Genomic DNA, 144,179 nt, shown 5'->3' on the forward strand with positions numbered 1-144,179 from the left:
AAAAGACCCCATGCTTCAAAATCACACATGAGTTCTGACGCAAGAGGTGAGGAAAAAAGCGGAGGAAAATAAGTATGAAGGGGAAGACAGGTGGAAGAGGGTGGAGGGGAGGAAAAAGATGGAGAGAGGGATAGAAAAAAGGTTGATGAGGAGAAGAAGGAAGACGCAGCTAAAATATGAGGAGGAAAAGTTAACGAAGAGGATAAAAGAGCAGGGGGCAGACGGGTGAGGAAGGAAGGGAAGGAATAAAAGGAAGTCAGGTAAAAGAGGGACAAAGACTAGAAAGAAGGGAGAATCAAGAAGCTGGCATGGACAAAAAGAAAAGAAATACAGATGAAATGGGGGAATGAAGGAAGAAAGGAAAGGAGAAAAAGTGATAGAGGAGAAGGAAAAGCGGAAGGACTAAAGGAAAAAATTGGAAGTAAGTCAAGAGGACAGAAAAAGACAGATGAGAAAAATCAATAATGGAAGATAATGAAAAGTAGGAGGGAATAATAGAACGAGAGAAGTATGGAGTGAGATGAATAAAGTATAGGACAAGAAGACAGAAGAAACGGATAAAGTGAGAGGAAGAAAAGGGAAAGATGTGAGACCAGAAGTGAGGAGAAATAAACAAATGATAAAACAATAATGAAAAAAGGAAGAGTATTAAAGAAGAAGAGAGGCTGAAATTGGAAAAAAGAATGTGGAAGGAAGTAAGGAGTAGGGAATGAAGAAAGGAAAGAGGGACAAAAATATAAAAACAAAAGGAGGAAAAAAGGGGAGGAATATTCTGCCCTGTCCTCTTTCTGTCTGCTGTGAAGTAAATAAAAAGGGAGAAGACTGAAGACACAAAAATGAAAAGAAAAGCAAAGAGAAAAAGACAGAAATAGTGCAGTTTGGACCTGAAGAGAAAGAGAGACGGAGCATGGATTGGTGTTTGGTCGCTAGACCTCCAGAGACGCCAACCAAATAAACAACAAATCCTCAGGATGGAGGGATGCTGATGCGAGAGAGTGATGGAGAGATCAAAGGATGTTGGTTTGAGGGAGAGATTTTGTTGTCGCCTTGAGAGGAAAGACAGAGGAGAGCTGCGAGGAAACGAGAGAAACGGGGCTGGAAGAATCAGGGGAGAGGGTTGGTGGAGCTGCAGCTTCGGTTTCAGCTCCGCCTCGCTCCGGTTTCACACCTGGAAAATCCTCAATACAAACATACAGAGCAACCACAGATGGTAAGAAACAGCCAGTCAGAGGGCTTCAGATCCATTCCAGCGGAGCTAATGGCGGACTAAAGTTAGAGCTTAAGCTTTGTAGAACATTTTATGATAAATTCAGAATGTTTTGTATTGGATTTTGAATCAGTCTAAATTCAGCATTAGAGGTGCAGTGTTTTGTGTCTGTAACACAGAACTACTGAGGCTGAGGGGTAGTGTAATATTTTGAGCCATGCGACATAATAAACTGATGATAGAGCTTGAATTGCTAGAAAGGAAGGAAGGAGAAAAGTTTTTTTTAAATTGTTCCCTTAAACTAGCAATTTGTGCTCTCAACCCTTAAGGCTGAATGTGATTGTCCGAGACACCTGTCAATCAAACCAACATACTCTTAAATATATCACATTTTAAGACTGATAATCTCAAATAATTATTAATTATAGGTGCAAAACCTTTTCAGAAATAAAATACACTTAGAATACAAGTAAACTTGATTGATACTGTCTCTTCATTTAAATTATTAAAAGTTGAGAATCATCAGAATATTTTGGATGTTTACAAAAATAAAAAATCAATATCTTATTTCATGGTATGTTTAGGCACCTAACCCTAACCACTAGAACTTGATTAAGGTTAGGAAATATCACGATGTTGGTTAAATACTAAAAAAGTGAATTTGCCTTTGTTGCCTTAAAGGTCCAGTGTGTGTATGATTTTTTGGCATCTAGAGGTGTAGTTGCAGATTACAGCCCCCTCGCCTTACAGTCAAAGTCCAGCACTTTGTAAAACTGACCACCTCCTTCTAAACTCAGTGAGGCACAGAAAAGTAGAACTTCCCTGACTCGATTAAACACTGCCATGGAACATAATCCAAGCAGCAATTAGGCCACATTTTAGCACAACATTTATATGACACTACAAATCGGTAATATATGACTGGAATTTGTGGTAGAAAGGCTAAGACATTAAGTGGTTCAAGAATTATTCACTTGTTATGTAAGTAAAGGTTGCAGTACTCCATTGCAAGTTCAAATTTCACATCAGTATTATCAGGTCTTTAAGTATCAAAAGTAAAAGTACTCATTGTGAAGAATGGTCCCTTTTAGAGTGTTTTAGATAATTGATACTGTCGTATGCGGCAGACCTTGACAAATAACACGTTTAGGTGATTTCTTTCATTGAAAAGATGTAAACACAACCTCTTGAGGGTATGGAACATAAAACACAATATTTGCAGCAAACATTATTGCATTGTTTAGATTTATTTCATAAAGAGATGTTCTGTTGCATACTGATGTTGGATTTTATGATTGGGATACAAGTAAGGTTTTCTGCTACTGACTCTTCCATGAAGGTTTTTGTTGGCACAAGCAGCTCTGGACAGTGGAACTCCTGAGTCTGCTTAAAGTCCCTGCAGGTTTTTTGCGTGCCCATGGGGGTCTTGATCTGCCTTTCTGCCCAGCATATGAGCAGTTCTCATAAGAGTTTTCTTGGTCTTCCAGAGCTTCCATCCTGACCTCCAGCGTTCTCCTAAACTGCTGTCTTTTAATTACCTTTCACACTGTGGAAATCGCAAGCTGACCATGCTTGCTATCTTCTTGTAGTCTTCTCCTGCATTGTGGACATCAGTGGGCATCATTAACTTTCATTTTCAAGATTTGGCACCAGCTGACATTTCCTAATGACAATTGTTGACATGCCTCAGGGCTAAGGAGCTGATGAAGGTTTGATACCTTGTAAAAAGAATCTGAAGTTTGCATGATTTTAGGTTACCCAAAATTTTGTACATGCCAGTGTTTTTATTTTTTTAAGTTCTTGTTCAATTTATGTAATAAAACAAAACAATGCCTGGATATTCCAAATGATCAAGAGGCTGTGTTTACATATTTAGGACGATTTGGGACAAGGCTTGGAGTGCAAAGACTTTAGACTTACTTGTGACTTGCAAAACAATGACTTTGGCCGACCTCTGCTACTTTTGCGTAGTTTAATGTATGGAATTGCACCATATTATCTGATTTTACTGCGTGTTTAGTATGTAAAATGCATTGTTAACTGTCAAATACTGTACCTTAAGTACAATATTAGTATTAAGTAGTATCAAGTATTAATTTCAAGTTCCATAGAAATTGTACTTTAGTACAACATGCAAGTACTTTCCACCTCTAATGCTGTAAAAGAAAACAAAAGCACAGCAGTTTATTTTCGATGGCTGTTCAGCCATGTTTACTACAGTATTGTTCCCATCTACAGTTATCAGCACAGCTTGTTGAGTTCTTTTTTTAACAGCATCATAGATATTTTCACCACATTTTAATTTTTCTGCTCGTTCACTCAGAGGATGTTTAAGCAGCATTATCAAAAAAACTTAGAGCACATCCTTACATACATACTGTACATACAATACATACATACAAACCAAAGCACACATACTCATACATACACGTCCTAGTATAGCGCCACGCTGGTATATACAGATATATAGAATGAGTAAAAAAAAATCTATTTTCAGTTTTTACATCTTAATATAAGAGTCATACCAAAGACATGGCCACCGAGTGAGTAAACAATAGATAAATAGATATAAAACAAATACAAAAATAAATAAACATAAATACTTGCATCAATTAATAAAAGATGATATGAGTTTAAACTCACTGTTTACTTTTTAACATGATTTATTCAAGTCGATATATATATATATATATATATATATATATATATATATATATATACCACTTTTAACTGTTATTTTACCTCAACGACAAAGGACTGGTTCATTACCCAATCAGAGAAAGCGAAGCCTCGCCCTCGGCCCATGATTGGGTGGTTGATGCATTATCTGTACATTAGCCTATCATGTTCGACATGACATAATCATGTTGACGTTGAGTCATTTTCAGCACCATTAACATTGCAGTGACTGTCACCACTTTACCAACAACCACAGGTTCAGGTAGGACAAAAAACTGTCAGGATAATAAAATGCTTTTTACCAAGTTATTACCAATATTAATTTTTAAATTGCATTCCTGATTGTTGACCACCCACCCGAGTTAAAATGACACAATAGTTTCCCTGCAGAGGAGACACACACATCCAAAGTGAGCTTATATGGATATTTTTGCTCCTGGTGTCTTCACTGGGAATACAACCACAAACCTTGTGAGGATCAGAGTGCTTATATACTTGCTGTTAACAATGCATATGTGTGTGCATGATGGCCAACCTGTGTATGCAGTTATCTTTCAGAGTGTTATGTTTACACCATCAGAAAATAATGCAACCCACTGATTCAGCCCTGATCTGCCTGCCTAGATTTTAATCCTCCAGGTAGACACAAAGTACCTAGGTAAATATGAACAATAATGCTTGCATCACAGCTGCTTATTTACATGAACACATTGTTAAAAAGCAAGTATATAAACTGCTCTTAGTGACTTGCTTCACCCATCCAGGTTAGAAATACTTCTTCTGAAGTCCTTTCAACACCTTAGAATCTACACATGCATCATCAGCATAAAGATGATAATTAAAACTGCACTGGATACTGCAACAACAAATATGTTTTTGTTGGCCAGAGATGAAAGCAGGAGGGAACTGCATGATTTTTGAAGACTTCACTACCCAAAAAAGTAAACCATACCTTGCTCTAATCTCAGGGTGGAGATGGTGGACAGGTTCATGTTAAACAACTTTCTCTAGATGAAACACTCGTTAGATATTAGATATTCTCGGTTTTTACAATATAAACATTATGACGTTAAATTTTGATGTTGATACAACAGTCTGCATCAGCTTTTTGTAAAAACTATCATCTGAATATCTTTGACAGGAGTTTATATTATATGAGTTTTAACTGTGCCATAATATTTTATTTTTTGTGCTCGTGTCAGTCAACCATGAATCGGTGACCCCCTGAACATCGGCATCTTCTAAATGCTTGTTGGGTTATAATGTAAAAATCTTGGTTACATCTGCTACTAAGGTAAAAACAACGGAACAGTTTAACTATATCACAAACTGGGAGCCTTTATCACTGCACATTATCTCAAATGCATCTTCAAACGTGTTTTGATGAACATGCTTTTTGGGATGAATCAGGGTCACATAGGGAATGTAATGTCTTTTAGGGAAGTGCATTGCTAAAAATGCTAACACCTTCTGCTGCCTTTATCTAAAACAATCACAACACCGGTTTAAATGTTGATTGACTTAAAGAACTCCCACTTCATAACAAATCAGATCACCTTAAATGCACAGACTAACCCTACAGGCTTTTAAAGAAAAAAATGTCTTTGAAAACGACTTCAAAGAGAGACTGCTGAAGCGAAATCTGTTGTGTAATATGAGGGAGGACAGAAGTTAGCTTTGATGCTAGTGTTTTTTTTTTTTTTGCTGTTCTTCCTTCAGGTACTGTTGCCGACCATGCCTGACTTTCTAAGCATCCAGCTGCTTCTAATTGATAGTAACACACATTCACACCTGGGAGCAGCTGTGTTTAAACTTTGACCTCTGAAGCTGGTTTGTGATCACTTCAGCTGAATTTCTTGAGTTGAAGCTTTAGGGCATCACAACAGCAGTTTGAAAGAGCAAAGAGGAATTCTCATCAGTTGTTACAGTTTCAGTTTTTCCACTGATGATGCCAGTTATTAATCCAAACCTGAATCTGCAAATCCACTTTGAATCAAAGGCCTGTAGATGGTTTCATTTTGTAAACAACACTGCCTTTCACAAAGTCCACACCCTTGTCAACATCCTATTAGGTACTGTGAATATTTGAGCTCTTGTTATCAATTTGCTTTTGCTTTGCATTTATTGTAACATGTATTAACCACTTATTGGATGTGTTCATGTGTTGTCACATTCCAATAAGTCATTCTAGGATTCTTTAAGGTCTGTTGACATTGTTAAAAGACATTTCTCGTCAGATACTTGTCTCCCCAAACACTGAAAAATGTTTTCATAGCATAATGAGGTTACTCATGATACCCTTCATACCCCTACATCGTATGTATTCCAAGAAAAGTGGACAACATTTAGACTCTTTCGAGTACATGAAGCTTTTTCACCCAAAGGTCATTCATCACCAAACTACAGCTTATTATAATAGCTTATATCTGACATCTGTATTTATTCAACTGTACATCTTAGGCCTGTTTGTGGTGAGTTACAGCATGCCATATGGTGGTAGCCATTGCAGAAGTCATCCACTTTACATCCTTACATCTGGTCCTGATCGAGTTTCCAAACAAGTCCTTTCTCAGGTTAATGGTGACAGTACAGCTGGGATGTAAACAGTGGAACTTCTGCTATGGCTGCTTTTGTATCACATATGGATGGGTGACTGTTATCACTTCTCTCTCAGGCCTACATTTCATAAACCATCTTGACCTAAACTGTGAGACTTGTAAGTCTACATTTCATGGGTCCTTGTGTTCGCACGAGGCTGGAGCCTCAAAATGCTTAAAAGAAAGTTACCAAAGTTTGTGAGGGACATGCAACCTTTTGGAAGCATGAATGTATAAACAATGTAAAATATTCTCTGTCTCCCAGCTAAAACAAATAAATTCATATTTATTCATTTTTTATGAAACATTCTTAGTTAGTTAATGAACTGGTGATTTGGAGGCGAAAAGAAATCTACACATTTTGGTTTAAATTGGACTAAATGTGGTTGAAAAGTGATCTACATTATTTAATTCACATTTTTTAGTATATTTCATCTTGTAGCTATGTCCTGCTTCACTGAAATATATTATGACATATACTCTAAAAAAGCTGTTTAAACAACATATCTAACCTATTATATGTAACATAGATTTCTAAACAGAACTAGACATCACTTTTCAACCAAATTTAGCCCAGTTTTAACCTACACATCTCAGCATCTTTTTACCTGTAAATCACTAAAGCGATTTTTATTAGATGGTGAGTCTGAGTCTGAGTCCCTATTTAATGTCACTGTCTAATTTGCTACCAAACCAAAATGATTGCATGTCCTTTGTAAACTCTAGTAACCAGTCTCTAAAAGTTCCCTGGTGAGTCTCTGTTGAGTCTCCGGGGTCCGAGGCTCAAGTTCATGCAGCACTTTTTCTCAATTATCTCAAACTCCGCCACTTCATTGCTCTCAAAATCCTTTTACTTCTTGTTCTGACCGTGCAGGATGAAAATAAATCTAACACTCCTTGGTCCCAGGATGAGAGATTAAATTTCTCACCTCCAAGCTTTTAGAAAAGATGAAGATTATCCCAGTTCAGTGTTACTCCATTTACTTCCCACGGCTCATTAATGCTACTTACTCCTGGACTGCGCCCTAAGGGGAGAGCCTTGGTCCCAGATTGCGCTTTACATTTTACAATCAAGTTTTGACAACCTTTTTTCTTAAAGAGTTGCCTGACACTCTGTGTCTCCTTTCCATTCTTCTCCTGGTGTAGGTAGTCCTGGGATGAGAACTGATCTCAGGCTAAGCCTTTGCCCCAGACTGCACATTTAAGTTTAAGAGCCCCTGTTGGCTTAGACAGTTGTCTCATATTCTAATACCTCTTTGCTGCCCATCATGCTACTCCTGTACTGTATCCTGGGGCTGACGGCTGATGTGGTCTCCAGAAGCAGAATGGTCTTGCGGAGGCGCCGATCAATAAAGTGCGCATCCCAGGCCGGGTATCGCTTTCTTGGGAGGTCGATCCGTATCACAGGGCCCTCCTGTGCACGGGATGAAGAGGAGGTCCTGTGAAGGAGTGCAGGAGAGGAGGAAGGGGAGGGGCGTACTTGGAAGACAGGCAGGCAACTGTCCCTGTCTCTGTCCTTGTCTCGCTCCCCGGGAACTGGCTCTCCCGTGTCTTTAGTCCTGGGGAGTGTCCTCGGAGGGCTGGTAATGACCATGTCTGTTTGGGACCCTTGGGATGGGGTGAGACAAGCATCAATCACTCCTGCCACCCCTCCTGCACCCACCACGCCCTCATCCACACACCCACCCCACTGTGAGCCCAAAACAGGCCCGTCAGGGTGCAGCCAGCAGTAGTACACCAACATGAAGAAGGTTCCCAGGGCAAAGCTGCAGGCTACCAAGCACACCACCACCAGGGCATATGAGTCGGAGGTGTGCGGGCCACGGTAGGTGTACCAGGCGGCGGTCAGTGCCACATTCTCAGCCAGCGTCACAGAGTAGTAGACGGTCATACGGAAACGGCTCGGGCCCTCCTTGACATTGAACCAGCAGAAGATGTAGATGATGCCCACCACCATGTTGTAGATGATTTCCTCCCACTTGGACATGCAGAAGTCAGTCTCACCTTGGATGATCCAGAAGGTCATGACACACCTGAAAGACAGTAAACAATACTGTTGGTAACATTGCTTTGCCTCCGGTGAATTTTGTGATGACTAATAGTAATGTGGTAAATAAGATTGGAAACTTGACCTGACAATAAAAGTATAGTATACAGATAACAACATGAATTGGATTATTTCTACACTACACTTACTACTACTAAACAGCACAGGACTATGACACCACCCTATAGGGTGGTAAGAAGGTAAGGTAACAATCAGACAATTTTATCATTGCATATTTTATCGGAGCCAAATGGACTTCATGGGTAGCCGAGTCCTGATGATGCACTTTTATACAAACACTACAAAGTGTTCTGTTTGTTTTAACCTCACTGTTGTGATTTAATACGGTCTATGAGCGAGAACCAAGACAATAAAACACATCAAGGGGAGAGAAAAAAACAGTTGTGACATAATTCTAATGATAGCAGAAACTCCATTCTGCTGGTTGAGCATTGATTTATTTTTTTTTTTTTTAAGACAACTAAATATTTTATCTGATATATCTGTTGAGATATAAGATGATACAATATTTGTATAATGTCAGTGCAGTCAGTCAGTAGTTGAGTATAAATTGGTATTACACAGTCAAAGAAAACTTTTTTGTTCTGGATACTAGAACTGAGAAAAAGGACCTTGAGTTTCCTCCTTATAACTATTAAGAAACACATTACAATTCATAATTTTCTGAAATGTCAAATGCTAAAATTCTCATTGTGAACCCAGACTCAGGTCACATATGGCACACCAGTGGCTGACGATGAATATGCCGAAATAGAGCTGGAAGACGGAGGCGAAGAGGGCAAAAGCCACAGTCCTCGCCCCGATGGTGAAGAAGTGCCACAGCATCTGGGTGATCACAGCCTTGTAGGACATGGGCAGCTTGTCGTCGCGGGAGTCCCGCAGAACCTTCTGGTAGGAGGCAATCATCCAGGCCAGAGAAACCAGGGAGGCAGAGGCAGAGAGACCTGGAGAGACAGATGAAGAAAGAGACAGAGATAAAATAGGAAGGAGGAAAGGAAGATGGTAACTGGACTGCACCTAAATGGTGCCTATCTACTCTGCCGACCACTCAAAGCAGGAAAGGGAAGAAATTAACAAAAGGATAAAAAAGGGAGAAAACAGGAAGAAGAGCAGAAAATCAAAGCCTTCTGTATTTATAACAGACACACAGACACATGGACAATAAACATCAAAATTTCTCAGGTTAACTGCGATACAAACATTATGCACAAGTCATTTGATGGGCTCTCCACTCACGCCAGTGATACTGGAAGACAGGATTATAATATACCCTCCCAGTTTATTTCAGTACCGATGTACTGTATGTGTTGTCTGATAAATAACAAGAAATTGCAGTAGAGTAAATTCATTCTCAACCTTGGAAACACGTATGACAAAAAAATAAAGTCAAGGTCCACATAAGATCTTCCTGGAGCAACAACTGACCAAACTGTTGATCGAGACTGAGATGTGTTTGGAAACTTAGAGAAAAACTAGTAAGTTGACCTTGAGTTATGATATTTTTGTGTCAAATGTTTGATGTATGAATGTTTGATGTGTTTGATGATGTATTCACCATTTTAACCCTTACTGTATGTTGCACTGTATGTAATTAGGAAATTTCATAAAATTCATCATCTGTTTATCTTATCATGAATTATGTGCAAAGTTGCACAAAGTTAAGGTTGGGCGTTCACCAAAAACACAAGGAATCATTGTCTAGGCATCATCAGTATCAATATCAAATTGAGTATAAAATTTGGCCGGTATTTAAGATATGAACAACTGCTAGCAAACATCACACAATGGAAAAACAACTTCTGTTATCTTCCAGTGGAACCAATAGCGTAATTTCTCAAAATGAATGCGCAACTACGCAATTGATGCTAAAATGCTAATGTAGCACCTTCAAATGACATATCAGTGATACATGTTGAGTACTCCTACAAGTTATTACATTATTATTAAACACACGAAACAATGTAATATTTCCTCCTAGCTCATTCAAACAGACCTGAACCAGTTTCCACTGAAGTCAAATTATCATTAGCCCACACACGTAACTGTGAAGCCCGCCGCGAGCTGCCCAGAACGCAGTTTAACGCATTAAACATTCATGTGTGTTAATCATGCAGTCTTGTCTCAAATTAGCCATGAATCACACTGAGAAGGCATTAAAATTTGAGCAGAGAAAGAGCTGCACCGACTTTTTGAGAGCTTAACATGATTTACCATTATGAGACCTTATGAGAGATAAGAACTTTTACTTTTACTGTTGGTAGTTGCATCTAGTTTGTAATTGCCTTCACAAATGGAAACTGGCTCGAGATAGGACCTTTCGCACTTTTTGTGAGTTTCACGGCATATTCAGTTGATTGCAATCTGCAACTTCAGCGCTAGATGCCACTACATCCTACACACTGGTCTTTTTAATACCAAGAACATCATTTAGTTGATATATTTTTCCTCTCATTAACCCTACCTGAGTTTACAATTCAAAGCAATGACATGAGAAGATTCCAGGAATGCAGCGTAGGAAAATAAACCTAACCAAAGCAGCTATACAAGAAATGAACTCAAGACAAAAGGGATTATGGGTAGAAAGAGACAGATGCAGTTTGTTGTGCTTGGAAAGCCCAGCAAATCCAAGCATTTGGAGAAACTGGAACCAGCAAATGTTTGGGATTTGTACTTAGCAGATGACTTGAATAATTAATTGGCAGTGCTAATAGTTATTTAATTTGATCGATTGACTGATAGATTAATCAATACACTATGGTAATATAGGCTGTGTACATACATATATATATATATATATACTGTCAATGCCCCAAAACATGAATGTCTGTTAACAGATGATAGGTTGCCAAAATAGACTGAAATGTGTGTGTGTGTGCTCTGAGACTTGTATCTGTGTGAGGACTTTTTAGACCTTGAAAGACAGAGAGGACATTTTGCTAAGTAAGGACATTTTATCTGGTCCTTGGTTAATGTTAGAATTACTTTTAAAAGTCTAGCGTGTAACATTTAGGAGGCTCTGCTGGCAGAAATTGAATATAATATCCGTTGGTATGTTTTCAATTGTGTATAATCAACTGAATATAACATAGACTTTATTGAGCCCACACTGGGGAAATTTACTTGTTACAGCAGCTCCAGATATAACATAGCAGATAGAAAAAAATATATATACATTAAATAACAAAAGAAAAAAGAAAAAAGAAAAAAATTGAATTAGTGTTGTATGTACACTATATATACAGTGTTTTTATACAGATATAGGAATTGTGCTTTTGTTACCTGAGTTGTGATCTGCAACTACACCGCTAGATGCCACTAAATCCTTCACACTGGACCTTAAAGTTAAGGTTAAGGTTTCTTTGGTGGAACTTCCACCGCAGGGACCGGCTTAAGTTACCATACTGCAATCTATTGCCCATGTGCAACTGCTGCTACTATTTGTGTTATCTGTTGTTGTGGATTTTTACAGTTTTTTTCTCTTGTACATAGTGTTTTTATATATTTCCCTACTCTTACTGTTTTTTATACAGTTTTTTCTCTATCCACTTTGCTGCTGTAACCATTGTGGGACAAATAAAGGAATATCTATCTATCTATAGTTCTGGACACATTATTTAAGCATTTTATTTAAGCCACCGTTAAAAATCTGCACCCGCAAAACAGTTTGTTTTTTGTAAATTATGCTTTGACACATAAAGATGGAGTTACAGAAGAACGTATACGACAGACGGACCAACGACAAAGTTGTTGTATAGTCGTGTGCAAAAATGACATCCAAAAACAGACAACAACAGGCTGGAGGAACCTTTTAGGTCCTTGCAAAGTAGTTCCTGGGACTAAAAGTTCGGGGTACAGTTTTAATTACTGTAACAGCTGCTCTGGGCCATGGTTGGAGACTTCTAGTTTGGAGGCTAATTCAGCCTGGTTAGGTAACATAGCTTCATGGATGTCGCCAGATAGACCGTGTTAAACATAAACATGTCTTAATGAACATAAACTCTTCTGTGGCAGTAAACACAGCACAAGATAGACTTAATAAACAGTAATAGCAACTTTAGCACGATAAACCTAAGACTACGTAGCTACTGGCTCTACCCCCACACACACTTGGAGCCTAGCCTCTCACAGGAGGGCCGCTAACAAAGCTATAACGCAGGTATTCACACAGATGGTCTCTCTAAGGGCCATAAATGTGCTTCTAATGACTGTCAAAGCTTCACCAGAGGTCCAGTGGAGAAACAAAGAGCCCGACGGTAGCTCCTCATGCTGATTCGCTCTGAGGATCCGCACTGTGGCCATGCTACACTGAGCTGTTATAGTCCGTCACAGAGTCCCCTCATAGAATCTGAGGGTGAATGAACTCATTTGGGAATGCACATTAGTTCGTTCGTAAGCTTTTCTGTTGGTGTGTGGTTCTGTAGGTTTCCTGTGTGTCTTGTACAATTCAAATATGTGTCAGACACTTGACTTCTGTGCTGCCAGGTGTGTGTGAACGCTGAGACTGTACAGTGTGTGTTTGTGTGTGTGTGGTTATCTGAGTGTGAGAACGAGAGAGAGAGAGAGAGAGAGAGAGAGAGAGAGAGAGAGAGAGAGAGAGAAAGTGTATGTTTTGTTTTATTCATCAAAGACCAATCTGCTTCTTGTAAGAGGTACATGAATAAAGCATAGACTCTCCTACTGATATCTGCCCACAACACACACAGACACACAGACACACACACACTTCATTAAACCTTACTCTCTCTCTCTCTATCTCTACAGAAGCCTTCGTAGCAATCAGAGACTATGGCTGATAAAATCCAATAAAATAAAGTCAAATAAAGGCGATAACCATCAGTTTTCTTAAAGGATAGTTTGGTCATATTACAACTTGGGTCTTATTTTCATAGCTTTATATCTTATTTTCAGGCTTTTCATCAGTAATAACAACATTGTACTCAAGTTCTCTGCTTGGATTTAGAAACATGGTGACAATAAGTCGGACTGCTTCAGCTTTGACCTACTGTGCTTTGTTGTGTGTGCACTGTTTTCCTGTTCAATAAGGGATTATTACTGACATTTCAGGTGCACCCCATTTTCAGTTTGACCTCCAAATAAAGTGGTGCCAGACCTGATTTCCTTCATCCAAAATTTCAGCAGTTAAAACTTGGTGAGCAATCAAAGGCAGTCTGTCAGTCAAAGTGTGCAAACTGTACAGTGAAGCAGGAAGTGCATCTCGCTCACCCTGCAGAGGGAGGACGGTGTTTCCGTGGATCATGATGCTCAGCTGGAGGACGAGCTGCGGAGCTGACTTCAGGAAGGCTTCTAGGAGGCGGAGCATGGTGATGTCAGCACTCTCAAACATCAGCCGCCAGTGGAAGTGGCGACGGGGCCCGTTGCTGTGCCAACGGCTCTGGGCGCCCAGGTAGAGGGCGTGGATGTACCTGAGGGCAAGAGAAAGAGAGGTACATTTATAATAGTGATGCTTAATCATCCCTTTGTCATTCCTGAAACTCTGCTGCTTTCAGAAGATCTTTTTCCAGGATCATCAGATCTTCTTCGGGCACAAAAAACAAACATCACACTGTATAGACATATCTCAAATTGATCGGAAACCGGTAACCAACCTGAAAAGCCACTGGCAACCATGCATCTCAAAATAATCGCGATCATTGATTACTGATCACAACAACTGGACTGCAAGACACTATAACAAACAGTCAAACATAACCACTCAGTGGTTTTGCTGCCACCCAAATACAATGGAAGTGAATACAATTTTGTTTGTACTCTTCAAGTATTGTATGATGATGTCTTTCATGGTGTCTATATACCAACAATGCCCCGGTCACTGTGTATAATCCACAGCAGGAATCTCTGATAAGCCGATAAAACAAAACTAAAAACAGAACTGTCAATAAAAATACTATTTTCCAGCACAATAATATGATTTTGTAGGATGTTAAAGATTTAGTTCTTCTCATTTGGTAGATTTACATTTTTCTCTCATTTTACAGTAATACCATGTGTGTACACTTTTGCTTCCTTAAAAAAAAATGTTTCATTTGGAAATACCTGTTAAATTGATGTCCTTTCCTTCAACAATGATTATTTTTACGTAGATAAAAGACGACAACAAAAGGTATTACAGTGCTAACCCTAGACCAATCTTCTAATCTAATTTTGAAGTTTTAAGAATAGCTTTGTGAAAGCAAAACGCTTTTTCAGCTTGTTAGGTGTTACTGTGCACTTGACACTCAAACAGGAACTTATGTTCTTATTTAAATCTGCACTGATTTTGATGCTAAGCTTCCAGTTTCTTTTACGACTGATTGGTGATTTTTTATATTCTTGTTTAACTGTTGCTCAGAAGGGTCCTTGTCGCTTCTGCCCATCCCATTGTTAGTCTGGTTGAACAATACAGCCTTTTGTTTTCCATGTACAAAACATTACTTTTTAAGCAAATCATTCATATCAAATGAAATCTATTCGTAAAGAGGACTTTCTACAACCTAAAAGCATGAAAGACCATTCAAAAATATAGTCCTTTTAGTCACCTGGGCATACTGAATCAAGCTTTTATGGCAGGCAATTCCAAAACCTTTGAATGGCAGGGAGAAATCATTTATTCAAAAGTGAATATATCAGTATGGGTTTAGTTGGGTTTGATGAAAACAGTGTAGGTGTATCAATAATGCTAAAAACGCTCAGTTTTGCTTTTATTTCCAAGAGCAGAAATGTTCAGCTGAGGAACTTGACTGGTGTAAACACAAAGAGGTACAAGGGTATAAAAATCTAAAAATCTAAATGACATCTTCCAGGAGAAAATGTGAACCACGCTGTCCTCCTGGGAGGAAAAGACACCACAGAGTGTTTCTCCGGGGAAACATCTTTACCCTCACCTGTCACTGTTCAACTCTGATGTGCCTTTATTTTGTTGTTTTTGTGTGTGTCAGTGACGGCATTGGTCGCCAGGTTGCAGTGGGTCAACAGGTACACGCTGGAGAGCAGCCTTGTATTTTTTGACAGAAGTTGATGTGCGTGGAGGAGCATGCTGTGCTGGGGCAGCATGAGGTCTGCATTAAGGAGACACTGCTGTCAGTCAGGAACAGGAGTACAGTTCAAAAACCTTTTGGAAAACAGGTATACTGTATATTATGAATATGTATATCACAAAGACAGAACTTATTATATTTCCTTGAATTACAAAGGTTACAACTTGATTACAAAGGTCTGAAGCAAAATACAGCATTAAGAATGTGTTGGTCTACATGGAAGTATATCAATTTCCTTAGACTCGTGGTTTCACACCTTGGTGTTAGGACAGACTGAGAGGCCACTGCTTCAATCTGCTTAACTTTACCTTGTAACTCGATTCATTACAGGGATTCAAACAAGTAGAAAACAGCTTATAAGAGCATATAATATAATAAATTTGTGTTTCCCAACATTAATTAGCTCACATGACTGATCGTTTTTTTCTGCTCCGACAGTCTCCTCATTGCTCCTATGGCTCTATAAAAGCATCCATGATCTCTCCACACAGATCGGATGTAACCTTCTTGACATCATCAAATGTCATATTTCCATCCGGTTTTTCACCGATTGAGGTTCGACTGGCAATCTTTAAAAGCCATCATCGACCTGGTCTCACTCCCAAGTTGACAAAAACTACGCTGCTTGGTCAGAGCCACATTTCAAAATATGATCGTATATTTTGCCCAGGAAACCGCTGTTGGTGTTCTTTGTGAAACCAAACGAAAACATTTACTTTTAGGTAACGCAAGTTTACTTAGGTACTTCACATAACTCACAATCTTATCTTAAACCCAACCAAGTAGATTTTGTGGCTCAACCGTTGCAAACTGTTTCTCAACGTTAAACCACGCAAGCTTTACTTTGAAAGTCTGACGTCAGATGTTAATTTGACCACTGACCAGTGGCAGTATTTGAGTTCTGAGTGAGCATGTGTTGACATCATCTTGTTGCACCCTCTTCTGAACTGGCGCCACCTACTGCTTATCTCTATGAACCAACTCCAAATGATCACATGAGAGTAAAGTGGTTGGAATTCATTCAAATATATGGACATAAACAAACTTTAGCTTTCTTTCTTTTCTTTTTCACATTTTCATATTAAACAATCTAAAAGGGAAAACTGCTTATAACCACACTGAGGTAATGATCTTAACGAGCGGCCGCCATTGCTTCATTTAAAGCGGTCACTCTTAGCAGTGATGACTTAAAAAGGTGGCTGAAATTTGTCTGGTGTTCGTGTGGTGTGAATGGGAGGAAGGACTGATGCATCATGGGAGGGACGGATGGCAGACAGTAGTAGTCGTACAGCAGGACAGCCGGGTTGCGGAGGAGAAATGAAGCTCGCAAGAGGAAAAGTGAGACGACACTCACTTCCTGCGCTTCTGCATCCCCAAGCAGATTTTAAATAGAGGGGTAAAAATAACCCAGAACCAACACACCCACACACACCCGCACACACACACACACACGTCAGCATATATGACGACTTTCAAGCCTGCAAAATACAGACAAGCACGGTTACACACGTGTGTGTAGTTGACGCACACACCCAACAGACGTTCCTACTCACCTAAACACACAGACGAAATGTCTCACGTGTACATGCTTGCTCTCTTTCTCTCTCTTTCTCTCTCTCTGTCTCTCTCTATTGCTCTCTCACACACACACACACACACACACACACACACACACACAAAGTGACAGACAGACAGGAAGGCCAACGAGGCAGCCTGGAAATCTGTGCTCTGCAAATAATTTGCTGTCCAAGCACTGTCGGCACTCCTCCGTTCACTCCCTATGTCTCTCTGTCTCTCTCTCCATCTCCACCTCTGTAACTCTCTCTGTTAATGTCTTTCACTCTTACATCTCTTTTATATCTGATCTCTTTATTCATCTGCTGTTCTCTTTCGTTTTCCAGGTCAGTGGACCATTTGATGGATTGGCATTATGAACTATGATCTGCTTTTTAACTTGTCCTTTACTCCGGTTTATGACCAACTCCTTGCAGAACTACTAACATTCCCATCAGCCTCAGCTGTACTTTGTGTTTAATGCCAATTAGCAAATAATAGCATGCTAACATGCTAAGCTACAATGGTTAAAGTGGTTAACAATCATACCCGTGTTTTATTCCTTCAGCCTTCCTTCTGTATCTGTCTCTTTCTGTCCCCTCTGTTTTCTCTATCACTTTTCATCTGTCATACTCGTCCAGTATCTCTTTCATCCTCTACCTTTCTGTCAGTGTTTTTTTCTCTCTCCCAATTTACCTTCATCGTTCCCTTTTTTTGTCCCTTTCCATCTTTTTTTGCCTCCTTTGCTTCGCTTGTTATCTCTCATTTTGTTGCTCTCTCAATCCAATTTCATGCAGCTATTGTCTTTCTCTCTCTCTCTCTCTCTCTCCCTCACTCTGTCTCTCTCTCTCCATCCAATTTATTTTGTTCTTTCCTCAGGCGTTCTCTCCGCCTCAAGCTTCCAATCTATCAAATCTATATGAATCCTCTCCTCTTCCTCCTCCTCCTCTCCACTCCTACCTCCATCACTCTTCTTTTCTCCTCCCCTGTATTCTTTCTGCTCCTCTTTATCCTCCTCCCCCTCTCCTCCCACTGGTCCTCCTCTCCTTTGCTCTCCTCTCCGCCAAAAACTCTACTATCTACAAGGCCACAGTTGGACCGCAGAGACCCTGAGCATTTGTGAAAAGAGCTTGTGTGTGTGTGTGTATGTGTGTGTGTGTGTGTGTGTGTGTGTGTGTGTGTGTGTGTGTGTGTATGTGTGTGTATAAAGTCTTAGAGAATTGCTGCCAAGTGTGATGGTGAGCCAAGAATGAACCCAAGGAGTGAAACTCACACACAGAGAAATTAAACTGTTACACACACTTCATTTGAACCTCTTTTAAATGAATATTACAGGTCAGTGGATGAAACGCAGCGATCAGCAGCAAGAAGGAGTCGGAGGCAGAGGTCTGTAATTTTCACCTGAGGTAGCTGCAGCGATTTTAACATTTGTGCAGGTCAATCAGGAAACTGTTATGCGATCATGTCCCCAAAATGAAACAATTTGCAGGGTTATTTCAGAGAAGCCCCGGTGGAAGTCCTGTACTTCTAACATTTAGTAAACTGACTACTCTTTAAGTAGACTTACTCTTTAACTGGCATATATATTATGGATATTCCATTTTGTATTACAAACTGTACAGAACTTTTCATACAATTCTCTGTTTGTATTTTTTAAAATCATTTTTAACAACCATACAGACTTAATAGGCTTCTTTGTTATATTATACAGTTTACGTTTCATTTACATTTCTTTACAGAAGGGAACCAAAGGGTGAGATACAGGCCTACTGTGTATATTTTTTAAGTTTTCTAGCACGCCTTAAAATCAAGAAGGCCTCACAACCCTTGGTTAATTAACCAATGTCAGAAAAACAAAAAAGAATTAATCAGCTAGCTGTAAATACATCGAAAGTTATTCTGTTGTTGTTAACAGACTGCCTGAGACTTATAGATCTGAATAATGACTTGTGGGCATTTCTGTTTTTATACTTACGATCATTATTATAATAATTATTGTCACTGCAATGGCATCAATTCACAGGCCACAAATTTCACATCATTACGGCTCATTGAGTTGAAATTGATCAGCAGTTGCACATTCAGGACACACTGGGAGGCAATAAACAAAGGTCAGGAAACAGATATTAGAGTCAGTCGTAATTAATGATTTGTTTACCTGAAGGAACAAGTGAGACTAATAATAACTATGATAATAATAGAAGTGGATATTTGGCACAAGGAGGCTGTTATAATGTTTAATTACCCATTTCCTAATGATCCATTTTATATCTACAAGACTGATGACATCTCTGTATGCCTTAACTCTACATCTTACCCACAATGACATCACTGACGCGGTGTCAGGCCATTACTGTAAATCCTCCACGAGAGAAAAGAGAGCAGGGGGAGGAAACAGAGAGGGGAGAAAGAGGGAAAAAACGAGTGTTTATTAATAACTCCTCTCTGCAGTTGATCAAAGGCTCGACTGAGTTCTGACCCGCCCCCTCGTCCGTCTCCACGGCGATAAATTGGTACCAGCTCTGGGCTTTTAACGAGCCGCTGATCTATTAGCTTGACTCACACAGCAAATTTCTCTATATCCTGCAAATCTTTCAGCCGTTAACAACAGGGGGGAGAGAGAGGGAGAGAGCAAAACAGATGCAGAGAGAGAGAGAGAGAGAAAGAGAGAGAGGGAGAGAGAGCTCTTTAACCTTCATCACTTGTCTGAAGAGACTCTCAACCTGCCCATTATCACGCCAGCAATCAGTGGCATTTATTACCTCTCTATGTGTGTGTCTGTGTGCGTATGTGTGCATACATACACACACTCCATGATCAAATGTCCCTTATGAAACACACAGTGCTGGTTCTCACTTCTGATTGGCTCAGTCACATAGGAAGCTGTTGTGCAATAACTGAGAAATATATAAATAAATGCAGCGGTGCATTTGGCCATGTACCAGGCCGACTGGAGCTCGCTCTGGGTTAAAGGGTTCTACGTTGAAGAAGCGGCACCGGTGCTGCTGAGCTGAAGTTACAATAAAGTTTTTTAAAAATTAAATCAAATAATTTGGCTTACATCTTGTTTGAGCTATAGGTGAAATGTCCTCTGAGAAAAAAATATCAGAAAGCAGAAAGGAGAAGCATTTTATGAAATACTTTTAATACCGTTCTCTGTCTAAATAGATGGAGGCCAATCAAATCTTCAGCAACATCAGCGCCCAGCCTGCAGCCTGCTACACAACAGAAGAGCTGCAGACTTTGAACAACAACAACATTAGCTCTCATGCTAAAGTCTTCTAATCTAACTTACAAACATTGTCCTGCACCGTAGCTTGTTGAACAAGTGACCAAAAAAACATTCACTGGGGAAAAGTGCACTGCTAATGTCTGCAGGCTAAATAGCCTTTGTTATAATTTGCAATCCTGCATCACCCAAAATCAGGTCTAAAAAGTGAGCCTAAATTCCAGAGAAATTCCTGCCCTCATCGGGACACTCCTTTACTGAGTAGTTGTATGCAGATGCACAGATCACTGCAGCCAATAATCTGCAGGGACAGATGTTCTATCAACATTTCAAGTGTAAATTAAAAGCAAAGTTGAACAAGAAAAACAGGATATATTCATTTAAGTTTCACTCTGTGTCTCCTACGTGTCTCCTGTGCACATAAAGTGCTGTAAGCATAACAACAGCAGAATTTAATTCAGACAAATTAGGCAAACCTACAATGTCTTAATTAGTGGGACTGGGACTTGCTTGCAGCCTCACTTTGTGATTTATGTTTGTTTGCTTTTACCTATAAACTGTTGCACAAAGCAGTTTTTTAAATGGCTGAATATTTAAAAATGCAGTGGTGATATGGAGCCGCACAGGCATACGTTACTGTGTCAGCATCATGGCAGAGTACGAGCATTTCCCCCCCAGCAGAGATGAAAAGCCCCCTGCAGTGGGTGGATGGAGGTTAGAACAGTCAACCTCCTGCTAGTCTGTGAATAATGCAGCTGTCAAAAAGCTCAAAATTAAACACATCGAATCCACACAGGACAGCCCTGGGCTCTGCAGCGCGCACACACACAGACACACACACACAGAAATCTATGTACACTGCATACACACACACACACACACACACACACACACACACACAGAGAGCCAACTATAATCCCATACAGGCACATTTACACATGGAGGAAAACAAATACACTTGCACTCACAAGCACTCACACTTACAATACTATATGTGATTGGTTCCACCAGACTGCATTTAATTTAATTTAAATTAAATTAATTTAATTCAACTTAATTAGAATCAACAGATTTAATACCAACCACTGATTGATTCCTACTGTTACATCTTGGTTTCCCCACAAAATAAAGCTTGCGTAGCTACAGTGAAACGGTCACAGTCTGGTTAGCATTAAGCACAAAAACTACTTGGTTAGGTTTAGGAAAAGATCGTAAGTTATGTTACGTACCTGGCGTAACTTAAGTAGATTAATAAATCATAACTTATGGAACGTACTTGATGCAACTTACTAGGTTACACGGGGCATGAACAGCGGTCTCCTGTGTTTGTCTGAGCCATCCATACACCCCACCGCCTTCACATACGGACTTTCTCGCTCTTTATACTACGTCACCCGACTTTGACAGTTGGTGCGTCCCGTAATGACGGCAGAGAAATACCTACAGCGTGATATTTTGAAGCCGAGGGCCACTGACCAAGCGGCAGTATCTGACGACCTGAAAAACTCGGCCTTCTCCAGAGCCAGTGTTTGGTTTGTCTGTTCTGGGCTACTGTAGAAACAGGGCGGAAGAGGACCCACTTGTTTTTTATATTTTGGAAGCACCACTTCCATCGTCCACACAAATCCAAGCTTCCAAACTTCCTCAGACCACTTTTCTTACCGTTTTACAGATGCAACAGTAGCGACTGAGCAGGGCTACAGCGCATGTCGAAAGACAGCGGCGAACGCTTTCATGTGCACACCGAATGACATGCACACAATAGATAGATACTTTATTTATCCCGAGGGAAATTCCATGAGGACCGGCATAGAGACAGATTGGGCCGGACGTTGGGCAAGAACTTTTTAGTGGTCCGCTGGAACACAGCCCACCAGGACTTGTCCAGTACACCACTGGGTGGAGTACTCTTTTAAGAGATTCTTGGACATTAGAGGGAACTCAATGTGTGGCTATTCTGTAATTCTACTTGTGGCCACATATGTCACTGTTTAGCAACATATATGTTGGATACAGACGCATCGTAAGCTCAGACAGTGTCGCTGATGTGGACCTGTAGAGCCTAATATGTGACATTAAAATTCACAAATAAATCCAACTCCTCACAGGCCTCGACAGATTGGTGGGTGTCTCTTATATTTTGCATAGATTTTTTAAGACCTATAGAGATCAGACTTTGATGTGGAGCAAAGGAGGACAACAAAGCGTGCACCTGATATCCAGTTCAAAGGATCCTCTGGTTTTTTCGAGGATTTAGATCTGCCTTCAGATTTGTACACTGACTCTGTAGAGTGCAGTGAGGTTGAGCCACTAACAGTGAGTGAGTGTTTGTATGGAAGCCCACACAGAGCAGAAATAATGTCTCCTCTCTGTCTGTGTAGAGCTCAGCTGTCAACACCGACCTACTTAGACTGCCACACTGAGGAACCCAGCACAGAGAGAGGAGGATGCGAGATTATGAGAGAGTGTGAGGGGAGGAGAGAAAGAAAATGAGAGGAGAAAGCAGAGAAGGAGATGCGGACGGGAAGAAAGACACAGAGAGGAGAAAATGAAGAGGCGATGAGATAATGTGTGAGTGTGATGGGAGGAAAGGAAAAGAAAGGGAGAGGGCTGAAAGACGGAATAATTCAAAAGGAGACAGAGGAGATGAAAAAGAGTGAAAGTGACACAGAGACGGCAAGGAAGGACATGATGTTTGTGTGGATTTGAATGCGCGTGCATTTCGCATGCATGTGTCTATATGTGTGCTTGTGTGTGTGTGTGTGTGTGTATGTGTGTGTGTGTATAACGGAGGTGAATGACCATTGATCGCTGCTGCCAAAGCTGCCGAGCTGCTGATCAGATAAGATCACGTCGAGCGCTGGAGTGTTTAATTGGGAATTGTGTGTGTGTGTGTGTGTGAGGGTATGTGTGTGAGAGTGTGTGTGTGTGTGTGTGTGAAGCAGGTGATGTTATCACTTAACTCAAGGGCTTAAGTTTGATCTTTTATCTCTCTATCTCTCTCTCTTGCACACATCCGTCATTCAGGAGTTGCAGAATTCAGCCGTCGTTCTGCTGTGTAACGACTTCAAGGAGAAAACGAAGCGGAGGGGAGGAGAAGAGAGGAGAGGAGAGGGAGATATACAGGTTGTGGGGAAAAGGTAATCGCAAGAGGTTAATGAGGAGGAAAGGAACAAGAATGTGGAAAGGAGGAGAAGAAGGAAGTAAGGGAAGGGGATAGAAGAAGAGGAAAACAGACAAAGGAGTGGAAGGAAGGAGGGAGACAGGAAGGATGAGACAAATTAAAAATAAAGGACAGGAAAAAGAATACAAGTAGAGAAAAATACAGAAGAAAAAGAAAAGAAAAAAGCAAAGGAGAAAGGAAATGAAAGGAAGAACGTATGGGAATAAAATGGAGAAAGGTGAGGAAAAGAAAGGAAAGGAAGAAAGAAAAGGAGGAAGAAGGAAGGAATTAACAGAATACTGAATAAAATAAAATGAAAAGAGAGAAATTAAATTAATTATATAAAGTGAAATTAAGCCAAAAGAAAAAAAGAAATGAACCATGAAAAGAAAGGGAAAGTAGAAGGGGGAAGAAAAAAAGAGGCACAAGAGGAAAGCAAAGGAAAAGAAAATAAACAAGAAGGAAAGAAGCAACAAAGAAAGAATGGAAAAGAAAAGTAAGACAAAAGGAAAAGGGAAAACATTCAAACAACAACGTTTAAAGGAAAAAAGAAGAGAGGAGAAGAAACGATAGAGGAACTCAAAGGCAAAACTGAGGAGTCAAGGAAGGAGTGTCCAAAGAGGACAAGGGAGACCAAAAAAAGAAAAAAGATGAAGTCAGAGAAAAGGAGGGAGAGGAGAGAAGTGGAGAAGGGAAGAGGAAAGGATTGGAAAACATCCAGGTAAAGAAAGAGGTGATAAAGAGAGGTGCACTGAGCAGAAGGGAGAGAAGGAGAGGAAAGGAGGAGAGGAAAGGGGAGGAGATTTATGGCGTGAAGAAAAGGTAATGAAGGGAGAGAAGAAAAGGTAATGGAGGGAGAGAGAAAAGAGGAATGGAGGAGGAGATGATCGGTGAGCTGCTGCCTGTGCTGATCAATCACTGTTTATGGAACAATCAGAGAGAAAGAGAGAGAGGGAGGGTGGATGGATGAGAGGGAGAGATATTTATTACGGTGGGAGAAATAAACGATAATGGAGCAGCGAAAGAGAGATGGATGCTGAGAGTCAAATTTTCTTTTTGTCTTTTTCTTCTTTATGTTTTGCTTCTTTTTGTTAGTGTCTGCATATTTCATCCCCTTCTGTCTCCCTCTCCGCTCATTCACCGTCATATATTCCTCTCGCTCTCTCGTTTCTTTGGCTTTTCTGTCTTTCTTTTAGATCTCAGAACTCTGAGCACGATAGGTCTGCTGTTGAGCTCAATGACGTCTCTGAAGAAAAGACACAATTAAATAATGCAGTCGTTTTCTTGTTCCAGCGTCAAAACAAGCACACAACAGGTTGTTTGATCCAATTTACAGAGTTATAAACTCAATCCACATATCTCTGGACAAACTCTTTAGTTATTGTCCTCTTTGACACAATAAATCTAAGCCATGATATCCCTCACTACAGTTTACTAAATGGTCATTATTTAGTGATATTTCGGATCATTGTGACACTGATGGTACAACCATCAACGACCACATCACTATCAACCCGATTCCTGCGTACAGGCTCTGTAAACCTGTTGTGAACATCAAAACCGTGGAGCAGTGAAGCTTTGGAGGATCTTCAGGCGTGCTCGGACTGTTACTGACGAGGACGTCTGCTACGAACAGTCTGGATGAGTAAACAGAGACAGAGACATCAGCTTCCATTCTGTGAGGACTGTGGTGTACCAACACCAACAGGTGGGAGAGGTAGACACATTCTTTACTCTTGTCTAAGTACTGATTAAACTTCTTGGCTCAAGTAAAAGTGAAAAGGTTCAGGCTCTGAGGAAGAAATGTACTCTCTGTTTCTGTGCAAAGCTAACTGAAACTTTAAATACTGTCTGTTTCTTCTTCTTACGTGTTATGCGTGAAATATACCGGTCCTAAAAAAAGTGATCGGCTGCTATCTTCCCTTCCTCCAGGACCTGTACACCTCCTGGACCCTGAGGCCTGCAGGTAAGTTTGTGGTTGACCCCTACCACCACTGACACAAACTTTTTGAGAAACTCTCCTCTGGCAGGACGCTGCCAAAACCAAAACCCCATCGACAAGACTCCCCAGTGAGACAGACTCCTCCCCCCGAGACACACTATATTGTCTCAGTCTTTGGGTTGTTCTTTTTGCACACTGCACATATTTTCCATCTGCATATTGCAAGAAGACAACCACCCGGCTGAATCTCTGCTAAGGTGCTGGAAGCGTCAGTAAGTGAAAGTGAAGATATTTTTAGATATTTTTTTAATTTTTTATTTTGTATTCATGATTTTTGACTATTGCAGTACTCCTGCTAACATGAATTTGATGTGAGGCCGAATGAATGAAGCAAAAAGAAATGACGATTATCATTTTCCTTTTGTTTCTTTCCTCTCTGTCTCTCTTTTGTGTCTTTCAGAAATCTTTTGTTCTTTCTCTCTCTCTTTCTTAATTCTCCAATTTGCTTTCAGTTCAACAAGGTAATTCTGATGTAGTCTTAGTGGCTAGTAGCCTCTTCTTCCTCCTCTCCTTTTTCTCTCCTCATCCTGTCTCCTCTCCTCGCTGTTTCTCCACAGATTTTGAAGGTCATTACTTTCAGAACATTTAATCACAGTAGGAAGCTGAGTTTCTGCTCGGCCTCCTGTGGCTAAGGGTCAGCCCAAAAATTTCAACAGTCATTCCCAGTTTTCAACAGATGAAATAACCGCTGCTCCCGTTCCGCCCGTCCAGCCTTTGTCTGCAGCTCAGTGAGCAGAGCAAGGCATTAATGCAGCTCAAGCTGACGGTTCAATTCCCACTGCAAGCTCGATGAGGTTGATTGAAAATGTCCTTTTTAATCACATTTATCAAAATGCTGATCCTACAAACTGCCTCACATGAAACGAGCAGCAACGGAACAAAAGAAATTAAATTAATCTCACAAGGGCTCAAAAGAATTAAAAAGATAAAGCATTAAATTAAGAGGTAGGGGAATAAGAAAGCATGAAAGAGAAATTACTTCAAATAAAAATCCCGGTTCTTAAAGTAAGTCTTATGTAAAGATTTTAAACCATGACCATTTGGCTTTCACAACCAAAGCCTTAATGCTAAAATTGTTGTGTGTGATTATATAATCCTTATTTGCTCTAATCTTATTTATATTCTATTTTTCTTGGCTCCATCCCAATTTTTCTGTGGCCCAATTTCTCCAAAACAAAACAAACACTGATATTTCCTAAACTTCCATGGAGAAAGTTCACCTGCAAGCACCTAAACTCTGTATCAGAATCAGTTATTTGTGATGCGTCTTGCTTGTCAGTGTCTGTTTTGTTGAATGCTGGTGGTATCAAGCTGTTTCCAGCTGCTACGGTGGAGAGTTGTGATGGCAGAAAATGTTTCAGCGAACTAAAACAATCTTCAAATCAACAGTAAATGTTGGTATTGTCAGTCTCTCAGAGTAAAAGAGTGAAGGCTGCTTATTTTCCCAGAGGCAGAAGACTGAACATTTCAAGCATCTTGTCAAGACATTGTAGAAAGGCATTCTGAGAGATGAAATGATTAAAAAGCTTTTCAAGCTGTTGAGTCTAATTTTCTGTTTCTTCACGAGTGAAAAATTGGCTAATTTTACTGTCAGTCCTGCACTGACACACAGGCTACAGTACTTATGAGTGGAAAGAGCTATCAGACGAAGAGATCTCAGCGCCTACCAATTGTCTGGGTATTTCTAAATGCAAAGTAGTCGCTTGATTGGCAGCAAGAACAGAAGCTAACAAACGTTTGCCCATTACTTCAAGGACATACCTTACCTGAAACAATGCTCCCCTCATTCTCCTCCATAGAGACATTAACTGGAGATGTAGCAACTCACTTTATAAGACAGAGAGAGCTTTTTAAAACTTTGAAAGTGTAAGCTCTGAGCGACCTTATATGGAACAACAAGGTTTACAAGTACATGACGTCACCACCATGTGTGGCCCTAAAAGGAATGAGGAACTTGGTGAGGAACTTGGACAAAAGGAGCCAGCTGAGGTGGTTCAGGCATCTCTTGAGGATGCCTCCTGGGCGCCTTCCTTTGCAGGTTGTCCAGGGCTATCAAACTGCGAAGAAACCCTATAACCTGACAGGGCCAGATGGTTTGCCACACAGAGCCTTCAGGGAAGTCGTCGTTGGAAAGAAAGTGTGTCATGGGCAAACTTCAACCAATCAGATCCACCATATAACATATTCGAACTCAAAGTAAGTCGGGAGAAGAGCAAAAAACATCTCTTTCTTCGAGAAAAGCCTTCATTGTCGTTCTTTGCTCTTCTTTTAACTAAGAAATACTCTCCAGTTCTGATACATCTGACGCTAGCAGCTTCTACGCTAACCTCTGTAACAGCCGGCATCGTTGTTTTCAAGCACTCACTTCTCTCACACCTAGCGTTAAACCACGGCCCATAGCTCAGTCGGTAGCTGCCAGTAGTTCCTTATAGGACACTGATCGGTCCGATCGGCTTAGTTAGGACACAAGCACATAGCTTGAAGCATGACAAGATGGATTAGGAGACCTCAGGATAGACCTAGAACTTGAGTTTAAGGGATCTCATCTGGCCTGGGAATGCCTCCGGATCCTCCAGGAGGAGCTGGAAGGCACTGCAGGGAAAAGGGACATCTGGAGTGCCCTCTTCTGCTACTGCGACCTGAGCCAGGAAAAGCAAATGATGATGGGTGAAATGTACTGATTTTGTATTTTTTAGAATAATTTCTGAGATTTCTCATTCACTTCAGTCTACTTCACGCTTTTCTTCACAGTATCTAGTGGCGTCTTCATCCTGGTGGTTACTGCACATTGTGAACACACCCGGCATTTAAGTTTTACAGTTCATACACCGTTCAGTTTGTTGATATGATTAAAACAAAGCAGATGTGTTTGAAACAATACAGCTGCAGGTTGAAGCAGTCTGTCTGCTGAAGGTGACGCACAGAAGCGGTTCAGACAGAAGAAGAAATATAAATGGTGGGTTGTTTAATAAAAATCTGTCTTGTGTGTGTGTATATACGTGTGTGTTTGTGTGTGGTGTCTAAGACTTGCTGTCCAATATAGCTTTTCCCAACACACCGCTACCATGGTTACGCAGAGATATGAGGCGCTACGGAAACAAACAGAGACGTTTGTGCACGCTCACTGCTGATCACCTGGCTGGCGCTCTCGCTCATATACAGACACACACACACACACACACACACGCACACACATATACATACACACACACACACACACACACACACACACACACACACACACACACTCATGTAATGATGGATACACACACACATACAGTACACACAAAGTCTGCAGCTGCTATTAAGTCAGCACCCATCACCTGCTATCAGATACTTACACACACACACACACACACACACACACACACACACACACACACCAGCTATAAATATCCATGTGCCACTCAAAGTGAATCAGTTGTCTATCCCCAAGCTGCTGTCCCACATAGCCACTCAACTGAGCTGTGTGTGTCAGTTTGTGTGTGTGTTATGAGAGAGAGAGCAAGTGTGTGCGTCTGTTCGGAGAGAGAGTGTGTGTGTGTGTGTGTGTGAGAGAGAAGAAAAGTGTTATTTTTAAGTTGTGTGTTTGAACGACAGAGCGAGGGGTAGAAATCCAGGGAAAAGAAGAAAGAGAGAGTGTCTGTGTGCGTCAGAGAAAGTGTGTGTATGTTTTGGGGCTGCGATGTGTGTGCGTGTGTAAGAGTAAACATTTCATCCCCTGCAAGTGATGCAGGCACCCCTTCGGCCAATCAGTAATGAGTAAACAAACGCAGCGCCCCCCCCAGGCCAATCAGAGCAGCTTCAGGAAAGCCAGAAGGAAGTCGGAAGGAGGCAGAAGAGGGGCAGAAGGATCAGATAAACTGCTCGACATAAAGGCAATTAAACCCATGATTGTGGCGCCCCCTCAGGCAGTCACTGGAATATTTCAAAATGCTGGAAAGGGCAAAAATATCACATCATTTAAGTTGAAGTTATCCATAACTGAGGAAAAGTAAATACATCAAATAAAGTGGAAAAAAAGCAAATGTTTCTCTATCCAAAAACTTCTCTTTCATAAGAAATCTGATCCGTCCTATATCTGTCTAGCAGATGTGAAAGAATGGTTTCCATCAATTTAATTCAGATGCTTTTTTCCCCTTTGGTAGCATTTGCATTCCAGATTCAGCCTCCTCTCAGTCTTTTAGATTCTTTGAAAGGATAAGGCTTCCCTTATTCTACACTATATTTTGTCAACAAATCCCATCACTGAATACTGTCTGACTTCCCTACCCTGCTGTGGCTCTTAGCTCAAAGCACATTGGTTCCTACTGAGGACACACATCTTTAAATACAAGTTACAAATAAGTACAGCAGTTTTATTTTCAAAAAGGGCTCAGTACGGTGGTATTTAGCAAACGTTGGAGGAAATAGTGTATTTCTTGGGGACTATTTTTAGCGGTGGATTAATACAGATTTGGTGCTCTATTCGGTATTTACAGCAGCGGGATGGTGTGTGTGGGATTGAGTCAAAATGAACTACAATTTGTTTATTTCCATGAACACAAACACATTTAAACAGAAACATGATGGCATCTGAATCACATTTTTCAACACAATGCAAAATGTGACAGCGCTCTAAAGAATGAGAAAAACTAAAGAACATTATTACGGTTATGTTTAGGCACTCCAAACACCAAGGTTATGGAAAAAATGTCACCCTGGATAAACACTGAAAAGTACAAGATAGGCTGTGTTTACTTTAATAACATTTAATCGAAACCACAATCAGTGCAGCTGTGTGTGTGTGTGTGGTGGCCAAACACCATTAGTCACTGCAGTATACCTTCTCAGGAAATTCTGTATCCCCACAGCCTTCGAATGCACCGCAGCACAACAGGTGTCAGCTACAATTACACAACCAGCCGGAAGCTGACTTTTTAAATGATATGCAGTAAAAAAGAATTGGTATGAGTCTTGACTGAGGTAATAAAAGATATAAGAGTGAAGAAGAGGAAACAGTGAATTCATCGTTCTGAAGACGAGAGCTCAGCAGCACCAGAGGGAGGCAGTTGAAAGCAGATGTATGATGTGTTAAGTGTACATTTAGGAAGACTGTAGTATTCAAGCAGTAGTCATATTTCCTGCCTCAAAACACTCTTCTTGGCAAATTTTCATTGTGTTCACTGATATAAAAATAGAACTCCATCATCTCTTTAGTGGAGGTGAAGTCACTGGTGAAGATGCCCTGAACCACAGCAGTATATGTACAGTATACACCTACAGCATCCCGACATGATATTTAGAAGAGGCAGAGATGCTCATACACACAGGAAACCAAACTCACACCCACTGTTAAGCATATAATGCTTTAAGCATCATGAAATGTCATTTTTCCCCCCCTCAAACAGTCGCTATGGATACTGACCCACATTTCAGCCAACATGAAGATCTGCTCCTCATTTACATTCACCTCAAATAAATCGTAATCACCCAACCCGAACATGCAGCGTCTGGGTTTAGGAAGAAAAAACTGAGAAAGTAAGAAATGTCAGAAGAGTTTATAAAATGGCTTTTTTCTTTGATACAGTTGTTTAACATTGAAATGTTTTTTTTATATTTGGTTTCAGAATAGATCTGTTTCTGTTGTTTTGTGGCTTTTTTGTTGTTTTTTGCTGATAATAACAGTTTGTTCAGACGTGCTGTGCAAACGATTACCGTATCTGACTGTGTGACGTGACAAACTTGGCAATGATTTTGTAGTTAAAAAAGTGTGTGTGTGTGTGTGTGTGTATAGTGAATTGGCTCCAATGTAAAGCTTTTAAGTTTAAAGCTAAGAGTCAAATGTATAGAAAGTGCTCTGTGTTACCGGCTCAGCAGTGCTTTAAAGCTAAATACACTTTAAATCCCAACAACATATCTGAATAAAGATAGAGAGCTAACATAACTTAAGCCTCCAAAAGATCATTCACTCATTCCCATGAATTCAACCTAACTCAAAAATAAATTGATGAAGTAACTCAGTTGTTTTGAGTGTACTTCAATACTAAAAATGTTGCACAAATTTGTTATATAATTCTGTTTTGTTCCATTTTCTTTAAGCTGATATCATATAATCACAAAAATGTAAGCCCCAAAGCCCCAAAATTAATTGGCTACCATTTTGATGATTGGTGAATTGTAAATAGTGTTTTATCTTACGTAGGCTGTTAGACAGGTAGTGTAATAATTTGCTTTATTGGAAGAAATAAATTCAATTTAAGTAGTAACATTTGTTTAAAGAAGATGCATAAAAGGTCTGACTTTGTTCAGATAAATAACACATTTTAAATAAGTTTGGAGAAAGGCAGCATATGAGTGTAATATACATACTAGCTTTAAGTTCAATTAACTACATTTATTTGGAGGTAATAAACTTAAATGTTTTAAGACAATCGGTTTCCTCAAACAATTTGAGTTGAACTAACTTATCGGGCTTAGCAGGTATAATGTTTACCATCTTAGTTTAGCATATTAGCATGCATGTTAGTACAACTGAGGCAGATGGGAATGTCATTAGTTTTAGTGTCTAATCAAAAACCAAAGTATTGGGTACATTTTTGATCTGATGATGGCACTAGACACCATGAAGTTAAGGGACAAGCTAAGGGTTAAGTTTCATCTTATTTTCCCCATGAATGTCAAATTTTGAGATTCTGAGTGAAAAATGATGCACACTTACACTTTAGTCTACTTTAGATTTGTGGTTGTGGAAGTGATTGTTAATATTTTCTTCTTACTGTTACCTGTTTTGAGTCTTTTATTCATTTATGTACTATTTTTAAGTTGCCTTTAAGGCTTTTTGCCTTTATTGGATAGTACAACTGACGATAGACAGGAAAAGAGGAGAGAGAGGAACTTGCAGCAATTTGGGCAGCATGTCATGCAATGTGGGTCATGCAGAGATTCAAACCCATGGAAGGACTCAGCCTTGGTACGTGGGGCGCCAACTCTACCAGGTGAGCTATCAGGGCGCCCCATGTTATGAGTCTAGTAGTAGGTACGTGCTTATTTTAACATGTTATCAATTGGATTTGATGAGTTTTTGTGAATCCAAAAATAAAGAATTTCTGATTTGGGCCTGAAGTTTCACACTTTACACCTTTTCATGTGACCAAATGTGGTGTTACAATAAGCTGTTTTTGTAGTTTTTGTTTTTCAGCAGGTGTTGCTTCTTTCACACTGTGGCTATTTCATTTTGGAAACAAACTCGTGAAATGTTCAGCCAGGATTAGTGGAGGCGTTCTGGTGGCTTCACAGAGTGATTTTGGTTGTTAAGAAAAAGAAGCAGCAGATACACCGATGGACGAGAGCGAGAGATTAATTCTCAAATTTCAAACTGGAGATACACCGAGATGAGATATGAAACTGCATATTTGTGAAACATCTTTGGATCTAACACAGTTTTTATATCGTTATACACCCACTTCTTTACAAACACATCTAAAAAAACACTAAATCCTGCCCTCTCTGTCTCACACACACTACAATCAGCTCTCTCAGCTCCAGCACTAAACACAGTCCAGTGAAATAAGATGCCATTAAACCATTAACAGCCTGCTGATTATCTCTGCTCATCTCCTCTCTGTTGTTCCGCTTCAGTCTGAATGTTTGTTCATGTTTGTGTCGCTGTGTGAAAATGAGGCGTCAGCTGTGTGCTTTTCCTGTGAGCATGAATGTTCTGCATATTCAGCCTCACCAGCGATGGGTACAGTACCACGCACAGATCAACTCATCAGGTATGTGAAGCTCTTTCTGCTTCTGATCTGAACCCTGTCTCCTAGAATTTATTAGTCCAGGGTTTGTGTCCCGACGTCTGCAACAAAAGCACTTCAGTTAAAGTTGGTGATGGTAATTCTGGTTAAATGCTAATAAAAAAATCTTATGTCTCAAGTCACAGCTAACTTTTGAATAATGCTGTAGTAGATAGTATTGCAAGATTGGCTATAATATGTTCAATGTCAACATTTTTGCAACTTGCCAGATATGTTAATTAACATTTTCATACATTATTGCCTAAATTCCCTAATCGTTTTTGTTCTTGTGGTGAAAATGCTGTTCCAGATTTATACCTTGAGTTTGGTTGGGAAGACACATTAAGATTATTGACAAAGACTGGACAGCCCGTGCATTACGACTATTTTCCACCAACATACAGAGTTTTAGGCTTGGCAGACTGAAAAGGCAGATTATGATTAAAGTTGTGCTGCTAGGCAACCAAATAAAACCTGACAGAAAAATACTTTTATGGATGGGCCTGTACCAAAACAGAAACAGACATCAGTCAGTAGTTGTTATCTTGCTAATTGATGCTATAAACTGCATAGAAAACGCAAATAAAATGATGGAAAATGCTGAATCTGAATTCACTGGGTGAATGGAGAGATGAGAACAACAAGGACTCTATTGTGCAAAAAGAACTTAAAGGTCCAGTGTGTAACATTTAGGGGGATCTATTGGCTGAAATTGAATATAATATTCATAGGTATGTTTTCATTTGTATAATCACTTAATACGCTAATGCTGACAGCCTTTTTATCTACATACGCCGTGGGTCGCTGTCCATGGAGGCCGCCATATTGAAACGCCATGTTTCTACAGACACCTGTGTGTTCAGTTACTTGCAATCTAGGACTTTTACCGTCATTAAATCCTACACACTGGTCCTTTAAGAGTGAAGTACTGAAGTACAGTTTTGAGGTACTGCATACATATTTTGAGTCAGCCGTTATTTCTAGTCCATTACATTTGAGAGACAAATATCTTTTCACTGCACTACATTAATCTGACAGCTTCAGTTACTAGGTACTTTGCAGACTCATATTAAAGGACCAGTGTGTAGGGTTAAATGGCATCCAGTGGTGAAGTTGCAGATGTGCTTCAAGAGTGGAGGAGTAAAGGTGAAAGGTGACCTGCGGGGTCTGAACATAAACGGTTAGGTAAGGTAAAACACGACTATTCATATGATTATTAACTAATGAAAACATACCTAGGAATATTATATTCCATTTCTGCCAATAGACTCTCCTAAATTTTGGAAACTGGACCTTTCATACAGAATATAACAAATAAATGATGATTTCTTCTATAGATTATGTATACGATGTAGGCCCACCTTGCAGCTGCAATATTTAATTATAATAATATCTTACCAGTTAATGCATCAATCATTTAACTGGTAGGAAGACGAAAGAAGAACTCAGACAACCTCATGACATCAGCCTGAATGAACCATGAGCATGTTTCGCCTGTCTCCTTGTGTTCAGCCTTTCACTTTCTGATTAAAGTTTCCGCGCTGCAGCTCCTTCACAACCACAAGGCTGTCTGTGCCGCTGCTGAAATCTGGCCAGATCACAGCTGGAGGTAAACGCTCTCTCTCCGGAAAAAAAATACAGAATCAGACTTTTACCAGGAGAGATAAAAGGATGGATGGAGGCAGGACGGAAGGGAGGGAGGGAAGATGGGAAATGGGGCACGTGTCTGAGGCAAGGAGCGGAGCATTGAGAGAGGAGGAGGAGGTGGAGGAGGAGGTAGAGGAGGAGGAAGAGGAGGAGAGGGGGTTTCTAATTTGAGAGGCGAAATGAACGGGAAAGCATGGTGTGGAGAAGCAGGTGAAGAAAACGAAATGAGGAGACAACTCGGTGGGGAAAAAAAGACAGATGCGGAGGAATGTGAGAGAAGGAGTGATAACGAACCATATGCATGAACACTGTCTGCATTGTTCTCTCTCTCTCTTTACACACCCTGGATCTTCCTTTGCGTATTCACACACATTTTCCTCACCTTTTTTCGCTCTTCCTTTCGCTCTCCATCCACCCACTTGTGCACAAAAAATATCCCCAAACTCATCCGTCCTCCCTTGATCACACACATGCAGAAAAATGCACACACAGACACACATTCATGCACACAAATACACACTCATGCACACAAACACACACTCATGCACACAAACACACGCTCATGGGTGAGTGAATGAGCCGAAAAGAGTCCTTATCGCTGCAGCAGCTGCCAGTCCATTCATATCATTATAATAACTCTGAATGACGCTAATGAGGAATACACACCATGAATAGACCAGGATGAGACTCTCTCTCTCTCTCTCTCTCTCTTTCTCTCTGTATGTGTGTGTGCGTGTGTGTGTGTGTGTGTGTGTGAAAAGTAGTGAAGTAATAAATAGGCCAGGAGGGAGTGCTGTAAGTGCGTTTGTATGTGCGTGCAAGTGTGTCATGTGTGTGTTTTCCTGTATGAATAAACACAATAAGTAATCAGAGAAAGAGAGAGAGACTAAAAGTAAGGGAGAGCGGGAGTAAGAGATGCTGGAATTAACTTTACAAGAAACCCATTTTACATCCAAACAAAAAGCCAAAGTAGCACTTTTATTGATTCAAAAACTCAGAATAATTCATTGACCTGTTATGTAATAGACCAACTTAGAGCTCTGAATGCAAACACTAGAACAAGTAGGACAAAACAAGTGAGTATAATTTCATCAAAAACAAACTTTCTTTTGCTGAAGTTAGTGCCTTCAGCATATTCAGTGTCAATATTTTAAAGAATCATTATCGAGCAGTCAGAGCCATCCACCTCTGGTCTGACAGATTTCACTCCAGCTAAAGCTAAACTCGGGAAGTACAGCTCATTAACTCATTCACAGCAATCCATTAAAATAGTTTCTCTGTGTGGTAGGCTGCTTTCAGACTGACATTAGTACAGAGACAAGCAGCCTCATCGTTCATTTAAACAAGAGAGCTGAAGTCCTGATGTGAGCTGCTGTTCCACAAGCTTCTGTAGCTCAGTGCAACATTTCTCCATCATTTATCTTTCTGATGAAAGTAAAACATGTTCCTGGGAGTAACTATCCATGTTATTAGAATTAAATAATACATACATAATAGTTATGATGAATTTGTCTGAAACCCAAATAACCTAATTTATCCACCTGTTTGAATGGAAGACAGAGTTTACTCAGCAGTAATCATTTTTGCACCAGCTGTTTTTCGCGGTTGCTCTTTGCCAAGACGTTTTTGAAGTGGCCGTGGCGGTAGCAACCCGTCTCTGTGGAGTGGTTGATGCAGAGGGCTCCAGCAAAGTTGGACCTGGATCAGCATTATGCAGTCTAACATGAACATTCATGGCATCAGTCAATGAAAAGAACTGTTTACCTGTTTACCTTGCACTTACTGCAAAGTGGATCAAATGCTTTTTTCTTGGCCTGAACACACACATAGGTTTTTATAAAGAAGCTTTAATGCATATCAGTGTTGGTTTTGGCTTTCAGCTCCATCAGTCTAGAAGCCAATTTCAGTTTCCCATGATGGCCTTTTCATGCTGACAAGAAGAATGTCTAGGGGACAACACTGAATACTTGAATTTTTGTGTATAAATGGTCTGACGCACATACAATTGTAACCACCTGAAGCTGATCTGACTGCAGCTGCTCTCCAACTTGAGACTTAAAAGATGGCTCTGAGCTGGCTCGAGGCTGCTTACAGCTCAGCAGTTGTATTCAGCTTGGATTCACAGCAGATATAACAGATGAACTTCAGTTGCAACCCAGGGGTGGGAAAATAATGCATGAGAACGTCAATAGTAACTTCTTAAACCTCTCCTGCAACATAATCCAAACGTCCACTGTTGATCCGCTTTTGATCTATTATATAAGTGAGGATTGAGCACTTGGAAGTGTTTTTAGAGATTGGAGTTTACATAGGCCTACACACGGATCTCTGCTTGCAGGTTTTATTTTCTCTACACTACCTTCGCAAAGTAGTGGTACAAACATGAATTCCTAAATCCTATGACGTCTGGAGCTCTGAGCAAACATGGCTGAAGACTTGCAGGAATCTCAGATGTGCTTCTGACAGCTGATGACCGTGAAAAGTTCTGCTGTGAGTGACTTCTTGGAGCCTTCACCCGCACAACGGCAGAGTTCCCTCATCGACATTTTAGGAAATAAACAGCCGCGCGTTACCTCGGTTATCAGGTTGCTCTCAGTGTTAATGTGAGGTTTGACTTTTACCTGGCTGACAACATCCCGCAGAGCCCCAGGGAGAAAGACTGACACCTAAGACCTACAAACAGGATAATGATGATGAAATATAGAGAAAGAACACACACACACAAGCTGATAAAATAAGCCAGAAGTTTCACAGATGATAAACTGTTGGGAGATATTTAATAAGATGGATCAAGTGGTAAATAAATTAATGTTATCAGCTTAAATCAGAGGAAACCCACGGCCCCCCAACATCAAAGCATCGAACATATCGAGTGTGTGTGTGTGTGTGTGTGTGTGTGAGAAAGATTTTTCTGGCTGTGTTCCCGGGGAAACAAACTGTGGTCAAACGAAGGTAATTAAAAAGAAAAACTCGTTAAAAGCGAGACACGCCCTCTGCATCTCAGGCTCTCCCTCTCGCTCTCTCTCTCTCTCTCTCTCTCTCTCTCTCACACACACACACACACACACACACACACACACACACGCACGCACACACTCACTTCTGCCTCACTTTGCAATTCTTCATCCGTCATACACACTTGTATGGATGCAACATGTCTCTCTCTCAATACACACACACACACACACTTCATTGATTTTCATTGTTTCATCCATCCATCTTTCTGACAGTCACTCCTCCCCTCCTATGACTCAACTCCCCAATATGTGTGTGTGTGTGTGTGTGTGTGTGTACATTTGTATATCTGAGGCGTCCTGTTTGTTCAGAGTTCTCTGCAGACATTTCGAACAGTGCAGTGGGTTGAATGTCTTTGTGATGACTGACAGTTTGATGGGCAGGTTGGTGTGTGAGGAGCTGCGTCTCTTCACTAAAGCTACACTTGAATCTGAATAAATGTGTTTATAATGTGGTGACATGGAATAATGTTGATCTCGCAGAAAAGAATGTACTGCTAACAATCAATGCGACTTAAGCAATCAATCGATAATAACTAATTACAAGCTCTGTGTAGCTTTTTAGCCTCTTTTGGCTTGATACTTAAGAGCCAGAAAGTCTGCATATAAAGGTGGCGGATGGATGGCTCAAACTAACAGCCCTTTCAACCAGGAGACTTCTGTCTGTGTTCCAATTAAACCAAAACTTGACTTATATTTAACATAAGTTAAAGGACCAGTGTGTAGGATTTAGTGGCATCTAGTGGGAAAGTTTTAGATTGCAACTAAATGATCACTGCTAGCATCTGTATTTGCCGACGTGGGAGTGAAAATGGACTGAGAGGTGTGCAGGAGAAACCACGGTGGTCATGAAACACACGTAAAACACGAAAGCCCCTGTCTACATCCAGAGTTTGGTTTGTCCATTCTGCACTACCGTAGAAACATGGCGGTTCAACGCGGCGGCCTCCATGGAAGAGGACCCGCTCCTTCTGTAGATAAAAACGCCTCATTCTAAGGTAACAAAAACACAATTCCTATATTCAGGTTATTGTACACTAATGAAAACATACCTAGGGTGTGTGTGTGTGTGTGTGTGTGTGTGTGTGTGTGTGCATGTGTATGTCACAGGGTGTGATACTGCTGACAGTCGAGTATCTGTAGCCAGCAGTCACATCCTCACTGAAAATGTCACTGTTTGACCCGAGAACACACAGACAGCTCATACTATAATACATAGGCACATGCTCAGATACAGTATACAGACCCACACTCCCTCTATCACTCTACTATATCTTTTATTTACCTCTCTACCTTTTTATATTCTCTCTTTCAGTCTACTTTTTTCAGCTCTCTCTCTCTCACCCACTCACTCACTCACTCACTCACTCTGACTTCCCCACACTGTCGTCTTTTTTACAGTCCATCTTCCTGCTCTATTTCCTTTTCCCCCACTTCCCCTCTCCATCTTTCTTTCCAGTCATCTGTCTCTTCACTTTCTCTTTTTATGTCATTCAGTGAATCTCATGCACTCGTTTTCCTGCCTCGCTCCTCGCCGCCTTTTTATTCTTCCTGTTTAATCTCCTGCTTTATATTCTCGATGTATCTCTTTCTCAACCCCCCCATCTGTCTCTCATTTTTCTATACTCTCTCTTTCAGTCACTCTCTTTTCTCCGGCTCTCTCTCTTTTTTGCTGTTATTTTATTCTTCATCTTCATCATCTCGCCGTCTACCACCCTCTCTTCCTCTCATCAGCGAGCAGACGGCTGGGTTTGATGAGGGAGATGTAAATGTCAGGTCATGTTTCTGCAGGGGAAGATGGGCTTCAGAGCGAACATGACAATACTGGCTTTAATAAAGCCTCAGGTCAGAATCAAAGGGGTTTCCCTGGGCAGCTCTCAGGGCTTCCACCCAAAGAGAAAAGTGACTTTGCTCACATGACATCATCACATGAACCTTTTTGACCAATTAGTCACAGGAAATGAACCAAACCAGGTACTAAAAGTCTCTTGTTTTGGATTCCTGTGGGCCCAGTATCGCTTTAATGTTAACATTTAAATCAGGAAAAATAATGTTTAATTTTCATGGATAAAATGGTTCATGTCTGTTTGGTGTTGTTTTTGAGTCACTGTTGTTTCCCACAGAACTCTGAGTTTTATAAAGTCTGTGTTTTATTCTTACTGGTTTCTGTGCACAGTTTTAGTGACACATCGCCTCAGTGGTGATTTCTGATTTAATGTTATGAGTTTCATTGGAGCTTCATAAAAGAATAAAAGAAGAATTTCCATAAAAGCCAACTTATAAAAGTGATTTAAAACACTGATTCTCAGTGCTGCTACAGGACGGGCTGCACCAACAAGGAGTAATTGTAAACTTGGATTCATTCACTTATTTTACAATTGTAATGCACCATGCTTTAAACCCGTTCAAAGGTCCAGTGTGTAACATCTAAGAGGATCTACTGGCAGAAATGTAATATAATATTCATAGGTATGTTTTTTAATCAGTGTATTATCACCTGAAAATAAGAATCGCTGTGTTTTTTCCGTTACCTTTAAAGTCCATCATGTTGAACCACCATGTTTCTACAGTAGTTACCATACCGTAGTTTACTGTACTAACATGGCGACTCAACATGGTGGACCCACTCCCTCTGTAGATAAAAGCGGCTCATTCTAAGGTAACAAAAATATGATTCCTACAGGGGATTATACACTAATGAAAACATACCTATGAATATTATATTCAATTTCTGACAATAGATCCTACTGATTGTTACACACTGGACCTTTAAGGGAGGCTTGAGCATCTCCACTGAGCTTTGTAGCCAGTAAAGAGCAATATTTTTGTGTTATTGTTTCTCTTAAACTTGGTGCAAAATGTAATTCAAGCTTGGTTTTAGTATTTAATGTTAAAGGCAACAGGAAACACTTGCTTCTAATCCAGAAATTGAACCCACAACCTCCAGCAGTGCTGGTGCATTGATCTGTCCACTGATTGATACAGAACCAGTGGGTGAGCTCAGGAGGGTAGTAATTACAGAGGAGGGAGAGAGGATAAGAGAGACAAATGGACAGATAGAGACTCATAAAGACAAAAAATGGGAGAGAGAAAGGTGTTTTCATGCTGAGAGAGAGATAATGAAAAAGAAAGAGTGTGTGAGGGAAACTTTTGACATCTTATAACTGAATGATATAGATGCTTCAGGAGTGTGTGCTGTCAGGACTGAAGTACATGAGTGTAGTGCTGTATAAGAAAAGGAAAAGCAGTGAATATACTTGTGGCTGTGTGTGTGTGTGTGTGTGTTTAGGTGTGTGTGTTCGTGTGTGTGTGTGTGTGTGTAGATGTGTGTGTAGGTATGTGTATAGGTGTGTGTGTGTGTGTGTGAGTGTGTCAGAAAAGTGCTTAAACAGCAAACAGCCCACGGTGGAGAGAGCTCCAATGGGAATACTGTGATGTCGCTAACGGCAACCATCCGTCTGTGTGTTATGAATCAGGGCTAAAAGACTATATCCACAGTAGCGCCCCCATGAGGCTGTAATGTTAATAGCAGACAACATTATTGAGATGATGAAAACAAAGAGATGTCTGTTATTCTTAGAAGGAAGTAAAGTTTGTCCTGAAGGTGGTGCCAGAGGAAGTCGTTACCAAAGTCAATCATTAAATCAATTTGATCCTTTTCTCAGGCTCAGCTCTGCACGGTCAGACATTGTTCAGCATTCATTCGTCTACATTACACTCTGCTAACGTGGCATGTTAACTTGTGTGCAATAGCTTGAGCATCTTGACAGTTTTGTCAAAGTATCTCTTGTCAGGCCACTCAGCGACTCATCACAGATGTACCTTAGCGTCTATATGAGATGCCTTTTTAACACATGGTTAACGTTGAAGTCATAGTTTGGTTAGGTTCAGGCAACAAAAGTACTTGGTTAGGTTTAAAAAAGAAGAAGATGATTTGGGTTCAAATAAGTTCTTTCTGATGTGACCATTACTGGGGCAATGCATCATGTGATGCAAGTCATGTACGCAATGTTATGCAACCTAAAACCTTACATAAGTTCACGTTGAGGTTTAGTTTCACATGGGACACAAATCCCGGTCTGCTGGGTGGTTGTTCGATTCATTCATCCACCCCAACCTCCCCTGTGCACAGACTTTGTTGCTCTTTATACTACGTCACCTGATGCTGATGGGTTATAATGCAGATAGAAGCCGGTGGTGTGTGTATGAGACGCAGCGGTGAGAGACAAAACGTTGGTATTTGACGCCCTGGGAATGATAACGGGCTGAAATGTACTTTTCCCTGACAAAAAAATGATGTATATCTGGCACATGTGAAATATATTTCACAAATTTAGGCCATCACAGGTAAGTACATACAACTGTTGATATAGGAACTGTGTGTCATGTGTCCTGCTCTTTCTGCTCATTTTCTTCTGCATCTATAAGGAGTCATTTCCACTGACTTCACTTTTAGTAAAAAATAATTAAAGGACTATTTTAATGTTGGAAGGAGTCAGTTATAATAGGCCTATAAGAGCTGTTTCCCTGCACAGGAGCGACTGATAAAGACAACTGACAACATTGGGACTGATCTCACGTCCAAGAAGTTGTACAACCCAAAGTTCAACATAACTTTAATTGTCTTTCTCCGGGGCAGCAACCCAGCGTTACTCATTGTTCTTCCCAGCACTGCTCTGAGGATTTGAACCTGTGACCTTGACCTTTGGGCTGCTGTCGCCCTGAGTTCCAGGCTGCAGGCTCATGGCTGCCTGCTGCTCTGTTATCTCTGCTCTGAGTGAACACAGGAAAAATAAAAAATGGGAACATCGTGACCCGCAGCGCAGAGACCAAAGTCTTACTGGCTCGTATCATTCTGTGGGCACTTACTCACAACTGCAAGGGATTATGGGAAATTGGGACATTTTATTGTTTCTGCTCCAATCATCTCTTTATCTGTCTGCCTTTCTCACCCTCCTGTCCTTACTCGTATTTCCTCTTTGTCTCTCATCCCTCTCATCTCCCATCTTTTCACTTTCTCCTTTTTCTTCCCGTTGTCCCATCCATCCTTCACTCCCTATCTTAATTATTTCCCGTTTCCCCTTTTCTCTGCCTCCCTCTCTTCCCTTCATCTGTCTCTCCCACCTCCTCATCCTCACCGTCATCCCTCGCTTCCTATCTTAATTGCTCTGCCCACAGGAGGACACAGTCAGGCCGGGCTCCCTGCCGGCCGTATTGTCAGCACCAGTTTTATTGTAAGGAGTGTATATAAGAAGAGAACAGAGCAATAGGCAAAAAGAGAGAAAATTGTAAAGACCTTTGTTTCCCTTTCTGTGTTTCCTCCCAGCGGGGTTCAGTTATACCAACAGCTACTGCGGCGAGGAAATAAAAGAAACTTTGCTTAATGTGTCCCATTTTGGATGCTCTCGTTTAACGGATCTGACACATTCAACTCATGAAAGCAGCAGGTGTTACGTGGTCGGGGACATTTAGTGACACTCTGATTATGAGGCAGACAGTCTAATGTAGTTATATGACAAAGGACGTCAGAAAATGCTAATGTGCATGTTTTTAAAATTCTTTTCTTATTCCTTCAGTCTTGCAGGAGAATGCAAATCTGCTCATTCTCTGAAAAGTTTTGATGCAGCCAAATTAAGATAAATGTGTTTCCAAAGTGGGGGATTGATCAGTACACACTTTTTGTCCATTTCAGCAGAATATGCAATACAAGTACCAACAGATCCAAAAGAGGAAGACTTTGTTGGTGTACGTTGTGCATCACAACACCCACCCCGAGCCTAAGTAGTGTTAAGACGCATGTCATCACATATTGACCCATGTTACTGGCTCAAGACGTGCCTTCTGTCATTGGACAATGTGTGCAATGACCAGATGATGATGAGGATTATGTGTGCAGTGTTAAATCATTTGTGTAGCTGGTTTGTGTTGAGATAGATTTCTAATAGTGCATGAAGGGGTTAAACCGTAGTTAGTGAGTCTACCCAAGTAGGTGAGCTGAGATCCACTCAAGTGTAACTACCAAGTGTGAACCTATCGTGACGTCATCCATTGGTTTGTGGAGTACCATTTTTTTTTACCATAGACTTGTCTGTAGCAGGAAACAATGGCAGCTCGTCTGGTCACACACAATCTCGTATTCCAGGTAAACAGTTCACTAAAATATATTTCTGAAACGATTTTAGGTTAGAAATAGGCAACGTAGTAACAGAATCCTACTTTCTATCTGATCAGCACTGCCTAGTTTGACAGTTTGATCTGAGTTTGGTGCGTTGAGCTGGACGAACTCACTGAGAATGAGCTGTCAATCACAAGGTAGCCCCGCCCTAAAGCATACCCTGCTTTATGGTCTGTTTTACTATAAGTGGGATCATCATTTACTAAATGAACATCATCATGTATTGAGGAAGACATGAAACTAGAGACTGAGACCATAAACTCACTAGGAATCTGTTAACTGAGCTCATAAATCAACTGAGAATCCGGTCACTTCACTTTTCAGACCTGGAAGCTCTGTACATTAAATATACTGTCAATGGTAACTACCTGCGGGGGCTACGGCCGCTTCAGAGATACTACGAGGAGACCACACAAACTGGGATTAGTCAGCTTGGGCTGCTTCAGCTCAGGGTAGCTAAAGTAATTTATGCTATAATATTCAAACTCAAAAAGTGAATTGAAAGAAGATTAATTGAAACCTATCGTCAGATTGTTTATCAAGCTACTTGTGTGGCCCAGCTTCTCAGATGGAAGATTATGTTGTTTTTTCTCTGTTTTATATAGTTATGTAAATTTAACATTTTGGACTTTTTGTCAGAAGAAACAAACATTTTCAAGATCTGACACCCTGTAATGGGTAAATTGATTAATCTTGGACAGATAAAACTGTTTAAAATGACCTACAGCTTAATCGGTGATGGAAGCAATCATTGGTTGCAGTGTAAGTGACACACGTGTTCACACTGTACATCATTAAGAGACGGCGGATTATCTGCACATCTGATTTTCATTCCAAACTCAGAAAGGAGACTTTCAGCTCTGCTGTTAATTAACTTGGTGCTTCACATTTTATTGATTATACTCTGCTTGTGTTTTTAGCTTTTCTTTCCAGACAAAATGTGTTGCTGATACAAAATTCTGTTCTCTGTCTTCTTTAATCTGCTTTCTCGTTCATTCTTTGTTTTTTTCTCCCTTGTGGATTATATTCATTTTATTCATTTATTTCATTGTTCTTCTGTATTTTCACTGTATTTAGTCTCATTTCTTGCTAAGGCACGCTGAGATGTTTGTAGGACACACACTGTCTTGTTTGTTTGTTTGTTTGTTTGTTTGTAGTTTGAATGAAGAAGTGAGCCTTTAATTCATTAAGCACCTGTCTCTGTTTGTGTTATAATTGGATTTGGGGGATTACTGGATTGTGTGTTTGTGGTCTGTATTTATGAGACTGACTGTTACAGGTCAGCAGGTTTACATTAACTGGAGTGTGTGTGTGTGTGTGTGTGTGTGTGTGTGTGTGTCAGTCTGAATTCCCTATTACTGCATGGATCAGTGGGCATATATGCATTCAGGTGTACTTTAATGTAATTGGCTTTTTTTGTGTGTAAATAACGGACTGACCACTGCATGTAACGTCCGACACACACACACACACACACACACACTATCAAGCCAAGCCCCCCCCCCCCACACCCACACCCAAACATGTTTCCTTGTTTCTGTGTGAACGTCCCCGCAGACAGGAGTTAAAACAACAAGAGGAGACACGACAACAAGTCCAAAATAAATCAAGCAAAAAAAAAGGAGCAGATATGAAATATTGATGCAACAGGAGGGAGGAGGAGAGGTGAGAAGAGCAAGCTCAAACCTATTTCTCATTGTTTTTTGTCCCTGAAGAGAGAGAAGGGAAGGAGAAAAATGGCAAAAAGAAAAGAGAAATGAAGGGAAAAGGGTAAGAAACTGTCTGAGCAGAAGGATACCAGTGGAGAGGACACAGGAGCGACAGTAAAATATATTCTTCACATCACACGTTGATCTTGCTTTTTCAGTTTAGAGTGTGACCATCATTGCATTATTAATTGTCTTTAATTTATAAATAATGCATTTACAGCAATATTTACAGCAACAAGATGGTTGTCACAAGCTGTATGCTGTCATGCCATGCACACAAATATTTAATTGAAGTTCAAAAGTAAGCATATTCCGTGGTCAGATGTCACAGAATATCCTTGTATACAGAGAAACTTTTTTTATTTTTTAAATCATTTTTATTTTAAGCCTGATGAGGAACGAGAGAGATGGGAATGACACGCAACAACAACAACAACCCTGTCTGCTAAAAGTGATGTTTATACTAATTTGCAACAGCAAATATGTTTTGTTTCTGATTATGTTTTCTATTAACATAATGAGGAAATGTTGTTAATTAACATATCTGGCAAATAAGTAAATGGTGATACTGAAGTGAAATGTTCACTGGCAACTCATTTTCCTCAATATCCTCTCTTAATATAATATCCAATTGCAGCAAGCAATGCATGACTCAGCGTTTTTTACGGTTATGTTTGGACTGTTGTCCAAGTTTAATACAGAGTAAGTCAACAGTGACTTTAAGCATGAGACACAGCATGTTTATTGACAATTAACCAAAATCTTTTCTCACCTTGATCAACTTAGGTCTCCAGTCAAATGCGGGGGCGCTGAGGTTGACCATGGTGCCCCCCAGCTCCTGAGACTTTAATTACCGAGAAGCAGTGCAAAGAGTAATCGAGTCTGAATGGGCCCATAATCTTGTTTCTCAAAACCAAGGTAAGAGCTTATCCAGGTTTATGAAACCAGGAAAGCGACTTTGGAATATAAAGATGAAAGTTTAAAGCTGTTGTACTGAAAGCTGGAGATTTGAGACTCGACATAATGAACTCTCAGTGAAGTGACTTCACTTCAGCGCTATTAACCCACTCGTCTGTGTGTTCATCTGTTCCTTTCATTCCCCGCTCTCCTATTTAATGTCTCCTCTTTTCAACCTCATATCCATCCTCCCTTAAATCCCCACAGAGCGAAAGGGACAGAGATGAATATGCATTGGGACGAGTCAAAAAGAGGTTAAGCTCTCACTTAAGGGAAATTCTCCTCTTTTTTGCAGTCTCATTACTGCCTTTGCCTTTTATTTTTCTTTCTTTACCTCCTCTTTACCTCCACCGCCTCTCTCTCTGCACTAGTAATGAAACATTGTTTTTGTGGGAACATCAAACGTCCAAGTCTCTGCTCTCTCTTCTCTCTGCCTTTTATTTCTTTTTTCACGTTTTATTGTATTCTTTTCATTCTTCCACAGTCATTTCCACTGATGATTATGGGCATTTTTCTTTTTATTCCCTCATCTACAAAGTGTTAACACAAGGCTTCATTAGTGACACATTCACACACTCCCTCCTTTACTTCTCTCTCTCTCTCTGTCTTATACATGGAGGGATGTCTGAAATCACACACTCTCATATGGACGGTCTCTCAAGAGGACATCTCAACAGAAGTATTTTGTCTGTCAGTTGCAGATGTCTCCTGTCTCGTTTTTTACCCGGCAAAGTACAAAACATGAGGGAACAAAGAAAGAAAAGTTGAGAGGGAGGACAGAGGGAGGAAGGGGTGAAAGAGAGAGAGACAGATGGACATGTAGAGGGAGAGAGAAAACAAGAGAGTAGCAAAATGTCAGATTTGATGTTATTGTCTGCATGTCAGGATTTCCAATCTAGAGCCGGTTTGATTGACAGGAGGGGAGGGTGGAACTTGTTGTTTGTGAGGCAAAACAATAGAAACTAGAAAGCAGAGAGCTCAATCTCCACTGAGGCTGCACAATCCTCTAAACTCGTCATTATAATGATAGAAATGGTGTTAACCTGCAACGCTTAAATGCCATCTTGGAATATGTGTAGAATATAGGAAGCCAAACCATCAGCATCAATCTGCTGCTGTGAGCTACACTGTTTGGTTTCAGGCCTTCTACCTGATTTGTTCTCATTCAGACACAAAATCATTAGTGAGGTGATAAGGTCTGGCTCACAGTATGTGGTCCAAAGGCCTCTCTGGGGCGGGAAAAAATTTTCTTAAAAAAAAAAAAAAACATTTATGGTCCTTGTTTTGTGTGCGGTGGCATTGTCATGATGAAACAGGAAATGGCCTTCCCCAAACTGCTGCCACACTGTTGATCACTGTCTGTTGCATTAGGATTTCTCTTCACCAGGGCCTTGCTCAAACCATTAAAAACAGCCCCACACAAAAAGTAGAAAAAATATATATGTCCACATACTTTTGTTCATATTGAGCATAATTTTCCAGTAGCATGACAAAAAATAAAATTCAGTGTATGGTCTCAATACTTTGTGAAAATGCAAGAATGCGTTGAAATGTAGAGGCATTTATGTCAATTACACATCAGCTGCGATAACCTGGTGAGTTGTTATAACAATATTCAAACCAAAAAGTTTTTTTAAATTGTGTCATTTAAATACTTTGTCTACCAATATTCGGTGACCATTGGGCAATATTTTGTAAAACTGAAAATAGCAAATCACCCTCACCTTTACTGCGCAATTAATGGAAATATTATTGAAATTGCAATATGGATGAGTATATGCAAATTTCAAAAGCTGCATTTTTCTAATAAAAAGGTAAAACGTGTGACAAAACAGCGTTATAATGAAGTCCTGTATTGCTGAAGAGATGGTCTGGCCTACAAATATTATTCTCCGGATGTAAGAATACCTGTTTGTTTGGTACAGAACCCCAACAATTTCACATCTTAATGATTTTAATTAAGTAATTAATTAAGTTTTTTTTCAGTGAAGAACTGGGAACAAGATTGGGTTGTGCAAAGAGGCTTGCTTCCACCCAGAACCACCCAGAGGTTCGTCACAACACTTCACAGTTGATGACTAACAGAGAAGAAAATACGAAAAATTTTACATTTAACCACAAAATGATCATTGGTGTAATGGCAATATTTTAGACAAATACTGGCTCTGCTTTGTTTATAGGAAGCGCACCATCTGGACAACCAAATGTGTTTATGTGTGTGCATACATATGACAATCATGCATGAGCACTGATATAGTAGTAATGCATTTAAGCAGTATTTCTAGTAAACCTTTTGTGGTTGAAAATTTCCTGGTTGAAAATAAAGGAGGTCTGCCTTTTCGACCCTAGTGCCTAAACTGAAGTTAAACTTCTTTATGCTATTATTCATAAGATACCAATCGACTGAGCTGGAAACTTAATAAATAATTTCTAATCCATAACACCATAAAGTCTTTAAAAGTTCATGGTAAATATCCCAAAAACTTCTAACAGCTCAGAAGTCAAACCTGAGGCTAGAATTTCCTCTGAAGAGAGTTTCAGAAAATTTGATTCCCAAATGAAAGCTCCAAGAAAATCTTTCTGAAAGTCAACTAAAGGGTACTTTTAAAATTAAGAAAATGTTTGTGTTGTTTAACTGTGAGCTTACAGACTTTACACACTGGATCAAAATTACTTTAGAGACTGTGGATGAATGTTTTCCTCCAAATTGGAAAAAAATGCCAAGAATTAAACTTTATTTGATTAGACTTTTAAGCCCTTTCATTACTTTTGTATATGACTGGATAGGAAATGCAAGAAGAGACCAGCTTCAATCCAATGCAAATACTGAGTTCTCAAGACAAATTCAAACACAATGAAGGTGTAATGAATAAAATGTGGCATATTCTACTATAAACTTTTTTCATTATTCCACCTTCTGAAGAAAAAACTATGTATATTTTTCTTTATAGTTGTACTGGAGGAGAAGAGAGAGCAGGACGAGGCCCGGCGAGTGGAGTCCAGAGAGAGGGGAAACAACAGCAGAACAGAGCCGAGGCTTTGAAGTGTGGGTATGGTTGGTGATTGATTTATCAGGCCTGTATTTCAGAGCCTCATCTCTCACTACAAACAGTAGAAGGCTGATCAGACATAAGTCACCGTAAATCACCAACACAAAGATGATGACATACACTTCACATGACTGCAGGTTCATGACTGGCTGTACTTACGAAAGTCTGTTTACCTGCAGTAAGCTTCCTCTAGCACCTTATCCAATTATTGATAGAATATGTTATATATTTTATGATTCTGAGTCGCTGCCAGCATTTCTGATTTGCTCATTGATTAAAAAAGGTCTGATAAAGAGAAAAAAGCTTTGTGAACCGCGTGTACTTCAGGGTTAGCAAGATAAACACATAATCAAATAAAACTAACCACAAGTATCTGATTCAGAATCTTGCCAGTCGGATTGGATTCGGCTGTTCAATAGATGTTCAGCGTCACACTAAACTCCTGTGAGTCTCATGTTTTAGCCTACCTCACATTTCAATAACTTTGCTAGTCATCTGTGATGTGAAAACATCAGATTTACACACAGCGCACAGTATGCATGTATGTATGTATGCATGACTCATTCACACTGTTCGGCGTCATGCTGCCCTCCGTTTCTATCAACCTTCTCTGCTTCCATAACAGTTAGTTTTGTGGTTTTTGGTCATTTTGAGACGCGGTTTGCAGAGTTTACGGCCTGCCAGGCTGTCGCTCCTGCTTTATACATGCAGCTAAAAATCAAAAGTGCAGAGATTTGACTTACAAACACTTACACAATGCACTTGGGATCTTCTCAACTGATGACACAAATCATTGATTGACATTGAGATCAGGGTTGTTATCAAGTGTTTTTTGGTATAAAGATTGCACATTCAACCCACAATGACGCTGATGAAAAGTGATCAGTTATTTCAGTTTAGTCTTAACAGTGGCACAGATGTCTATGATATTTCACTATGATCCTTTCAGTAGTTGTCAATATTCCAAAATTTCCAACCTCATGGGTAAAAAGGATCACCAAAATCACGAGGGTTTTTTCATTTTATGTCAATCGATCCAGCAGATGTTAAGATTTTCACTGTAAAACTTTGGCCTGTGGTGGCCTTAGATAAAAAGTTAGGGGATCACCAAAGTCAGAATAATTCACCCTCTGAGGAATTTGAATGTCTGCTAAATTCCATGGCAATCCATCTAAAAGATGTCGAAATATTTACGCAGAAACTAAAATGTCAACCCACATCGCTGCCAACGGTGGTGCTTTATTAAAAATCTGAGGATCACCAAGTTCAGTAAAATTCATCCTCTGTACTAAATGTCATATCAGTGCATCCAGTAGATATTTCACTCTGCACAAAATAGGTGGCCAACTTACTGACCAACAATATATATGGTCATATACAGACTATCTTTTGCAAAAGGTAAGATTTTACCCCTACTTTGCACTTGAAGTGGTGATTCTTGAAGTATTTTTTCACGCATCAGTCACAAACTATAACACTCAGTTTCAAACACATTACCTTCAATAAAAACTTCTGAGTCTGAGACACGCCATCTGTAGTGAGATACAACAAAAGATTCATATCCTCAGGATTCATTTTGAGTAGATATATTCTGTTCTCCTTTCCTAAACTCTTACACAGTCGTTATGTAAAATTAGATCACCATTTTATACTCGTCTGAGATAGGCTGTTAAGAATATGCTCAAAGACTCGGGGGCCAAACACTTCAGTCAGAATTTCATGCTAAATGTACCAAAACCCTGTTGAATCTCGCTGGTAGTGTTACATCAGATCCCGCTCATGTTTTATTTGAGCAATGTGAGCTTGTGTGGTCTAATAAATGACTCAGGCTTCCACAGATTAGGCTTAACAGGCAGCAGAACTCGCACTCTACTACACCTTTAAACATAAAGACGGACGCAGCGGGCCAAGAGCGATATGCAATTAGCCAGAAAATGTAACAGAATGGTTCAAACTGTGATTCAGAGCTACTGCTGTGAGGCTCATTGTGATGTTGAGATGGTACCTGTCTGTCAGACAGTGAGTTAGCAGCAACAAAATGAACCTCAGCTGTTGGTGTTGTATCTGAATCTATATATGATGTAAATTCAGCCTCTATGTTAAAACTACAGCGATATTTTCCTCACCTATCAATCAAACAGTGTGGGCGGGACAGCGATGTCCTTTCGATGTTTCTGTTGATATATAATTGTTCTACTAGTGTCAAATCAGCTAGCTCTCAATTTCACTTTTTCTTCTCCGTGTCTGGTGTCAAAAATATGAAATTAACACTAATAAATACTTACAAATATTTAATCTATTATGAAATGACTGATGACTGATGACTGATGATATGGTGCTTGTATTGACAAATTCACATATGATTATGATAAACTTTTAAGTTTTTTTTTTTTGCCTTTTATTGGCTTTATTATATAGTGACAGCTGTAGATTGACAGGAAAGGTGGGTAGAGAGAGAGGAGATGACACGCAGCAAAGGGCTGCAGGTCGGATTCGAACCCGGGCCGCTGAGTCTCAGGCCCTAAAATTGTCCCTGTGTCTTAGTCTGGAAAGACAAAAGGTCCTCAAATTTGGTTGAGGATTTTCCTTTCAAACGCACACATACACACACAGCCATACAAAGGAAAATCCAGAGAGACAGATCAGAGAGTGTGTGAGTTCAGAGAGCTCAGAGAGAGAAAACTAGAATCCACAGCGATACAACCGTTCCTCTGGGCTTGGAACATAAAGTTCACACACTCGAGGAGAACGTGTCTGAATGTGTTTGTATGAACGAAAAGACTAAAAGAGAAAGAAAAAATCTGTGTGTCTGTGAGTGTGTGTGTACACCTGCAGGGTACACGCTAATAACATGCATCACTGGAGCGCACACAGAGATAAACTAACAAACCCTGCGCAGGCCCGAGTCCATGTACTGTCCCAGATTACACAATCTATATCTATCTGATGTATCTATATCTATCCATCTATGTACAGCCATCCCTCCATCAGCTCCATCATCAGTTCTCTGCTCTATCATAAGTTCTCTGCTCACTGAAACTATGAGGAGAATATGGAGGTTCAACATAAAACTGGTAAACCCCAAAACCAAAAAGAAGGAAGGAAAATGTTCTGGGGCCATGACTGAACTTAATGCATCAGTAAGTCACTGATGAGATGTATTTCGCTGCCATTTAGCCGATACTAGTTACTAGCAGATACTAGTCGAGTTTGGATTGACCAGTAAGACTAATGAGATATTACTGATCGACTGGCTTTATTGGTTTATTTATTGCACAGGATGGTTATCATATGCTACAAACAGATGCACTCTCATCATTTCTAGAGAACCACGCAGAGGGTCAACTCAAAAACATACAGTCCTTGTTCCAGTAAAAGCCAACAGTCAACGAAACACTTTGCTTATTTGAATCACTTCGTTCAGTTCAGTTCAATGAGCCGTTGTCACTGGTAATGTACTTCAGTATGTGCACAAGTAAATGAATGCATCATCGTTCAAATGTAACCTTGCGAGGCAGCTGGCAGCAAGATCACAAACTCATCAGATCATGTGAGAATCCATCTTGCCAGGCTTCAATCTGTGAATTTGTGACAACCACAGTGGTTCTGGAACAATCCACATCCATTGAGGAAGAACTAGCTGGGGGTGACACAGTGAGAAGACCCTGTTTGTTAAACAACAATGGCAGCTGCGAAAGAGGTTAGCATTGACGCTGCGAGCAAAGAACAGCACTGATACCTTTTCGTGATGGAAAAGATAATTTCACTGTTCTCTCATCTGGCTTCAGTCGGATGACTGAGTTATATGGTTCATTGATCAGTGATTGGTTGAAGATCGTGACAGATGGTTCATTCAATCACCTCCCGAGTATTTTTTTAAAGTTGAATAGTTTCCCAGATGGTTCTATGTAATAAACGATCTACCGCAGTATGGTTAGACTGTTGCTAGTCCAAGCTAGCTAATTCCATTCAGCATTAACCTAGCCTTTAAGCACTGCCTCGGCTCAACGTTCCCTAACCTTGAACATGTGGTTATTATAACCAAGCAGTTATTCTAACCCAATACACAATAAGCCTGTGCCTAAACAAAATCTTAGTGTTCTCATTTCTGAAGATGGATTTTGTAATGGATTCAGGAGGCACTGACAAATGATGTTGTCCTGCCAATAGGGACGTCAGATGATAAAATTCTTTTTCAGCATGTGTCACTGTAAAGGGCAAGTCAAAATTATCTATTTTTCTGTTTAATTAGGAGGACTTGTTGATTAAAAACTGAGCAAACCTGCAGATTCTTGCTGCTGCCTGTCTGTAACTCCTGGAGGAGGAATCCCTAATCCTCTGCTGCTCGTTCTGAGGTTTATTGCATACTTTTTTTTTTAGGCAGCTTTTTCTTATTGGAATTGAGGATTTAATGATACAGGGTGTTGTGTGCTGTACAGATTGTAAATCCCCTTGAGGCAAAATTGTGATATTGGACTTTATAAATGAAACTGACTTGACATATGTCCTAAAATGGAAGCTCAAATTATAACCCACTGAGAAGGAGATAAAGCGACATTAAGATATCTGACCACACCAACTGATCAGAACATTGGTGAGGATTCACGCGACAGTTATCAGTAATTGCTAAGGTTTACAGCTGCACAGGGAAGAGCAAATAGAGTGGAGGGGGAAAAAAGCACGTAGGAACCCTCAGGAGGGAAGCGGCTACTTTCAGTCCGTCTGGCTGGTACTGACTCAAAACATAAAACCCTCCATTCACCAGCAGAAATGTTAAAATACAGTCTGCCTGTCCCAATCCATCAGTTGATAATGATCTTATTCAGATGGCAGAGTGGAGATAGTCTGACTGAGCAGTTAATTTGGAGCAAAGGGCTGTAGAAACAAGATGAACTTTCTTGATCCCTGAGGAGAAACTGGGTCATTACTGCAGCTCTGAGGCTGGGAGCGAGCCGCGAGGTGGTTCACTGTTCAGGAGGATGAAAACTCTGCTGACGATGTTTATACAACGAACTCTGTGTCCAACCAGTTATTAGGAGTTAGGACTGTGTGGATTAGATTAGTGTTGTACCTGTGTACCATTGCTTTATTTCTGTCAGGAAGATGTCTAAAATATGACAGTACAGCGTTTTGATTCATCATGTTTGATTGCATAAAGTTGGAGAAAGTTGTCAACATCTGTATATTCTGATATAAAATATCAAATTTCCCCACCAGACAAATTGAATACTTTTCTCAAGGATGATTTAAATGTACAACAGAGAAGCGAACAGCTATCCGTCTCACTTTTCATTTAGCTTTGCACACAATTCTGCTTTTGATTGCTTTACAGACTTGAAGGTGCAGTCAGCGATTCTAATCCCACACACTTTCTTGTGAAATTCAGCGAATATCTCCTCATGGTCCACTGGCTGTCTGTATTCGTCCACAGTCCTGGCTCTGTATATGGGAAACAAGCATCATTCCAGCCAATCAGCAACAGGGTGGTGTTATTGCACAGGATAGGGGGGAAGGGGAAGGAGGCTCCACCTTTAACCGGTAAAAGCCGCAAAAGAATCACTAGAACATGTTCAGCAACAGATTGCCCCCACCCCCCAATTAGTTTTCTGTCAACTTTAGATTTAAAAACCTCTGCCTCCACTCAGTCTTGTGTTACAAGGTAACATGTTTAGTTTGATAAATCAACCACAAAAATAGGCTGTATATAACTGCTATATTATAAAACAGATATATTATAAAATGAGAAGTCAAAATGGCCATTTATTTCACAATGAATGAATTAGTGTGTAGGCTGCTGTTTGGAATTGAATCTATATGTAATTCAATGCAGGGGCATCAGAATCTGACAGTTTAATCAGGTTTATTCACAGATAGGATGTTAGGTGGGGGCACAACCAACATTATACATAGCTCTGGTACACAATAGTGTGTGCTGGCATGTGTGCATGCTTTCATTTCGTATCTACCTGCAGGGCACATGCTAATAGCATGCTTCACTGCAGCACACACAGCAACTGAGCATTTGCAAACCACGTGTGCTGCCCTACATACAGAACACAAATGCACACAAACACGTTGAGACGGTGTTGAAGAAGGGGGGGGGATGAGAGGCACGTGTCAGACTTTTCAAACTTAAATGCAACAAAACCTCCACCTGCACCCCACCACCCCCCACGCCCCCCGCCCAACCTCTGTGTTGATTTTAGGTTAACAACTAAACGCAAAAGCAGAGCGACATAGAGGGAGAGAGAGAGAGAAAACAAGTGACAAAGACAGATCAGATGACAGGGGCAGCTATAGCAGGAAATGCTACATGCCTTCACACATACACACACACACACACACACACACACACACACAGGAAATTTGATTGACAGCTCCCTCAAGGGCTATAGTGAATTATTCAGCACAGTCTGACGGACCGACAGACAGGAGAGCATACAGAGAGACAGAACATCAGTCAGAGACACAGGCTGAGGGGAAGACAGACAGATATTAAGACAGGAAGACAGACAGAGAGACATACAGACAGACAGACAGACAGGCAGGCAGAAGGCTGTGGATCATCAAAACTTCCCCTCCAGGCATATTTTTATTCATAATCAATAACTCTATTGAATTTTACATAAACCTATGTGCATTCAGTCCCCACATTTTAAATTCTTAAAGAGACACGTTTTGAAATTCAGTGTGTTGCTCCACCTGCTGCTGGCCACCACCAGGGAGAAAAGTTACAACTCAAACATGCAAACATCAACAGAAAAGCAGCTTGTAGTTTAACGCATCAGAGCCAATTACACAGACTGGCCAATGAACTCGCAGCTAGTTAACCTCAGACAGATACGCTCCGTGACAGGCTGAATTCTGTCACGCTGTCCCCACAACCAGACCACCGGTTATTACAGAAAGAGCTCATAGTTACCTTCCAAAACAGTAAGCATAGCTCACCGTTCAGTGAAGGTTGGTTTATCTGCATGTCTGAAACTCTGATTTACTTTAAGTGCTAAAAAAGAAAAGAAAAGAAAAGAATAACAATTTTTTTTCCTTTTTTCCCCATTTTATTCATTTTTAAACATGCAGCAAGTTATCACAAAACAACAGGAAGATGGACAGTAGGTTGCAATTTTTCAGATGAGGCCTAATTAGTGCTGAAGTAGTGAAGTATAGAAACCGTTCTACAGTTCACCTGAGTAGTTTATTTTCCAAATGTAAAATGTGCTGTTGAGTGCATTTATTAAAATATAAATATATATAATTTTAAACCTTATCAAAAATGTTTGTTTGTGTACTGACCTAAGGATTAGAGATGTGAACTTGTGAATGGAAGGCTGTTGGTTCAATCCCCCAAACCGGCAGGATAAATCTGGGTAGGGCTCCTCCCTCATTATCGCCACAGAGGAGGCCTCGAGCAACACCGTTAACCCTGACCGCTCCAGTGAAGCTGCTCCGTGGCAGCAGAGGAGACTGTGGTCATACTGGACGGTGTGAATGTGATCATGGCGTTTTTGAAAAAGAGCATTTTGATAAATAAAAGGTGAAAAAACTCATAATGTTTTTATTAGAGACGAGCTGATGTATTTGAATGGCTTGTTCTGTGTGAAACAACAGTTTAAAGCTTATTCAGTTTACAATTTTACATCTTTCCTTTAACCTTTAGCCAACTTTCAAAATAGTTGTGTATTATTTTCTGTTGGACTAATCGATAAATTTATTGTTTTAGCTAAAAAAAAACTACTTTATTCTGATCCTCTTTTCCTTTACGCCAACTATAAAGGGTATGTTTTACAGATATATTGGTACAAATGTTGTTTCATTTTGGTTTGCTGCAGCCTCTAAGTGTCTAAATTGGAGTTTCCACTTTAACAAATGCAGAAATTCAACCATACAAAGCAAAAATACTCACTGGTTAGTTGGCTTGAGGCTACTATTTCAATTTTACTTTAAAGACTGAATCCAGAGTCATTTGGGTTAAACATTATGTCAATTTTGAAAATGTCTCTATTGTACCTGCAAAATATCGACTGCAGAGACAAAAAAAAAGGTGCTTTGAAAGGGACATTTTGTTCCTATGTCTGTCTTTATGAGTCTATCACACTGTCCATCTGTCTGTCTGAGTCTGTGTTTCTGACTGACTTTCAAGAATCCCTCATTTATTTCCCTGCAGGCTGTTGGATGCGGCAGGATCATACCTTGAGGGCAAAAGAAAATGAGAGAAACCTCTCCAGCCCTGCCAGAGCACATAACTTTACCAAGAAAATCATAGTAATGAAACTACATTCCTCAAGAATTAAAAAAAAGTAATATTGGAAGGACCAGCCACTATTTACTGTTTATCACGTAATCGTTGAATGTTGTAATCTTCCAGTTCTCGTGAAGACAAAGAAGTAGCGATCATTTCCAGCTGCCATCTTAGTTTTGGTCAAGGAATGGAGAAGTACCACAGAAATTACTAACAAACGCTCATTCACTTCCACATTCGGTAAAAGGATGGAACAAAAAGTCTGGACATGTCCTCAGAAACATGTTTTTTCTTCATGATTCTACTAATTATTTTAAATTTTATTTTAGTTTGACAATGCACAGTCGTGAGAAAAGAAACTGCAAAAACAGGGCATGGAAAAGTGCAGCAAACTTAGCTGCTCAGATTTTAGCCTCAGAATTTTGCGATATTCAAAACAGTTTATTTAATAACCCGACGACTTTGTCAAGGCTTTACTTCAATTATTTTATTTGGAAAAAACATCAGCGTACTTTTGTGACTTGAATATATTGATATTACAGGACAGCATTCAAAGATTGAAACTGAAACATAACCAACCTTCCACCTAATGTTCCCAAAGAGTGTTCCTGTGTGCTGCAGCTGTTCAGAGCTCCTGAATCTGGACCGACTGCTCCATACTTTATTGCAGGCAGGTCATGTTTCGTTTTGTAGTACAGGATAAAGAGTTCCAAATTGTCCAAAACAAACACCAATAAAGAAACTCAAAACCCAGCTGAGATTATAGTTTCTGCGTCGCACCAACTCCACTCACAGTCTCTCCTGCTCTCTCCAGGTGTGTCGCATCTGCAGCTAATTAGCAGCCTTAATAACTTAGACTGTGTTCTATTCTCACACCAAATCATTACAGTATATATGCAATATAAACCTACTGCATAGTCAGGCTTAGGGAGTACCGGATTACATGTAACTAAGGATACAAATAAGATAAATAATCTATTACAGTTACAGAAAAATTATTTTGTAGGATGACAGTTTAAAAAAAAACATCAGCTTTTCTTTAAAACTGTTCGTGAGCGTTTTAGAAGCGGAGCGTCTTCAGAGCGTGTTGCCTGCCATACGTTGTTTATTTGTGTGTTTTGGATTAGGTTACTGACTACATTCTTTAACAAGTAATTAGTAATTGTATCGAATTATATTTGAATTTTTTCCTATTTTTACCTTTTTACTATTTCCTTTGAGGGACCATGGTATCCATCAACAGCGAAAAATAAAATCAAACAGATTTTGTATACACACAGACTCTTATGAGTTTATTTTCTTAAGTAACTTTGAACAACCGCCAAACACAAAACCTGCTCAGAATTAGTATGAATGGAATTGGGACAGTGCAAGAATGATCGTAATTACAAATGTCTGCAAAAGATTCAAAGATTTCATCTGTAGAGACAAATAGATGAGAACTCACACAAACTGCAGCATCAATAGAACATTTTTAAACTCTTTTCATTTTATCATAGAGGCCTTTGCAGTAGATCATCGATTGAGCAGTGCAGGGCTCAGTGAAAGGGGCTGCTGTAAAGACAAACAGGGATAGATAAGAACAAGAATAGACGATAAGGAGGACCCTATATGTGTTCGGCCTGGGCCTCCAAAATACTTCATCTACTCTCATCTATTTAATAGAAAGGCTGGAAAAGACGCGTTCCAGGTATGAAAAAAGGCTGAAGTTAAGTTTTACACTTCCATGGACGACAATATATTGTAAGGTAAAAGATCTGACAGGAGGACCTGCTGACCTTTTATTGTTATTCTTCCAACATGGCTGCCAATTGCTCGTTACCCCGGGGAGCCACCATCTAAAGAGACACTGAGTGACAGCCCCCAAAATTAAAATGAAAAGTAAGAGCAATAATCACTGACAGTCACTTCATTCATGAATGAACAGTGAGCAACACACACACACACACGGACACACACACACGGACACACAAAGATTTGAATGATTCAGCATATTGAGCTACACTGAGGCTGCCAGTTATACACTCGGGCTGATTATTAGCTGCACCCGGAAAGACACGGCTAACAGTCAGACCACCTGAGCTGAGTGACCATTTGGAACCAATTCAATTACTTCTCTCTGGGACTGATTGATCTGGTCTGGCACAGACAGGAACCAATTGGATTGTCCTAAAAACTGCAACGCTGGCCGACCATTGAAGTCCAGGCATAACTGAAGCTGATGCTTTATTCTGTCCACCTGTCTGTCCATCTGTCCATGCTCTGTCTCCCTACCAGGATTTCTGTGTGTCTGCCTGACTGTCAGAATCTTAAAAAAAAGAGGAATGTCTAAAATCTTATGAAACCTGATGACAAATAAAACAAAAATGCAGCCGTCTTAGTTTGTAGTTAGCATGGTAACATTTGCCGATTAGCATTAAACGAAAAAAAAAAAAAAAAACAACCGGTAAGAATGATCGTAACTGGTCATAAACACTGGGCGAGATGGATGAAGAGTTAACAGATCACCAATGTGAACGCTTTATCCTGAGGGGGGCATGAACCTGAATCTGATGGTGATACATCAACAACTGTTGTTCAGATGTCATTCACAGCCAAAAACACAACAACCTGCTGGTGGCACTAATTCAAAGTAAGGCGATCACCAAAGTCAGTGGGATTCATCCTCTGCTGAACATGAATATCTGCACCATATTTCATCACAATCCATACTGAGAGATTTTCTCTGGGCCAAAGTGGTGGACTGACCAACAGAATCAATGCAAAGCAATGCCACTGCCATGGCCAAATTTTTTTTAAAAGTTCCTGAAATAGGCTTTATGAAGAATATGAAGTCTCCAAATGGCCTCAATGGGCCCACAGTGTTTACACTTCTTTGCTCTCAGCTCGCTTTGGTGAACAAAACTAAATTGTTACTTTTTAAAGATTATTATTTAAGATCTAAACCTTGAAGACCTGAACACAAACTCTATTCATAGAGCCTCTGCTATCTGATAAACCTGGCCTCGTCCTGCATTAGAAAAGTTCAAACAACCAAAGAGCTAATAGAACAATGAGAAAAAACACTCAGTTTGTCAAAAAAGAAGCCTATTAAGTCTGTATGATTGTTAATAAATGATTTAAAAAAAATACAGACAGAGAATTGTATAAAAAGTTTCCTAAACAGGAAATAATCAACTGAAAATTCATCCAAATCACTAATTTTACACAAACTTCCTGCTGTTACTGAGTTCACTGTTTGGGTTCATTGTACAGTTTTGAATGTAATATTAAATATCAGTAAAATATTGAGTTTACTCAATGATAGAAAAGGGGGTCCCTTAAGGAAAAAGGTTGGGAACCACTGGTCTAATGGATCAAATTCTGATAACACAAAAACATTTCTGTGATGGTTACACAAATGTAATCAGACCCCCTGGCCTGTGAGACTAAAGTCGCTTCACAGCCCAGGGGGCTTGGGTTCAACTGATTGAAGACAATTGCATTATTTATGAGGAAAAGCAGATTAAATGCTGTTTATGTTTAACATTTTAGTGGCGATGCTAATGAGTTATAAACATCTTTGTTTACATCAGCAATTAAAAGCTACAATAGCTACGCAGTACATTTAGTCAACTCATTTGCATTGATCAACAATAAAGGTTAATAAAGGTCACTTTAAATCTACACTCAGTTTCCAGTTTATTAGGTGTTGATTCAACTGTATTTGTACTGGTTATTGTGGGGGATGAACTGTGCTGTGTTATACTGACAGGAGTTTCTAATATTTTGTCCATCCCATGTATATCAATGAGGATAACTACAAGAGCTATTTGTATAAAGCAATAGCACCCAAAACGGCATCCTCCAAGATGTTAATAAAGTTGAATCAACACCTCTCTGAACAACATTCAAACCTCCATGAAGGGGAGATTTATTGAAGGCTGTTGTATTATGATACTGCATTAGTTTTAGCTCCTGTAGGTGTGTGTAATCTTTAAAATAAAACATCAATTAATCCTCTTATGGTTTATAACGCTCAACAAAATCAAGGTTACAGTGTGATAATGAGCTAAAATCACTTCTGGAGTGAACCCACCATCTCTCGCAGTGCTTCATCTGCTTCAGCTTCAGAGATTTCCTACAATTCCCAGAATGCCTTTCAACAAACCCCAGATAAAGAGATGCGACCTTGCTGCTTTTCAGCTGCGGATTTTAAATGTAGATGGAGAAAGCGATATCAACAGCTCGGCGAGAGTCTCCAGTCGAGAAAAGGTCAGTCGAACTTGATTCAAAACTCAACCTGTCTTCATACTGCAATGCATCATGGGTTTTCTCCTGCTCCTGTGGCTTTGAATACTGGTCTGTGTATCTCTTTTGAGATGTATTTTTCCACACAATTGTTTAACGCCATGGGAAAAGAAGAGATTGACACCTGAACTTGATCTTTTACATGACTGTAAAACCCACTGCTCTCACACTGCTGCTGGAAATATCTGGACAATTATCAGTAATCTTCAGAGAGAAACCTGTAAGACAGACTGTAATCACCAGTAGCTGTTCTGTTTGTCCATCAGTATTTACATGGATTATCCTTTGATGACTGACAGGGAAATGCAGAATAAAGAAGGAAGATGATAAAAGTCAGCAAAAACAGGGATTTTTCCTTAATCCAGTGATTTGAATTCTAAAAAAAAACAAAAGCTCAGTGGATGTTTGCTGAAGCCGTCACATAGAAACTAATTTCATCTCAGTGTAGGTTTAATTTTTCTATCTGATTCTAAATCAGAAAATGTTCCAAAACCGTAGAAGACTTTTGCAAAGAATTTGAAGTCAATGAGGTGTTCGCTATAAACAGGCTGAATATTAAAACATGTTTAGCCAGCAGGAAATGCAGCAGACAGACAGAAACACAGAAACACAATCTTCTCTGAATGAATAAAGGTTAAAGAGAGATTAAATATGCATCTGGTACCTCTAACTGTTTATCAGCTTTACCAAATCTAATTTACACTGCAGAGACTCAGGGAAAAAACGTTGGCACCAAAACAATGACTAACTTTTGTAAGGTCCATTATAAGTCCATAAAGAAATATTGTTTGGGTGTCCATATACTTTTGACAAAATAGAACACATGGCATTTCCTTACAAAGACCCTTATAACTGCTGGGAGGTTGTAGCTCATGGGTGGAGCCGGTCGCCCACTGGTCCTTGGACAGCACACTGAACACCAAATTGCTCCTGATGGTCAGTGTGTTTGAGTGGCAAAAACCTTGTAAAGCACTCTTTATAAAAGCACCATATAAACGTAGCCATTCACCTTTTATAACATAGCTTCTCACATGTGTTAGGTTTAGACCAGTGGCTCCCAACCTTTTTCCTTAAGGGACCCCTTTTCTATAATTTTGTAAACTGACGACCCCTGACTTAGTGACATATTTTATAGATTTAGATATAGATACTGTATCTAGATATAGATTTGATATATTTCATATTATATTCAAAACTAGGGAAAGATAGCAGTCATGGTTAAAAGAAGGTTGGTAGAAGACAGGATGGTCTCACATGTCCAAGTCAGACACATCCAACCATCCATCTCAGGATCCTCCATAAGACTTTCTGTGGAATTATAACAAACTTTGCCACCATCTGAACCAACGACTAATGCTGTTGTTTTTGAGGTGAGGTCTCCCGATTGTGGGTAGCCAGGGTCCATCTGGCAGTGCACAGGGAAAAACTGTAAATTTGGGAGGGGCAGACAAACACAACAAGGTATCCAAAATACCTCTTGTCTATTTTTTGTAAATAAAAGTAAGTTACAGCCTATTTTCTACTGCCAAAAACAAGCTCCGATCCAATGCACTTACTCTGCAGTGTAATTTCATTGATTTTAGGCCTGTACCCAAATGCCAGTCAAGTAACTTTCTGTTTCTTTTGGCTTTTCTTCTTTCTCTCCATCATTGTGTATTAGCATCTTCTCCTCACGCTGGCTCTGCCGAGTTGCTTTGACGCAAAATCATGTCAGTTCCTCGGGTGATTGACGTGAGCTAACACATTCCAGCTTTGAGAATCAAAATGCATACCACATGCAGGTTTCATACTGCAGGATTTGATTTAGTAGAATAAACCACATGAGAAAAGAAGAAGATCAAACCTGAATCACATTGGAAGGGGGGAATCTGAAATGGGATTATTCAGCTGCAGGTGCACCTCCTGAGCCATTTCCACATGCTGAATGAATCTCAGCTCATCAAATTTAAAACTGAAGTCTGATTCAAATCGGAGACACACTGAGCAGTGTCCAACTCTCCCGGCAACTATCACATTAAAACAAACTCATTCTCATTCTCCAGCTCTCAGCATCTTATTGTTGTTCATTAACGCAGTTCATTACAGAGTCTGCATGTAATTATACTTGTGCGAATTCCCACATGCTCTATTTCCGAATTACTGGATGCAACATCAGTTTAAATATTGTTTTTTTCTGTCTTCTTCTACATTCACAGAGGGGTCAGAGGTCAGCCCTGCAGCAGGTAGTTAAGGGACTCCAAAACACTTCCGCAGGGTGGTCAACCCATTTACTCACATGGCTCTGTTAGAAGTGATTTAATTCCTCTCTGAGAGGTAGAATTCATTGCAATCTTAACCAGTGTTTTATCCTATTTGTCATGCCATTGTTGTTCAAGGGTCTTTGAGCAAGGCACATCTTGCTTCAGTGACCCTTAACCTCCCTGTTAAAAGAGGCTGAAAAAGTCAATTCAAAGGTGTCGACAGCTCGTCGTGGAAATGTCAGACGATAAAAATTGTGTTTTTCCTAAATGTTGAGATAACTTAAACAAAGAAACACACTTCCTGCAACAACATTAACAGAACAGGCAGATGAAAAAAAAAAAAGCTTCCTGCTGAGCCGGCAGCCTGACCGGCTCTGGAAAATATCATATTTAATAAAAAAAGTTTTTTCATTACAGCACAACTTTTCTGTCAGGTTCTGCGGGGTACAACTTAAACTATTTTCTGTCTCCACTGTAACATTGTTGTTTGTAACACTTGTATATTAGTACTGCATTACTCAAGTCTGGTCCGGGTCCAGGGTCTAGCCTCAGGGCTTTTTTCTATTATCTCAGACTCGTCTCAGTTTTGTGGGTGTTTTGACTCTGATTTGTTTCAGTCTCATCTATTACAGTCTTTGTTCTTTTGGTCAAGTCTAGTTGGCTTCTTTCTTTTCTTTCTATGTTTTTGTTTCAGCTTTCCTGCCTAGCATCAGTGGCTGCTCTCGTAGCAGGACAAACATGAGGCTCTGTGCAGGTGGTGCTTATATTCTACGGTGCATCTTTGCCATTTAAACATCCTCAATTTAGATGTGTTATATGCACAAATCAACCTTACTTTCATAGGTAGATTGCAATGGTGGAGCAAACACTCAGAACCTTTACTCAAGGATAGGTACCAGTACTAAGATGTAAGAATAAATGCTCCATTGCAAGTAAAATATCTGCAATTAAAATCCTACTTAAGTAAAATTATTTAATATATTAATATCATCAGTCAAATGTATCCTGGTAAAGTACTAAAAAACAGAAACGTAACCCCTGTGACTATAGATTATATTATATTTTACATTATGAGACAGCTAATGTTGCATCAACTTGTAAGTGCCATTTTAGCTGCTCGAGGTGGAGTTTAGCCCAGTGGTTCCCAATCTAGAAGCAGTGTTGCAAGACACAGAAAGTCGAAGAGGTTGTGAGATGGTAAATGGGATATGAAAGAAGAAAAAACTAATTCCTGCAACACAATTTTATATTCATTTCTTGACTTTTCTGTTATTATAGTGTCTCTTGTTGTGAGCGTTTTGCCTCTTTAGGCCTTGAACGGTTGTTTAAATAAAAGCTGAGAAGTTCAGAGGGCAAATGTCTCTTCAGACACCAAAAACCTTGGGAACCTCTGGTTTTAATTTGAACAAGGCATTATATTTGCTAAGCTTATCATACAGTTGTTGTAATGTTGTAAAGTTGAACTATTAAGTAACAAAAGTGGAAACAGTGCAAGTGTATTTTATTTCCAATATAATCATGTATTATATGTACTTGTATATGTAACTGTATATATACATTTTTCAGAGGTGTTATGAAGAAAATAATGCAACATTTAGGCAAATGTATTACATGCCTCAGTTTCTGATCACTGTACCTGCTTCTGAATTTGCCTCTCTGTTGAGGAAGTTCTCTGTTGTGTGTATACTGTATATACTGTGCTTTTTTAACTACTGTTGTAATATTGTTGCACTAGCTGTATCTATGTTTTAATTATTGTATCGACATGCCTCCTGTCGCTGCCTCTTGGCCAGGTCATCATTGTAATTGGGAATTGGTTATCAACTGACTAAAGGTAAAGTAAAACAAGAAATTCCAAAGGACTGAACTTTTACCGTTGACTGTCACACATTCTGTCTCTGTCTTGACTGAAAACTGCTCAGACTGGACTAAAGTGGACTGGATTACAGCCCAGGTGCTGCATATAAATTGTAATTCTTATTTCTGCCAGTTGGTTGCTTATAAGAGACGTTTTCTTGTGGTTTTGATTGACTTAACATAGACTGTGGTTTCATATCACATCTGTGATGAACTGACAGCTGATGGTGTGTTAACCTGAAGTACACAAGATGTTAATTGTTCATTTCAAATGTTTAAAAAAATATAAAATTTCTAGAGACATGGAACATTGTGAATCTTTCATATTCAATCACACATTGGAGGAATAAAAAAAACACACACACACACACACACCTCTTACAGGAACAAACACATTTTAAAGCACAGGAGAGGACTTTAGTTTGGAGGTGTTGTGGGTGGAATGCTCCTTTAAAGATTTTGCCCATGCATCCTCTCATTTTACATTTTATCGGGCTCACTGATGCTCTCATCCAAAACTACAGTCCCCCCCCAGTGTGGAGGAAGAAATGGTTCAGTTTCAAGATTCACTAACATGACAAGCAGCCAGAGGAGAAGTGCAGCGAGGTCTGAACCACAGAGCTTTGATTATATTCCTGTCAACATGTCAGGACCGCGACAGGCAGAGGAACCAGGGACAGAAACTGTATGTTAGAGCTCAGGCGACCATATGAAACCATCCAGATTCTGTCACAATCAGGACAAGAAGGGCAGCTGGACAAAAAGGCTCATGGGAGAGTTATTCATACTGTCACTATTACTGTTGTAAGTGCTGAAAGTAAAAGCTGCAGATTCAGCTCTGAGGCAAAAGAATTTTACTCTCCCCTGCTCGATTTTCTGCACGTTTCGGTCACCAGTGGATGAAAAGAAAAAGGTAATATTTCAGCGCACACACATGCAAATCAACGGGCATGGACGCACGCACACGCAGATACGCGTGGCGAGCACGTACACACACGCACACACATCTCCAAAGCAGGATAGTGTTGGGAATGCAATGCTCACATGTGCACCGTGCACATATTAAACACACAGCAGCAGCACGTACGCACACACGCACTCACACCCCTCTTGTTCCCCACAGAACCCCAGTGGTCCTACCTCCAGACTTGCCCCAGCTGCAGGACGTGAAGCACGGTTTGAAAGACCCACATGCAGACGGTGCAGCACCTCCGGGGGGCCCCGACTCTCCCTGCCGTCGCAGGCGGGCCAGAGGACGAGTAAACCGGGGTAGCATTCGCGGCGTTCCCCACCGCCGCGCTCCCACCGCGCTGGTCGCTGTCCTTGGTGCTTAAACTGTTGTCGCCCGCCGTGGCTGCCGCGCCTGCCGCCGCCGCGCCGGTCCCGCTGCCGCTCGCTGCTCCATCCCCGCCGCTCAGATCCGAGTAGTCATACACGAACCACCTGAAACTCAATACCTGGACGACAGCGGAGGGCACCACGACGAAGACGAGCGTCAAGCCGAACCACCAGTAGTCACCTCTCAGGTAGTAGTCGGCGGCCAGCCACAGGTCGGTCGCGCCGTCGGAGAAAAAGACGAGCAGGGCGCAGAGCACCCAGCAGCAGTCCAGCAGGGTGTAGGGTTTCCCGCCCGCGGCGCTGCAGCGGGGCCGGGCGGCGGGGTTCCCCGGCTCCGAGAGGCTCCTGGGCGTGTTGTCATCTTCCACAGACACCGCTGCTCCATCCGACTTAGCGGCCATGTTGGTTAGGATAGGAGAGAAAGACAGAGAAAGAGGTGGGGATACGGGAGAGAGAGAGAGCGAGGGAGAGAGAGAGAGAGAGAGAGAGAGAGAGAGAGAGGGGAGGGGGCTGGCTGTGTGCAGGAGAGAGAGAGTGAGAGAGATTACATCATAACTAGCCTCATCATCAGCCAATTAATTGTGAGGCATCATTACTAACAGCGCTTTTAACACCATGACACCAGCGCGATGTTTTCAGGACATTCAGCGTGCAGAGACACAATTCTGCGAGCAATTATGACCTGCAGGGTTTTTAGTTTTTATTCCCATCATTAAATCCATCCCAGTCACATTACACTGTCTCTGCATCAGCAACGGCTCTCTGCTACACATTACAAGACTGTTGTTAAACTCATATTAAGGTGCTTTTATACGCTGCTCGTGCTGAGTATCAGTTTCTGACTTGGCACTGTCACTGAGGGGGGACTCATCATTTTTACTATAAACCGGTGAATGTTTTGCATCCCGTGCTCTGTTTTCTGTGCTGCTCCTGCACAATGAATCTGCCTCCAGACAATAAATGTTAAAATGTGCTGTGCATTGACTCAAAATCACGACCCTCCTTTAATCTATGGCAGATTGTGAGACAATGCACTCAGCAGTCTTTATAAAAGTAGCTCACGGTGACATTTTTTGGTGTTATTTATGAAGAGAAAAGGGTTTGCTGAGGCTGACAGATGTATAAATTCGTGTAAGCTCTTCAGTAGAACCACTTCTGCTGTCTCACTGGAACAGAAAGGTTAAAGGGTAATACCACTGTTTTCCTTCTCCTCTGGGTTCTTCTCTCCGCATACACTCAGCATACTTGTAGAAATCAAAGGCTCATTTTCTTCCTCCAGAGAAGAAGCTGTTGTCTGCGTGATGCTTGTTCAGTTTGAAGAACAGAGAGCGAGAGAGATCAAATATTACAGTACAAAATAAGAAACGCTCATTAATGCTGCATTAGCAAAGCATTTTGCTTTTGTGCTTGCATTTATGTTCGTGAAAGTTTTTACTAACTTTAAATGCCAAAGGATAACCAGGACTATTTCAAAATGAAGACATATTTCCATGAATTATCAAGATTTGTGATGGATTATATAGATGTTGCTTAGAAAAACACAGTTACAAAATGCATTTATATGAATTCTGAAGGTGTCAAATATGATAGCTCATTATGAGAAGACCACAACATTTAGTATCTGCTGAAGAAAGAGTATTTATGTGTCTTTGTTATGGACAGCGGAGAGGTGAAAGAAAGAGAGGTACACCAAAGCTCCCCAGCTCGATTCAAACTGGGGACATTGTGGCATCTCAACCCCTGAGCCTCAACCTACAATTCATTAAAAGTAGGTTGTAAATATATAGTTTAATGTATTTAAATAAGGCTTAGTAATCTGCTAAAACAGCTGGTACTGTAGTTTTCAGCAAATGCACAAATAGTACATTTGCTGGGAACTATTTTCCCTGATGGATTAATCCACATTTGGTGCTCTAGTGAGTATTTGGGGCAGCAGGATAGTGTATGTGGGACTGAGTCAAAATAATGTTTGTGTTCATGTTAATGGAGGAACATGGCACACAGCAATGTCGCTCTATCTCTACACATTTTAACCATTTTACTTGTTATTTAAGGCTGCTAGAGATGGTGCAGGTGTTGAGCTTCAGACAACAGGAAAGGGACCTTTGTAAGTTGACCTTCGTCATCTTGGTAAGAATAGGCAGGTGAACGTTTGTCACCGTAGTGTAAGAAATGACGGGCTGCTGAATGCTGTCAAATTGAACACATTTATGTTGATTAATTTTGAAAATAACTTTTTAAAAAACGGAAATTCATTTAATCATCTTCGATGGGCACATTTAAGTGGAAGGCTGAGGTTGAATGAAATATTTGAAACAATGTTGGAAGATTTAGAAATATAACACATTTATTCATTTCTGATGCCACATTTAGATACTTTTGATCAATGCTTAAATAATGTGCTACAATAACGCAATGTTTTTGAGTTCAGAGATCTTCATTTGGGGGCCTTTACAAGCAAATATCCTTATATATGATTGTTTGCCAATAAATCAGCATATGATTCTGCCACCTCCTAAAGTCTCCATGCCACCCTCTTGCATTTCTCCAGATCTAGATTCCCTGATCATGGTAACAATAAGAAACATTTGGTTAACATTGTGAAATTGTCACAGTTTGGTTACGTTTATGCAAAACGACTTGGCTTAGGAAAACATCAGGGTTTGGGTTAAAGCACACACATAAGTTAAAATGAGTCAATAAGTCAATGACCTTTGGTTTCACACAGAACACAAGAAGGCTACTGGGTGAAAGTTCTGTGTTTGTTTCACCCATCCATCCACCCCACCCTAAACTTCTTACACAACCTACCACCGCAGACATTATCAGGCTCTCTAAGGATCACCATCATGTCGACATTAAATACAGTAGCGTAGGCTGACCCTACAGCTACGGACAGTTCACACAGGAGGCAGGTTTATTTCTTTTAGATATTTATTTGGGAGGCTTTTTTTCCTTTATTTGCCAGGGCAGCTTGAGAGATGGACAGGAAAGGGGGCGAGAGAGAAGGGGGATGACAGGCAGCAAGGAATTTTGCGTGTTATTTAGACTTGTTTGGTTATACCAGGCCGCTATGGCACAGAGGAATACGATATATCAGTCTCTGGGTCAGAATATCACCACACTCACCCTTTAAGAGTTCATCAGCATCAGTTGTTAAAGGAGAGAATTTTATTTCTCAATATTTCCTCCTCTTCCTCAGCTGGTCCGGGGCCAGCAGCTCCCTAACCTCACAGGCTGCCTCTGTTTAAGTATCAGGGTCTTTAAAGTGTATTTGTCTGATTGTAACAAGGCAGTGGTGCATAAAGCTGACAAGACACAGAGCAACTGGTCTGTTTACAGCAGCGACCGTACTAATTGAAAAGATCCCATAAACTCTGAGCAGAATAGGCAATAAAACTCTTTGGTGAATTACGGCTCTGCGCTTCGCTGCCCTCAATAAACTAATCAGCCACCGTGTTTCCACATCGGGGCCGAGCGGGGCTTATCTGAGCAGGGGTCAATCCAAAATGTCTGTGGAACAAGATATAAAGCCCAGTTTGTTAATCTGAAGCTATCGCTGCTCTCACAAACCACCTCTGCAGTATATTCACATCTGCAGTGGCTTTTGGGTCCAGGCCATGTTTGGCCCAAATGTGGAGTGGGTGAAACTGCATGAAGAGTCATGATAGGCCCTGAATTGAAGTCAAGAGGCTGTATTATAGTGATGGACTGAATTTGAAAGAAAAAATCTTGATGTTGATGTTCAGGAATCAGGACTTAACCCCAACTAACCTGATATTTTAAAACCAGCTTAGTGAGTAGCCTCAGTTTCTTTCCAATTTCATACCATTGGACAGCAGCTACTGATAAAATCCATACACCTACATATTTCAATGATTTAAATGGTCTACGACTAAAATTATTCTCCCAAATAGGTTTTTAACAGCTCAGTGCTGTATAATTTAAAGCCAAGTGTTTTGGTTTTCACAGCATATATTAAAAATACACGGATTTGTCTGAATATTTTTTTTTTTTTGATAAATGATGCCCATTATGAGTTTGAGACTAAGGGGAGCTAATTAGAGATCCCAGATCATCACGGCTCCGACTCTGACACACTTTAGAAAAACAGAGCCAAGTTTCTGCTCTGAAGAAAAAGCTCTGTCACATTCTCACCACAATTATGAAATTATAAGTTTCATACAAAAGTTTTCCACAAAGCTCAAACAACCCTGAAAAAAGTTTGTGTTAATTTAGAAAGTTCTTAATCACTCACTGGTTGAGCAAAGACTGACGGGCAGGGTTGACGCAGACATTCTGAGGGGCTGCAGACCCTGTTGCTATGTTAGCCAGCCAGCTAGCTAAAAATGGTTCCTATGATAGCATTATATAAGGCAACATTGTGCGGCGTGATGCAAAAGTAACAAGAGGCACATTATAATTATAGACATACTGTAATTCTGGCCTACAAATCTTGAAAACACGTTTTTTGGTACAGAGCGCCAGAAATGTCACAACAGATCTTTAATTAAATCTGTGGTGCACAAACAATCATTTCAATATCAGTTAGTTATATCGCAATCCCAATAACTCTCAAGATAATCAGAAAATGATGTTTTTACCGTAACGTGCAGCCCAAGGACAAAAGCCATCGCTTTACGGCTCTTGGATGATTTGGTCTAACTTTATCAATTATGAGCTACATGCGTTTATGCAGCCAGAAAACATTTTTTTTCTTTCCTTTTTTCCTCCAGAGGGGCAGCTCAGCTTCAGCCCTGACTTGTGCAAGTCCTTGCTGACAGAGTTGGAGCCAAGCTTAACATGTACATACATCTCTGGACTGTAAGAGTAAAATTATCAATACAGTTTGCCTTTGTGGTGTGAAAACAATAAATGCTTCTACAACCCAAAGGAATGTCCTATCATTATGCACTATACAATACACACTGCTACAAGACTCTACTAGTTACCAGGGAAACACTTCCAACAGCTCCTGCAGGAAAAACCTCCAGCAGGCCCTGAGGTCCACCCCATGTCACGGACAGATTAGTCCGTCCTAACAGGCTGTTATAATGATGATGTAATGATCATTTTATTTAGGAATAACCCCTCTAATGGACAGGGCCAAAAGACCAGCTAATACTGGCCGTCCTTGGTTGATGCAATGTTTAAATTCCCACAATGAATCTGAGGCTTCTGGGGCCCCTGGGCTGTTTTCCACCATGACTAAAGTACAACATTTTATTTATTAATAAATAAATGATCTGAGTACCAACATTAACAAGACGGTTACAATAGAAATCCACTTTGGGAAAATCACTGAAAACAAATGCTTGAATTGGTGATGGGACTCCAAAGTAGCTGCCATAGATACAGATGCAGCACAAATACATGCATTTTTAAATTATTAATTTAAGCATATCTGTCTCGTAATAATAAAAGCTAACACTCAGAGGAATACATTTGCACAAATGATCAAAAGCAATTACCATCATTACCTGCAGGCTTATGGACAGAGGAGGTATGATCTCACCTCTAACCAGCAGCTTTCTGACTGAACTCCACAAGAGATTTTACTTCACACGGCAGCTGCACATTTCCACTCCTTTATTCGTGTAGGAAACTGGTTTGTTTTGCCCAAAACTTCCAATAACTACACCTAAACAATGAGTGCAGTCATTAGAAAAGTAGACATACTCAGTTGACATTAATCTAATGTGCTGAGTGCTGGTCCAATTCAGGCCCTGCTGAAAACATTATTATGTCTGACAATACAATTTGCAGCTTTTTCTGAAAAGCTGAAATGTGTTTCTGGGGTTTTCTGTCCATTTTCCACGATTAATGAGCATCTGCATCTGTACTGAACAGAAACATTTCAGCATGTAGCCATTTAAACAATTATTATTTTGTTATTATTCAACAACCACATTTGAGGCAAAGCTACAACACTGCCGAAGTCTCGAAGGAGCTGTAACTGCTGAATGGTAACAATGATGCATTATTTCCATTAAGTCCAGTGTGTAACATTTAGGAGGAAATGAAATATATATAATATTCATTGGTATGTTTTCATTAGTGTATAATCACTTGAAAATACGAATCGCTGTGTTTCACTACCTTAGAATGAGCCATTTTTGTCTGCAGATGCCGCGGGTCGCCTTCCATGGAGCCCGCCATGTTGAACCGCCGTGTTTCTACAGTAGCCTGGCGGTTTCTCCTACACTTCACAGCCTGTTCTCATTCTCAGGTCGTCAAACACAGATGCGAGCGTTGTTCAGTTTGTTGCAATCTGCCACTTCACAGATAGATGCCACTAAATCCTCCACACCGGACCTTTTAATCTTTGAAACATGTTATCTCATCACATACTATAAATCTGTTTAAGAATTTTGCAGTAGTGTCTGAGAAATCCATTTGAATTTAATCACTAATCACTATTGGTGTAATGTTTTTAGACCTCAAAACTCTGGTTAAACACTTTGCACTCCCAACACATTCTCTCCTGAAATACTGCTGCTTAGTCAGTGGCCCTCTGCTTTAAAATATGGCGCTGTAGCTAGTGCTGTAAGTAAGTAACATTAGGTACCAGATATAACTTGAGTACATGAATAAAATGTAACTTACATAACATACTTGATGTATTTTAACCAATTTGCGTATGTTACTTAAAATATTACTTACTTACTTACTTTTGGCTTCACATGGGACCCCAACAGCAGTCTCCTGGGTTACAGTCCAGGCCAATCTGTTTGAGCCATCCATCAACCTCACCACTTCCATTTACGAATTTTCTCGCTCTTTATACTACGTCACCTGACTTTGACGGTGGCCGTGTCCAGAAATGGCGCTAAAGGGTTACATTGTTATATTTTGAAGTGGAGGGTCACTGACCAAGCTGCAGTATTTGACCTGGGAGTGAGACCAGGTTGTCACTCTCCAATCAGTCCTGCTGTGTTTAAGAAAACAAATTGTGCCATTTAATTATAGCGCCCCCCTCAGGCCAGAGAGTTTAAATTCACTGTGTTGAAAACAAAATGTCCTCCTGGGAGTCGCAGTTCTCTTCCTTCTGCTTCACCTGAACTCACATTCTGTCGCTGTATCGCTCACAGGCTGCACATTCCCTGACAAATGAGGGTCATTACGAGTTTCAGAGCGCAGGGAGCTAATTAGAGGTCTCAGATCAGTGCTGCCGCTGCTGTGATACACTTTGGTGAATATGCACAGACTCCCAGCTTCAGAGGGACTTTTTCAAACATCTGCACCAGTCCACCACCATTTTTAAAATAACTACTTTTATGTCTTGAATTGCTTGGTATCTTTCGCATAATGAAAGCGTTGGATTCAAACCAGCGACTTTGTGCATCCATGATACGGTCAATAAAAGTCTGTTGGGTCCCAGGATGCCGCAGAATGTCCCTCACATGGAGCAGTAAAATTCTTGAATGTTAAGTTCCAAATAAATATATTTGATGCTAAATTACATTCATGTGGCAGACTCTTTTGTCCAAAGCAGTTACAGTACAGTGCATTTAACCTCCACAGGAATGAGAGCTAAATATCATCATCTCTCTCAAACAAACAACATGTTTAGAGCCACATTAAACTGTTTCTTACAACACAGATACTTTATGTTCACTAAATAAAAATGTGAAAGATACATGAGACAGTTGGAACACATATACAGCTGGAAAGTTTAAAATAATGATCAAAATAAGCTTTAAACAAGACTAACATCGTCAGGCTAACATGCTAATAATGCTAACATGCTGATGTGAATATCAACCATGTCCCATTCTAGTTTAGCTTTTTTATTGGACAAATTAAATTGATGATGGTCTAAGATGAAAAGTTAAGGGACCACAAACATTATTAAAGTAATCTTGAGAGGAACACGAATGCCTGAACCACATTTCATTGCAATACATCCAATATTTGTTGCTCTTGAAATATTTTACAAAAATACCCAAACTTCAAGCCAGTCAGGGGATCACCCCCCCCATCTGTACATAAATGTATTACATAATATATCTTATTTAATTATTTAGTTGTCTTGTGCCTTTATATAGATATATATAAACTTGTTTGTGTTTTACAGTTAGAGTTTAACAAACTTCTATTTTTTTAAATAAGAATCTTTGCTTCGCCATCTCTGTTTTTGTCCTTAAAAAAACCTGAAGGTTACCATTTACGTATGTGGCAGACTCTTTGTGTGAAGCAGCTTACAATAATCATTCCAGCTCTGCAGGAACAAGACAACTGAGAGCATGTTAACTACTATAGTAGAAGTGATTTTTTACAATACAGATACCGGCCTTTATGTTAAAGGCACAACAAACTAAATACACATGACACCTACAAGAAAGAGAATGCTCTAAAGTTGAGAAGAAAGAAAACAAAAACAAAAAAAACACCAGAGAAATCTTGAAAGACATTTTGATGGAACAGAAAGGACAAAAGAACGTTTGAGGAATAGAAAGCTTGCAAGAAACACATCTCAACAAAAAGTTTAAAAGAAATTGGAAAAACGCAAAGGGTCCTAGCAGCAGCGGCTCGGGTTTGATTCCAGCTTGCGGCCCTTTGCTGCATGTCATCCCTTCTCTGTCTCCCTCTCTCACTCTCTCTCTCTCTTTCTCTCTCTCTCTCGCCCATTCTGTCAATAACTGGCTGTCACTATATAAATAGAAGCCTTAAAAAGCTTAAACAAAATAGAGTTTAAAACAAAAAGCTAAGACAGAAACAAGACACAAAATAACTTGACTTTGTACGTATTAATTTAGAACACATGCTGATTTGCCAACAGTGGAAGTTTCTGTGGTCAGATAAGCAGAATGAAGAGCCTGAAGCTTTCACTTTCAACATCAATCAGAGGATTAGGAGGAAACAGAAACTCCCTCAGAGTCATTAAAGGAAAGCAAGTCCATAAAACTCACTTCTTTAAAGTGATTTATTACATGGAGAATTACATGGGGCCTGCTGAGTATTCACTGATCTGAGAGACCCTTCAGTATCCCAAAATGTATTTCTCACAAAATCGCTTCATTTCGTATTTCCAACCATGGATGCTTGAAATCCCACCATCAGTTTGGTGTGTTGAAATGCCTGTAGGGTCTGTGAGAACCATTTCAAACTGATCAAATCAGATCAAATCACGTCTCAGCTGAGAGAAACAAACTTTTACTGGAGGCATACGCAGCTTTCCTGAGATTTTCCCGATTAACATACACACTAAAGTCTGTTTTGGCTCCATACTAAATAAAACATGGCAAATGATGATAGGAGATGAATCATAAACTGCTTTTTTTTAAGTATTGAAGGTGGTTTGTTATTTTTTACCATGTGGCATATGGATCCAAACTCTTGAACTAAAAAAATAATACCAAATGCTGCTAAAGCCAGGGTTATTGCGTGTAAAGAACCACATTTTAATCGAATGAGAATCAGCCTTGAATTCATGTAAACATTCTCTTATTGTCAGTCAACTTCAGCTAAACAAGAAAAAAGTAATTTCTAAAAAACCAAACCAAACAGGATACAAAGCCTGACATCAGTTGATAAAATCCATTGCTTCATACTCTCCATCATCAATCCCGACCACTTAGCTACGACATCTGTTCCGTACAAACACTTAAAGGTTCTGTATACAACAATCACTGCCACTAGGTGTCGCACTAGAGCACCAGCATCTCAGACCAAGCAGATGGCTGCTATAGCCCACCAGACTCCATTGACAAAAACAGCCATTTTACCTTGCAGATCCTGGTAAAACTCACTTCATTCAAACTGGACAGAAACAAAATAAAACTCACCAAAACTATTGAGATTTAGAGCACAGAAAAACATATTTTGGAAGCACATAAATTATGTTACAGGGCCGGACTGGCAACCAAAACAAAGAACAGAGAAGCTCAGCTTACAACATACACAGGAGGGAGTGTGAATTCATTCTCATTCTCAACATAACCCAGGCAGAAGTTTTCCTTCTCAAAAGCTATTTGGTAAAACACTTTTTTACCAAGAGCTCAGATAGACTCTAGCCCTCCAATGATGAGCTGATGTAGATAATGGATGGATGGATCCAGTGGTTCAGTTTCTTAATCTTGAAACAAAAGCTTTACCTCAGCTGATAAAGCATTATACAAGTCTTCGATTTCTGCAGAATTATCAAATTGTCTAAGAACTAGTAATGACACAGTCTTTGTTTTCGCATGCACAACCACCAGCAGCCACCAGTTCTTCCAGCTGACAGCTGTATATGAATGGAGTATAAACTGCTGAGTGGATAGCTGTCCATTAGCTCGGCCACATCAGCTAGCTTAGCTCTTTACTGCCCCTTCACCCTCATAAATCCACCCAGCAGACTTTTCTGCCTCCTCATCAGAGAACATCCAGCCTGAGCTTCTGGCCTCATCCTTATCTTACTCTTCTTATAGCTTTTATATTATTAGCTCGGCTCTAATAAACACAAGTGACATGCTTTTTCAGTTTTTTCCATCTGTCCTTTCTGCAAAACCAAAAAAAATCTGGATTGTTTTGCTCCATTGAATAAAGTCAAACTCAGTTACCTATTTGCTGAAGGTCAATTCTTTCTGAACTATAGTTAATTAGAAAAGGGCTTTTAAGATTTCTTACTGAATCCAACACAGTGGTGGTGGATCAAACTGAGAATCTTTTTAGCATTTATCTCTGAGGCTTTCATTTCCAGAGTATTGACTGCAGGGTAGTTAACTCCTCAATGACTGCAGACACTGGCCACAACCCTTCACTGATCCAATCACAGGCTACGTAGATTTGTGCCTGCCTTATCTCCTCTGCCAATGTGTAAATCTAGAGACATTAGGGTTGCCATTTGACACCCATAGCAACATATATGATGAAATTCATGTTGAATACAGTTTATTTTTCATTTAAAGTAATTTTCAGATTTCAATTTTACATAATACAACTACATGATCAGTTTATAAAATATGATGAATTTTTATGGATTAAGCATTTAAAATGAGCTCCACATTGACCACCTAAACTAAAACATTAAAGTTCTACTTAATATAATGGCAGACTGTAGATAAAGATTCTAGGGTAACAAAAACATAACGATTCCTATATTCAAGAGATACCCATGAAAACATACCTGAATATTATAGTCTGTTTCTGCCCATAGATCCTCCTAAATGTTACACACTGCACCTTTAAGTGAGCGATTTCAGTACTTCTTCCACCACAGACAGAAGCAGTCACGCTCGTGTTGCTGATCTGGGGAGTGAATGTGATAAAAACTGCTGCTTTTCTGAGGATTTGTCACGCATTGATGTTGGGAAATAGGATAACGGTGCATCATGATGAGTTGTCACACGCTGCCACGTCTCTCTATTATTTACCATTTAGCTTTTCCTATTTGAATGTTAACTTTTCCAATATTGACAGATACAATATTGACTAACCTTAGATAACAGCCAGGGATATGTGTAAATACAATATATATATATACATGCACGTTCTTTTACTGCATTGTAAGAGTCATGAGATTCAGGGCTGACGTGGATGTATTTCGATTTGTCGACAAATCTTTTGACGCAGTTTAAATAAGAAAAATGGCAGTACTTGACTTCACTGTCATGGAGGCAATAATGTTTAATATTTAACACAGTTATAAATATGATTTCTCACAGCAGAGGGCCGTAGGTGGATAAAACAACACAGGAAGAGACAGCAAACAGCAGAGTGTGAAGGCTGTCTGCGAGACTGAGGACAACAGCACTGACGATAGATAGATAGATAGATAGATAGATAGATAGATAGATAGATAGATAGATAGATAGATAGATAGATAGATAGATAGATAGATAGATAGATAGAAAAAGAGGTCTGAATCTCGAGTGATTCCAGCTCATGACATCGTAATAAACTGAAGGTTTGATTTGAATAATTGCTTGCCTGTTGTCTCTGTGTAAATCTGTGATTGTTTTCTTTGAAACAGTCCTGGGAACACAGATGGGTTTCAGGAATCTGTTCACTCTACAGGAATTGATGTTATCCTCCTGCTGTCACTGTTAAGCAAACAAACAATTCTAACAGTAAATAATCCATTTAGCAAAATAAAAACTGAAGGTAATGGTTCAGCATTCAATAAGCCTTTTGTTTAAGACCTGCATCATTATAATGTTAAAGTAGCTTTTAAGGATTAGTTCCCTTGTGTGCTGGCTAAGTTGCTGATGTAAAATGGATTGTAAAATATATTCTGTTTAATAATGATGAGTTCTTATTTGTTGTTCTTCATATCAACAAGAATACAAGGCTTCTTTTATGTGAGAACTTAACAAGACCAAAAGTCTGCAGCCTCTCTGAAGGCTGCTATGGTGATTGCACACCGCAATATGAAAGTGTTGAACAGAATAAACAATATTCTGATAATTGAACTATTTTCAGAACATATAGTGGAGCTAAAAATGTAAAGTGTTCATCCTGTAGGGAGCATGAACATCTAAGACAACTAAGCTAGAAGCTGCTGGGCTTTTTAACTATTGAATCCGACCGCTGCAGGGGATTCAGAGGAATATGGAAGATGTTAGTGATGTGGGGTGTAACACTAGCATTAACTAAAGTTAGCTATATAATTCTAACAGATAACGTTTGATCATTAGCTAGCTAATGAGTTGTTAACGTGTTAAATTAGGAAGCATTCATGACGCAAACATACAACAAATCATGCACGACAAGAGACCGATCACCTACCCGTGGAGAGCAGCTACCATATCTCTGTAATGATGTAACGCTGTGTGATCCCATGTGATCTGTTGAAATGGATCCTGACTAGAATTTTAAATAAAGTTCTGTGGGTTTGAGCAGACCATGACTACATGATACCGGAGAGTTCAGGTTTCACCACCACAGTAACTGTATTTCTTTGTCTGTTGCATCCACAAGTGGCAAAAAATCTTATTTTCCAGCAACAATGCACACATCAGATTGAATAAAAGATAGCAGGAGTTTATGTCGCTGCTGTTTCCCTAGTAAGTTATTTTTCATTAAAGTGACGGCTGTAAACGAGATTCGCCACCATTACAGGGAAGATGTCTGCAGCGGGGACGGCTGTCTCCAGTTTGGGTCTTAGTTTATATTTATTTTGTTTCTGGTGAAGTGACAACTGCAGTCTTTCACTGCTAATTATGCTCGACAGGGAATTAGAGGAGGACAGAAAGCCCAGCAACATAGTGTTAATGTTAATGTTTGAGTTATGGCAAGCGGATTGTACAGCACAGCAGTGTCCTCTGAATCCCTGTGTGTGTGTGTCTTTGTGTTTTATGTCCTTCTATCTTTGTGAGGACAGGATTTTAGAGTTTTAGAGTGTTTCAGAGTACACCTTTTCAGATGGGGGTGTGTTTTGTCCAGTTCTCCTTCCTCAGGGTTACGGTTAGAATTCAGACTACAACTAATAAGGGTTTTCATTATTGATTAACATTTGGTCTATAGGGTTAGTGTTTATGTCGACGATGCTTGGTGCTCAAACACAGTCAAAGTGCATGGACACGGAACACATGGAACCATATTATCATCCCTCACTTACTGCTGCTGTTTACATTCAAATACATGCATGTACTGCAGAATAATTTCCTGGATGTAGGCCTATTAGTGACTGTGTATACAGTATGTATTATTATATATTACATATTTCAGTATGAAGGAACTGCAAACTATCATTTTGTTGTAAAAGCTTGTGTTGTATAATAATAAATAAATTTCCTTGTTCCTTGATAAGTTGAAAATGGTCAAAAATATAATAATAATTTCATGATTTTGTAAAGTCCAAGGTGGCGTCCTTGGATTGCTCATATTGTCAGACAAGCTGTCCAAAAACCCCCAAATTTTCTATTGTCAACAAATCGTTTCATCTCTATATTTTCATAATTGATTAATCTGGTTTATTTATTTATGTTTGATGAATTTAATAATTGTTTAGTCAATAAAATGTCATACATTGTGAAAAATATGAAAAAATGGGAGCAAAGGAGAACACCAGGTGCCGTAGCATAAAGAGTGACAAAGTCCACGTAGGGGAGTGTCATAACTTAGGAAACAAGGTTGGACTTGGGTTATTATTGTTACCATGACGACGACACCTGTCGCTGTCACTCTTCCATGGTCATATATGTCGTTTTGGGAGTCAACTGGCAAACAACCTATTCTATGATTTATGTATAAGGACTTGCTATATTCCAATTGCTTGCCTCTTTCTCTGTAAAACAGGGAATACCAGCAAATATTTTACATGGAAAATGTCTTAAAAGAGTAATCAAATATAGCACTAGTCAGACTCAGGTTTAGGTTAATGCTAAGGGTAAGATGGGTATGGCTGTGTTAAGTAAGTCCTCTCAAGTATAGCGATCCAAGTGTGTGTGAAAGTGAGTCTGTGTGTATTGTGTGTGTGTGTGTGTGGTTCGTCTAAGGAGTGGGAGTTTGTGCAGCATGGCAGCTGCCATGTTCACTTTCTGTTGTTTGGTTACATGCTGTTCCGAGTGCACACACACACACACACACACACACACACACACACACACACACACACACACACAAAATCTCCGCACACACAATCAAAGCGAACACAGAGAGAAAAAGAGAAAGAGAGAAACATTCAAATACAATCACCTACTGTACAAACTATACACATACTGTCTGGTACAAGCACACACACACACACACACACACACACACACACATATATTGTCCAGCTGACTGGCCCTCGAGAGCTCACTGCCTAAACAACTGATTCACAAAGACAGCCTGAAATAAACAATGAACACGAGGACGAGGACGAGAGAGAGAGAGAGAGAGAGAGAGAGAGAGAGAGAGAGAGAGAAAGAGAGAGAGAGAGAGAGAAAGAGAGAAGCGTACGACTGGGAGTCCAGAGGGGAAGGATGGGGGGGTATGATGTGGGATCATTTTAATCCCATTATAACATTTATATTAAGAGGAATAATTACTCAACCCTTCATTAGGATTTCGCTCTTCCTCAGACTTGCTGGAGGGCTGAGAGGACTAAAGAGCAGAGCCACAGAGACGCTGTCGCCGTCCACACAGACAAAACAATGGCTGTGTTTACACACTCTGGGAATTATGGACAGGTCTGAGTCTGGGATCTTTACACTTTGTAGCATGTGGGCTATTGACAGTATTTAATTAGTGGTCTGATTCCGGGTCTGTGAAGTGAGGTCAACGTGGAAGTGTCTTAAACCTGCATTCTTTCTTATGGCCAGCAGGCGGCAGCTCCATGGGCTGCACAAAAGAAGTCTGATAGTATGGATTCTTATGGAGAAATTACCGTCATTCTCACTTGATTTATGAGCTCGGTAAACAGTTTCCTAATGTGTTTATGGTCTCAATCTCTAGTTTCAAGTCTTCTTCCATACAGAATGATGTTAATTTGTAAATTATGGTCCCATTTTGAGTAAAATAGACAGTAAAGAAGGCTATGCTAGAGGACTGAACTATTGGCCTTGAAGAAGGTCTGCACACTCAGCCTGTGCCCTTCTAGTTTAAAAAGAAAATATGGCCAGAGGTGTGTATACATTGTATGCCTGCATATTGTATATGTACCACTGCGCCTTTAGTGTTTGGTCTTTAAGATTTTAATAATTTTATAGTAGCAGCTCTCTGATCAGCATTAGGCCAATCTCAAGACTGTAGATTCAACAGCAGCTTCGTTTTGACAAGCCAACATGTTTCTGTTCCTGCTGTTGGGCCATGACATTTCTGGGGCTCTGTTGTCCACTGGGAACACATCATTTGAAAATCTAATGAGCCTGAAGGACACATGTTGGACCAATCAGAGAGCTATTAGAAATGTTAGGATGATAATGTGACTTCATGTCTTTTAAAAGCCCAAACCTTGTGAACAAGACAATCTACAAATCAAACCAAGCAGTTATAAATTACAAAAGTTTAGGATATATTTAATGTTTCTAGAACAAACTTCATGTTTTCTAATTTGGAAATTAGATACTTTACCAATAACAGCTGATTTGTCAGGTCTGGCTAAAGGAAAACTTTATATATATATATATATATATATATATATATATATATATAAAAGCACTGTACTGATTTACTGATCTACTGATGAAATATGTAAAATAATGTCTGACCTGATCAGTATATGCAATCACATTGCAATTTGGCTGAATCTTAATGGTAGAATACAGAGGTAGGAGAGGTAAGAAGCTTAGGAAAGTAGAATTTCTTCTTGGGATGGGAGGAAATTAGAGTGGGTAGAGTCAGGGGAGATGTAGAGATGTAGAAGATAATTCACCAGGGAGAAGGTAACATGAGTTAAAGACAAGAGCGACTTCTCACGTTAATGTTTTAATCTCAAAGAACAGCTGATCGAGCATAGGGAGTCTTTTTTTCCCCAAGAAACATCTTGCTTTACATTCCTACACTAACACATTCATACCTGGAAGCCTCCCAGAACAGCACTGAATGACTGTTTGATATCGTGCCTTTCTTGACAAAAATATCCGTGGGTACCTTTATGTGCGTAGGCGTAGATATAGAACAATATTAGATACAAGAGGAAGGAACGCATTGATTTTTGAGTTCATAAAAAGCCTTTAAAAGATCTGCAGATATAGCAAAAATATTATTTATGCCAGTGATTTTAAGCAATATTTGAAAAAAATGTTGGCAGTTCTGCCAAATCACCAGATCAATCTTAAAGCTGAAAACTCACTGGGAGTGACAAACCCACAAAGAATTACAACCCAAATCGGCAGTATCCCTCTCTATAGAGCCTTTTAATGTCTTTCAGCTCTTAGTTTTGGTTTTACTGCTCATTTACTGGCTCAGTGTCAGTGTCTCAACCTTGTTTCCAACAGCAGGAGGAAGCCCATTTTTAGCAAAAAAGATCTGACAAACCCGCTGATAACAATCAAGCACCAACCAAATAGGACGATAAAGTGGTTCTTTGTTAGCTGGATGTAAGCATGTTTACTATCAAACTTTATAAGATTAATATGTTACATGTTGTGTTTACAGTTAGTTCTGCTGCCTTAAAATGACAAAAACAATCTATGCAAATCATATTAGTCAAAGGTCCACATCAAATAAAAGTGGCAATATCTGTGATTTCTATTTAAATAAATGTCTATCTATCTCCACATGGGGTGACAGAATGGTGATTGATCTTATGGCCCACTGATGAGAGTGCTGAAATATTTATATGCTTGCAGTGTCTGTAGCGACAGCCCCCTGAAAAATCCTGCATTAAGTTACTGCGAATGCAAACTGAACATTTGAGTTGACTTTTATTCTGGAACAGTCACAGGAAATGTGTTTGAACTTGACACTGACTGCTTTTCTTCATAAAAAATGCCTCTACAAAACAAGACAATCAGACAGTCATTTTCAGCATTTTTCTGTTTGAAATATTGCAGGGAGTAACAGAACAAGGAGGAGCAGCCCCATTGAGCTGTTGGCTGAAGAGCTGCAGACGACAGGCTGCACACCTCCAACTTCTCAGAGAGGTAACTGACTTTTTTCACTTTCACTTTTTTCGCAGACTCACACAGCATAAAATCAGGTTGCTCACAGAATGATTGAAAAGCCCAATTATTGCCCAACTTATTTATCAAAAAGACAATAATTAATTTGCTGCCCCCAGAATTCTGTGATCTGTATTAAACCGCATTTGCTGTAACCACCAAATCAACCAGGACAGCAACCTTAAGGACTGTAGCATACCATTTACAAAGCTTCCCCAAGTGGCAAAGAACAACTGCTTAAAGCCTTTCGAACTTGGCTGAGGCAGGACCACTCTGGGTTGTACAACTTTATCACGTAAAACAAGTAGGTGACAGTAAGTTAACTGTGCCATTAAACATCATCAGTATAAATAACTGACTGAACTCTGTAACCTCAACAAATTATCCAAATCACAACCATAATAGATCTTCAACCCAATACAACCCCCCCTCACACACTTGCTCTATCCCATGATGTCAGGGGTGACGTCAAGGGCATAAAAACAGGAATTCTTTGGTTCTTGCCCCTTTTGCTTTCTGGATATACAAGTACAGATATGTTAGAACAAGCAAAACTTAACTACACTGATATTGAACAGTACTTGTTTTTCTATGGAGTAAATTCGGTCCAAAAAAACCCAGACACAGCACAGTTATTTATGAGATTTCTAAGAGATGGAAATGGGGACAAATGGTGTGCTGTCACCCATTTTGCTACAAATCTCACTTAGCCGTCCACTCACACCAGTCTTCTGCTGCTGATGTCTCGCAAATTCTACTGAGGTGAATTAGGGGAAGATTCTAGTATATTCCTTCTCTCAAACTTTTGTCATAGCGCTCAATAAATCTGGGCCTGGCTTGTCTGTCGAAACAGTCGAAACTCTGAGTAAATCCATCACTCACTGTCTGAGGACTGATTGATGTTCCCACCGGGTACTCTGTGATGGAGAGCCACTGCTGCCTCACAGCACTGATCCCATATTAAACTCTGCAGACTTGTTGTACTGCACAATAAATAATTCAAGTCCTGCTCCTTTATCAACAACACTTCATGTACTCCTTAAAATGAAACGAGATGTAAGAAAAGATAAGAAAGGATGAGACAAGCCAGAATGCAACAAACTAGAGGCTTCAAACTTGCGTCAAATCAATCAGGCAGGGTTGAGGCCAGCAAAGAGGTCATTTGTAGAACTGCTGAACATAAAATTATTGTATTGTATCAAAACTGGCAAATCATGGAGCCACAGACTAAAAATACAGAGCTAGGAATGAGCATGATAGGTCCCCTTTAAAATAATCCCATCCAAAGTCTGGCTAAAATTGAAACTAACACAAAGTGGCTGCCAGAAGTCTAAATAAGTCATTTTTCACTGCTGAACATTCGACTCTTTGTTAAATTCACACACTTTTGCAATGTGAGGATGAGTCCGCCTGCCTCTCCTCTCTCCTCTCTGCTCTGTCAGTCAGTCTTCTGTCGAAACAGTTGCATAAGCAAACCATGCTCTCGAAATGAGGTCTTGAGTGGGAGAAATCTGATTAATGACCTGATGCATGCATCAAATTACCCATGCACCTGGTTCCTCTGGTTACGTAAGTGCATGTAAACTCACTGAGTGTGCTTCTCCAAAGATAACATATCTTGAAAGATGAACCTCAGGTGGGAATTACAGTATGATTTAATTTCGGTTTTCCCTTCACATGTTACAGGTTGTGTCTCAGGAAATAGTCATGGAACGAGTTGCTCATGATGTAAAACAAGACACCCTATTAAAATCTTCCTTCCTGTTTAGTTTCAATAAGACAGACCCAGGGGAGACTGAGAGCCTGAGAGCCTCCAGTTTATCCCGATTTAAACTGAAGCTCTGATTTGCCCTGATTAATGCCTGAATACTCAGACAGGATGATGAACACCGTCCCTGTTCAGGAGCTACTTTATTTCAGAGTGATCTAACTAATCTATAAAACTTTTTTATTATTTTGTTTCACCGACTGATTGAGGCGTTGTTTAGGTAGCATGATGCTAAAGTTAAAAAGCAATGATGTTTCAAATAATTATTCAGTGTCAGTCTGTCTGTGGTAATTCCAGCTCTGGTGAATCTTTTTTGTGGATTCAAGCAACTCCTGTCCAGAAAATTAACTTCACACCTGACGTGTTCTAGGCAGACAAGCTAGGGCAACCCCCTTTTGAATTAGCATCTGCATTTTTGATTGTATTTAAGCCTAGGTTTTTTTTTTTTTCCGTTCCGTCCCTGGGGTTTTCTGTCCATATTTTAAGCTTAATTGGTCTAAACTAGTGTATTGTATAGTAACATTTGAACACCTTACTTTTTAAACCAAGATGTCTGTTTTCTGTTAATGTTTGTAGTTTGAGCAGTTTAGAGACGTTTGAGACAATGTTGGCATACATATGAAGAACTTGAGCTAATAACAGATTGCAATTGAGACATAAGTGTCAGTTTTGAATGACATTAACTGTCCTCACTAAACCTGAGCAACTGTACGTACCATCTGAAGCCCCAATATCCAACTTGGGGTCACCTATGTTCCCACATTTATATGGCACATAATGGGAACATAGGGTCCAATGGGTCCTGTGTTCCCCAGTTCTATGGTTTGGGGTTCAGGGAACTTAGGACCCTGGGAACATATGCTCCCTATAAACCCCAGCCTCTTTCCCAAAACTCCCTCATCCTTTCAATTATTTAGCTTCAGCAATGAGGATGAATTACCTCCAATCTCAGCCTCCAAAAACGGCAACAGTCTCATTATGATTTTAATGGTCCCGCTACAAGAAGGATGAGAGAGAAGAGGAAGATGATGGAGAACTGGATGGGTGGAAGGCTATTTTTACTGTCGCATATGCTTTGCTATTTTTGGTGATGGATGTTTTTACTTCTTTGGAGAATTTCTCATCAGCAGTTTGGTTTCGGATCCACAATTTAAATGTATTACATTAGGTTTCAAACATTTAAAGGACCAGTGTGTAACATTAGGACGATCTATTGGAATATAATAGGTATGTTCTATTAGTGTATAATCACCTTAATATAGTAATTGTTGTCTTTTTGTCACCTTAGAATGAGACGTTTTTATCTACAGACACCACCGGTCGCCATCCATAGAGGGTGCCATGTTGAACCGCCATGTTTCTACAGTAGCCCAGATGGGACAAACTAAACACTGGCTCTGGATAGGGGCCGTTTGTGACCACCGTAATATGTCCTTTTGCATTCGGAAGGGGCGGATGAAGTGAGTGAGCTGCAATCTGTGACTACACCGCTAGATATCACTAAATCCTCCACCTTTTAACCAAAGTAAAGTACCCCCATTTTAGGATAAAGGCACATGCATATTAGCCTTTTGCATTAAACCTGACATATTTGACACAGTCAAATCAAAATGTTGTTTTTTAAAATACACTGTTACTAAACTGAGGATGCAATCTTAAAGGGTTAAAATGAAATTGTTTTAATTTCACTTGAACCTTAAATGATCATGATGCCACAAAAAAATAAATATGAGAGTATGCATTTAAATTCTGTCAGATTTTTTACTTCTAATCAAAAACTACAATAATACAGTCATCTTCATGCAAATAAGTCTTTTCATGGCTTTCAGGTTGTCTTTAAATGTGCAACCTGTAGCATGCAGCAGCAGTGGATAGCTTTATCACCACTAGCTTAGCTGCTGCTGCTAATAAAACAGTCTTAACCTTGAAGTAGTAGAAATGGTATTTCAGTGGTCCGTTCATTTTCTAACACACATCAATAAATAGCTGCATCGCTGTACACAACATTGCTGTTTCTGACAGTCCTGGTAGTTCGTAGTGAGTTAAGCCTTTTGTTTTTTTTTATCTTTTGTTCGCCCATTTGATACTACAAGGCTACAGGCTACAAAGTTTCTATTTCTGCTACAATATATTCCAGAGGGAAATGTTGTCCTTTTCAGCCCGCTACATTTATTATAATGGTACTTTGCATATGAAGATTTAATGAGTACATCTATACAAAATACAATGCATTGCTATACAGAAAATGAAACCACCCAGGAGTATTAAAAAATGAATACAATTTGCTCTACTGCAGCCAGCTACAATGTAAAATGCATTTTACATGTTACTACATCAATAATACACCCTAACCTGATAATGTTACAACCACAGAGCCCACTTTGGCTGCATTTGAGTAGGCTACTTTATCATTTGCTTGATGATACATACTTCTACTTTCCATTTAGAACGCAGGAGTGTTTTTACAGCTACTATTACTTAAGTAAAAGATGTTGCTATCTCTCACCCCTGATAATTGATCAGCAACAAGCTGTCTGCCACATGGTTATCACAAAATAATAGTTTTTTGTGGCATTTGCAGTATGAGGCTTTCAATGTCAAGTGTGTAACATTAAGGAGGATTGGTAGAAATGAAATGTAATCTATATATATTACATATAGGCTATTCATATGTTTTCATCTGTGTATAATCACCTGAATATAGAAATTGTTGTGTTTGTTACCTTAGAATGAGCCGTTTTTATCCACATGTGCTCTGGGTCACCTTCCATGGAGTCTACCATGTTGAACCGCATGTTTCTGGTATAGTAGCCCACAAGGGACAAACTAAACACTGGCTGTAGACAGGGCCTTTAGTGTTTTTCACCATAGATTCTCACGTCACAGCCTGTTCCTATTCCCAGCAGTGTTCAGTTAGTTACAATGTGAAACTCCGCCTCTAGATGCCACTAAATCATACACACTGGTCCTTTAACAGTGGTGCTTTCATCAGTGAAGTGAGTTTGAAAGTTACTGATTCTGTTAGTGACATTGCTGATTTAGTCCACTGAGTTCAGCTTGGGAATTTGATATAAATCAGTTTTTACATATATAAAACACCTCTTTGGCACATGCTTTGTAAATCCAACCACATTGCTTGTCAGGAGGGATAAGAAGGTTGTTTTGAGTGTCCAAATAAATGACAATGCTCAAGATAAGCCCATTTTAAAACTCTTTATTTTCTCTCTTTGAAGTTGGCATATCTAAGTCATGCATGTGTTTTTATTTTTATTTTATTCATTTATTTTCTCCATCAAGGTATTAAGCATAAAACCAGTAAGGATATTCTGATGCAAATGAAAAGGCTTTGAATCATCTACAAGGCTTGATAATCCTCAACAAAATCAGAAAAGGGCTCTTTAACTCTGTCATGTGCCTCAGAGACAATTTGTGGGAAGTCAGAAGTGCTGCTCAGCCAGTGTTCATTTAAAAACTCCTGACGATGTGTTTCCCCCTGCCAACGCTCTCCCCGATAGTTTAATATCACTTACAGTTGTTTATTTATGACCCGCATCCCCGTCTGTGTTCTTAGCTTAATTACTTCAGGGTTATGTGTAATCACTGATGGAGGGGCTGGAGACAGAGGAGAGAGATGAAGTGAGAGAAAATGAAGGTGAGAAAAATATTGTGAGGGAGAAGGAAACGGTGGGGAGAGACACAAAAAGGGGCATGGGGTTGAAAAGACAATTAGATTTTCACTACAAGAAGAAAAAGAAGACAGAATGGGAGAGGAAAATGAAAAGATATTACAGGGCTCTTTAAGTGTAGTATAATCACATGGTGAGTGGATGATGATCAGTATAATCACAGAATCACAATCAACTTAAAAATACTGCTGGGGTTGAGGCTCTACAGCTGCTGGAATAACATGACACTAAATTAAATGTAATTTTCTCATGTTTGATTGTATTTTTTTTCCTGATGATTATATTGTGCAAAATGTTTATCTCCTTCAGACAGCCCTGTTATTTGCTGGTAATAATTAATCATAATAAACTTCAAATGTCTCCCATTTGAAATGTCTACAGCATGTGTCATCCAAAGAGAAACTTAAAGTAACATGGCTTGTTTTATTTATTTTTTCTTATCCTGAGAATAATATCTGCTTCACTTTCTTCACAAGCTATTCACTAACTTTGTCTTCACTGGGGTTTTTGCTGAAAACAGCTGCCTGCTGCTGCTGGAAATGAGGTTAATGAGAGCGCTGAGAGTGAACCTTACAGGAAATGTGCCGTACAATAAAAAAGAAAATGCTGAAATGCTTTGTAGAGCTGAGGGAACTGCAGAGTTGGGTTTCAATTCTTTGTAGGTTTATACAGACAGAACCCCTCTGACACCACATAGTCATTCAAATCATTAATATAAAAATAGTGGTCGTCATGCATGACGACCTATGATTCTCATATTCAAGTAATTACACACTAATGAAAACATAGCTATGAATATTATATTCCATTTTGCCAATGGAGCCTCCTAAATGTTACACAGTGGACCTTTAAAGGACCAGTGTTTAGGATTTTGTGGCATCTAGAGGGAAGTTGCAGATTGCCATCAACTGAATACCGCTCACCTTCCAAGGGTGTAGAGAAACTACAGTGGTCACAAAAACCACGAAAGGCCATTTTGCAGAGCCAGTTTTTGATTTGTCCGTTCTGGGCTGTTGTAAAAACATGGTGGTTCAACATGGTGGACTCCATAGAAGAGGACCCACTCCCTCTGTAGATAAAAACAGCTCATTCTAAGGTAACAAGAACATAAAGATTATTATTTTCAGGTGATTATACACTAATGAATAATATATTCCATTTCTGCCAACAGTTCCTCCAAAACTGTTGGATCTTTGAAAGAGCAATCTCTTTAAAGATCCAGGCCGGTCACTTCAGAGTCAAATACATGATCAACTTGAAAATATGGAAGACTTCCTGGAATCTTTCAAAACCTTATTCTTTTGCAATTATGCCTTCAGTATGGTGGTCATATGACCAAGAAGAAGTGGACAAAGTATGATTTTATGATTTGGTTTTATGTTACTAAACTTTACTGTACTTTGTAGCAGAGCACAAGTAGTAGAGATTTTGGACATACTGCTTAAGGAAGTATGTTGTTGTTGTTCATTTTTTATCACTTTTGATAAATTATTATCAAGCAAAAATGCCATAGGTCTGGTTCCGTCTTTTCAAAATGTGAGGATTTGCCGCTTTTTATTGTTGGAAATTGAATATATATGGCGTTTGCAACGAAACAAGCATTTGAGCTTCAGCTTTCGGAAAGAGTGACTGGCGGTTTGCTCGCATTCAGTGGATGTAGCCCTTTTTCATTTTCACCGCTGATCCTGAAAGAGTCTGTGCGTACTGACAGCCGCCTTACAGAGAAAGACAGACAATATTTTGAGTTTCCCATGCGGCCAGTGATACCTGCTGTAATTTATACTGGTTTCACTGGTGTCTACAACAGTACAGATGTCTGTGTACCTCTGCTGCTGAAACAGCTCGGACTTCCAGTCTCCAGCAATAAGCCAGCGCTGCTTCATCCCGCCAAAGCAATAAGCTAAACACGTCTCCCCTCGGAGCCTCATGCCTTAAAACCAATAAACCGAGAGCAAAGCATAATGAAATGGGCGATTCAGGGAGAGCATAAGCCCGAGTCCACAATCAATAAAGAGGAGAGGCGCTTTTTTTCCTGACTTAAGTATTTACAGTTGGGAACTCTAAACTTTGGAAGGGTCTGCCTGGGGAAAAAACGATTGGCAAGAAGTGCCCCTTCTTTTATTTGCATTTAAAGTGGTAATATCAGTTCCGTGTGTTATTTTTTATTTTGTCTCCATCTTTGCTGCGATGGGTCATTGCTGTATCTGCACCGAGATCCCCAGGGATCATTTGTCAGTCAAACACTTTGGCTACTCCTCATGTCTATTTTCTTTTGGATTTCATGCTGATGCAGTTTCTGGTTGAGTCATTTCAGGTTTATTTTCACAGCACTCTGCTAGAGCGTCTCAAAGGATATAGGCCTAGAAGTCATACCTTCATAGGATCTAGAGCAAAAAGATACAGTGTAATCACACAAGAGAAAGAGTGGAAAGTAAACTGTACTGTAAGGTTAAAATTAAGAAATGTGATAAATACATGTGAGTTGCGGAAGATGATGTTATTCTATATTGTCTATTTTCAAATTTTAATTTTTTTTAAAAAGGCTTCCCAAAACAGCTGGCCATTGTAGTTTTTAGTAACCATTATTCCAACAGTGGGAGAAGCATGGGGACTATTTTCAGTGGCGGATTGATCCACATTTGGTAATCTAGTATTTGGGGCAGCAGGATGGTACTGCTATACTGGTTAGTAGGAAACGTTCATTGATATCAGGAAAGAAAAATATGAAATATCATCAGAAAAATACATCTAATTGTTGCACATTTATTCAATAACAGTTTTAGAGGTTTGTAGTTAATTTATCTACATATCGTGCTGCTTGCATGACAACTACTTTACTTCTTTTAAGACAGAGGTATTGTACTTTTTACTTCACTAGATTTATCTGACAGCTAGAGTAAGCATATTCTGCACACAAAACGTAGGATCAACTAAATTGTTATAGAGCTCAAGAATTTTGAACTTTGAATGCTTGTTGTATTTGTACATTGTGGTATTGCTACTTTTACCAAAGTAAAGGATATGCATTCTTCTTCCATAGTGATCTCACAAATGAGATGAACAAAACATCTTGGCAGGTTATGTTTTCAGCTCAATATTTCTTTATTACCCACACAAATGTTCAGTGAATCATAGCGCAGAAATATAAGCTAAAACACACAATGTTACACCCAAATAAAAAATAATGAGGCAGAGAGATAAAGCTTCTAGGTGGGGTGACATTTGAATCCACCGCTATGTAAAATCATTGTATCCAGTTGTCTTTAAGAGAGCAAACACACACAGACGCACAGCTGAACTGAGCACCTCAGACAGACATTCAAGACAAGACATTCAGCCACACAAATACCCATACAGACAGCAAACAGTGAGAGTGTAATGATGCTGAAAGATCAAGAGGCATATGTAGTCGCAACAGCAGACTTCAGACTAAAGTAAAAGAAAAAACAATTTAAAAACAAGCTGATAGTGCTGATGCAAACCTTCTAATGGTCACTAGATACTGGCTTTGGTTTTTGTGTCCCTGTTCTAGCCTCAGTGTCTACAAGACTAGGCTGTGTCATGTTCAGGTGCAGCTGCTGAGGAACATCTGCTGACATCGCCCTTCTACTCAGTGTGCCAATTACCAATGGATGCATGAATGGAGCGCCCCTTCTCTCTGCTTTATGAGCTGGGTCTATTTTAGCTTGCCAACCTCTCAACTGTGAAACTTTGATTCAGATGGGAATGTATATAAATGTCTGTATTTATTAACAATTAACATGAAAGTTGTATTTAACAATGTATTTGTTATTGATGTTTTTCTTGTTTAAATGCTACAGCTGTAAAGATAGACCATGCAATGCTATGTACAGCAACTAAATTAACTGCAAATGTATTCTTTAGGCTCATGAAACATACACAATAAATGCCACAGAGCTTTACCGGAAATCTGCCAGCTGGAAAACAGACTCTTCCACATCTGGACATTGGTACGGCCACAGTGGTGTGACGAAGCAAAGGTGCAACTGCAACCGGACATATTATCTTCTACTGTGGAGAGTCAAATATTTGAAGAATTTCTGAATAAAGTCCAAATGACAGCGTGCAGACTAAAGTAATGCATTTGTAATGTAGAGTCATTTTTAACATCATGACTCTGGTAAACATGACGGACTGATTCTGATCCAGTTGATGTTTTTATCTGAATTCATCTCTAATTTATTCTTCGGGATGAGAGCTGATGTAGCTCGTAAAGTAACAAAGAGGCTGTGAATCTGTATCTTTGCATTTTTCTTGTACAACAAATATATTAGACTGCATTACATTACATTACAGTACAACTCATACAAACAAGAAACCTTCATTCTTAAAGTACGCTAACACAAATGTAGATTTTATTTTTTATTAACTGTATGTCAATCAGAATCATAGCTACTGTATCTTGTGTTTCTCAACATACTGTTCACCTCAGCATGTCACGTTAAGTGACACTATTCAGTGTATTTCACACTGTAATCGTATCCCATTAGGACACTTCACACTCATTGGCAAAGACTGTTAGATGTCTCCCCAAATTGAAATGAAAATGATGCCCTTGCTGACTTTCTACACCTTCACGCTGCCTCATCCATCACATTTATTCTGAATGAACAGTTAAGGTAGCTGCTCTGTAGAATAGATGACTTTAAGTAACAATGTGTGAGTCCGTGTGCATATTTTTGCATGTGCACTTGTGTCTTTGTGCATGTAAATTTCAGTATGTGTTTCCATATGCACGCATACTGCATTTGTATGAATATGCTGTATACAGACTTGCAGGCACGTATCTTAAAATGTGTGTGCTCTGTTTCTGCTGCTGCACTGTAACCACTGGGGGAGGGAGACAGACAGAAAGACGATGGAGAGAGAGAGACGGAGGAGGAAGGAGAAGCAGAGGTGCGATGAGAGACAGAGCCAAATAGAGAAGGAAAAAGACGACGAGAGTCAGATCGAGCGAGAGGGAGAAAAGACCTCAGGGAGGGAGAGGGATGGGATGACATCACAGCCGATCGGTGAGGTAATGTCTGTGACACAGAAATTGAACAGATAGAAGAGATTTCAGATCGATTAGAGCTTCTGATACCGCAGCTCATAACTGCTCAAAGGAGATCTGAAAACGAGAAAATACTTGTACAAACACCCACTGCTGCTCACTATAGTAATGAGCCAGCCAGCAGTTCGGTGTAGTAAGCCTACTGTACTTTTCATTATTAACCCTCATGGGTAAAGGACCAGAATCAATGAATCGATGCTGATTCAACATCCTGGCTAGGCTTTGTTTTGTAATCTCTGAGTGCTTCATATTCATCTTATTAATGCCGACCTGGATTACGATGATGCTAAAGTTGGTGGTGGCATGTGCCTGGGTTCCCTGATTCTCCCCCTGTCAACACCGTCAGATTAGCCTCAATGTTGGAAACTCTGCAGTAAACAGTGGCTGGTGATGCTGATCAAATGTAGCTGATAATTGAGTCTCCATGACTAACGCTGTGCATTGTTAAACCCTGTTGGCGAATGTGGAAGAAGCGCGCAGGCCAACAGAACTACCAACAGGGCTGAGCAGAAGGGGGGACTGAAGACCAGGCTCTGGGCCAACAAGGCTATGCTAGTGTTATCACTAACAGGCTCGCTGTCAAGCTGACCGGTTCCAACTCCAAGAGACACCCTATCTTTAAAAGTTACAGTTAGAACAAACTATCGTAGCACACTTACAGCAGCAACACAAGCTACTGACTGCTACTACTAACCCTTACGCTCAATTTGAAAATAAAAAAGTTAGCAGTCCAATATAATATGGACAGAGAGAGAAACGGAGTAGAAGTAGAAGAGTGAAGATTAAGGAGAATGAAGAGATCAAAACAGAAAACCAAAGAGGGAGAAATCACACAGAAATCATGATTCGCATCACAGGAATCGTGGGTGACGTGGTTTCTGAGGTCTCCGACACTTCAGCTGCTGATCACTGAAGTCCTCTGTTGCTGTTCAGTTCATCATTTCCATCCCGAAAACAGAAAAGCTTCTAAGGGGTAGTTTTATGAGGGAGGGTAAGAAAGACAACATTATTATTGTCTAAATTAATTCAATACAGTTTTATTTATTTATTTCTCTAACCTAACCTAAATACACCGGTTAGGATGAACAGTTGGGCTTGTGCTGTGAGATAGCACCGGTGCTCCTGTGCTTTAAAATCAGGATGAGTGGAGGAATGCCTAATTTGAATTATCAAAGGCAGAAAATGATACCAAAGAGAACACTGTATATCAAAAAGATGCATAACCAGCATGTATTAACCAAAGAGAATGTAACACCCTAGCATACTAAGTTACAATGGCATAAATTACAGAAACACATTTGGCATTACAATTTTCATCAGCTGAAAGGATTTTCTTACTTTTTCTTTTTATAAAAGTGAATACATCTGGCTGGCAGCAGAGGTAACCACACTTCAAGTGGCAGCCATCCAGATTTGTTTCATGAAAAGGAAATTAGCATCACTTTCCAAATCAAATGACTATTGTATGTTTTAATAGTGCCTGTGATTGATTTGTGAATTACCTCTCCGCTGTCTTCTTGATCTGCTGAAGTAGCACCATGTAAACACAACCCTGAGTTCAACATCAGTCCAACCAGTCCTCCTCTGCTATCCACATTTGCAAACCCCTTTTTGTCTGTCCAGAAATAAACTATGTGATTTACCACAGATCTTTACACCCTGAAAAGTCTCGTTAGCAGCACTCACAGTGTTACAGAGGCTGTGTTCACACCTAGCACTCGTCTAAAGGGACAATGATGTCATTTGAACTCAGGTGATACCAACACAACTAAAAGTGTGTCTCAGTCCTTTTATAGGACAACTGTGGTGTCCCTTGTTACAAGTGAATGTAGACAAAACAACTCCAAAACAGAGGGGGTTATGGTTTTTTTATATGATTTGGACATGGTATTATACCACTCCTCCCCAGCAGGAACTGTCTTGTCTATTCTTTTTACTTCTGTGTTCAGACTTACAGTGTTGGCTGGATGAGACAGATGCTCTGCTGCTGTCATCTGCTGGTCATAGCTTGTAATTACACCACAAAGAACTATTAGCAGAGGGGGTGGCATTGATAAAAATGCATCAATTTGGTTTTAAATACATTCACTTTTGCCATGAGATTTTTTTAATGTACTCAGAGGCGTGGATACACTAAATGTATGTGTGACCCGCTTCAGCTGTGCTCACAGTCGCTGGTTAACATGGACGCTGAGCTGCTCCGCAAGGCTAAACATAATTTAGGGGCCATAAGGAGGTCCAAGCTTGTTGTCACAAGCACCACTGTGAATTATTACATAAATATGCAGTCAGTATTCATTGCAGTGTTTGCCTGTGTTTTAGTTTGTTTGTTTAGAGACTCCAGCTGCATTTGATTTATGAGTAACTGAGTCCCAAAGCTTTATAAAGAGTATGTTTTATATTATGATTAATATAAAAGGAAGGGTGTTTTTGTTTATTGTTTGTTGTATGATTAATGGAAATCAAGGGATTTTTTTTCCGCTGACAGGGAGAGCCTCTTTTTCTTTTAAAGTTTTATTTCATTTTATTTCATTCATTTTGTGGAAGGCAACACCTCATACCTAATATCTGCCCATTTGGGCGTAAAACGTAGCCTATAGGTTTTAACCCTATTTGCAAAGACTTTGTAAACATGACATAAATCAAGGTTGATTTAAGTAAAGCTTGTTTTAAACCACTGGATTAAAAGATCTCTCTCTCTCTCTCTCTCTCTCTCTCTCTCTCTCTCTCTCTCTCTCCTCAAGGTCAAGCTGGAGGTTAGCCCGAAAACACACACACACACACATACACACACATACAGTACCAATGCTTTCCACTCACTGCAGCATTCAGTCACTCTACCAAAGGGCAGTGCTGTTGTAGGTGAGGTGGGTTTTTTTTAAAGCATGTTTTTATGCTACAGTATACAAATGTTGTCAGTAAATCACACAGCCTGCTTATATAAAATTATATATAAAATGTATATGTCACATGACCATCTGTGCATATAAATGGCTCTCTGTCTACTTGGACAGACAAAGTATGTCTTTGCAGTCACACAATAATCTAATAAACAGTCTGTGACACAACACAAAAAACAGCTTCACACTTTGCAAACATGAAGACATGAAGTCTTATCATGCTCCTGAGCTTTCACCAAACAAAAATGAACTAGGAAAGAGGCTAATGAGCTACACAGAACAGGATGCTAAGAGGTGCAGTGCTAATTCTTCAATACCACTATTAACAAAACAACACCTGTCCTTGTCTTGTAACAGACAGACAGTCTCAAGTGCAACACACACCAGCTACATTGCAGTGCATTGCGTCATTTAGCATGCATTAATTGACGCTGTTGCACGCACACACACACACACACACACACACACACACACACACACACACACACACACACACACACACACACATAGGATGCAAAATAGGCAGAAAAATAGTAATAAAAATATTCAGAAGAAGTCAGAATGCACCAATCCGAGGAGTGCTTGTGTTCATTTTACCGCTTTGGTGGAGCACTGATGCACATCGGCCTCGGGAACTAGGACAGTGCTGTATCATGATGTGTTGTAGCACATTCAGGCTGCTGGTGTGTTGAGGTGCGTCATTCGCTGCCAGTGTTTGTTGCCCTGAAGCATTTGTCCCTTGACCTTTCACTTTGTTTCACACTCTGCTAAAGGAAGAAATGTGATGCAGCAAAAGAGGGAAATGTGTGAGATTAACATGTGTTCACATCGTTTTTCTTTGTGTGTGGAGGAAAGTAAAGCACCTGTTCTACAGCGCCAGGGGCTTTCCCTCTAACAGGATGTTTGGAGCTGAGAACAGGAGGTCTGAAATCTCTCTCTACATCTTTCCTCTCACCACCATTTTCTCCATTTCCTTCTCCTCTCTCTTTATTGTGCTCACCCTCTTACTCCCCCGTCACAGCTACCATGTCAACAATATCTGACCTCTAACACTTTGACAGAACAATCCCAGCATTGTTTTCACATTTCAGCTTAGACAAGCAGGGCCCCAGTGTGTGTCTTTACCTGAACCTCTGTTCAGTTTCTCTCTTGATGGGATTTGTTGTTGTTGTTTTTTTTCTTTATTTAGCTGTTTTGAAGCCTTCTGAGATTGTAGCCGTCACTAAAGGTTTGATATATAAATAAACTTCAGCCTCGGTGTTGTCAGAGTTCATTCTGTCCATCCAGCTGCAGATGACTCAAACACAGTCATCACGCTCTGTTTGGTTTGGATGAAAACTAAAGAACTGCTCACTGTCATTATTGGGTTGTCACACTGGAAGCTGCTGCGTGTGTGTGTGTGTGTGTGTGTGTGTGTGTCTGTTTGTGAGAAAGAGAGAGAGTTTGCACAATTCTTTATCAAGAAATCATATGAACAATTTGTCATGTTCAGGGACTATTTCAGAGAAGTCATTTTTACTATGATTAAGAAGCAGTGATGTTGAAACATTGATCTGTTTGCTCTAAACGCTGCAAATCAAACAGTGTGCTCAAGTTCTTGTTCTGAGAAGCACCTGATTTAGCTGCATATTGCTAGAAGATGCACAGAGAATCTCCTTTCACATAAAGCCACTGGAAATAAGGAGATCAATTCTGAACTTCTTGATCAGTGGTACTGTTTTTTTGTATTCTTAGCAGTGTTGTTCTAGAGATGGCAGTGTGGTTTGTTGATCCGCCACAGCCTGAAATATCTCAACAACAATTTGGAGAACATTAGTGTCTCTACAAAATGTCATGGCAATCGAACAGAGGATGAAGAGGACGGTTACCTAATTTTTCCTCATCACTGGTCTGCATTCATGGCCGTCTTGGGGTGGATTGTAACAATACGGATGATCCATTCCAGCCATCATCAGGACAAACTTTTGATTTCTGTAAGAGTTTGTTTTGTGATCAAATATCTGCAAAACTAATGACATTCCCATCAGCCTCAGCTCACTTTACCCATAAACCCTTCTGTTTTAGGGCCTTTTCCTTCTAAAAAGATACACATGGTAGGCATTATACATGCTTAACAACAGCATGTTAGCATTGCCACTGTGGGGAAGTTAGCATTATACACCTCACAATACCTAGCTTGGATGTAGACTCTTAGTCTTCAGGACACCTGCAGAACTCAGCAATATCTGTCTACCATCTTAGCAGAGGTCGTTGGATTGTGAAAACAGCAGGGGCAAAGTCCAGGGCTTTATTGTTCTGTTTGTGCCAATTCTGATTATCTGTATTGTATTTTAGAACTGTATAGCTGTACAGTGATGAGTCCAGCTACAGTCTCACATAATGTACAGTTTTTACATAAGCTGCTGCCAAGTCTCCAGGTCACACTCTGTGGTCTGGTGGATCTCTTGGCTTTTGCAAAGTAGCAATAAAAACCTGGATCTTTCTAGAAGCTCTTATGGCTTCTAACCCAGGACTTCAGATGGGACCAAACCTGAGCAAAATACTAGTTGAAATAACTTTAAATACGTAGACTTAATTTCTCACTGCCTGCTGTCCAAACCAAACAGTCAAGCTGGACAGGAGGAGTGAAATGTGCCGAAGTCGGGACTGAAAACCTCTGACCCGGTGGAGATGATCTCCAAACTGAAGAAAGACTGTAGCTTCTTCACATTGCCATGCTGTCCTTTCTTTTTTTTATGTTGTTTCTTCGCTCTTTGATTCAAACATAAAGGTCAATTGCTTTATTTACTTTTACTTTGTGTAACTATCCAGACATTATGACATTTTCCTGTTTTATTTTTTCTTCATGGAAGAAGCAGCTGCTTGGACTTGAGTCACACATAATGACTTGTTAAGCACTCAAAACCATAGTTTATAATTTAGACCTTGACTTATGGGTCTAAAGAATTGAGAATAACTATAATGACTTATGTGAATCTGATGAGAATCAAATAAGACCTGTAGCTCAACTTTGACTTATATAAAAGTAACTTTGACTACACTTAGCCTCTTGACTTGGATAACTATACTCCTAAAACCCAAAGATTCAAAAAGTCTTTGTTTTCCTGATTGCTGTGATCAGTCCAACAGCAGCCAGTCCACAGGCCAGCAGACAGACAACAGATGACACCAAGGCACACCTTATGATTTTGCTTTTAAATTATATTAAATTTATTTGAAAGTAATAAACATACATTGACGCAAAGGAATATTTCTCTAAATGTGATATACTGTTAAACTTTAATTTAAGACTTGGATTTGACTTGGGACTTGACTCATAACTTCATAGACAAGACTCGGACATATTACGCAAACATTTCCAACAAATATCTGTTGGAAAATAAATCCATTTTATGGTTGACAATGCTTTGGTTAGGTTTAGACACAAAAAAGACTTTTGTAAATATTGTGGTTTGCTTTAAAATGACTACTTTTAGCGGATAATAGCTCCATGGTTATGGTCACAGTTTGAAGAAACCAACTTTGACTGTTGGTAGGTCTGTGTGGCAAAGTCTCATGTTTAGTTTGATGCAACTTTCCTGTAGATGTAGACTTTGTTACGTCGCCTGACATCGTCTTTTGCTCTCAATATCATTACAACCAATAGAGGGCTTTGTTACTTCAATGTTCACATATGAAGTTTTTTCAGTTATTTGCTGAAATGACAGAAGCTGACGTTTTTTCTTGCAAAATTTCAGGCCCATACAGTACTTAACAACATTATAATAAAAAGAAAAAACATTTTATCACTATCATTTTCTAAGAGTTCTATTCACACGGACGTTTAATTAGTAGAATTCTTTTAGTGGAGGCAGCTGCTCAGCTTTTATCATCACTGACAATCAATGAGTAATTGATAACAGGTGTGTCCCGGTGGCTCAGTGGGCTAAAAGGTTGTCTGGCTTGTATTTCCCATCTTATTTATTATTAGAAAATGACAAAGATCTTTTCTCATGATCTCTTCACATCTCCTGCACCGAAAAATTTCTTGAATCCAACTAAAAATAAGATGATAACTTGTTTTGGTCCAGTGTGACTTTGGCTCGACTCAGGTCTGTATCTGTCTGACGTGTAACAGCTGTATGTCTGTCCCTTTTCCTCTTCTGCTCCCTCTAGCTCTGCCTAGGTGTGCTGATCACTAAATGAGGGCGAATGAGGTGTTACTGCCTCTCAGTCTGGGATTTTATGTTACTTTGTGTCTTTTCTAGTCTTGATTTAGTCTTGATTTAATGTAAATTTTGTTAACGGTGTAGGTTTTATGTTAATAAATCCCATGGCTTTGGTTGTTTTAAAAGTGTCTTTCTGCAGTCGTTTTGGGTCAGCGGGGGAGTGTTGTTTCCCCCGTAGGGCCACCTAAGGCTGGGTGCGTAGCAATGTATCAGTTGTAATTTTGGCTACCACTAATTTTAACCTGACATGGCTCCAGTGACGAGTAGTTTTCCAAGCCACACAAGTGAGATTCAGCAGAGCGTAATTAACCACTGACCATTCATTGGAAGGTCACAAAATCACTTCTCCGAATAAATGTCATATTCATCAACAGTGTTTGTGTCCTGTCTCCCTGCTGCAGTAAACACAGTTCAATAAAACTAATAAGAAGTTTTCTGCAGACATAATAACGTCAGATGTGTGTTTGTAATGAGTAAAAAGTATCATGACATTCATGGTTGCAGACACCCGCAGCAGAGCATCCTACAGTATAAAACACCTGATGGATATTTGTATGCAGCTGCTGTTTGCTTCTGGTTTACTGGTGGTTCTCCGCTGAATCACTGTCAGCCATAACAGCTTCTTGAAAGATCCAAGTTTTTATTGCAGCTCGTCTGAAGCCAAAAGAAGCAGCAGACCACACATTCAGAACCACGGCTGGTCCCAGTAAACACAACATCAGAACAGCTCCAAGAAGCTCTCAGAGGCTTCCAGGTTTCTGGGTTTCAGGTTTGCTGAACCAAGAACCAAAACTAACTGTATGCACACAGTTTCCAATACATACAAAAGCAAAACATACATGATAAAACAAAGAAACATCCAACCAGACACCAAGATAATGTTGCAAACAAACATCTGTTCCTGTCAGTTCATATTTTTCCTCTCTCTGTTTCCGGTTATGTAATGTATTTTTAATTTTTTTTTGTTTAGCCAATACAACAACGTAAAAGCAGATAAGTAAAACAGATGTAACAGGAGAAGTCAAGGAGCCATTGGCTGATACAGTGGACCTCCCCGCAACTTACAGGGAGAAAAAAAAAAAACATATAGAAAACATGATTCAGCAAAATGCTCAAAGACACAAAAATTGGAAAGAGCATTACTCACCAATCAACTGACAATCATTTACAGTAAAACCCTAGACCTGCTCTATTTAAAAAGTGTCCAGGGATAACTTTTGTTATGAATTGGCTCTATACAAATAAAACTGAATTGAATTAAAAACTCAACCTGCCTATAAATGGAACAGGCTTCTATATGGGACAGGCCTTCCTTACACAAAACTCTTGCTCATCGAAGATGGGAACTATTTTGGGCGTAAACTGTGCCAGGACGGTCTGGAAACAGATCTCAAAGAGACTACAAACACAAGGTAAAAATAAATGAATGAATATTTTTGCCCTTTCTTCCATCCCTCTTCCTTCCTCTTCCCTGTCTTTCTTGTGGAGGGAAAGCAGCAGCAAGGCTGAATCTGCTGCACCGCGTTCAGCTCTGTTAATGCATCTGTGGTGTGTGTGTGTGTGCGTGCGTGTGTGTGTGAGTGTGAGTGTGAGAGAGAGAGAGAGAGAGAGAGAGAGAGAGAGAGAGAGAGAGAGAGAGAGAGAGAGAGAGAGGACACCTTGACCTTATCCATGACTCGTCCTCTCTTCCGGCTGTTGATCAACCTGATGTCACTGCTGCTTACTACTGCTTCCTCCTACTGTATACATGTGTGTTTGTAACCTTATGGGGACACCACAGCTCAGAGGAAAACAGGAAATTACATTATCTACAGTACACACACACACACACACAGACACACACAAACACACACAAACACACACACAAACACACACACACACACACACGAGGACACAGAATTACAAGTGCTGTTGTAAAAAGAAGGCTATAACAGCTTAACTTAGTCATATCTTTGTATAATATTTGTAAATAAATATTTTATTAGTGTTGATAATATGTGGCATTTGTCCCGACAAGGCTCACCTGACTACTTAAACACTGAACATGAATGACAGATCTGCACTGCTTGCAGATGTGCAACAAAACAAATCAGTGTATTTGGTGATAATTTGATGTGTTTGAGCAAAAATAGGAGTTTGGGACACGCGGAGCATAAAGACAGAGAAGGGAATTTGCTGCAGAAGCAGTTTCAAGATTTTTTTACATTTTGATACTCCTTTCCTGGTTCACCATTGGAATTTACTGTAATAAAAAAAATACAGCTGCCGGCCTCCATGAAGGGTTGAGATACAAAGTGCTCAGAGATGTTGAAGCTTTTAGAGAATTAGTAGAGCCTTTTTCAGTTTTCAATGGATTTCAATACTTTAAGGCTACATTATATGTTCATCACGTGTTTTTTTTTTGTTGGTCTGGTGTTTTAAATATTAATTCAACACTCTTACAATTAAAAGGTTGAACCTATTTTTCATCACTTCATTAAATACAATCTGCACTGAATCTGTTAAAGTAGAAAGATTAGATTTATTTGAATTATTCTGGATATTATTCACACAAAACATGCAACATAGAGTAGACAACAATATGGTAAACAGAATGACAATATAAGCTAAATAGTTTGCAAACCTATAAGAAGAATATGCTATGCACCCACAACTGGGATCTGGGCGACGCAATCTCTTCTCTGCCATTTTCAGTCCTTTCCAGCCTGACCTGGAGATGTGGTTTCTACTGCATGCTGGTTTCGCCACCACAGCAGAAATAAAACCTGTGATAAAATCCTCACTGTCCAGAAACCTGGAAGCTCCTCGGAGCCTCCGAGAGCTCGAGGTCTCCTGGGAGTCGATTCAGTTCCAGCTGTTTGGGCTGGTGGTTCTTCTGGCTGCGGACATGGCGATTAGGAGGTTCAGTCTGGGTTTTGAGTGTTTGGAAGCTTAGGAAGAGATGCTCGTACTTGGAAGGTTGCTGGTTTGAATCCCTGCACCCCCTGGGAACATTCCCGAATCAAGCTATAGGCTACAAGCTAACACGGACCGACAGATGAACCCTCTCTACTGTCTCTTGTGTATTTGTTGTGTTTGATGTATTCTGAAGGCTCATAAAGGGATAGGCATTGCAAATAAGCTTAGGCTATAAATGCTGTGGTGTGTGGCATTTGTTTATTTGTATAACAGTATGTCACATAAACAATAACATTTTAAAACAATCCATCACATTATCTTTCAAAATGTTACACTTTTAATGTCCTTAGACCAGCTTCCTTTCTTGATCCAGATTACTGGATTCCAACCTTTTTAGCTGGTGGTCCCCTTAAAACAAAGCAATGTCTCCTCGTGACACCTTACCACTGTAATAAGTTCAATGAAAGGGGGATCTTTCACTTCATACCCCTGATTTATTCTGTTAAATCTCATTGGGGTGGGGACCTTTGTTGGAGCTTGCTTAATTTGTTCCCTTTAAATGCTATCAAAGACTTTTTTGAATTTTGAATTTTCACCTGTCCCTGAATGAGGGAGAACCTCACCTCTAAATCAAACAGACATTTTAGTTGGAAGTGTGAGATACAGAAGGTAACTGGTCACATATATAATGCATTTTTGGTGGAATTTTCCCTTTACATATTTTGTACACGGCAGCAAATGAAAGAGTGAGAGAGAGCTATAGACAGAGAGAGAGCGACCGAGGTGCCCCTGTGTCCCTGGTCACACCAGTGGGTAACCACATGCTTCATCCCGTGGCTCCAGACACACACACACTGGGGCCAATGATATGTTGGGAAACGTAGTGAGGGGGAAACCTGAGAAGGGGAAAACTGAATGAAGAAGAAAAACAATAACAAGAAAGACCAAAAAATGGACGCCCTGTCTCTGTGTCACCCTGTCTCATTTACAGTACATACTGCATCCCACCAGTACATACAATGCTAGTGCTGGAAGTATTTACAGTATAGTTGCTACGGCCTCAAAATAAACATGATGGTTCAACTAACTGGGACCAGCGACATATAAAGAGCATACCGTAACCCGGTAATCAGTTTTAATGCAAAATTATTTTATTTACAAATAATGCCAGAAACAAATACCACATAATAACAAAAACTGTGGGAGTCTGGAGGTCTGACCCAGAAGAACAAAGGGATGGAGGAAGTCTGGACCCAGAGCTTCCCCACCTAAACTATCAAACCTAACAAAATCATTGTAACTAAACTAAGAAACAAAGAACTGAAAGCTGGACTACCAGACCCCCACCCTCAAAGAACAAAACACAAAATCAAAGAGCAAAAGAAGCTAACTGCTGCTGCTTCTCCAGCCTCGCTTAAACCTGGGTGCAGGGCCACCAGCCAATCATCCCCCAATGAGGAGCACCTGGGGAGGTAAGGAGAGGAAGGAGGGGGGCACAATGAGGGGGATTGCTTATCATTAGATTATCATGACTCAGGGATTAATACAAAAGCAGGAATTTATTTTTGTCATTGCGGTGGAGCTCATTTTGAACTTTTCTGTATTGGACTGCAAGGAATGATTTATTTTTCATTATGGACTAATCTGCTATTTTGTTAAGGTTAAGGGACCTTAAAAGGCATGGTTACAATAAGGTTACATATTGTAAGCAGTGATTTTAACCCAAACAGTAGTGTTTCCCTGAACCTAACCAAGTCAATTTGTGCTCATAAAAAAGGATATTAGTTACTTTTGGAAGGCCCAGACAAAGGATGTCGATGGGGTCATCAGATCACAAAACGCATCTATGTGTCCCCCTGAAGGGACGTTACAAATGACATGTTTAATTTGAAGGACTTGTTGAATTGGACAAAGACGAGGAAAGAGTCACAGCTGTTGTTATTTCTCTATTTGGTTCCATTCGGGTCAGCTGTATTTTGGAATTAATTCATACACACATTTGTTCCAGATTAGGTCTTTTTTGTGACTTTATGCAGTGATAAAGCGTTGTGAATATTGTATGATTTCATAGTTTCAGACTCTCCTCCACAGTAATGAATGAAAAACAGAATAATTCCTCCGAAAAACAGAAACTATTTATAGCTGATGGTCATAAAATCTCCCTGCGATATAATTCAATTATCCACGCGACTCCTGTGCTTGCTGTTGAGAAACAATGAAGTTGTCATTATCATTTAAAAATAAACTTGACATGCAAATTACAGTGAGGAAAATACTCCCAGAACCTGCTGCTGAACACTTTTGCTCTCCTTTGTCACTCGCTCACTCTTGTTCTTTGCATCTCCCTCTTTCTTTCTTTCTTTTTCAGTTTCCCCTTTTTCAGTTTTTCTGTCACCATTAATTTCCATTTTCTCTCCCTTTCTTCCTCTCCCCTCTACATTTTCATCTCCATCCCTTTCCCGCCCTCCCTCCCTCTTTTTGTCTTTTTTCCTCTCAATTTCCCACACTCCCTTTCTCTCTGTCTGCTGGCAGCCATGCGCGATGCTTACTACGGCGTCATGCTGGGTCACCACGCCACACACACGCACACACACACACTCCCACGCGGCGTCAGTGCCTGTTATAGTGACAACGCCGCGGACAAAACCAACAACAGACAAATATATAAAAATGGGCTGAAATTCCGTTTAATTTTAGGAGATTTCCACATCAGCGCTGCTCTCATAAACCCGGTGTTTAGACATGCATGTAGGTTTAGGGAAACCAGGGGAGCCAGAAAGATAAATAGACTGAATTATAACAGAAAGTTTTGGAGCCACTCATCTCCAAATAGCACGGGTACTTTTGTCACGGGTTTAAAAATAGATATCCAAGACCACAGAGAGCCTGAAGTCCCTAAAAATGTCCTCATGTGTTCTCAGACAGGCTTTCGTCTTTCATTTGGGTCTCATTTTTCTCTTGCTTGCTCGGCTTTTCCCACGTTTTTCTGACATTTTAAACAGTTTTTCATCATGAATGTTTTGAGCTGTTTGGGTTTGGACGTTTAGATTAGGTATACAATTAGAGAGATAAAACAAGCAAAAAAAAAAGTGAAAGAAACAAATAAGGGAATATGAAAAAGCTTGTTTAAGCAGGAGGAATATGAGTAGAAAATTACAAAACGTTGAAAAAGGAAACAGAAAAACTAATGTATGAACAAGTGGGCAAAAGTGAAAAAAGATGCAACTATGAGAAGGTTGGATTATCTTTTCGTCCTTCCATCAAGGCTGCTCTCAACTGAAATCCATCATTACACAAGAAATGTCTGCATTTCGTCACATGTAAGAAAAACCTTGGGCCGTGTGAACCCGGGTGTTTAAGTAAAACAAATAACACACTGACCAAAACCTCAACCTAACAAAATATTTAAACCTGTCGTCAACCCGAGAACGAGCCAACATTTCAGATACTCACTTATGTTTAGTGTTTTTAACCTTCCAGTGTTTTCACAGTTTCACATTTTCTCACCTTCACCTTTTCCCCTTTCAATCTTTATTATCACCTCTCTGTTTATTTTTCGCTTTTCTTCACTTTTAACATTTTGTTCTTATGCCAGATTTAATATTGTCATATTTTGTCAGCTTTTTAAACTTTTTCCTCTCCCTGCTTTATTTTTACTTTTTCTTTTATTCATCACATTGTGTCACACCTTTAAAGCACAAAGAAAAATCAGGTGAAGACAGTAAAGCAATAAAAAAAAGTAAAAAAGTGAAAACTGACACAGTTTGAGAAAACTGACTAGAATAGAACCAAACTGAACTCTTTCTCTGGATTCCTGCTGACTCAGATTCTGGCTCACTGATTGGCCGCTTTGACTGTTTCCACGGTGATAGATGGGTTCCACCAGTCAAGGTTAGTGGTCAGGCCTGCCCGGGATCTGAACCCGCAACCCACAAGCCCTTCAAAGCCAAGGCCACCAAACCAGCAGACCTCAGAGGTTTAACACCCACACCTTGGCTCCCGCTGACGAGAGAGGCAGGAGGGAGCGAGGAGAATGGAGGGAGGGACAGAGAGGGAAGAAAGAAGAGAAAGGAGGGAGGGACAGAGAGGGAAGAAAGAAGAGAAGGGAGGGAGGCTACAAGAAAGGAGGAAAAAGGAGAGAGGAAGTGTGTAGGGTGGAGAGGAAGAGAAAGAACGGAGAGAAAAACAGAATAAATACATTTTTCATTGCTTTCCAAAACTGTCAATCTAATGACCACACCCATTTGACTCTGATTGGTCAGGTGTACAGCAGAGTTGTGAAAGTAGGTGGGAGAGGTTAGTGAACCTCTGTCGCCATGGTTACTATAATAAACACGTAGTTAAGATTAGCGGATGATCGCGGTCATGCTTTCAAAAATAAACTAAAAAAAATGATGAACAAACATTCGTGTGTTAAAGTTGTGTGCATGTTTTGTTGACCCATAGTCATTTGTTGTCCCTCCACCCGGACCTTTTTTTGTCGCTTTACAAAATCATCTGACTTCCTTATAATTACTGTGGGCGCCAGAGGGCTTAGTCACATGTATGTAAACATATGTTGTTTTGGGGAACTTACTGAAATGACTTATGCTGTCATTCATGTAAGGGAGGGTAGTCTCCTTTCTCTAACAATTTATGTGACGGTTTGCCAAACAGCGCTTCATTTTTGTTTTGTATGCGATCTTAGTGGCAATAGATATACCAAAGAGGGATCCCAGATAACCTTAATGGCAGATCATTTGTTACACTGAATCAAATGGGAAGACCTCATTGGAAACACAGATGATTGGATGAACCATCTGTCTATAACCGTCTATCACAAGCAAACTTCAGATCAGATCAATGAACCATAAAACACAGTCAAACTCCTACCCCGAAATTCCACCGGGCGCGGCTTTATATCATCGCGTCTGAGGCAAGTGTTCAGAAGCGGAAGGTCGGCGTTGTTTACTTGTGTATTTTGTCCTTAAAAAGGATCCAAATAGCTTGTTTCTCTGCTTCAAATCTCCTCTAACCTGCCTCTGACTGGTTGACTCCTGGCCTGGTGCCACAATGTTGATAGTGTGAAATTCCTTCCAGAGTCTGCACACGGTGTTTTATTTTGAAAATTGGCCAGATTCTCCATGCTGTTTCTGTTTTTGGCTTCCTGCCAGTGCTTCGTGTGTCATGGCTTCACTCACAAATAGACTAGATTCTACGCGGAGCAGAACGCTGAAATGCTTCTGTTGGAGTTTTGAGCGTTGCCTAGAACGGGGAACGATCAGCTCCCCCGGCAACCGCGGCGGAGACAGAATGCGTCACGGCTGTGCCCAGTGGAATATGGGGGTTACAGAAGTCAGTCGGGAGAAGAGTAGAAACATATTTTCCACTGAGAAAAGCCTTCAGTGTTGTTCTTTGCTCTTCCTTTAACGGAGAAAAATGCTCCGGTTCTAATATAACTGATGCTAGCAGCAGCTACGCTAACCTCTTTAGCAGCCTTGTTGCTGTAGCTGCCAGCCGTTCCTCATTGGATGCCAACTGGTCCGTAACCACTGCGTCAGGACACAAACACATAGCTTGAAGCCTGGCAAGATGGATTCTCGCGTGGTTTCCTGAGTCCTCACACGGTTAGATCCCAGGAGCTACGGTAACGATCTTCTTCTCTACAGACTTTTATTTACACGTGTTCTCACTTCCCGAATCAGAATTGTTGCCCCAATTTCTTCCATCAAAACCCTTTTAAGCCACAGTCAGTCTTGCATCTCCTGCTATACCACCACTCTCTGAGAGTATCCCTTGTACCATGCTGCGTTCAGTGGGCCTACACCATAAGACGGCTGTGGCCATTCAGAGAACACCTCTGCCTTTGGATCTGATCAGACGATGCCTGAAAGAATGGAGGAAGAAAGGGGAAGACAGGGGAGACTGGAGAAATCAAAGAGTATAAGTGGAATAACAGAAGAGGGAGGAGAGAGGACAGGGAGCAGACAGTGAGGAGAAAATAGATGGATTGATGGAGAAAAGAAGCAGGAGAAAGGATAAATGACAGAGAGAGAAGATCGGAGAATAAAAGAAAAAGAGGAAATGAGAGGGAGGTGGAGAGAAATAAAAAGGGCAGCGGGAGGAGAGAAGGTTCGAAATAGGAAAAGGAGGTTAAACATCCATGACGTGTTGGTTCTGTGGTCAGATCTATGTGTCAGGCCTTGGTGTCTATTAAAAGTAAAGACAGCTTCACTCAGGGTCAGGGGTCATTCTCTCTTTTCCTGTGAGTGTGGAAATAGACTGTCACCAGGTTACACTCGACAAAAACACAATTCAGCTTCCTCCCAAATGGGAACATTTGGATCCCACAGTTCTAATCCAGCACAGAGGCTGGAATGATCTTTTACTTGTTGTCCTTGACCTCACTTTTGATGGTTTCCTTTCGTCTTCTGCACATATATTATGCTTCACCGTTCCTAAAGAAAGAGCTTCGTGTAGTAAGATCAAGTGTTTTTCTTACCAGCATTATTACAAGCTGTAAACCTCCTCTCCATTCCTGTCCCCAATAGCCCTCTGACAGGAAGTAAATCGCAGAGCTACTTCCTGCAGAGACAGGAAACAGGAAGCAGTGGGGGTATAGACGAGAGCCTGACATCCTGCGGCAAGAGGGAAAGACAGAACCCCCCCCCATGATATCATCTGGTCAAACCAGAGCGGTATAGCAGGCGCTCAGATGATAGAGGTATGGAGCAGACCACCCGATATGTGCACAACCAGAAAAAATGACTTCATATAGAACTGACTGGTTGCTAAGCTCCGCCCCCTTAGTTCCTGTTGTTATGGCTACCTAGCTTCACATTTTTAAACTACACGTATATGCAGTTTAACAGACAACAGTTTTGAGTACAATGGATCCTTTGTTTCACACAGAAGAAGACAAAAGCTTTTCATTTGCTCCACAGCCGAATCCAATCCAGTCAGCATAACTTTACTCCGCCATATTCAATCATTGGGATACATTTGCTCCACTGTTGTCTGTGTCTCCAGCAAAAAGTCACATGTTCATGAAAGAAGCACGGAAATAAACGAGCAGCATAAGTAGAAAATGTATCCACATCCAATAAAGACACTCAGATATAACGTTACAGCGCCCACTTCCAGTCCTGAACAGAGCTTTTTTGCTGTCACCAGTAAACCAAAAGTAATAATTCAGTTACTCTCTTTGCCCTGGAATTATTACTAAATATCAAGTAAAGATACTGTAGGTAATTATATAGCTAGTAATGCTAACTTTAGCGGCTTATCTAAGAGGACAAACACAGTGTATATCTAGTCCTTTTGTTTTTTGTTTTTTTTTGGAAAGGTGATAAAAGAAATGCAATCCTCAAAACTGTTTTTATGCTGAGTATCTCAATTACTAAAGCTCCATGCACACTCCTCCAACCAAGCGGCGACCTCAACGGCTGAAGAAGGAAGCCAACGCAAAAGATCTAAAATCTGCAGTTCCCCAAACGGCCACTTGAGGCTGGTTCCATAAGTGAGTGACTGTCCAAAAGTCCCCATGTTAAAATGCTCAACAGCAGAAATAAACATGTTTACAGCCTTGTACAAAATATTTTTTGGTCTCTATAGCTAATGTCCACATTCATATCTACTGTAGAGGGGGTGACTCTTTATATAGCTCACTAGTTTAAATTATATTAAGGCCTAAAGATATGCATAATTAAGAGTGTGGCCGCTTTGAGTGGCAGGTGGGTGCAGTCACAGGTAACTGGTTTCAACAATCAGGCTTCATTCAGCCTACCTCAGCTCCATCGCTTTTTGGACTGCCAGAGCAGACTACACTGAGCCTCACACGGCTCTTCAGAAATGTGACCACGTCCATTTTTATTTATACAGTCTATGCCTGCAACGTGGAGAAATACTAAGACCAGTTATGGCTGGACAATCTCTATTTGGGAAAGCTGCGTTTAGCAAACTCCTACTTACTACTCTCACATTATGAATGTTGAAAGCATGAGCCGGTGTTTTGGTCAAGTTTGGGAAAAGGTGACACAGGTGAGCCCTCCCCATCTATGAAAAGCTGTAGTAGCACAGTAGTAAACTAACATACGATTCCTCCATGCTGGAGCCAGATGCAGAGGCTGGAAAACTCGGGGCTTTGTTGCAATCAGATGATCTTCTGTTTTATATTAATACGAAGATTACCATATGATTACATCTGTAGCTTCTAGAAAACACTGATAGAAATCACAGTTTCTTTGCTTGGAATGGAATTGGTAATTTAGGCAAATGTACAAACAATGATCTCCGTACAAGAAACTTTATTAAAATACTTAAATCATTGTGACAAACCTCACTGATAAACAGATGGTCAGATGGATGCAGTAGATTTGTTTATTAGACCACCAAATGTGAATAGGTTTAAAGAGCAAGAAAGAAAAAAAAAGAGACTCAGACAAAAGTCACATATCTGCACATAAAACACTGAGGCAAGACTTTGAGTCTCGACTGTATCTGTCATCAATTCCTATTTAATATGTGACACACACACACACACACACACACACACACACACACACACACACACACACACACACCATTATTTCATGTTAAGTGGTTAGAGTCAGAGTGGAAATTCAAAAGCACATGGACATAAAATAGAAAGTTTTGGTCACTTACGCACACATTTACAGTATAATGAAAGACACACACACACACACACACACAGAAACACCTACACACACACACACACACACACACACAGACAACAGAACGGCCTACACAAACTTTTGTACAAGAACATTTCGGTACTCTATACACAAAGAAGCACAAACTCACAAACAAACACATTTACAGTGTAAACCAGCTGTCATCTCACATCAGAGTTTAAAATCACGCACACACAAGGGCGACTGCGGACACACACACACACACACACACACACCCCTACCTACACACACACACACAGTTGTGTGTAGTTGTGGTGACTGATCTGACATCCTAACCACATGTGGCCAATAAAACACCACAGAGACAGAAAGAGACGGGAAAATCCCTCACTCTCTCTCTCTCACTGTCCCTTTAACTCTCTTGCATAGTCTCTCTATCTCTTAAACAGCTCTCTCTCTCTCTCTCTCTCTCTCTCTCTCTCTCTCTCTCTCAAACACATGGACATACAAATTCCATTCTCTCTGCCTCTCCCTGTAGTGCTCTCTGGAGCTTTTTGATCCTCAGTGTCTATCTCCAAATGTATCTTTAATGTCTGTCTCTGGTCTCTCTCACCATGCATTCACACTGTGAGCACAATAACAAAGAAATCACCATCATGCACTCATTCTATAAGCAGATAGAAGACCAAGGGTCTTTATTGAACCCCCATTCCTCCCACTTTCTGCAATGTGTACAGCTTTTTAGCATTACAATGCATGGTCCCAGGTTTGCAATGTTCAACATATCACAAAACTGAAACGATGAAGGTTTCAAAACTAGATCTTGACACAGGGACCTTCATCAAGAACACATGGCTTCAAGATCAGGTACTAAAGCATGAACATTTGAAAATCTATGATTGTTACATGCTGAAACTATTTCTAGATGAACGAAAGCCAAGCTCAGTGACTTCCAGTCAGTCTTGTCGCTGCTGTGAGGTTCCCAGAAAACCAGCTGAGACTTTATTTTCCCATCATTACATTCTTCCATCCTTTCTGCTTTTCTTCAACGTCTCCTTCTTTATTTTTTTATTATCCTACCCTCCATCTCTTTTCCTCATATAGATTCTCATCACAAAAGTTCTGTCGAAACACTGGATAGTTTGTAGACTATATTGTTTAAAAAAAGCAACACTATGTAGAATTTGGTATTCCTTGTGATTTTAAATAAAGTCACATGCATTTCTTATGACACATTACATTACTTATGATATGAAAAATGAGCGAGTTGACTCCTTTGCTAACACAGCCAAACATCAAGTAAGCACAACAGCACAAGGCAACACGCTCTGTAGCGGCTCCGCTTCTGACACGCTCTCGCTGGGATTTAAGGACTCGTGGATCACAAAGCCAAACTGCGTTGCAGACACAACGTCCTGAAGCTGTGACCCGGTGGAATTTCGGGGGTTAGGTCTCTTTGCTTCTCATAGAAGCTGCTGAGCATGGTTACATTGCCCGCTTGCCCTGCTCCAGTTCTAGCCCGACACTGGTGTCACTCTCCGTCAGCATTCCCCAATGTCCTGGTCCCAGGACTTCTCCCCGTGGTCCAAAGCTCTCTGGTGCTGCCAGTGCAAATACTAACTACCCCAGTGCTCTGAGCACCCAGTCCTGGGCATCCAATGCAGTACGGCTATGCTAACAGCAGCTACATTTTGCAGCAGTTACTTTACTGTCCATCAGGAAACTCTCTAGATCACCGAGTTGAGACATAAAATGTGATCCAGTTTCACCAAAATTAGTGGCAGAGTTGGTGGTTTGTGGTGCCGTTACTCACTTGTTCCAACCCGGAGCCAAAAGTTATAGAACAAGAACAGGCGTAAGGGACACAGTAGGACTGACAGTGGCACCATTCACCCTTTTACAAGTTAAAGGTAGTTTAAGGTAGATAAGTTACATAATGGGGCTTTAAAGTAATGCTCATTTGAAAGAATGAAACCTACAAGAAGTATCATAACCAAAAAGGAAACAAGAGCACAAAACCAACAGAGACTGATGTGAAAGTTCTTGTCTGTTTGCAAACTACACTGACATTTTAAAGTTTCACACACACACACACACACACACACACACACACACACGCACGCACGACACACACACACACACACACACACACACACGCACACACACACCCACACACACACACACACACACACACACACACACACACACACACACACACACACACACACACACACACACACACACACACACACACACACACCATGTACACACCCTTGAAGCTCACGTGTGTTAATTTCCAGCTGGGAGCAGGGGAATCCAGCCTTGTGTTATCTTTTCCAGTCAGGGTAACAAGCAGCGGGGTGAGGTGTTCCCATAAAAATATACACCTCTTCCTTTCTCTACACACACACACACACACACACAGAGGCACACACACCCTTTCCGAACATCCCAAACTTCCACAGGAGTTTCCTCCTCGTTGTTCACATTCCTGTCAGTTACCTCAGAAACACACACACACTGTTAAAACCCCTTACACTAACACACACAGTGAGCACAGTACATGACCCGGTGTAGGAAAACACACAAACTCTCCACACCACACACAATCCCCAGCTTGGTTTTTACAGCCCAGTTAAGATATGTAAAACTCTCTGTTCTCCAAGCAAAAGATAATTGAATCTTATGGAAATGTTAATAAAAAAGTTGCTAGTCAGACAAAAAGGAGTGCAAGAGTGAGTGTGGGACTGAGGTGAAAAGGGGCAAATGTGGTGGAACCGAGCAAATAACAGCGGTTAAAAAAAACAGAAGGTAAAAAGAGAGGAAGACAAGGTGGAAAAAAGGGGAAAGGATAAAAAGATACACATGTAATTGCTGGAAAACAAGAATAAAGTTTGAATAGAAAAAGAGAGAGGAGCATTGTGTGAAAGAGAGAGGGTAATGAAAGGGAGGAAAGGGAATGAAAGGAGGAAAATTGAATGGAAAGATATAAACAAACTAGTAATGAAGAAAGTGGATGAGAGGATTTGATGAAAGAAGGCGATGAAAAGTGAGAAAAAAGTGGCGAAAGATGATGAAAACCAGAGTGGATTGGGTAAGATATAGAAGGTAGAAAAGGATGAATCGGAAAAGACGACAAAGATAGAGACAAAAGAGGTCAAGATTGGAGGAGGGCTGAATGAAAGAGAAAATGAAGCAAAAGTGAGCAAACTTTGTTGAGAAAAGGGAGAACAGAGGCTGAAAGAGAATGATTGTAAGAAATGTATGGGTGAAAGAAGAGAGGAAAGGAAAAATGGAAGTGGGACGTTGAGTAGAAAGATGGAGATCAGTCAGAAATGACAATAAGGGGCACAGAAAGGAAGACAAGACAGCAAACAGAAAGGCGGCAGAGAGAGATGGGGAGGTTTAAAGAATTACAAAGATGGAATAAAACTAGAGGCAGGAATCAAACTCGTGGGAAAGAGAAGAAAAGCAGAGGGAAAAAGAAGAGAAAATTGCAGTGACTGGGGGGCTGAGAGGGAATAAAACAAGACCAAAACTGAAACAAAAAAAAGAAGAAAACAGACTGTCAGAGAAAGGAGAGAACAGTTTTTCCTTGTTCCAAATGTTTTCTTTTGAGTCCTTCAGCGGTTTGTTCGGGGGAAAACTGTCCCGCCGAGCCAAACTCATTTAGTGTCTGATCTGAACCCGGAGAGGACAGAATCAGAGCAGATCACAGAGGATTACAGCACCGCACAAACACTGAGGTGATTGTCTTTTCCTCCTCTTCTCCTTTTCCCAACCCTGCTTTTGAGACATGAGGACTGAGATCCACAGCTTTCACAGAGGACACTGAACAGTACAACTGCATACACTACAATTACTGTGTTTGTTCTGGAAGATGATGCTTATTTCACTGTATTTTCAACCGTTGTTATGAAAAACATCTACTCTGTAAAGCTGTTCAGTCCATCTGTCTCTCAAACAAATTGAGCTTAACCTGGTTCTGAGTCGCCACCCGCATCTCCAAACTGTCATAGGCTGTGGTGAATCGGCCAATCAGTGCTTTGTAGGTTGGATTATGAATGGGGACATCTAACATGAAAATAGCAACAGCAAAATGGCTATTGTAGCTAACTTATATGACAATTATATTATTATTATTGTAGCTTTTGTCACACCTCTAGCCGTCTCATACAGATGCACAGGGTAACTTTCAGTGTCTGTATGAGACACACAAGGGTCCCACAAAGCTTTTTAGAAGTATAAAGAGCAAAAAAGTCCACATAAGGGGAAGGGATGGGTCCAACAAACAAACGACTTTCACCCAGGAGACACATTAACTTATTTCAAGTTAGGTTTTGTAAGATTTAACTTACCAAACCATAACAAAATAGCACACACAACATTAACCACATGTTAGAAAAGCTTTTTGGCAGCCCGGTGTGTCTCATAGATATGTCAAAGTGTACACTGTGCATCTGTAGGAGACGCCAAGGGGTGTGACAAATGCATCGGTATTTGACGACCTGGGAACGACTGGTTTTATAAAACTGTTAAATCTGTTTCTTCAAGCCCCGAACATTTATTAAACTTTCCCTTGAGTCTCTCTGACTGCACCAGCATATCAATTGAGCATAAGTTACCTTACTGGGGAAATATCGCCATCTATAGGTTGTTGTCTTGTGTGTGTCGTGTTTCATTCGGTAGTGTCAGTGAGCAAGCTAGCTAGCCAACTATTTTATGGACGATGGATATAAAGTTTTTCATGAGGAGTCAACTACTTTTGCCTCCTTTTAGGGGGCAGGAGTGAAAATGAGTCATCCTCAACATTGGTTGTGTTCTGGTTTCAAGACAGTTGGAGAATAATTAAATTAAAAATAGAATGTAAGCTCAACTGGATGCTTTTTTTCCCTGAGCAACTATCATGTTTTTCCCAAATGATGTATAGAATTAAGGCATTCTATTCTATTCTATCTCGACTGGCTTGAAAAATAGTGCATACAGTTGCCCTAAATGTGAAAACAATTTCCCCGGGTGAGCATGCCCCCCTAAGTTTGGGATAAGCCCCGAATGTTTGCAACATCTATCCCACAATACTGTGACTGGAGCAGTTCATGTTTATGAATCATTCCAACATTAAAGTGTTTGCAGGATGGAAGAGGTTCCAGCCATGTTTAATATAAACTCAAGTGTAAATATAACAAAAGCATTTACAGTTGCAGCCATTAAATGTAGCAATATTTCGGATTTATCTGTCGTATAGGCTTAGCGTCAATTCTTGTACCAAGTTAACAAATTAAGTTAATCCAAAAATAAAGAATTTTAAAGAAAGATGAGTAATGCGCTTTTCATCATTTAATTTGATACATTTTATTAATTAATTAATGTTTTTTTTATTAACTGGCGTCTGTCAAAAGTATCCCACAGGCAAAGTATCCCTGATGTAAACAATGTTCAAATCATGATATTCTGACAGAATCAAATTAAAGGTGGTTAAACAACAAATGTTCATATCATTTCTGCCACAAAATAGTCGACATTACTAGCCAGCTGAACATGGTGATTTTTTGGTTCTCATCAGACAAAATTGTATGAGATGTTTCTGTTGTGTTGGTCGGCTCTCTGAATGTGTGGGACTCACTGAACATGAAACTTTCTTTGGATCCAAATTGTAAGCAAAATGGGGATATTTTTTGGTTAATTTATCCAAACTTGATGAGACACACAAACCAAAGTGCAACCTTAGAAGTGTTTATTTTGTAACATTATTTAAAAAAAACCAGAACAGATCCATTTACAGCCAACACACATTTTTCAAATATAAACACAAACAAAACCATCTACGACAGAAAATATAATTGTCCCCGTCAGACAGATTTAGAAGCACCACAGTGACATTTCTGGGAAAATCCTGGTTTTAATTTGTCGTTATATGACTGCTGAGAAAATGCCCTTTGTTTTAATCCCAAAATCTTGGGTGTTTCGTTTTTTTTCTTCGGATAATTATTACCAAAAGCCCCAGAGTTATTGCACGACTCAAAAAAAACGCCTGTCTCTCTGATGTTCTTTGTGTGTCACAGTAAATTAAAATGGAAACAAGACTCTGTTTGGTGTCAACAGAAAAGAATGTCTAATGCAGATGTAGAAGTATTTTTTTAATACTTTGCTTGAACTGCTGCTTCTCTGTGGCTCCATCCTCTAGAGGAAATGTTAGGAAAAATCTACTGTTTCTCTGTTTTCAACCAATGACGGCCACAAGGAACGGTGTGGTAAATATAACTGGTTTCACTGTACAAGATGCTCGATTTTGTTCTACTGTTTCATGTCCAAAAAAAAAGTATTGTCTGTAGGACTAACGCAGAACAGATGCAGGATAAATCCTTGAAGAGAGACTTCTGTTTTTTGCTCCCACTGTATACAAAAATATTACAGCATAAATGCTACATAAACACATACAGAGAGACCTCTACAGTGGCTACAACTGTTGATTTTTCATTTTCTCAGCAGAAACAAAACCACATGTTCTCATTTGAATTTCCAGTCATTTAGATAAATATCATTGGTGTGGGAGGGAAAGGTTTCTCATTTTCTGGTATCACTGGTAGCACAAAGTGTAACATGTAACCCATTAAAGACCCATAGAGATCTACAAGAGATCTTTACAATTATAGATTTCCTTTTGAAGGCAAGTTTATAATACACAACATTTTGGAGGAACAGATAAAAAGAGACCAGTGGAAACCACTGCTCCAATGCATTTATATTCCAATTATCTTTAAAGGATTAGTTCAACATTTTTGGAAATACACTTATTCACTTTCTTGCTCAGAGTGAGGTGAGGATATCCTGATCACTGGGATGAGAATGGAGCTGGGAGGCGATTGGCCTAACTTAGCATACATGGGGAAACATCTAGTTCAAAAATCTGCCTACTATCGCCTCTAAATTTAATTGGTGCACAAACAGTGAAGGCAGACTAACAATTTTATGTTTTGCCTTGTGTATCTATTTCTTGTCAAACAACAGCAGGAGCAGTAATTACACAGCACAACTCCCACTGAAAAACCACAAATTATTGTTGTAACATTTCTGTTTGTGTACAGATTAAACAAACAAGATGAACATGAGAACATGTTAGTTAGTAAAGTAGAAGTGCTGGTATGCAGACCTTTGAATTTTGAGGAAAGCCAGGCTAGCAGATCCCCTGATTCCTTTCTTTATGCTAAGCTAGGATAATCAACTCCAAGCTCCAGTTTAACATCTAGACACAAGAGTGGTCTCAATCTTCTCATCTAAATTTCAGCACGAAAGCCTGTTTCCTAAAATGTCAAACTTTTTCTTTGAGACAAGACATTTTAAAACAGAATCTATAAAATAAACACAGTCCTTTCTGTACAAAACATATTTAAAATTAGGGACTTTCGATAAGTAGTGTTCCTTCTATACAGCTAAGACATTAAACTCAGTGCAAAGAGAACATTTCATAGTCTCAATTTCTCCATCACATACTGCCAAGAGGCTTAGCAACTATATATATATACAGTATAAACGGCTACATCAAATTATAAAACCTATGAAAACCATTTTCCTTCAACAATTTTTTTTATGAAATATAGAATTGAACAGTTTTTTCTTAGAGTGGTCAAACTGCTTACCAAAACCTGGAAGTATAATGTTGCATTGAATAAAATTGCAAATATGCTGGGACTGGAAATGATTAATTTTAAAGTATAAAATGAAGCTGTTTTCATGAACCCAATCTTCTACACATTTTAACGTTAAAAAAGGAGACATTGTTTAAAGAAATGATATGCTTGTTATACCCGAGAGGCTTACTGGTTAAGAAGAATGATCTTTGAATCATCAAGATATCTTTTTTTGCCAAGAAGTAAAGCAACTTAAAACTTTCAGATTTTGGCATGTAGTTTGACATGAGGCCCTGTCATGGACTGAGACTGAGAAAGGGAACGGCATGTATCACGGTCAGAAAGAACCCGACCCAGCTTGTAAAACATCCTGATAGTTTGTGGGAGACATCAGTGGTCTGCTCTGGGTCTGTGGCCAAAGCTTTCCCGACATCACTGCAGAGAGATAAGTAGAGGCTGGATCAAGTCTCTCCCATCGAGTCTTTTTCCCTCTGTCCATCTCCCGAGTTTGTCCATGTTCCCATTTAACAAACGCGATGAATTAATCTAAACTTAAAATCAAGTTCAGTGAGATGAATATTTATTTGCCTGGTCCTGAGATGAAATGTCAAAAATGAAATGAGATGATCTTGCAATTCAGATTTGTCCTACTTGCATATTTTTCTGAGAGTACGCACAGTGCAATTAAAGAAATATTTTTACTTGCATTATTGGCCTATATATCATATACTGTCTGTCACCAGAGGGGTTAGATAGCAGAGAAACAAAGTGGAAAATGTAAGACCTTAGTGTCTTGCTTATAGGAACTTCAGCTAAGACAAGCACTTGTTGAGATCCTTGAATCCTTCAGACTATGTAGCCTCCAGAACAAGTTGCAGGTCATAAATGTATCCAGCAATTGATAGACTCCCAGTTTATTAGCACTATGCAAACAGAGACCTAGCAACCTCGATAAATAACTGAAAAGCACAAGGCTATTCTATGGTACTCTCCAGCTGCCTTTCTTTTACCTTCCCTTCCCACACTTGTTTCTTTATTTTCTTTTTTGTCCCCAGGAAGCACCTTGAGAACATAGGTACTATTCATTTGGATCAACATAAAATATCTTGATAAAGAGCTTCAAGCTTAGAGAGATGCAAAAAGGAGTTTATTCTCCTTAAGTTAGCTAATGCCCTTAGCTAATGCGCTCTGCCAGCAAAGGTGCCAACAGCTAGTAATCCATATCAGGCTATTCCATGAATCCTACAAACAATCCTGCTGGTTGCAAGTTACCCAGGCTAGGAAATTAAAGTTAAGATAGCCTGTAGCTATCAAGGATCAAAATCATGTTCAGGAATGCATAAATAAATTTTAAAATAAGCAATTAGCATGTAAATGTTCATATAATTTGACAAGAGGGCTTTCTTTGCCAGTTTCTTTATTTTTTCAAGTTAGCACATTTTTCAAAAACTGTGGTTTGGATCTACCCAGCTTCGGCTCTAGTAAGCGCTTCTACAATGAAACCGCTAATCAGCATTTTTCTTTTTAGTATTTAGAGAAAACTTTAAAATTTTATATTTAGAGTTGGAATCTGTGAGACATCAGCAAGACAAGACAATGACTTGACTAAAAGTATGAGCCAAAACTAATCTTCCCCATATACTTCCTCCCAATCACGTAACAATGGCTCCAATGAACCAAACCACACTGTGCAGTATGCAAGGAGGTATGAAAGATGAGATCATGGAGTATTTATCCAGTGATACAGGCGCTGTAATAGACAGCACTGCTGGCATCAGAGAGAGCAGATATAAGAGGGCTACTCCCTTCATCACACCCACCAGCACCACTCAAAATGCTACTGACATCCCTGTTAATAATACTGCTATTCATGCTACTACCTACATTACTGCTACTTCGCCCACTCAGGACTTTCAGGCCACCCCCACAACCCCCACCACGCCCATAGGCCTCCTCTCGATTTCTTCCAACATTTACATATTGGTCAAATTCATGCCTGTCTACCTCAGACCAAAACTCAGCAGAAGAAGAGCCCAAATTGCTGGAAGACTCTGCATTTGAAGGGTCTAAGTGCAAAGTGGGAGGGAAGTTTGACTGGACAATGGAGGAGGAAGAGCAGGAAGAAGGAGAGGTTTCAGGAGGAGGTGACAGTTGCCCCAGGTGAGAAGGCATGTAATATGCAGCATTCGGGGTGCTGCTCCCGTACATCTGGCTGAAGTAGCCAACAGGAGCAGTGGCTTGATGTGGTGTTTGGTGGGATTTTATTGGCTCAGGGAGGCTGATGGAGGGCTGGGAGTAGGAAACAGGGGAGGAGGAGTCGGACAGAGGTGGTGGGCACTTTACAGGACTCCGCAAGGCGATGTGGTGACCGGTAGCGTGAGTATTTAACCTAGAGTTGACCGAACTCGCCAAAACTGAGGTGGCAGAGCTCATGCCTGAGGTCATATTTGACTCAACAGAACTCATTCTTGAATCAACTCTGGAGCTTCTACCAGGACTCAAACTGGAATTCATACTGGTGCTTAAACTGGGCCCAACACTCATTCCTGAACTCTGACTGTAGGTTGCTGCACCATGTATGGAGTTGTGGTGACTATGGTTATAATTATGGCTGTAATGCTGGTTATGATGGTGAAGGTGGTGGTGGTACCCACTCCAACCTCCCATCCCTGCCTCCTCTTGCATATGTTGGGGGAAAAACACAGATTCCCCAGCTCCATCTTCCAGGATATCCAGAGGGGACATTTCCGGAGTGGGCAGGCCATAGCTCTCCAGCTCTGGGTGTCCTGGGGCCTGGAGGTCCCTGAAGTGCCCAAGAGAGGGCAGCAGGTGGTGAGAATGATGGTGATGCGTAGGGTGGGCACCTGGGTGTCCATAAGGAGAACCTCCAGAGATACCTTCTGCACCCAAGGGGCTGACACCAGATCCTAATCCAAGGCCTGGTCCCCCACCCTGGGCTAAGCTGTGAAGCAGAAGCCCTGGTTCAACCCGCTTGAGTTTTTTGGTGGTCTTTTTGCGGCGTGGTCTGTACTTGTAGTTTGGGTGATCCTGGAGGTGCTGGACACGTAGACGTTCAGCTTCCTCTACAAATGGCCGCTTGTCTGTAGCACTCAAGGCCTTCCAAGACTGACCTGAAAGGGACACAATTCTATTAATATTTTCATCATTTTAGGACCTTCAGCAAAGAAAGATGGTACACAAAAAAAAAGGATTGCTTTTAACCTCACTGACAATCAATATCTAAAATTATTTTTATTAATGAATCTGATTATGAATTACTCGTCTGGCCTACAAAATATCATAACATAATCAAAAATACAATCACAATTTTCTGTGATCTTTTTAGTGATATGTTCAAATTGCCTGTTACTTCCACCAAAATGTCCAAAATCCAAAGGTATTCAGTTTAATGTCATAAAGACACACACAAATCATATATATACATATCTGAGGAGAGCCAACATTTCTGCATAGAACAGATAGATAATATCAAAATAGATACATCTTAAATAGATAAATCAATCAATAACTGGTGTTCATTATTATGTGCTAAATTTAACCCTTGGTGTTTTTTAAATGACATTCTACATGTGCAAGGCCCGCTGTGGTTCCAGGATGCCAGAACATCCTTGTGAGCCAAACAAATTAAACTGCGGTGATGAAAATGACAGCATTTACACTGAAGCCATTAACGGTTACATCGTCAAACAGCTCAGCTGACTTCTACATCACCACCTGTGTACTGCTTAAATGCTCATTTAAGACAGGCCCTGTTTCTGTAATGCCTAAAACAGAAGCAGTAAGGAAACATGTCTCTACATGTCTACGTGTTGTTGAGAGCACTGGAATAAATGTCCCCCACAGCTTAATTTTGTGGGATGGTCTTAATGGTATTTAATCCAAAATGTCTCCAAACACAGTATTTGTACATTACATTAAGTGCTTACATTCCAAGTTTGTCTTATGGTTGTAAATATCAGCAGCCTTGAGATTTGAGAAGCGTGTTTCCTTCCAGAAACTTTTTCTTAGAGTGAAAATCTCAAGCTGCAGATGAGCTCAGTATGATATGTTGTATCAATAAACAGAGTAATATTAAAAAGAGCATCTTGCTAACAGAAAACAATAACAGATAAACAAGTCAGTAAAACTGAAACTGTAATCTGATTACTTTGTTGCACTTTTCATTCTTTAACATGAAGAATTTTAATATTATGGCACAAATGTTCAATGACTTTTGGCATTAACAACTATTGAGTCGGGAATTGAAAACTAAGAATTCCTAATTTGATTAATTCATTACTCCTTTCACTTGTACACACAAGGTCCAGTCTTGGAATTAAATCATTTCACTTAATATCTACTCAACAATACATTAAAACAAGTTAACAACCTGCGTAGTTTGCATCAGTCCTGTCTTTAATCATGGCAAAATTAACAATACACTGTAAGCCCTGATCCCTGACTCCATATGAATGGCTCCTCTTAAACTGAGACTACCTGATTAAATAAAGGATTATCTAAAAATATATAATCAAAAGCTGCCCCTTTTCCCATCAAATCCTCACCCCCTGCTGAGTTAAAAGATGGTCATAAAAAGTTTGTAGTTTCCTCACAGGGGGAGAGCAACGGTTGTGGTCACTTTGGATTCATGTTGGTCACAGTGGACTCCATATTTTCACAAAGCTACAGGGTTTGGAATATAATGAGCACATGATTGACAGCGGATAAGTGAGTTATGCTGCAGGAGTGGTTTAAGAAGTTATGGATATGGATTTTTTTCCCCACTGACACTGAGGAAACCACAAAGTTTTTACTGTTTGAGCATACATTTGATGCTCACATTATTGTTGTCACTGTAATGTGGAGATCTAGTCATGAAATATAATATTTATCATCTCACTGCAGGTTTTTTTGATCACGTGAAATTTTGCACTTGTTCTTCAGCCAATCATAATGTATTGCAAATGTCAGTGAAAAGTGAAGATGTTAACGCTTAAAACCCATCAAATCATAACATTTACATTTACTCTCCATGGTTTATATTAGTACTACTAGCACTACAGGGACTACAGTGACTCAGACGGGTGGAGTTTGTCACACTGAGCAACACTGGTCAAAGACTTTATAAAAATCACTTTTATAAAACTTTTGTTTTACGTGTTGGTTCAGACAATCTAAACTTTTTCAGGGCCCAAAACCGTCTTCAGACTAAGATGATCTCAGCCAACACTCATAGAATAAAAGATCACTGTCGCCTGAAGATGCTTTCGGGAAACTGGGTCCTGATGTGGGAAATTTCACACTTTGACAAACATAAAATAAATGCAAATTTTGATAAAACTCTTTATAAATATTTAAAAAGCTGCTAATCCTAATTGGATTCCATATGTCTGGTTGCATTACTACATACAATTTCAGAGTTTTTTTCTTTCCCTGATTCTGTTCTCTGTCTTACCGAGCATCTTGCTGAGCACAGCATTGTGCAGGTCGGGGTTCTGCAGGGCCAGTCGCTTCCTCTCATCTTTAGCCCAGACCATGAAGGCATTCATAGGCCTGCGGATCCTCTGCTCACCCCCAATGGCTTTCCCATCGACCGTGCCTGCCGACACACCTCCCGCCTGGGTCATGTCCGGACTCTGTCCCCCCGAACTGGGTGTGAGAGAAATCCTAGGTTCTGTCCTCCTCATGTTCCCGCATCCGAGGCCATCGGGTGAACTGCAGTCCCCGGAGAGGTTCTGCTCAAAACCCATTTCAGAATCAGAGGCGGGGCTCGGGGTCCTGGACACCCAGGGGCCCCCGAGAGACACCCGATTGGCATGCAGAAGAGTCTCTCTAGACAAGCTAGGCTCGGTTAAATTCATTCCAGAACCGGGCTTGGATTCAACTTTTAGTCCAAGTGATATTCTGAAAACGTCTGTCTCAGTTTGTTGGGTTGCAAAGTTCTGGAAAAAATGTGTAACTCAAAATGTTTCAGATGACAAAGAGAAAGATCAAGAGAGGAATTTGATGGATTTGGAGCACAAATCCCAAAGCAAAGCATCGAGATCTGAGAGGAGGGGGAAGATGAGAAAGAAAGAGAAAACAAACAAGTTGTGGTGCAGGATATTCCCCCTGAAAATGATCCACAATGACTCTGCCTCTTTCTTTTCTTCACTCGTTCACAGTTCTTGTTTGGAGTGTGTGGTGCAGCGGTTTGTCCAAAGCTCGATTCCCCTCCGTCACTTAGGCCGTCCGACTCACTGTCTCTCTGTCTGCCTGCCCTGTTTGAAAGTTTTGAAACTTGTGGCCAGATTTAACCGACCCACGCTGAGTATATATACCCCGCCCTGACCAATCACATAAATATATAGTTGGGGATTTAACCAATGAGACGCCAGGCGGGCGCGAGGGGAAGGGACGAATGTGTGTGGGAGACAGAGCAAAGAGGTTGGGGGGGGCAGGTCCAAGCGTTGCCTCCCCCCTCTTTCCTCCTCCACGACCGCCACCCTTTCCTCCCCCCTGAAGCTTCACACACACACACACACACACACCCTGTTCGCCTGTACAGGGAGATGTAATCAGAGAGGTTCCATTGTTTCTGCCCAACTGAGAATGGAGCTTCTCACACACACGAATACACACATTCAAGACACACACGCATTCAAACTGTAGCACACACACATTCACACAAGTACACACACACACACACACATATACATAAATGCACAGATACATGCTCGAACAAGCATGCATGAAACAAGCGTATTAAAGTGAGATTAAGACGACACATGTATAATTAAGTTTTCATACAAATGAGAGACAAAACATGAACACATACACCTACAAACATACACACACACAGAATGTGTTTCTATATGTGCTAATGTGGGTTTACAGTGTCTGTGTATGTGTGTGTGTGTGTGTGTGTGTGTGTGTGTGTGTGTGTGTGTGTGTGTGTGTGTGTGTATTTGAGGGCAGGACAGCGGTAACACAGACAACCACAGTCCCGACCAAAGCGATTAGTGGCTGAGCTTAACAACAACTCACTGAGAGAGAGAGAGCGAGAGAGAGAGAAACAGAGGGAGAGAGAAGCAATCAGGGGCTGGGGTCGGGGGGTCTGGGGTGGTGCTGATGGGGTTTGGGAAGGCTGCACCCCTACAGTAAAGTTCCAGGTTTGATTGATGCAACAGTAGCCAGTTGCTTGTACAAGATACTGAACTGCACTGGAAAGTGGTTGCATGTATTATTAAACAACTATTGATTATAATCAATTATTCAAATGAGAGGAAATTAATCAGCAACTATTTTGATAATCGATCAAAAGTGTATTTTTTAAGCAACAATGCCAAACAGGTTTCAGTTTTTCAAAAGAGCCAATTTGCTGCTGTTCTTTCTTTCATATCACTGTGAACTGAATACCTTCAGAAAAGAATGAGTTGATTGAGTTTACAAAGCAGAGGAACATTTTTCATGTATGATACTTTAGATGTGATGTGATAGTATGTGACGCAGTGGAGTGGTACAGTGGTGAAGGTGTTGTGCCATTGCATTCAAAGTTAAAGTTAAGACTCAGATAAGAATGAACAGATGCACATTCTCTCCGGGTTGGAAGGGCTGAGGCAAAGAGTTAAAAATGTTTCACTTTGAGCCAAAACCATCAAAATAATCTGTAAAAGTTACCTTTTCAGAAAGTGTGAACACACTGACACGTGGTGCTTTCAAGTGCTGGTCAGGGAATCTGTTATCATGGCAGCCAACTGCAGGACAGTGATGCATTCACGAGCTACTTCAAGACATGGGAAAATTAATCCCAGAAGATCGGCTATAAACAAATATGGGCATGATGAAAGGTTTATGGGTTTTACCAGCTCATTGCAAATAAAGCTTTTTAGTGTCAGAAAATAATACGGAGACAAACACTGCGTCTTGGACTCAGTTACTGCCTGCTGAGAGAATTTGAAAGGAAATTTGAAAGGACTTTAAAGTCAGACATTATTTTCAAACTCATCCCTCAACTAAACGACCTCTTAAGATGAATATTGTATGTGGTGTGTTTGTCTGCCAAGGACATGCCCCCCTACCCCCTCCCTCCACCACAATATAATGACCCCCTGTGCACACACACACACACACTTACTTTCCTCCCCACGCCCAGCTCCAGGGGAGACTGCTGCGGCGTCTCAGAGCCTCCTGCTAGTCCAACCAGGAACTACTCCCACTTACCGCTGCTGTCCCAGGCTCCCTGTCTTGTGTGTGTGTGTGTGTGTGTGTGTATCTGCTGCATCTTTATGTCATTGTTTATGGTGTGTAAGTACAGTAAGTCCCAACCTCTAATCTGCGACATAAATCTGTCTACATATTATATTATCTTATTTTATACTTCATAGAAAGTTCTGTGAAATGACTGTAAGTTGGGGCGAGAGTTGTGCAGCTGAAAATTTACAGCGTGTTCTTAATCATGTTATAAATTTTACTTTGAAGCTATGGCTCGCAGAATGCTTGAATTCATTCATTCATTAAACTTGTGTAACACAGGGTGCTCCACAGGGTTTTTCATTCTCTTCTGTGTGGGCACAGCACGTACAGGGATGGGTAAAAGCTTCATAGAGATATACATTAAAACAAACACATTTTTTAGATGATAACAATAAGGCATCAAACCTGTGATAAATACGTTTAAATACAAATTTTAGTTCAGTTCAGTCATTTATTTTCCCAGATGGGAAACTTGAAGAACCAAAATACAAAAATGATTCCTGTACATACAACATACACTACATCATAATACAACAACAATAGTGAAACAACAATGCTAAAATGACATGTGCAAATAAGATGCTTAAATTAAAATTGCATGTGCAAATTGACCAGGGTTGGAAGTTTTTATTCCCATTGCATTTGAACGTTGTTACTCTAAATCTACAGCCTGAGGGAAGAGGGTGCAGGGGGTGGTTTATACAGTCCGATATGGACCTGGCCTTCTGGAGAACCTGCTGATTAGATAGCCATCAGGAGGTTTTGTGGAACACGTGTCACCTTCCCAGCAAACTGAACAATGTGGTTCAGGTGGTTTTTTTTATCCCTTATGTTTAGGTTACCGTACGAAGCAATCACCGAAAAAGTAAGAACAGATTCAATAAAAGACTTATAAAACAACAATGACATCATTTTCCAGTCTACATTAAAAACATCTAACTCCCTAAGGATGTACAAACGTTGGTGGGCCTTCTTACAGCATCGGAATTTACATCAAATTTCAAGTTATTATCGATGACTGTTCTGAAAAGGTTTGGGAAACCCTGGAGGTACTTTGAGCGAGTACTTCCCTCAGAATAAATTGTTGTATTTACATTTCTGTTTTTGTATGGTTTAACCAATTACATTAGAAACATTAGATTTGTTTAAATTTGTGAGCTTTTATTGGTAGTAAGTGTATTTTTGAACTTCGTACAGAACCAGCTGGGTCCCCCTGCTTCCAGTCTTCATGCTAAGCTAGGCTATTACCTTCCAGCTCCATCTGTACTGAACACACACACAAATGAGTGCTGTATTGATCGTTTCATTCTCAGCATTTGACCCATCCTGAGTATTAGCAGCAGTGCCTTTGTCAAGTGACTGACTGGATGGTGGGGGAAACCGGAGCAGCCGGAGGAAACCCACACAGACTCAGGGAGAACATGCAAACTCCACACAGAACACAGAACTGAGAGTCTTGCTGTGAGGTGACAGTGCTGCCACCATGCTGCATCTAGTCCAAATAAGTGTATTCCCCAAGATGTTGGACTATTCCTTTCACTCCTATTAAGTATGCTAACATCTAGACATCTAGAATTGTATATTTGAACATACTAACATTTAGAAAAACTAGATCTATCCTGTCATGGTCTAGTATAGCACAAGTGGAAATTTAGACCTGTGCTTGATGTAAAGTCAGACCACCAGGCTTCATCCTCTGGGGACCATGGATGTCTGTATAGAATTTATGGCAACCATTATATACTTATTGAGACATTTCCCTCCAAAATTCGACCAACATCGCCATCCCTGGAGCCACGCAGAAGTTGCAGCCTCCCTTTTTAAATCAGTTCATTCATTTTGCTGTCATACAATATGTAAGTAATCAGAGGCAGAGGAAATAATGGACTCAGCAGAGGAAACATTACATTGCCTGGCATCCAATGTTCTTCTCCTCCACCTCGTCTTTTATGTCCTTAAATCAGGACACCATGGAGTTTATTATGGCTTAATGCCCCATCCACAGTGTGGATGTTTCTATAACTAAACAAGGAAGAATTTGTGTGTGTGCGTGCGTGTGTATGAGTGTGTGAGAGAGAGAGACAGTGTCGTGGCACCACACCTTTGCCACAAAGGAAATTTGGCAGAGACTCCAGACTTTGTGGCGAGAAAGAAAAGAGAGACAGAGAGAGAAAGAAGGAGGGAGGACATGGCAAGGGGGACATTTTTTCCTCACAACTCCTGATAATACACACACATACGCACTCGCACAATCACACACAAACACAAACAAACACGCACCCACATTCTGGACAAGAAACCAAGACACAATGGCATCATAATGGGTGTGTTTACTACTGTGTGTGTGTGTGTATGTGTGTGTGTTTATGTGTGGGAGAGGTCATGTTCACACACTGTTCTATTTTCGAATGCGCTGAAGGAGGGAAGTGTGTGTGATGATGGATGGGAGACACACACACATACACACCGTTAACACGGGTCGCTGCGGGAATCCCCCACCTCTATCACCGACTGACACACACACACACACACACACACACACACACACACACACACACATACAGGCAACACACACAGGCAACAAACACAAGGTTGCATAATGCACAAAAGAAACAAAAGACAAGCACAAACACATACAACCAAACTCACATCTTTTGAGTGACCTTTAACCTTCAATAATGGGACGTACCTTCATGAGCCTGCAGTAGCAGGAAAAAAAGACTCAAATCTTTTTTGTATCATTACATTTTTTGAAGTAAAACTGATCCAGACAACAACTATCCGTGTTAGTTCCGGTTCATTTATGCCATGGCAACTGAAAGCATAACTGGACACCTATGTCATTTATGTTTGTTTGTTAGTTTAAGCTTAGTTTAATGAGTTTGCTCTGCTCAACATTAGTACAGCCAGGGCAGATGAAAAGGGCATTCGTTTTGCAGGCATTTGGTCAAAAACCAAAGTATTGGACAAATTCAAATTTTGGCTTGATGATGGCACCAAAGCAATTACAAATTGTCCTGAGGGGTACATGAATGTCTAAACCAAATTTTATGGCAATACATCCATTAGCTGTTGAGATATTTTACCACAAATGTCAACCTCATGTTGGCCCTCGAGGAAAAGTCAGGGGAACACCAAAATCAATGGGTTTAATCCTCTGGGGACAATAAATGTGTGCACAACATTTCATCGCAAGGAGTCACAGGCCAACATTGTCATTGCCGTGCCTAGCAACATGCAGCTAGCAAAAAAAGGTTATAGAACAAAAGAATAACAACTGTAAAAATAATAATTAAGATAGACACCTGTGTGGTAGTCAGATGCAGATGCAAAAATGCAGAATTAGGTGTGAACTGCGTCATAATTTGCAAAATCTGGAAAAGCGCCAGCCTTCTGTGTGTGTTGATGGCAGTGGCTCTGGTTATTTTTTTTTCCAGTGTTCAATGTTGCACCCTGCTGACACTGCCTAAATAAACCTTGTATTATTTTTTGGTAATTGTGCTTTTTTCTATTCGAGTCTTTGGCATGGTGAGTAGGCTCCAAGAGGAGTTTCACAACCCCATGAAACTCATTCAAAAACCCACTGTACAATTCAAAAGATGCTGCTCAATGAGAAAATAATTCTGTTTTTCTGAATTTTGCTTGTGTTAGCTGTCTGGATGGTCATTTATGTGTTTATGTGTGATTTTTTATGATACAAAAATACAGGGGCGTGATTGAGAATAAGCATATTTTTCCCCTTGAACTGGAGGTTTATACAAACCTTTACATGCTGTGTCGGTTTCAGGGTCCCGGGGAGTATGAAAGTTGCTCCAAACTCTGATTGAATAATTTCATAAATATGAGCAGAAGTGTGAAAATTAGACTGTTTTTCCAAAGTGCTGTAAAGGCTGATAAACAACTCTTAAAATAATTCAATTTTCCCCCTTTTGGAGACACAGTGACAGCTTGTTTTAAAGTCTGTCGCTCCGACGCCCAACGGCTGTAACTGATGAAGATTGGGGAAAGGTTTCCCTCTCTTGTTTATGTACATGTACAGCTTTAGTTTGCTTTTTCTCTCTGTCATATTACATGAAATAATATTTACCTCCTAGTTAAGAAATTTTGTAACCTCAACTTTCGATAAGTTTCAGTCTGGGTTTCCTCTGAGGCAGCTCTCACTGAGGTTCTGAATGCTATTCATCTGCAAAATGATTCAGGCAAGATTTCATTTTTAGTCCTATTACATCAGAGCAACTATGGACTGGCATGAAGTTTTGTACGTACGTTTATGGTTCACAGAAATGTGACTTTTCATCTGGCACCACCATATGGTTGACATTTGTGGTTTTGAGTAAAATGTATCAAAATGTTGCCAAAATGTTGCCATATAATTTGGTGCAGACATTCATGTTTCCTTCAGAATGGATTTAGTGAACCCTTAACTTTTCCTTTTGTTGTAAAAATGTAGATTTTAATTAAAATTATAATAAAGCTCATTATCAAGTCAAAATGTTTATTAATCCAATACTTTGGTTGATGACCGAATACCTTCAGAATTAATGACATTCCCATGAACCTCATCTGTACTTTGTGTTTAGTGTTAATCAGCACATGCCAGCATGCTAACATGCTAAACTAAGATGGTAACATTGTTCCTGGTTAGCATTGTCACTAACATTAGCATTTAGCTCAAAGCACCGCTGTTCATGTCTCACAGAGCTGCTAACATGTCTGTGGACTCTTATGGTGTGAGTAGATTACATACAAAACCAATGCAAAGACACGAATAGATGCAAACCCGAACCAGGTGACACGATTGGGGCAAACACGTGAAATTTGCGCCATTCATGTTGAAAATATTGAAGTTTGAGCTGCGTCTCCCCGGTGGACACCTGCTTGAGTCCAGGAAGTTCTGCAGAAGAGAGTCAGTCTTCAATATTTATACAGAGACTGGATATATAAAGAGATTGCTTGGAGAAAAGTAAGACATGATGTTGGACTATTTGGTAAGTGCTTTAGGGAACTAAGTTAGCATAGCCCTAATAGAACCAAACTCAGTCAACCATAAAACCACCATTTTAAAAATTTTTTGTTGTCGTCTCGCAGGCAGACCCGACAAAGTGTGAATTCAGACTTTTTACAAATAGCCTCATGTTGTAGACATATCGGGCATCCTTTTGATCCATTTATCGCAATTAAATCACATCAAAATCTGTTTATTTGGGGCTCACGTCACTCTTGTAAACCAGACTAAAGGGCAAATTTCCGCCTTGTGCAAGTAACGCAAGTAAATACAAATGATCCTGTGAGTAAACTTGTGCAAGTAACTTGAGGCAAAAATTTGCTTCACGTTTGGTGGGAACACATCTTGTTTTCTTCATTATACATATATCCATATAACTCAATATTGTTGTTGCCTTGCTATAGTGGCAGGGAAATATAGATTGTTTAATTTTTCCCATTTCATCCTCATATTATTTTTGAACTGGCAGAGTAGCGGCAATGGTCTGAGAAACTACCGTGGATTGGTTCTCTGTAACAGCCATCAATAATAACTGTGTGTCTTGTCAAAGTGTCCTTGGCAAGAAAGACACTGAACTTATTTCCACCTGCTCACCAGCTCGCTTTCTAACTTAATCTTAAGACATGACTAACCCAGAGACAGTCAGCATCCGGTTGCACTGTCAGCTATCTGTCTGTCTCTCTGCCTGTCTATTCATAGCCCTGCAGCAGAGCTTATCATTTCCTATCCTGTAATTAATGCATTGCAACACCGCAGGACAATATACGACCTCTCCCACTGAACACAACGCCTCTGTTCTCTACTCGAACACTTGTTTTTGTCTCTCATCTCTTGTGTCCCGTTGTCCTTTCTTTTTCTCTTCGCCCCTGTCATTTTCTGTCCTTCTTTTACCGACTCTCACGCTAGTGTTCTCACAACACTTGCTTCTACTTCATTTTCAAGTCTCAGGAAATCAGGAAACCCCCACGTTTTTTCTCAGAAGTAGACATGCTCACTCAGACATACGGGAAGGTAGCAGCAAGGGTCAGCAGATAAAGCAGAGGTGCATTATGGGAAAGCGACCCGTGGGCCATGTGAAATCATGATCAGGATTACATGAGTCATCTTTTATGATGGGTAGATCAGTGGTTAGTGTTGTGACCTTACAGATAAAAAGTCCTGGTTCAAATGTTGTCCTTTTTGCACACAAGGGGTTTCATGTGTCGTTCAGATTTTAGTTTTTCTTACATGAAAGCAGAAAAAAGTGTTCAATTTGATCTATAATTTGAATATTTAAAGGCTTAAGAATAAAAAAAACTAAACCTAACTAACTAAACTAAATTGTGATTCTTTAGAAATCAAGTATGATGTGCCCAATTGGTGAGTTTTGTAACATCATAAATCAAACCAGAACAGACTGATATACAAACACTGCTGAAATCACTGCAACTTATTCTTTGGAGCAATATCAGTTTGCCAACCATAAACATTTGCTCCTCAAAATTCAAATTGAAAAAAATATTTCTTCAATATTGAAAGTAAATCAGTTGATTGTTCTCTACACTCGCAATGCTAACAAGGACTGCTAGCAGCTAAAGCGACATGAATGTCCATGGTCCATTTGCCAAAATGTCAGTCAACCTTGGAAAGGGCTCAGGTGAAGTTAACAAAATCCATGAAACCCTTTCTTTTCTTCATCGCTACAGCATGAAACTTTCAACATTATTTTATCCCTGGTCCTTTCCTGTACTAATTCACATACACATATTTGCTGTGAATTTCAAACAGCACAACATTTCTTTCAAGGAAGAAATTATAAGTATAGTGCCACTCACATGCTGAATTAATGTATGAATCTGGAATGGATGGAAGGAGAGTGAAACCTGACAAAAAAAGAGCCTACAGTTTTTAAAAGGTTCAATCGAAGTTAAAAGGGTGATGACCTATTGGAAGTTTGAATTAAGTTTCCAGCTTCAAGTGATAAAGTTATAGACTTCAAATGGTAGTATGTTTCAGCTTCCTTGCATTCATTTCCCATTACTGTCTATGGGGGAAAAAAAACTTAAAGCATTTTTGCATATTTCACTGCCAGAAGCCAACGCATGGCATTCCTCCTGATTACAAGCGTATGTGGCGCCAAAAATGTGGCAACAGGAAAAAAATATAAATCAAGTCAAATTGTGGGGTTATATATAGTAAATGCTGCAGATTTTCAACATATACTAAAGTGTATGGTTGGGAAATAAAATCATATATTATGGATTAGCATACTTGTGTGTCAGTCATGGTGCCTGCTGGTATTCTTCACTCCACAGAAGACACTTACATACATATGATTAGGAGTTAGGAGATGTTCAGAGAGGAAGTGTTAGCCCACCAACAGCTTTAAATTACAAACCCCTGTTGAGCCGTTTAGTTATACATAAGAACAACTTTTGATGGGTAGTTCTACTTCAGCGACCGCATCACCACATGCGCTAACAAGCTGTGTCACTCTGTCTGATAACGGGTTAAAGGTTAAAGATTCAGAGCCCTGCGCTGTCTGGGAAAATCTGACTGCGTGAAGGAATAATTAACACTCTTCTTTCCTTAATAACCAGCGAGGCCTGAGTTATCACAGAGAAGCGCCCTAGTGGTTTTACCGTGGTTAGACTGGCAAGCCATCCAATGAAAATGTGGAATCGGAGTCTTGATGACCTGCAAACAAGACAAAAAACCCATGTCTGATGATCCATCCGTTTTTCTTCTGAATGAAAGAATGAGTTAGTTGTGTGAAGAATTATTAAAGATTAAGAGACAAGTTGAAATCCCAGATACTTCACACACATTGCCAAGGGCACTGTGAAGACTGCATGCCTCTCGAATCATCGATTTTATAAAACTACAGAAATTGTCATTTGATGATCCAAGAGCAACTTTGGCTGAAGCATGCTTTAGCCAACACATTTAGAAGGCACCCAGACTCTTTTAAATACCAGATATTTAAGGAGTATAGTAGTCTCTGTCTGACTGAAAGTAAATGTTTAAAATTACAAACCACATGTGGTCTTTTTAATGTCTTCCCTGGAGGCAAGTTGTGACAAACTGGAGACTCCTCAGGGATTTCATCTCAGGATTGTGTGAGGATGAGTTTCTGGGTTCAAATCATTTTGTCACAGCCCAGGCTCATCAGTGCTGACAAGTGGCATGTGGTATGACCACATCAGGAACATAGTATTTTAACCAATATTGTATTTTTAACAGTGGCAAAAGATGCGTCTGTAAGTCAGCAGTGATTTCAATGCTAAGTGCTGCCAAACACCAAACCAAAAAAAGGCTTTGATCTGTGATGGTAAGAAAGAAACTGAACCATCTTGGGGTGTCTGGTGGCTCACCTGGTAGTGTGCAGCATGCAAAAAGGCCTCAGCCCGGGTTCAATTCCAGCCCATGGTCCATTTGCTGCATCCCATTCCCTCTCTTTCTTATCGCCATTTCCTGTCTTTGCTTCAGCTGTCCTTATCAAATAAAAGTATTAAAAAAAGAGAAACTGAACCATCTTACATTTTCTGTGTGCCCATTAAAAGACCTAATTATAAATTAAATATAAAAAATACTTTAAAATACTTTAGACAATGGAGATATCATGAATTTCTGAAAGCTATAATATGAGTAGCAATAAGAGTTTGTTGTTGATTCGCAGTGGGTTCAGCACTACAAAATGTTTCTTTTTTGTATTTTACAGTTATTTATAAAAATATGACTTTGTAATATGGCATATTTAGGACAAAGCACACTCTCTTGCTTCCTTGAAAGTAATGATTCTTAAAATATTGATAAATAATTCTGTATAGCAAGGTAAGTTGTGGAATGAAATACAACAACTGTTAAAACATTGTACATGTGTGGCTTTTCCTACCCTTCACAAAAAACAGCAGTTTCTGAGAGCAAAGCAAAAATATTTTAGTTTGAGTGAAAGCAATCTTAAGTGACAGAGATAGCTCCAAGTTGCTTTTGGTGTTGACTGACTGTAGGTAAACTAAATACCTACATACTACATGTAAATTACAGGGTGCATTTACATTACAGACTACTCTTTCATTACTCATATCACTAAACTAGGTTGAATCCCAGATGGTACTTGTACGAATGCTGTCAAGCCTGCAGTAAACTAACGTACCAAGACCTTTAGAAAGTTTAGAGAGAATGGAAGTCTAACTAACAGTCATATTTCACAGACTGCTCAGTCTGCACACCCAGCATTTCTGAACTATTTTCACACAGACTTTAAAATTATGACTCAGAGATGTTTGCAGTGGAATTCTTTGAAACCCCACTTTGCATTGTTGTGAGCCGCATGTTCTTGGCTTCCCTCACTTACATTCCTTCAGATTGGTACGCGCCACTGACCTACCAGCAGATTCCCATTTTAATTTTCAGAGTAGATATTCACAGTTGGATTCTTAGAAGACACAACTTTAAAGATACATACTCTTCATCCTGACTTACTATCAGAAAGATCTCTAGAGTAATTTTAATTTTGAATATAAAGCACCTTGACAATAACAAAAACTTGTCTTCTAAGTATAGATAAGTGGAAGAACAAAGTTCCAAGCCCTTTGTTTCATCTTGTGTTCAGACATAATGTAAAGTTAATTTAAGAGGTGGCACAATTGCAGTCAAAGTCAATATAAAAATACAAGTTGACATGAACAGACACAGATTCACTCAGTGCATTGAGGTGACGACACATCCATGACTTGAAAATGGTCTCAACTTCACGAGAAACAAACTTACTTCTACTATCTTGTTTATTTCATGCTTTTGTCCAAAAGAGTTGTGCTACATTTGCCTGCAAATAACATGAATAATAAAAAAAGAATCCATATTTTTAATGCTACTAAACTGACTCCAGACATAAGACACTTGGAAATTGGTATTCGAAATTAACTTTGCATATCTACATTTAGAGTTAAAGTTACCACACCAGTTACGTTTTTATTCTTTTTTGTTGTTGTTTCTTGCAGGCTATTTGTAAGTTCAAGCTTAAAAACAGACGTACGTTAGCTGAGCTGAGCTAAGTAATCCTTTTAGTATTAGATAATGAGGTCACATTATAACAAACAATATTAGTATTAAATGTTAGCTAGTTTACACGTGATAGCATAAATTACTTTCTCTTGTTTTCAACTGACAACATTTAGATGCAGACTAAAAAGATGCAACTTAACAAAATGGTGACTTTGGTTTTACACTAACTAGCTAAAATAACAGTTGATTTTACGCCCAAACCTCCAATCAAACATCTGTTCAGCTGGTGCAACTGCTCGTGTGTCATAAGAATTTCAGTTTAAGGGCATAATTGTTTTTTTTTAGCAGCAGAAACAGACTTTATGTTATTGTTACTGAGAACTGTAACTTTATCTAATAAACATTTCCCAAGTAGAGGCTGCTGATGAACTCAACATTGAGCCCTGCAGCTCTACGATATGTCATCACCACTGCCGCTTCATTCATCATTACCACACTGTTTTATAGTCTTATTTACACAAGAACATTTTCAAGTTCCAGCAACACACTGATTCACACAAGTGCAATAGCACACTTTGACACTTGGAGCTAACGAATGTGCGCATAATCACATCAACCAATGTGCACGTTTTCCTCCAGCAGTTGCTTTTTCTTACTTTTATTTTCTTGCTGAGTTAACTTTCTACTTTTTTTTTTTTAATTTGCATTTCCTGTTGCAGTGACATCATTTATCATTCATTTATTTTACAAATTTTTTTGTTATGTTTTCCAGTTTGTATGTACCCCAGGATTCAAACTGTCAACACTAATGTCACAGAATGAATTTCTCTGATCGATGCATGTCTTGGCATGTTTGCTGTTGTCATTTATCACTCTATTTACAACCACATCAGTTTTGTGTTTTGTGTTGTGCAGACTGTTTTGTTTCCCTGTGGGTTGGACTTGGAAGAGCTGCAGCTTTAAAGCATATGGAGAAAGCTGAAAGGCTGCCAGTTTGAATCTCAGTCAATTTTTTGAGGGTGGGAGTTGTCACTTCATTAACTGCTGCTTTGAATTTGAGCAAAGCAGTTTAACACTTTGTAAACTCTAAGTTTGGTAAGTGTAATGTTATAAAGTTTATGATTATTATTAAAAACTCCAACTTTCAGCTAAAAAAATCATTTAGTCCAATATTCATCCTTCAAGACAGATTTCTTTTTTAAACAAAGAACAAAACTTCAGTCAGTGGATTGAGATATTTAACTTCACTTGTTTTCTAGAAATTTCTGGAAGCTACAATTTGGAAAGAGACGAGACAGAATAAAGCAAATGTGTGCTTCAAATAACTGATCCTAACTTGCACCTGGACAACATTTTTGTCAGCAACACAGAATCGTCTTTTCCGTAGAACACCTCTTGCAGTGTGATAGCCTTCGACACATGACTTCCAGTATCCAACAGTAAAGACTGCAGTCAGCAAGTCCCCCAAACTAAACACTTTCATTGTATTCCAAACGACATTACATTCCCTGATATCTAATGTCCTCATCTGTCATCAGTATTTTTCAAAACTGTTATATATGACAACTTCTAAAATGATTTATATAACTGTTATATGAGCCCATTTACACCTGGTATTCAATGCGATCTGTATCTGGAAATGTTATCCAGGTAAGGAAAAAGGGTGTGCATTGCAATCATCTGTGCAGCTGATCTCCCCTAATTCAACAATTCTTTAAGGTAGTCAGATGCTGATTTGTCACCTTTCAAATTATAGTACAGGTTTTGGTCTGGATAACAGAAATCCGATCTCAATGAGGGTAACGAGAATGCATTGAAAATATAAGGTAATTGTAATTGTTATGGTTTGGTTGGGTCTACTCACAAAAACTACTATTATGAAAGATTGCAGTCATAGTTAAAATGAACCAACAATGGCCACTGGCAGGAATTAAACAGCAGTTCTACTACATCATGTCTTTAGGTTTCATTTGTTTTTTCTTTAAATGAAATAAATATCCCGTCCATATGATGATGGTACAGTGGGTACCTCATCCTATATTTGCAGGAGAAACACCAGCTTGTTAGTCAGTTAGGATCAGTCAATTATCAAGAAAATTGTTCTTGATTCCACAATTATTTTCAAATAATTGATTGTTTTTAGAAAATGTTGGTCATTTCGTTCAGCAATATCTGTTTTATGAAATACTCTTCAGTGTTTAAATATACTGTAAGTTTCATTTGATTAAGCTCTCACTATAAAGATGTGCGATTATGAAATGTTCTGCTGGTAGGTCAAGATTACTTTCACACGTACACATACAAACAGAAGCAGAAAGTCTGTGTAATATTTCACGTATTCACTCTTTGTTTCACCAACAGACTCGGGGGCCTGTTTAGTCTGTACATTTCCACTTATCTTATTTTTCCCATTTTTCTCCTTTTCACCCTGCTAACAACAACTTTCTGTGAACTCCCCACATTTTTCTGACTCGTGTTCATTTCCGGCAGCAACCGAATATCTTCTGCCCATCAAGCATGTGTTTCTGAACAAGAGAAAGTGGGAGAGACGGACTACAATGTACACAAGAAAAAACCCAGAGGGAGGGGTTGAAACAAGTGGGACTTTGGATTGTTTGGCACAGCGAGAGGAGTTGGGTGGGAGATAAAGAGGTTTTTTTTTGTGGTGTGCAAGTGAAGTCTATTTTTTTCTTTTGTGGTGTGTGTAAAGTGTGGGTTTTTTTCTTTTGTGGTGAGCCTGTGGGAACTGCTGAATGAGATGGAGTGATTCCTGAAGTCAATGCTATCAGCCTCAGACACACTCAAACACTGGCCCTGGTTCAGAGGGGAGGAGTGGGGACGATAAGGACTGGGATGGGGCTGATGGTGGCCAGAGGGTGATAAGGAATGGGATGGAGTCTGTAAGCTGCATGGAATTTGATCTTGATACCAAACTAAACCAATACAAAAGAAAAAAACACAATCAGACAAATAAATGTATAATTTAGGAAAGATAACAGCAAAATCTGACCTGGGTTCAAACCTGTGATTGGACTGGTGTTTTATTAGTTCATCTCTTTGGGTCTCATAGTTTCTTTAATTTCTCAAACTTAAAATTAGTTCTCACTCCACAAATGAATGCATGATCTGTCAGTCCCACACATGCAAGAAAGACCACAGAAGACATGCATTCAATTATTTCGGAGGTTTTGTTTTCCTGTCATCGCAATATTAAGTTTGCAAGAGTTTGCCCTGACGTCATCTGGAGTTGACAAAATAATTAGTTTGGGAGCTTTTTTTCTTTCTTTTCTTTTTTGGCAGCATGTTACGTTGGTTGCAACAAGATAAAATAATCACAAAAAAGAAACTCCTCGTGTGATCTTGAGACAATGAGCTTATTGTGTCGAGATCACAAAATAAAGTTTTTGTGATCGTGAGAAAACAAAACTTTCCATACACAATCTCCATGTTGAAGACATTAGCATGTGGTTGACACTAAATATTTTAAAAGTTTACTTTTCTGGGCTTTTTCCGATATAATGTTTTCGATTAAGGCAGCACGGTAGCCTGTCATTTGGTCAGTCTGTTTGGCCATCTTTTTGTCTAGAACAAGAAGTGTCAAACAAACCCAGATTGTAATTGAATTGTAACTGAAATTTGCTGTTGTTAGTCTTAGTCCTCAGAAGAATATTCTTAATATTTTGGTGACCTCCTGAACGAGCTCTGCCATCAGGACAGAATTTACACCCATAGACAAGACATTTCCACATCTAACATTTAGAATTTAAAACTATTGCCATCATTTTCTTAGCAAATTCATGCTCTTCAGAGAATAAACCTGTCTA

At 39.9% G+C, this 144,179-nt stretch overlaps 2 protein-coding genes and 2 long non-coding RNA genes across 4 annotated transcripts; all 4 read right to left on the minus strand.

Annotated features, from left to right (window-relative positions):
- Positions 1-3,390: 3,390 nt before the first annotated feature.
- Positions 3,391-68,281, minus strand: xkr7b (XK, Kell blood group complex subunit-related family, member 7b). The gene is made up of 4 exons (XM_051424305.1): positions 67,624-68,281; positions 13,775-13,974; positions 9,276-9,495; positions 3,391-8,516 (listed from the first exon to the last, which is right to left on the minus strand). The coding sequence occupies exons 1-4, from the start codon at positions 68,220-68,222 to the stop codon at positions 7,709-7,711; spliced, it is 1,827 nt and encodes a 608-aa protein (XP_051280265.1). The 5' UTR covers positions 68,223-68,281; the 3' UTR covers positions 3,391-7,708.
- Positions 68,282-93,898: 25,617 nt separating this feature from the next.
- Positions 93,899-97,526, minus strand: LOC127376957 (uncharacterized). Its single transcript, XR_007887591.1, has 3 exons — positions 97,365-97,526; positions 97,201-97,252; positions 93,899-96,828 (listed from the first exon to the last, which is right to left on the minus strand). It is a non-coding gene; the product is annotated as an uncharacterized LOC127376957 (long non-coding RNA).
- A 9,471-nt stretch (positions 97,527-106,997) lies between these two features.
- Positions 106,998-112,438, minus strand: LOC127376956 (uncharacterized). Its single transcript, XR_007887590.1, has 2 exons — positions 112,350-112,438; positions 106,998-107,332 (listed from the first exon to the last, which is right to left on the minus strand). It is a non-coding gene; the product is annotated as an uncharacterized LOC127376956 (long non-coding RNA).
- A 7,780-nt stretch (positions 112,439-120,218) lies between these two features.
- sox18 (SRY-box transcription factor 18) lies at positions 120,219-128,407 on the minus strand. The gene is made up of 2 exons (XM_051424307.1): positions 127,585-128,407; positions 120,219-125,260 (listed from the first exon to the last, which is right to left on the minus strand). The coding sequence occupies exons 1-2, from the start codon at positions 127,988-127,990 to the stop codon at positions 123,861-123,863; spliced, it is 1,806 nt and encodes a 601-aa protein (XP_051280267.1). The 5' UTR covers positions 127,991-128,407; the 3' UTR covers positions 120,219-123,860.
- Between the last annotated feature and the right edge of the window lie 15,772 nt (positions 128,408-144,179).

This window comes from Dicentrarchus labrax, unplaced genomic scaffold (genome assembly GCF_905237075.1).
Source record: "Dicentrarchus labrax unplaced genomic scaffold, dlabrax2021, whole genome shotgun sequence".
In the NCBI taxonomy this organism is placed as follows: Eukaryota; Metazoa; Chordata; class Actinopteri; family Moronidae; genus Dicentrarchus; species Dicentrarchus labrax.

What these genes read in the sequence shown, in the direction of transcription:
- xkr7b (XM_051424305.1), bottom strand. Translation starts at nt 68,222, where the DNA reads ATGGCCGCTAAGTCGGATGGAGCAGCGGTGTCTGTGGAAGATGACAAC. An exon ending in CACCGTCCTCCCTCTGCAGG is followed by an intron (nt 9,496 to 13,774) that starts GTGAGCGAGATG and finishes CTGTCTCTCCAG; the next exon opens with GTCTCTCTGCCTCTGCCTCC. An exon ending in ATATTCATCGTCAGCCACTG is followed by an intron (nt 8,517 to 9,275) that starts GTGTGCCATATG and finishes ACTGTCTTTCAG; the next exon opens with GTGTGTCATGACCTTCTGGA.
- sox18 (XM_051424307.1), bottom strand. Translation starts at nt 127,990, where the DNA reads ATGAATTTAACCGAGCCTAGCTTGTCTAGAGAGACTCTTCTGCATGCC. An exon ending in TGTGCTCAGCAAGATGCTCG is followed by an intron (nt 125,261 to 127,584) that starts GTAAGACAGAGA and finishes TGTCCCTTTCAG; the next exon opens with GTCAGTCTTGGAAGGCCTTG.